The following is a 144,179-nucleotide window of genomic DNA, read 5'->3' on the forward strand; positions in this document are numbered from 1 at the left end:
TAGGGGATCCATAAATGGGAAAAGAAAATTACATTTTTATTTTCATTAACCTTTGGTTTCCCTTGTAATGTTTTATTCTTAAAAAAAAAAAATTTTTTTAAGGGTCTATGTTTCACAAGAGTGCTGAAGGGGTCCATTACACACAAAAAGGATTAAGAATGTCTATTCCAAGCCAGTCTCAGCATTTCACACAAGATGATACTATGTCTGACAGTGGGGAATTTACTTGCCTGAGGTTATCCCAGTGGGCACTGTAAGAGCCAACCTCCAGACCCAGGCTCTGCAACTTAAAATCATGCTACGGGTGTGTAAATATAAGTCTTCTCTCTCCAAATTTATCTTGAACTCATAACCTCAAATGAAGAAGAAAAATTAAAAATGTATTCACCTTTTGCCCTATTTCCTTCCTGTCTGTGTTACTGCAGAAATTGGTTGCCTTGGCGCCCAGAGTTAAAGACAAAAATGTGAGGTTTATTGGGAACAAGTTCTCAATACCATGTCCCCTGGCAAAGGACTTTGGGGAAGATGAGAAGGAAAAGAAAGAGGAGAAGGAGAAAAGAAGAAAGTAGGAGGAGAAGGAAGAGGAGGAAGAAGAGGATGAAGCAAAGGAGGAGGAGGAGGAGGAGAAAAGGAGAAGAAGAGGAGGAAGAGAAAGAGAAGAAGGGGAAAGAGGGAAGATGAGAAAGAGAAAAAAGAAGAGTAGAGAAGGGAGAGGAGGAAGAAGAGAAAGAAGGGATAAGAAAGGGAAGAGAAAGAGAAGGAAAAGGGAGAAAGAGTAGAAAGGAAGAGGAGGATGGGAAGGAAGATGAGAAGGAAAAGAGAGGGGGAGGAGGAGGAGGAAGAAAAGAAGTGGAGAATAAAGAGGAGGGGGAAGAGAAAGGAAAAATAAGGAAGAAGAGGAAGAGAGAAGAAAAGGAAGAAAAGGAAAGAGAAGAAGAAAAAAGAGAGGGAAGAAGAGGAGAAAGGAGGAGGAGGGGGAAGGGAAGGGGAAGAAAAGAAAGGAGGAAAGAAAAAGAAGAGAAAACAAGGAGAGAGGCGAAAATAGAAGAGGAAGAAAAGAAAAAAAGGAGGGAGGAAGAGTCACAGAAGAGAGGAGAAAAACTTTCAAGTTTGGAAAAGTACTGTCATGCATTATCTCATGGGGGTTTCACATTAGCTCTATGATATGATTGCAGCAATTATTATTTCTGTTTTGCAGATGAGTAAACTGAGGCTTAGAGAGGGGAAGAGATCTGCTCAGTATCACATCAATGAGAGTCAGCTATAATGTTTGAACCCAGATCCTTTAAGCTCCTAAAAACTAGCTTTGTAGCTCCATGTCCATCATTAATTATCATGATTGGGTGTTCCTGGAATGCAAGGAATTCTCCATGAAGAGCAGGTGCTGTTCTCACTTTTTAATTAGCACAGCGTCTCCCAATCCTTCAGTAATTTTTAATTTTTTCTCCAATTTTGATGTGGGTGGGTGGGGCCAGTTAGCCATTGGAAGAGAGAAGAAACTCATTATATAGCCCCCTCCCCCCCCTTGAGAAATGCTGCAAATACTTGGCCTGAGAGTCAAACCCCCATTCTGTGCCTAAAAGCTAAATCCAGATATGTTATATATTTATTCAAGGCAACAATTGGCCAGGAAATGACTATAAAACACACATTTTGAATAAAAGGGGGGAGATTTATGGTGTTTCTGTGAATCTGAGTCATATCTCTCTGCCTCCCCCAGGCAGGAGTCCCCTAATCACTAACATACCCCAAGCATGTCGATTTGGTGCCCGTAGAATTGTTTCCTTCTGGTGCAGCTCTGGCTAAAGATGTGATAGGGGTACGCTACTCTATCTGACAGGCGGTAAATGAATTGCCAATTCATTCCGAGCTTGGATGGGTTTCCCCCCCCTTGGAAAAAAAGGGGGAAGGGGGTCCTTTTATATGTATCTTTGATCAGCCGAGACTTGACAAATTATTTTCCAAGGAATTTCTCTACCCTTAATGCCGAGGAGGAAAAAAATGGATGTGCTCTCAAAGAGAAGCCTTTATATTTTAGAAATTACTGGGCTATAAGGAGCTTTTCTCCATTTCCCTTCTCCTTTTTGTCTTGCCCCTATCCCTATCCTGTCTCCCCTCATCCTCTTTTCCCCTTAGAGATGGAACTGGGGAGCAAGATAAGCCTCATTCCTCCTCTCTAAATTTGGAAGATTGAGGACACAAAGTTAAATATGCATTCAAGAAAGCTAAAATTGTCTATTAGGTCCCCACTGTATACAGGGAGCAGGGTTAGGTTCTTCTCAGATATTCTTTATTCTAAGATTCCTCCCCAATTTTGACTTTCTAAGGGTTTAAGGTGACTTCCAATTGTAACATTCAATGTTTTATGTCTCTCACAATTCAAAAATAGTATATTCTAAAGTCTTCCCAGTTCTGACATGCTAGACTCTAAGGTTCTTACCAGTTCTGACATTCTAGGTTCTAAAAATGCCCAACCCTAACATATCACATTCTAAAGTCCCTCAAGACTCTGACTTTGTTTGCTTGAACACCACTTCCACCTCTGACAACTTAAGGATTCTCCCAACCTAGACACTCTTGGTTTTGAGATCACGTTCAATTCTTTTTCAACTCAGCAGTTTGGGTTCCAAAGCCTTTTCCAATTCTAACATTCTCAGTTCTAAGACTCTTCTCATCTCTGACTTCTCTGTTCTAAGATTCTTCCTAGTTCTGATACTCCATGTTCTAAGGTCTCTTCCAGCTCTGACATTCTATGTTCTAGAGCCCCTCCTAACTCTGACATCCTCTGCTCTAAGGTCCTTCCTGGAAAGGATCTCTAACTGTTCTAAGGTCCTTCTAACATTTTCACTTCTAATTCATCTCAGAATTATCTGGACCCTTTCACCTCTGAGATTTCATGATTCTCATCTTCTCAAGATTCAAATAAAGAATTCACAGCATAGCTAAAAATTGACCAGGGGACTGAAACAACAAAATTCACAATTATCAGACCTGGAAGAGACCTTAGAGATTGTCAAGGCCAGGGTATGTCAACACTTTTTATGTCCTGGCTCTCCTTGGCCACCGACTGGTGAAGCTCTGGACCCTTCTCAGAATAAAGCATAAAATACAATATTTAAGATTACTCCAAAAAAAAACCCTCAATTCTATTCCTAAAGTTAGCACCCCAGGGAGACTTTAGCCAAAGTCTAAAATCTATAAAAATTAAAGACAGGAGTCATTAATGGTTACAAGAAAAGCCTTGAGATGCAAAATGAGACATTCCTGAACCTAAAAAGGAGGGGAAAGCTTGAATACTCTAATTGCTTAAGAATGGAATACATTTGCACTGCTGACCCTTTCTAGCCAAATCTTCTACATAAGCTTTCCAAAAGAAAGTGAAAAAATCCTGATCTTCCTAAAAAAATATGGATCAACCACTCAGAGTTAAAAAGAGAAAGGGCAGTTTAGAGAGAGACAGTTTCTTTCAAAGAAGAGACACATTTTTCTTTCATATTTCTGGAGGTGATTACCAACCCCATAGCAAAATATATGAGAATGTCAGGAAGTATTTATTATGTAGCCACTATGTGCCGAGCACTGTGCTAAGTCCTAGGGATACAAAGAAATATAAAAAGATAATCTCTGCTCTCAAGGAGCTCAGAGCTCAATTAAGGAGACAACATGCAAGCAATATGCAACTATGTAAAAACAAGCTATATACGATATCAACTGAAGGTAATCAACACAGGGAAAGGGTCAGAATTCAAGAGGATTGGGGAAAAGAGAGGACACGTTTGCCAAACCCAAATGAAGGGTTATTGCCTGAGCTGAAAGAACTCTTTTTGATTCCCAGTAGAAGACAATTCAGTACTCCTCTCAGCCCAGCAAGTGACAAAGTAAAAAATAAAATAAAATAAAATGGCAACTGCCCCTTGAAGAGACCAAGGAGACTCAAGGTTTGTCTATCAGTAGATAGACTCAAAATTCCAACTCAAGTCAAGTGACTCCCAGCTTTCCCTGTTATATTTTGCAACCTCCCAGAGTCCCAGGTAGTATTTTACTTTGTTGGGGGCTGGAGAAAAATAGTGAACATAGGGCTATGTAAATGTAGGTGTTCATTTTGAGTCTAGAGAGACAAAAAGGTAAGAGAGTCTCTTTCTACTTCCATGGATGATTTCTTGGACAAACAAGTTCAGAGTTCCTATAGCAAAGCTATAAAAGAGAGTTGTTGACAGACTCTGTCTTGCTGGGCTTGTCCTGGGATTATGTGTTTGAGATGACAAGGGGTGTCAAGTGCTGCTAGAATGCAGAGCTCCCCTCCCCCACCTCTTAAATTCAGGGTTTGCTGGTCGCTTTGCTGTTTTTAGCTCCTCACTTCCTCTCCTAAATTGGAATGTGACCCTTGATGAACATATGTCCAGCTATTATAGACTTGGCCTCCAGCTAAATCTTAGGCTCTTAGAATCGTAGAATGTTGGAAGTGGAAGTGACCTTTGAACATGAAATGTCAAAGCTAGGAAGGACTTAAGAACAAGGAATATTAGAATTGGGAGGTGCCCTATGCCAATCTGACATAGATTGTCAGAGCTAGGAGAAGTCTTAGAACATGAAATGTCAGAGCTGGGAAGGGCTTTAGAACATAGAATGTGAGAACGGGGGGGGGGGCCTTCGAAAAAGGAAATGTCAGAATTGGGAGGGACCTTAGAACATAGAATGCCAGAGGTTGGGGCCTTGGAATAGGAAACACAAGATCTGGGAGGGACTGGAGAATGTACAATGTCAAAAATTATGTGAGGTCTGGTAAACTCAGCACTTTTCAGTGGTTTAAGAAGATAATTTAAGAAGTTCATAGTAAAAAAAAAAATCTTTAAAGGGACCATAAAAGTAAATAATTCCCCGATTATGTCATTAAAAGGATTGTGCTTGACTGGGCTCATAGTACCAGTCCAAGAATTACATTTTCAGTGTGAACATTGCTACCTCAGAAATCAGCAACTACTGAAAATCAGGCTTGACTTAGTGTCTTGATGTTTGTATAAATTTAAGAAAGTGGTGAAGAAAATGTTAATCATTCAGATTAAACTTAAAAGGCTATAAAGCATACATTTTCATAGAGTTGGTTGTTAAACATTTACCAGTACATCTCCACATATATTTTTCTTCTGTGCCAACAAACATGAATGTGTTTGAAGCATTATTGGTTTGTTGCTGCAATGATTCAGAACCATCATCATCATATGCACAGTGATTCTGGTTTTTGTACAAGAACTCTGGGAGGGATGGCTTCTGATGAAGTACATTATTCTTAGTTTTTCAACCTGTCATCAAATTGTTTTCAAACTAGGATTTGGAAGGGTTCAATGTTTGCATTCTGGACATTGTACCAGAATAGCTCTCTCTTTTCCTTCTATTACCCTGTAATCATAACTCATCAACAACAAATCAAGATGTTAGAATTCTAATTCTTGCAGCACAGCTGCCAGGCTATTTAAAAATTATGATTGCTGAGAATTCTCAGTTTACCCAATCTTTAAACCATTATGAACCCTCATAAATGTTCTTCAGAAACAAATTTATATTGTTCTTCATGGAAGCATTAAGGGTATTTTTCTGATTTAAATATCTTTTGCTTCTGTTACTATTTCTCTATCTGGTAGATTTCCAGATTCACTGGTTGGCAAGCCTGGGTGGTCATCCAGTAGAGTTGCAATAAGAGTACAATCAATATACCAATGATAGAAAAGAAAGAAGTCACATCTGAAGAAATTCTTTCCTTATAAAGGTTAGATATTACATGTGAATGAATCAATATATGCAATTTAACTCTAAGTTCATTGGTCATTTAATTCAGTGCTTTTCATTATCCAATAGGAAAAATAAATATTTTATATTGTGACTAGCTATTCATTTTCACTGATTTTTAAAATGAATTTCCATCACTCACTAAGAAAACTCATAAAATTTACCTACCATTTCACCTCCTATATACTTACATATTTGTGTAAGCAAGCATTTTCATTTTCTTCTTGTTTTCAATAAAAATAAATTCAATAGGGAACTAGATTTACACTGGTATTGAGCCAAATATCATAAACTTTCATTCAAATAAAAAAAATCCAACATTAAGGTTGTTTATATAGGATTATTATATTATGTTAACATCCTCCAAGTTGTAACTTATTTCATTAAAATACTATTTATATTCAACAAAATTTATAAAAGAAATACAATATGAAGTCTTATAGATAATAATAAGCATCTGAGGTCTTGCTAAATTATTTCTTTTAATTCTTATAGAATGTCCCACATAAAATATTCATAATTATTTTGTTTCATCATCTTACTTAGTTTTTCTAATTATAGTTAGAATGAAATTTTATATCTTATATTTATATAATATAAATGTTAATGTGGAACTTTGAGGGGAGGAAGTTATCATCATAGTTACTGTAGGCACTTAATAGAAAAATCTAAAGTAATATGATGTAGTAAAAATAAATAATTCTGAGGATTCACAACATATTTTTGTTATTATTGAAAGGGGTTCAGAGAACCAAAAGAAAAAAAAAATATTGACAACCTGCCCAGTTTCTTAGAATTTAAAATGTTCCGACTAAGGAACTTCAGAAATCATCTAATTCAGAAGTGTCAGATTTACATACAGTTTGCAAGACTCCTGAGTGTTCCTGAACCAGATTAAAATGTAAATAGGAAACAGTTAACAAAATAAATTAAAAACACAATAGAACATAGGCAAGATATATATAAGCCATAGGTTTCTATTGCAATTTGACAACCCTGAATTCTAATCCAACCCTCTCCTTTTCCAGAAGAAAATTACAGAGAACCAGTAAAGGGAAGGGATTTTTCCAAGCTCAAACTCTCAGTTAAAAATGAAAATAGTCCATGAACCCTTTACTTCTAGCCCAGCATTCTCCTTACTTGACCAAATCTTTATTTAGTCACAAGAGGTGTGGAATTTTAGTCTTCCAGCTGTTGAATGTTACCAGTGATTGATCAACTGCTGGAGGCAATAGAGAGACTGCCGGGCTGTGGGGCTGCTAGAGGACTTTATCATTTTTAAGACCTTAAAGACAATTTTTTGAAGGTATGGATTAAAAATTACCCCAGCATGGAATTTTCATTTTATTTCAAAACATGGTTCTCATACTTTTGTGTGTATATGTGTTTATATATGTGTGTGATATGTATTTATTTTATGATATTGTTTTTTATATAATTATATATGTATGTTAGTGTGTTGTATACATTTATATATATATATATATATATATATATATATATATATATATATATAAACTAGATAGTGGTTAATTTGTTTTGTTTTGGTTTTTTTGGACTCAAGTTCAATATGATGATGATACTTAAAGCTTTAAGATTCACACATGTGAATGGCTGTCAAAAGGAAGAGAGTTCAGACTGTGCTAATTGCTGGGGGTAGAGCTGTAACCCTTAATGTTCCTATCTTCAGGGAACTTACAAACAGAAGTAGATATCACAGAAAAAGGAAAGGTGGTCAGGGAGAACCATTTTGGTACTTTGGAACCTCTTGGTAACTAATAATTACAGGAATGATGAAGGAGACCATAGTGGAGTAGATCAACCCACCCCTTCTTAGAATAAGAACAATAAGAAATTGAGTTAATTATGGTTTCAAAACTGGAATTATAAAGCATACCGGTATAACTTCAAGGATGTTGTTGATGTCATTGAGAAGATGAGCAGAGAACAGGAAGTACAAGCAATTTAAGTAACAAAATGAGTAGGGGATGACATTTATTTTACCTCATAGAAAATGGAGAAGAATTATAGGATCTCATAAATAATTACAGAAAACATATGAATTAGCTAAATGGTCAGTGGATAGAGTACTAGATTACTCATCTTGGAGCTAGGAAGACCTGAGTTCAAATGCAGCCTCAGATACTTGTTTGCTGTGTGACTCTGGACTCTGTTTATCTTAGTTTCCCTATCTGTAAAATAAGGGTAATAGTATTTACTTCCAGGATTATTGTAAGGATTGAATGAGATAATGATTATAAAGTACTTAACACACTGCCAGGCACATATTAAATGCTATCAAAATGTGAGTCATTACTATTGTGTGGCTTAGTGACAAGAGGATAGAGTCTTAGATTTGATGTTAGAAAGATCTGACTTCAAATTCTGTCTCAGACTTTATCAATTCTGTCTCTCAATCTCTGATTCAGTTTTCTCATCTGTAAAATGGGGATGATAACTACCTCACAGGATTACTGTGGTCATCAAATAAAATATATAAAGTGCTTTGCAAACTTTAAAAACACTCCACATAAATGGAAACTTTTGTTCTTATTCATTATTTCAGTGCAACACTTTGGCATTCTGATAAAGTTCTTCTCTCCCACCCACCTAAATTCTTCCATACTCACAGTGCTACCCTTTGACTTGGACTTCCCCCAGAACACAAACATACTTTGAAGCTGCTGAACTGGCAACCTGCTTATCCTTGGAACTGTGCTGTCCCACCAATTCAATGTTATTAAAGGGACTGTCAAAGCCAAAATCTCTATTGCCTTCTGGTGTCCTGAGTTTGCTCTCAAGCTACAGGAATCACATGAGAAATTTTATTTATTGTCCCAATTTCTAATAGATGATGTTATAGAAGGCAAAAATCCCAAACTCTAATCTTGGAAAATCCAGAACTTCCAATGACTCATAAGGAAAACTCCAAGGTTGGTAGCATCCAAGAAATCTTTCTTTTCTGAATAGTCTAAGCTCTGAGATCTTGTTTCCTAGAAAATGCATATCTCTTGCTTATTCTTTACACAGGAGTTGAGGACTAATGAATATTGTGTGTGAACTACCTTCTTTCACCATGTGGAAAAGGTCTCTAAACCTATTTCTCCTTTGTACCACTACAGGAACTTCCCCATTGTTCTGGCTGCTACTCTCTCTTGATCCAGACAAACCTATCTCCTCTCAGGTATCCCATGGGCAAGCACTTGAGTGTCATTGCCATGTACTTCTCCTAAAAAGTTGCCAAGGGATTAAGAAGGAGAAATTTTTTCTCTCCACCCTATAATACTACAGAAGATGCTAAAACAGAAAGCAAAAAAGGCAGAAAAAAATAAAAGAACTAGGAGCCCACTACTCATCTCTTTCAAAGTCTTATGAAGAGAGATACTCCCTTATATTGGATCCATCCTCCTGAATCCCAGCTAATGAACCGTGTTTGGCCCCAGTGACAAAACACTAATCAGAAGTTGTCTGTGTTCTCTCAACAAGAATTGGTGAGCATACCCATAACTCTATATGGCATCAATTCTAATTTTTTTGGTTGTAGGACCCATTTACACTTTGAAAAATTGTTATGGTCCCCAAAGAGCTTTGTTTATGTCAATTATATCTATTAATATTTGTCATGTTCGAGATTAAACTTTAAATAAATAAATGTTTAATGTTTTAATTCATGAATTTTTAAATATATATTTGATAAATTGATAATTTTAAATATATATTCTTCCCTTTAAAATATCAATAATAAACTCTGTACAAGTTAAGATAGATAACATTTTATGAAAAAATACTATATTTTCCAAAACGAAACAAAAATTTAGTAAGAAGAGTGGTACTGTTTTACTTTTTTTTTTTTTAAATCTCTTTATGTTTAGCTTAATAGAAGGCAGCTGGATTCTCAACCTACTTCTGCATTTAATCTGTTGAGATATGGTTTTTTGATTGAAGTATGTGAAGAAAATCTGTAGATGGAAATGGGAGGAGTATTTGATAACCCTTTCCAATGTTTATAGATATTCTTCTTTGACAACTACACTCAAGTTCAGTAAATGGTAGTTTCTTAAAGGTATTTGCAATGTAAAATTGAAACTGTATTAATAACCTTTTCCTACTCTGTAACATTAAAATTTGTTGTTCTGCCTCACACTTTGAATGGATCTTTTGCCCCTATGTTATTTTGTATTATGCATTAGTCATTTAAAAAATATGAGTTCACCAAGATCTTCCAAATTTCATCATACATCATTGAGAAATTTCTTTATACAATATGAAAAAAATCCCATTCATTAATATCACTACCAATCACACCAGAAAATCTTTAGTTCACAGTGATAGGTATATTTTCTTTTTGTTTTTTTTTTTAATTTTCTTTTTTCTCAATAGTATTTTTTCAATCACGTGTAAAAATAGTTTTCAGCATTCATTTTTATGATTTTGAGTTTCAATTTTTTTCTCCTTTTCTCTCTTTTCTTGCCCCGCCTCAAGATAGCAAGCAATCTAACATGTTATACATACACAATTATTTTAACTAGATTTCCATATCAGTCAAGATATGAAAAAAATCAGAACAAAAGGGGAAAAAATACAAGAAAGAAAAAAGCAAACAACAAAAAAGGTAAAAATACTATGCTTTCATCTGCCTGCACTCTCCATAGTTCTTTCTTTGGATGTGGATGGCATTTTTCATTCCAAGTCTATTGGAACTGTCTTGGATCACCATATTGTTGAGAAGAGCTAAAACTATCATAGTTGATCATCACAATCTTTCTCTTACTGTGTACAATGTTCTCCTGGTTCTGTTCACTTCAGTATCAGTTCATATAAGTCTTTCCAAGCTTTTCTGAAATCAGCCTGCTCATCATTTGGAATGGAATAATATTCCATAATAGTTCCATTGCATTATTCAGTCATTTCCCCAGAGGATGGATATCCATTCAAGTTCCAATTCCTTGCTACCACAAAAAGATCTGTTACAAATAGTTTTGCACATGTAGATCCTTTTCCTTTTTTTATGATCTCTTTGAGATACAAAACCAGTAGTGAGCTCGCTGTATCAAAGTTTGATAGCCCTTTGGGCATAGCTCCAAATTATTCTTCAGAATGGCTAGATCAATTCATAATTCCACCAACAATCCATTAGTGTCCCTGTTTTCCCACACCCCCTCCAATATGTATCATTATCTTTTCCTGTCATCTCAGCCAGGCTGATAGGTGGGAGGAGATAGGTAGTTTATATTTTCAACAATACTAATTTTCAGTTCAAGTCATTTTTATTATTGGCAACGATGATTTCTTTTCCTTGAAGTGACAGATTCACTTTGATTATTTCCAAAAAGATGTCTGCCAAATATTCACATCTAAATAACCATTATTTGTCAGTCATTCATCCAAGCAAAAAATAAAAATACAAGCTGCTCCATGAAAAAAGCTTCTAGTGTAGTTCTCAATTCAATTGGACAAGTGCTTTTCTGAAAGGCAGCCACCATATTTCAGCATGCAGCTAGAGTGCTTTATGCACACTTTCCACTTTCCTATCCCACAGGATAATATTTTAAAATGTATCGAAGACTCCAGATTTAATAAAATGAACCATTTTATTGCTTAGTTGATTAATTTTATTGCTTGGCTAATTGCTTAATTCTTAAACGAAGCTGATTTTCTTTTCTATTTCAAGTGCACCATGATGAAGAATAAATAAAATGATTCCTTGTCCAACTTGGCATGGCTGTCTTGATTCGTGCAAAACCTTTAGTAGTTTTACCCACCATCGCTTTTGCGCCATCAGTACAAATGTCAACACAGTTGTTCCAGCATAAACTATGAGATTCCAAAAAGTTATTCAACACTTTAAATATTTCAGCACCATGTGTGTTTGTTGCCAAGCATTCCCATAAAAGAAGACCTTCTTTGATAGTTAGGTGATGCTGATACCAGATTTATCCAAGCAAAACAGCAAATCCAGTCATGTCTATAGATTTATCCATTTGTAAAGCAAAAGCACAATTTAGCAGATGCAGTATTAACTCAGTCTTCATGTTTGCAGCTGAAATTTTAATTCCAAAGTCATGCTACCTCTGTAGAATTCTATAGTATGCCCCTGAGAGAATGAGAGAAAAAAATGCTTTAGTATTATTATAAAAATCATTTTGACCTCATGAACCCATTGGAAGAGTCCCTGGGACCTTGGAGGTCTGCAGAGCACACTTTGAGAACCACTACCATAGGGAGAAAGCTATGCTTATCCAACTGATCAAAAAAGGAGCTCCTTTTATCAATCCCACTTTCAATACTTTGCATTATTATGTGCTGACTGGATTCAAGTAGGCATAAAAAAGTTTTTATTTATCGAGCAATTACTATGTGCTAGCTACTGTATTAAGCCCTGGAAATATGAATTCAGATAAAAAGGACAATCCCTGCCCTCAAGGAATTTATAATCCCATGGGAGAGAATAATACTTTAAAGGAAGCTTTAAAATGGGGGAAGGGTTAGGAAAGGAGTGGGAAGGAGAGAGAGAAAGGAAGAGAGAGGAGGGGAAAATCAAGGGGGAAAGAGTCACATATATATGAGTATTCACTTATATACTGATGAAATTGCCAAAATCAAGAAAGAAACATGACCTTCTCCAAAATGGAAGTCACAGGAAGAACACACAAATGGGAATCAGGGGTCCATAAGAGTAAAAAATGTTCCAGAATGAGAAGATTTGATTTGTGTGTTGTAATAGGAAGAGCTCTGGTTGTGTGCCTGACATTTATTATCTTTGTGACTTTGGAGAAATCATTTAATCTCTCATAGCCTCAGTTTCCTCATCTGTAAAAAATAATCAATCATACTACCTCTCTCATGGGGTAGTTATGAAGAAAATGCCTTGCAATCATTTGAAAAGCCATTGCAATGTGAGTTAGAGGATGAACAAAGAAATATGATTCCAACTTTTCATAAAACCCAAAATTCTATTCTTCTCAGATGATGAATAGAAATGTGTTAGCTTTGAAAAGGGGGGGAAATGTCAGGAGGAAATCTCTCCTTCATTAAATATAAAAGAAGCAGAAATTTAGGGAGAAAGGGTCTCCATTATTCCAAAGTCTGCTTTAGTGACATTCCAACTATATCTGGTGCTCTGTATTAAAAAGTCAGCTTAATTATCCAGAAACAAACTGCTAGCTTGGGTTATAGAAAAGGCACTAGATTTGAAGTTAGGGGTAGAGGGTGGGGATGGGGATGGGGGTGAAGGGGGAGCCTGATTTAAAATACCAACAATTAAGAAAGGTAATGGCTAGAATGCTGGGTCCTGACATTAGGGAAGTTCAGAGTTCAAATCCTGCCTCAGATACTTTTTTTTTCTCTTTTTTTGGCAACAATTTTTTCAATTGAAGTTTTTTTTATTATTATTTCCAAAACATATTTTTCAATATTGACCCTTGAAAAACCTTGTGTTCCAATTTCTCCCATCCTGTCCCCTAGATGGCATGTAATCTAATATATGTAAAATATGGTAATATATATATATATATGTATATGTTAAACCCAATATAGGCATACATATTTATACAATTATCTTGCTGCACAAGAAAAATCAGGTCAAAAAGTTTAAAAAATGAGAAAGAAAACAAAATTTAAACAAACCACAACAAAAAGAGTGAAAATGCTATGTTATGATCCACACTCAGTTCCTATAGTACTCTCCCTGGATGTAAATGGCTCTCATCACCACAAGATCATTGGAAGTAGCCTGAATCATCTCTTTGTTGAAAAGAACCAAGCCCATCAGAATTGATCATCATATAATCAAGTTGTTGCCATTTATAATGATCTCTTGGTTTTGCTCATTTCACTTAGCATCAGTTCATGTAAATCTCTCCAGGCCTCTCTAAAATCACCCTGCTGATCATTTCTTATAGAAACACTGCTGGATCAAAGGATATGCACAATTTGATAACCTTTTGGGCATAATTGTTCTCCAGAATGGTTGGAACAGTTCACAATTCCATCAATCATTAGTATCCCAGTTTTCCCATATCCCCTCCAATATTTGTTGTTATCTTTTCCTGCCAATTTAGCCAATCTGAGAAATGCATAATGGTATCTCAGAATGGTCTTCATTTGCATTTCTCTGATCAATAGTGATTTAGAGCATGTTTTCATATAATTAGAAATGGTTTCAGATTCTTCATCTGGAAAATTGTCTGTTCATATCCTTTGATCAAATATCAATTGGAGAATCTGCCTCAGATCCTTACTAACATTGTGACTCTGGGCAAGTCACTTAACCTTTCTCTGCCTCAGTTTACTCATGTGTAAAATGAAGGTAAAAACAGCACCTTCTTCCCAGGATTATTGTGAGGATCAAATGAAATAATATTTATAAAACAAATAATATAACATGTTATGCCATTCATTTTAATCCATTATACTATTTATTTTAATTCATTTTAATAAGGTGACCTAAGGATGGACCCATTCTAAAAGTGATTTGAAGGACCAGCTTCTCTGGTCCTTCTCTCTTCCACTTTAGTCTTTCTATTATTAACAAGGGCAGATTAAGGAGGATTTTTCTCCCTATGCTAAAAATTTTAGAGGACCCTACAGAATAATAAAAAAATTTTCCTAAAAACAAAACAAAACCAAAAAAAAAAAAGCATAGAATCAACTGAATTTAACAAGTGACGCCCAACAATAATTAATTAAAATTTTGTTCAGTCATTTTTTTATTTGTGTCTGGCTCTTCATGATCCCATTTGGGGTCTTCTTGGCAAAGACATCAGAGTGGTTTGCCATTTCTTTATAAGATTCCTTTTACAGATGAGGAAAACAAGGCAAAAAAGGGTTGTGACTAGACCAGTGTCATCCTTTTCCATAAAATAAAAGTGTTAAAGTACTTAAGTCTTTCCCATGTCTGACCTTTTGGGTTCTAAGGAACTTTCCAATTCTGACATCCTATGTGTTACATAAGACATAAACAACTAGATGAAAAAGTAGATCGAGTGCTGGACTTGGAGTTAAGAAGATGGGAGTTTGAATTTTGTCCAGGTCTTTACTAGCTATATAATCAGGTCACTTAATCTCTGCCCCAGCTTCCTCAATTATTTAAAAAAAAATTGACTTGGATGATTTAAAACTCTTTTTCAATTCTAATTCTATGGTCCTATGGTCCTTCCCTGTTCTGACACTGTATGTTCAAAGGCCCCTCCCAACTCTGACATTCCCTATTCTAAGGTGCCTCCCAATTCTGACCCTCCCCCCAAGATCCTCCCATCTCTGAAATGCTGTGCTCCGATTCACTCCAGCTCTAAAGGTTTACATTTCAGCACTTGTCACCAAATAATATAATAGAGGTTCTAATCGCTTATGTAAATTTTCTACTTAGTAAAATGACTGAATAATAGTTACCTGTAACTCTAGTAAATAGCAGTCCCACTGAATTTTTTGAACAGAAGCTGTTCAAAAGCTGACTTTTCCCACCTGTACAGGGTTTCTGCTTTTACCCCTTTTCCAGTCTCTTGTATACAGCAACCAAAAGTATCTTAGCAAGAATTGAGACTATATTCTACCCAAAGACAGTTTTTTCCTCATCACTTTGATGAGCTAAAGTGAAAGTCAAATTTCCTCTGGCCCCTCACACATGACAGCTCGAAAGTCAATTATTCCCTGGGATAAGGAAGAAGCTAACAGAAAAAACCTTAGTTCTGATGGCTGTCATCTGGAGTTAACATTCACTTAAGCAATTCAAAATTATTTTCTCTATTTATTGTGCCTGTCAGCAATTAATAAATTAAATCTAATTTAATAATAACTTTGCTAACCATGAAATGAATATTTTTAACAGTACACACAGGGCACAGATGGAAGGCATATCATGGATTCTTAAAGCATCCAAGCTGAGAGGGAGTCTTAGAACACAGACTGTGAGGGGCAAATTCACTTCAGAACATGTGGTGTTGGCTCCACCCCCTTGAGAGGATGATTTTTTTTTTCAGACCAGAGGAAGACAATGGGAAGTGTCCAAGGCAGCTAATTCAACACTAGCTCCCAGTTCATTCACAACCTTGCTCTACCCTCACTCCCCCATCTGTCTAGAAATGAATCAGAATACAACTTTTTCTCACTGTTCTGAGATATTTTAAAAAATACATAAATCAATAATTCTCTGTTTTGTTCAGTTATAAACCACCACAGCATTTATAAAAATCTCTCTCTGTTAAGTGCTTTGCAGAAAGATACACACATCAGCAATGCAAGCATTAACCACTTCATCTTAGGAAAACAAATTTCTTTTTAAACAAAAGTGAAATAGAAAGTAAAGCCAGAAAGACAATGGAGTGGTAATTCTCTTCTCTCAGGGAGTGGGAGAGTGATGGTAAAGTAAGGGAAGTGAAGAATTCCCAGTCCTGTTCTCAGCTTCAGGAACTGCTTCAGCCACTTAGCAGCAGATTCCTGTGGTTCCTGCCTGCATCACCCAAAGTCCTTGTCTTAAGGTCTCTGCTTTTCTTCCTCTGTCAGGTCTCTGTTAGTGGCTCCACTGTTCCTAATGCCCAACGGTGGCAGCCTCCCCTATGCACCTGATCCCCAGCAACTCAGCTTCCTTGTGCCCATTTTCTATACTCTCTCTCTCTCTCTCTGACTATATAGTCTCCTCTTAGGAGATTTTTCCTCTTCCTCCTCCCTCAAGAATGGAAAGTGCTCTTATAGAACACAAGGGGAATCTCATCAGCAGTTTAGACCATTAAACAGAATAATCATGGGGAACTTCCTGCCTGTTCATGGGCACTGATCATAAGTATATGCTAATTAATGTATAGAGACACAAATAGATATATGACCATAATTATGTATTAATAAATATATGTTCATAGATGTACACATGAATCAATTTAGGCCCATAAATATATACTAATAAAGATATATGCTCATAAATATACATATATACATGCTCATACATATATGCTCACAAATATATACTCATAATAATGTATGCTCAGAAACATATGTATTAATAGATATATGCTAATAAAGATATACACTCATAAATCCTTGATATGTTATCTATATAATAAATAAATATATAATTTGTAATAATGTTACATATTTATAATATATAAATACATACACTAATACATGTTATATACATATGTGTGTTAATGTGTATATATTATATGCATTTATACATTATATGACAATATTATATTGCATGATGCATTATAATATATATTATCTATAATATATAAATACTTATACTAAATAAGTTATTCATATGTTTTTAGTATAATATAATATATTTTATATAGCATATAAATCTATTTCTAAATAGTATTCTTATATGTGTAGTATAATAAATATGTAAGTATATCATAAATGTGACTATATATACTATAAATACACAAATATATATTCATATGCTATATGTGTATATACATACTTATATATATATGTATATATTAACCAGAGCAAATGAGGAGTAAAATATGCTTAACTTTCATGCAGCTAAACTACAAACTTTCTAACCACAGGATTTCTGTGTTGCAGTAGAGAAGGAAAAACATTGAATTTGGAGTCAGAATATGAACATTCAACATCAACATCATCCCCACATCTCTTTCTTTGTTCCAGTCTCAGAAAAAAAAAAAAGATGGTCTTTTCCTTCACCAAGGGCCAACTCATCTTTATGTACCATTCATCCCATCCCACCCCTTGCTGCCTCTCTTCTCCAGAAGATTGTCACCACTATTATTATCCCCACATTCTTTTATTTCAATTTGTTCTTGGCTGCTGGAGGCTTCCCTGCTACCTGAAAATATGATCATGTTTCTTTTCTCACTTGATCTGCCCATGCCCAATAGCTACCATTTTATCATCTCACCCCATTCTTGGCTAAACTCTTTGGGGGCATCATCTATAATCCTTGCTTGCCCTCCTCTTCAATTCCTCCCTCCCAGACTCTGCATTCTGGTTTCATAATTCCACTGAAATTACTTTCTCTAAAGTTACCAGTATCTTAAATGCCAGATCCAAATGATCTTTCTCATTCCTTGTCCTTCTTCATCTCTCTGCAGTCTTTAACACTCTTCATCACTCTTGCCACTTGTATATTCTCCAATTTAGGAAAAAACTACTTTTGCATCTTTTAAAAATAAATTGAAGTAGAATTATATAATAGGTTGCATTTTTTAGAAATGCCCTTTTATTGACTTATTTTAATTTCCATTTATCCTGTCTCTATCTTATTTATATGTAGGTAATTACATGGTTTCTACCATTAGAATTTGAGCTCCTTGAGGACAGGGTAGTTTTTTTTTTCTTTTTTGCTTCTTTGTATCCTGAGGACAGCACAGAGCCTAGCACTTAGTAGGTGCTTAATAAGTGCTTCTTGTTGAGGCTCAAGATGTTTACTCTTCACCTCTATTGAAAAAGAGTAGTTTCTTTTGTTCACATGTGCAGATGGTGAAACTAAGAACAGAGTAAGTGAGGTTACTTGCCCAAGTCTTCTTAATGACTCCATTTTCATAGAGGATTTAAGGAAGAGAAGAGAATTGAAAGAAAGGGGGGGGGGAGTTTAAAGCATCTATTATGTGCCAGGAACTGTGCTGAGTACTTTTTAATTATCTCTTTTGATCCTCACAACAACCATGGGAAATAGGGACTATTATTATTCCCATTTTACACATCAAGCAGACAAAAGTAAAGAGTCACACAGCTAAAAAAGTGTCTGAATTGGATTTGAACTCAGATTTTCTTGACTCCAAGCCCAGGGCTTTGTGCATTCCAGTGCTCTCTAGCTGCCAGAAATCATGCTGCATGAGTCTTAGATGAAAGAACTAAACTGTAGAAGACTGACAACAGACAAGATAATTGTCTTGAGTACCAGTGAGACACAGTAGACATAGCACTGGATTTATAATTCAGAAAGTTCTGGCTTTGAATCCTGCCTCAGTTGAAACATCCCATGTATCCCTGGGCAAGTTTCTCAATCCCCAGTGCCTCAGTTTCCTCACTTGTAAAATATGATGTTTGGATCCAATTACCTCTGAGATCACTTCCACTTTTAAGTCAGCATTCTCTTTCATCCTTTAAGTCTTTGAAGGTGTGTTAGAGGAAATACATGGATTGGACAACACTTGGACAAAAAGAGCTTAACCGGTAGCAATGGATAGAAATTTCCAAAAAAAAAAAAAAAAAAAAAGTTTATTTCTATCTTAGGTAAGGAAAAAACTTCCTAATAATTGACACAGTCTCAGAAAAATAGAAGGGGAGTTTCCCATGCCTGGAGGCCTTCTGGAAGAGCTTGGATGATCATTCTGAATGGAAATCCCTAGCATCATCCTCCCAAAATGGATGAGGAAGCTCTGGAGTCCTTTTTCAAAACAGAATCTAAGACAGTAACAAGGATAAGTTTTTGGTTGGAGGAAATGATCCTCTTTTGAATCTCACTATTTTGCTCTTATAATTGAAAACCTTCATAAGCTGACCTCTCAGGTACAGTTTCTGGTAGTGAGAATTATGAGCTTATCTCCCCTGTGAGCAATAACAGAAGTCAACCACACTAACAAGTTGTATGACATATAAATCAGAGTCTCAGGTACATTCGAGGCAACTCCAAGTTTGGGGAAGAGGCAACAGACTCACTTGGGGAAGAATATCAGAGGTTAGGGTTGTTGCAAAGCAGACTCAGGGCAGGAGTTTATTGGATAAAAGGACAGATCTGGAGTCAGGAAGACTGAGGTCAAATCCAGCCTCAAACACTCAAGAATTTTGTGGCCTTTTGTGATCTAGGTAGGATGCCATGAAGTCCCAGAAAGAACACTAGCCTTAGTTCTTTGGACTAATCAAACATCAGGGACAGATTCTCTCTTTTAGGGGATTTTTAAAAAGCCTACACTGACCTACGCCTGTGATTATTCCCATCACAAACTTCTGGAATACTTTCAATACTAACTTTCTGTGTTCTAAGGGTCCTTCTTCCTTTGACACTTCAGATTCTAAGAACCTTTCCAGCTCTAATATTACCTGTCCTGAGACCACTCCCAACTCCAACCTTCTCTATTCTAAGATCCTCCCTGCTCTGATATTCTATATTTTCTATTTTTAAGAGCCCTTCCATGTCTGAGATTCTTGGTTCTATGACCTTGATCAAAACTTTGAAGGGTGATTAGATTCACAATGTGTAAAGTTGAGAGAGAAGTTATTTCAATCTGGGTGAGGGAGGGTGGAATCAAATGTTTGACCATGAGTAAAGTATAAAATATATTTTAGGAGGCAGTGATTGGACCAATCTGGCCAAAACAGAGACTCTATGCAAATGAGCAATGGAAGATGAGACTACTAAGGTAGATTGTTCTTATTTTAGTGCCTCAGTTTCCCTAAGTTTTATTAAGAAAAATACATGAGTTGAAAGAGCATAAAAAGACTTCTAAAGGTGGGTACCCAAAGAGCTCAAGGTATTTCTAAAATATTTTCTTAAATATTCTAGCCCAAGGACTTGAAAGGGAAACAAGTTGCTGAGGGGATGAGGAAGGCTCTGCACTGAGAAACCAAGTTTGTGACTTTGGCCTTGAGTGCTTGAGAAGGGTCTGGTAGGAGCACACAAAGAGACCTGTGTTGGCCCAGACTATGCCCCCTTCAGAGCTTCCAGGTGGAACAGGAAGCCATACAGAGGGGGCTTTAACTCCAGAGGCAGCTGAGCAAACAGGTTTTCCAGACATAGCCCAGGAAGTTGCCTCTTTCCCAATAAGAGTGCATTTCAGAAACTTTTTTTCCACTTGAAGCTGCAATTCCATTCAGCTCAGCAAATATTTGTGCAATAAGTGTCTGCTATCTGTGAGGCCCTCCATTAGGTGTTGAGGTAGACATAGAGATGAGCAATTCATAGTTCCTGACCTCAAGGAGCTTCAGTTCTACACGGGGGAGATAAGGCATGTCCTCTCAGAATCAGAGCATGACACAGAATGAGCAAATGTGATATCTGGCTATGGGATTCCTCAGATGCGAAAAATTGATTCCTACCAGGGAGATAATAGTAAGGAAGAAAATTATAACGGGCCTGTGACTTGAGAGACAGTGTGGAAAAGTAAAGAGCAGATTGTGAGTTCCCATTCCACCTCTCTGAACTCAGTTTTCTCATTTGAAATCAGGGGAAAATATACTCTATTATTACCTCAGAGGAATCTAGGACAAAGTTTCTTTAACTGTAATTGAATGTGGAGGTCATGAAATTGTGATTTATTTTCAGTAAATGTTTGAGTTGTATAGATATTTTATATAGGTATATATAATATACTTATTTGTAGACCTATATCCCTGGGGTAAAAAAATTTCTCAGGCTAAAAAGGATTAGAGTACAAAAGTTTAGGAAGCCCTGATCTAAAGAATGATTCTTCTCTTTTGTTTTGTGATTGTTTTATCGAAACTGTTGCCTTTTCTTTTTTACATCATTGTTACTCCCGGAAGAATTTCTTGTTACAAGTAAGTGCAGTCAAACAAAACAGATTGACACAGAAAATGTATGCCTCATTCAATACCTGTAGTCTACCACCTCTCTCCAGAGAGATGGAAAATGTGAGTCTGAAGGATTTTCTTAAAACCTCCAAAAGAGGTTATGAAGGGACCTGACTTCTAATCCCAGGATCAATTCCTCATCTGGTATACTTCCTACCATCATTCCAAGTTATCTTTTTGTCTTTTTTTGCCAAAAATAGTTCCTCTCCCACATATCTACTATCAGTGTCCCCTACCATCTTCACCAATACACATGCTCATTTCCATGTGCCTAGAACAATCTCCTCAAAGCAATCTCATTGCAGGTCTTATTTTAGGGCAGCTAGTAGATAAGTAACTTTTGTCTGCCTCAGTTTCCTTATGTGTAAAAGGTGGGTAATAAAAACACTTACCTCCTAGGATTGTCATGAGAATCAGATGAAATAATAACTGTAAAATACTTTGCACAGTATTTGGCACATAGTACTCTGTGTGTGTGTGTGTGTGTGTGTGTGTGTGTGTATTCAGTTGTTTGTCATACCTAACTCTTCATGACCTCATTTGGGATTTTCTTGGCAAATATCCTGCAATGGTTGGCCATTTTCTTCTTGATCTCATTTTGCAGATGAGGAAACTGATATAAACAGAGGCAAGTGACTTGCTCAGGATCACACAGCTAGTAAGTGTCTGAGGCCAGTTAGAGAAGATGAGTCTTCCTGACTCTAGCCTAGCACTCTATCCATTATGTGCCAGCTAGAGAGAGAAATTGGATAGTCTGCCTAGAGTCATCCAGTCACTGTAAGACAGAACTTGAACTCATAGTTTTTCAAAACTCAGCTCTCCATTCACTATACAATCCTGCATAATCACTTGTATTCATTAATTAGATAGCTAGCCCCAAAATAATATTAATGTTAACTATTATTAATTATTATTTATTTGTATATATTTATATTATTAATCATTATCTATTATCTATTAACTATTACTATCACTCACTTCTTCCCTTATCTAATACAAATCAGTAACTTCTCTGAAGCTTAGATCTGATGGTAAGTTCGGATTTCACTCCATCACCTCCATGATTAAATCTAAATGCCTCTGTTTGTCATTTCATATTCTTTATACCCCACCCCCACTGTTCCAGTCATGTTCAATGTGATCCAGCCAGACTAGCTGACTTGCACTTTCTCAAGGAATCTCCAAATCCCCCTTCCATGTCTGTGCAATTGTTGTACCTATGCCTGGAATTATCTAGCTCATCACCTCCAGCTCTTAGTTTTCCTGACTTCCTCTAAGACTCAACTTAGATCATATCTACTCTAAGAGGTCTTTCCCAATGCATCCTCCTACACCCCAACTGCTAATAACCATCTCCATCACTTTGTATTTCATTTTTTTCAACACATATCTTGTATCTACTTGGTTCTTTATATATTGTCTTCCCTAATAAACTGTGAGCTCCTTGATAGCAGGGGCTGTTTTTGCTTTTCTTTGTATTCTCAAAGCTTATCACAATGCCTAGCACAGTGTGTAAGCTTCATAAATAATTGTTGGCTTGATGCAACTTCCGGGCATACAGACTTGCCTGGGCACTGAGAAATTGGATAGTCTGCCTAGAGTCATCCAGTCACTGTAAGACAGAACTTGAACTCATAGTTTTTCAAAACTCAGCTCTCCATTCACTATACAATCCTGCATAATCACTTGTATTCATTAATTAGATAGCTCTTCTGCTCAAAAGTCTTCTGTGTCTCCTTTTAACTTATAGAGTTATGATCACAATCCTTTATCAGGCATTCAAAGTCCTCGACATCAAATCTGTCCAAACATATACACCCTGAGATTTTTTTTCCTACTGTCTTGGAAGAAGTTGTTCCCTGTCTCTGAAATGTCCTCCCTCCCTTTCTTCAGTTCCTGAATTCATACTTAACTCAATGCTCCACTCAACTATCACCTCCACCATGGAGTTCTTCTTGAACCCATTGCTACTGATGTGGTAATTTATTGGTTATGTGGAGTGAAGTTTCAAGAATGACAAGAAGGAAAAGAAAAAAGATAGAAAATGCTGTTTGTGAAACACTAATGAATTGCTAATGTAACGTATTGGAGTTGTGAATTGATTCAGCTATTCTGGAGAGCAATTTGGAACTTTGACCAAATGGCTATTGAACTGTGCCTACCCTTTTGATCCAGCAGTGTCTCTACTGCGGCTGTATCTCAAAGAAACCAAGAAAGAGAGAAAAGGACCCAAATGTGCAAAAATGTTTGTAGCAGCTCTTTTTTTTAAATAACTTTTTATTGACAGAACCCATGCCAGGGTAATTTTTTACAACATTATCCCTTGCACTCACTTCTGTTCTGATTTTTCCCCTCCCTCCTTCCACCCCCTCCCCCAGATGGCAAGCAGTGTAGCAGCTCTTTTTATGGTCCAAGGAAGAAATTGGGAAATTGAGAGGATGCCCACGATTGCAAAATGACAGAATAAATGATAGTTTATGAATGTAATGGAATATTATTGTTTTATATGAAATGATGAGCAGGCTGATTTCAGAAAAGCCTGGAAAAATTTATATGAATTAATAGTGTGTGTGTGAAGTGAGAAGAACTAAGAAAGCATTGTACACAGTAACAACAAGATTATGCGATGATCAACGGTGATAGACTTAGCTCTTTCCAGCAATACAATGATCCAAGACAATTCCAATAGACTTGGGATAGAAAATGCCATCCCACATCCAGAGAGATAACTATGGGGAGCGGCTATAGATCAAAGCATATTATTTTCACCTTTTTTGTTTGCTTTTTTCTCATGGTTTATCCTTTTGGTTTTGATTTTTTTATTTCATAAAATAGCTAACATGGAAATATGTTTAAAATGATTGTACATGTATAATCTATATCAGATTATTTTCTGTTTGGGAGAGGGGAAGGTAAGGGAAAGAGGGAGGGAATAATTGGAACTGAAAATCTTGCAAAAAAAAAAAGATTGTTGAAAACAATCTTTACATGTCATTGGAAAAATAAAAAATAAAAGCTACAGCAAGTTATAAAAAAGAAAGGGAAAGGAAAATACTGTTTAATCATAATGATCAAGTCTATAGCCAAAGAAAATGTACCTCTTTCCTTTCACAGGAGAGATGGGATACTTTGAATGTAGAATATTGTGAAACTGTTGGATTCCCTCATATGTCTGATTGACTATCAAGGGTGAGAGAAAAGGAAATGTCAAGGATTATTCTGAAGTTTTGATTCTTAGTGACTAGGAGGATAGTGGTAAGCTCAAGAGATACAAAGAAGTTGGAAAGGAGAGAATGTGAGACGAAAAATAATGAGTTTTTATTGGACTGATGAAGCTTAAAGACTGCATATTGAAATGTGAGTTGGTAAAAAAAAAAAAGACATTTGGTGATTTAGTATTGTAGAACTACTAGGGATATATTGAAATCTGGGATTCATCTGTGTAGAAATGATAATAGCACGTCTGGAGGATGATGAGATTACCAGGAAAGAAACAGATAGAGAGAAGAGAGTCCAAGAAAAGTGCCGTGGGGTATAAGAATGGTACAAGGGGAATACAGGAATGGTAATCCAGGGAAAGGTGACTGAGGGGCAAAAGGAGGAGACCTGGGAGATAGCAATGTCACAGAACCCAAAGAAGAGGAGTGTCCAAGAGAAGATGGTAGCAAGTAATACCAAATGCTGCAGAGAGGTAAAAAGGATGAAGACTCAATAAAAGGTTATCAAGAGATCATTGGCAAGTTTGAAGAGGGAGGTCTCTGTGGAGTGATGATATAGGAAGCCAGATTACAAGGGCTTGAGAAATGAATGGGAAGTGAGAAAGTGGAAGTGCTGAGTGTAGACAGCTTTTGGGGGGAGGTTTTTTTTAATGAAAAAAGGAGATATGTAGGACAATAGCCTGAATAGATGCATAGGACCAGTTGAAGGTTTTTGTTTGTTTGGTTTTTGGTTTTTGGTTTTTAAGGCTGAGGGAGTTTCAGGCATGTTTGTTAACAAAAGGAAAAGAGCTAATGATTAGGACAAATTAGAAATTATGGAGAGGAAATGAGCAAAGGGGCAAGCACTCAAAGGAGATAGGGGGTACTATATCTAGGACATAAGTAAATGAATTATCCTTGTCCTGCCCTAGTGACTCTGCTAGAGCCACTTATACGAGACTTCTTCTCCACCATTAGTTAGCTATGACTCTGGGCTTTCTGACTCCCAAATCAGAAGAGCAAAGAGAGAGACAAGATGACTAGGCATCCCTGTACAAACCCAGTTGATTGACTCCATGATCCAATATCATTCCCGCTCCACTCATGACTGATATCACATCTTGTCCCCTGGAGGGCTACACTAAGGAGGGATGCCAACCAGAAGTCTCTTCTTTTATCAGATGCACTACTCCATTCCCTTTGGGCTCTCATGGGACAGGGGAAAACCAAAGGACCACTCGGGGATCACTTAGATCTATCAAGCAGACGAGACAGATCACAAATATTGCATGAAGTATTTACCAGTTGGTTGGCATTGTAGTATACTAGCCATACATACATACATACATACATACATATACTAGCAAAAAAACAGTCCCTCACCGCAAAACAAAAACAAAAACAACTTACATTCTAAAGGGGGAAGACAACCCATAAAAGAGAGCTGAAAAGCAGAGGGATGAGGAAAGGTACCAGACAGGAAAGTGGCTCAATGGATAGAGCACTGGGCCTGGAGTCAGAAAGCTCTAGGTTCAGATCTGACTTAGATTCTTATTAAATGACTCTAGGCAGTCCCTTAACCTTGTTTGCTTCAGTTTCTTATCTGTAAAATGACATAGAGAAGAAAATGTAAACCACTCCAGTTTTGTTTTGTTTTTTGTTTTGTTTTTTTTTTTGCCAAGAAAACCATAGAATCACAAAAAATCAGTCATGACTAAACAACAATAATGAGAGACAACAATGTTAAGGTGCATGATGGCAAAGTCTGGAGATAGTTAGTCTAGAGGCCCTAGGAGGCTCACCATTGGGAGACCAAAACAATTGAACTAGAGGGGTGTTCCAGGGTGAGGAGCCTCCAAACTCAGGGGGAAGTTCTAAGGTAACATAGCAGTTTAAGAATAAGAGTAATGTGCAGAACTAAGAGCTAGTCCTTTTAGTGCTACATGGCTGGAAGAAGCCCTGAAGTTTGTTATTCACAAAGCTCCAAACCATGAGTCACCTTAGCTTTGGAATCCCCGGAGGTTTCTGGGAGAATTCTGGGTGAATGTCCTCGGACAGCCTCTACAAGCTTATTCAACCTCATTACATTATAAGTTATCCTCTAGAACTGAAACAAAGGAAAGCAGTGAAGGGGGAAAGCTTAAAGACATTTAATATGGAGATGGAGAAAAGAGAAAGCTCAGAGTAGATAGCCTCAATTTTTTCTCAATGAAGCATGGAGGAAAGACAGAAAAAGCAAGATTTGGGAATGGTGTGGATGGTTTAAGGAAAAAAGAGAAGCTTTGGGACAAAAGCTGAATGGGAGAACAGATAAGGAAATTAATTAGTGAATAGTAAAAATGATTTTATATGTAGTTAAAGTGAGATCCTTCTGAGTGATGAAGTATTTCATTTAGGACTCCTCTACCTTGTCTCAGTCCTTGAATACATGTTGGAGGCCAGGTTCAAATCTCATTTCTATTGCTCATTTTTACCTGCATGGCACTGGCAAGTCATTTTGGACCTCAGTCTCTTCATTTGTAAAATTAGGGTGCTGGACCAAAAATCCTTTGAATTGCCCTACAGCTCTAAAATTTGTCCCAATGATACACATTTGGGAGCATTCAGACAATCTCACTCTCTGAAGGAAATCTCTCTTCCATTTAAATCCAGAAGTGGATATACTTGTGGATGGTGATGAATATCTTTGAAGAGAACAGTTTTCCGTATCACCTGATAATAGTCAGAGAAAGACTGTCAAACAATTATCCCTGTTATTACATCTCTCAGAGAATCTTACTTTTCTATACTCTGGTTTGTTAAATCATATCATCCTTGCTAAGTGAAATTAGCAAAACCAGGAGATCACTATACACAGCAACAACAAGATTATACCGTGATCAATTCTGATGGTTGTGGCTTTCTTCAACAATGAGATGATTCAGACCAGTTCTAATGATCTTGTGATGAAGAGAGCCATCCACATGCAGAAAGAGGACTGTAGTCATTGAGTGTGGTTCACAAGATAGCATTTTCACTCTTTTTGTTGTTGTTTGTTTGTATTTTATTTTTTTTCATTTATTTTTCCTGTTTAGTTTTATTTTTCTTGTGCAGCAAGTTAATTGTATAAATATGTATTCATATATTGGATTTAACATACATATATGCCATGTTTAACATATATTGGATTACTTGCCATCTAGGGGAGAGGGTGGGGAAAGGAGGGATTGGAACACAAGGTTTTACAAGGGATAATGTTGAAAAATTATCCATGCATGTGTTTTGAAAATAAAAAGCATTGATTTTAAAAAGTATAATATCTCTGTTCTCAGAGGGGAAAAAAAACCTGGAAAGTCCTCTATGAATAAAGTGAAATATACTCTATACAAAGTAATAGCAATGTTCTGGGATGACCAGCTATAAATGACTTTGTTATTCTCAGTAATACAATCATCCACAACTTCTGTGAAGGATTTAGGATGAAAAATCCTATCCATACCCAGAGAAGGAATTGATTGTATCTGAATATAAATCAGATAGTTCTCTATTTTTCTCTTTCTGTTTAATATAATTTTTCTTGAGGAGTTTTATTTTCATTAGGGTGGGAGATCTGTTTTTTTTTTCACAACTTGACTTTTATAAAAATGTGTGTATAACTTCACATGTGGTTTTTTAATTGTGGGTAGGGATAAACAAGAAAATCTAGAACTCAAAAATCTTATAAACAAATATTTTAAAAACTGTTTTGAATGTAACTGGGAGAAAATATTTAATTAATTAATTAAAAAAAGAAAAGAAAGGACCAAAAAATAAAGCATATCATCCTCTCTGGTTTCACTCACCCAATCCCTGCTTGCTCTAGAAAGTTATATCATCACATGGTGACTGACTGCTTCTGAGGATAACCTTGAGAGATTAGAATTTCCATTTCCGTTGCTCATAAGCCCCATCTGCTGTGTTCTTCATTATCAATCTGCCAGTTGGTATTAAGTGACTTTTATAAGAAAGTATTTATTGTAATACCTATGTCTATCCTATGTTGTGCCCCTGTCTAATACCTCTTGATTGTTTTCAAGAAAAAATATTGATCATTGTATGTATCATTAAATATGACCGATGTATTGACTGGTTTTATTAAACATCTTTTTCCCCTTTCTTTTTTACTTTGAATTGTAATAACATATCAAAACACTACTTATCAAACAATCCTCCAAAACTAGAAGGTACACTCTCCAGGGGTCCTCAAACTACGGCCCGCGGGCCAGATGCAGCAGCGGAAGATGATTATCCCCCTCACCCAGGGCTATGAAGTTTCTTTATTTAAAGGCCCACAAAATAAAGTTTTTGTTTTTACTATAGTCTGGCCCTCCAGCAGTCTGAGGGACAGTGAACTGGCCCCCTATTTTAAAAGTTTGAGGACCCCTGCGACTGGGCTATGCTTTGTATACATATATATTATCTAAGGAGGATCCAACTTTAAGAACCAAGGTAGTGAGAATCATATATAAGGAGCATGTGAGGCTGGAAGGTACTTTATTATTCCTGGGACTAAGAATCCTTTTATCCCTTCTTAGATTTGCAACAAAGTTCATTTCTCATATTATAGACTTTAGATTTTCCTATACTTAGTTAGCTCTTTGTTGGACACAGTGATTTGGCTGTAAATCCATTGCTAGTCTCGTTCAAGAAGGTAGCTTAATTGGTCAGCTGTTTCTTTACTGTATTGGGGAACTGCTTCTATTGACCCTGGTTGTCCTTAGGATCTTTTTGATGCATCTTCTAGTCTGGAAACTTTTCTTTCAGAATATCCATTGACCCATTCATCAGGAAGGAATAAACGCAAAAAATAGAGCCAAAATGTGTTCACAAACACATGGTGGTGAGTGGGAGAGCAGGAAGCTACTGCCTTTCCTCCCTAGCTCCACCCAGAAGCTCAAAGACTCACTTATTGCCCCCACTAAAGCTGAGAGATTAATATCCATTTTTCTTTTCATATTAAAACTCAGTCCTTGCTCCTTGTCTCTGGAGTCACCAATATTTCTGGATCTGGTGTCACTTAGAAATATTTTTATCCCCAAATGCTTGTGTCATCAAGGCTGAAACTAACTTCCAAAATTCTCTGTGTTCATGAAAGCAGGCAGAGAAGGTCTGGCTCATGCTTCAGAGATTGAGCCCTCACTGACCAATTCCCCCCTCTCTATATCATTCAGGCAATTCAGTGTTATGGTAAAGATGCGGACTATTGTAGAATAGTCTTTTCAAAGGCCTAATGATTCCTTTCTCATAATTTCAACATGGCTTTAATGCATTTGCCAGTTATTGTAATAAAGTTTTTATTGAGAGTGGTAAGTAGGTGCTAAATGATATAGTAAGTAGAGAAGTGAGCCAGAATAGAGACCAGACTTCAAATCTGAGCTCAGGGGGAAGCTAGATGGTGCAGTGGCTAAAGCATTGACCTTAAAGTAATGAGGATTTGGATTCAAATCCAGATGTATACACTTAGAACTGTCTAGTGGTATGACCCTGGACAAGTCACTTAACCCAAATTGCCTCACACAAAAAATAATTTAACAAAAAGACTAGAGACAAACCTAGGCTCAGACACTATCTGTGTGGCATCAAGAAAGTCACAACCGGAGTTCTGAACGAATCCAACCATTTTGGAGAGTAGTTTGGAACTATGCTCAAAAAGTTATCAAACTGTGCATACCCTTTGATCCAGCAGTGTTACTACTGGGATTATATCCCAAAGAGATTATAAAGAAGGGAAAGGGACCTGTATGTGCACGAATGTTTGTGGCAGCCCTTTTTGTAGTGGCTAGAAACTGGAAACTGAATGGATGTCCATCAGTTGGAGAATGGCTGAATAAATTGTGGTATATGAAAATTATGGAATATTACTGTTCTGTAAGAAATGACCAACAGGATGATTTCAGAAAGGCCTGGAGAGACTTACACGAACTGATGCTGAGTGAAATGAGCAGGACCAGGAGATCATTATATACTTCAACAACAATACTAGATGATGACCAGTTCTGATGGATCAGGCCATCCTCAGCAACAAGATCAACCAAATCATTTCTAATGGAGCAGTAATGAACTGAACCAGCTATACCCAGAAAAAGAACTCTGGGAGATGACTAAAAACCATTACATTGAATTCCCAATCCCTATATTTATGCACACCTGCATTTTTGATTTCCTTCACAAGCTAATTGTACAATAATTCAGAGTCTGATTCTTTTTGTACAGCAAAATAATGTTTTGGTCATGTATACTTATTATGTATCTAAGTTATATTTTAATATATTTAACATCTACTGGTCATCCTGCCATTTAGGGGAGGGGGTGGGGGGGTAAGAGGTGAAAAATTGGAACAAGAGGTTTGGCAATTGTTAATGCTGTAAAGTTACCCATGTATATATCCTGTAAATAAAAGGCTATTAAATTAAAAAAAAAAAAAAAGAAAAAAAAAGAAAGTCACAACCTCTTTTTGTCTCAATTTCCTCCATTCTAAAATGGGATGATAATAGCACTACCTTCCAGAGTTATAAGGATCAATTAAGATAATATTTGTAAAGTGTTTAGCAAAGAACCTGATGCACAGTAGGCAATATATAAGTGCTGGTTATTATTCTGTAAGTAGATAATTATTGATACTATTATTCCTAATTTTCTTTTTGGTTATGAATGATAAGATTGCCAGTTTTCTCCCAAGTTTTTTGAAATCAGAAGATCATTGATTTAAAGCAATAAGGAATTGTAGGATACATTAAATCCAAACCCTTCATTTTCCAGATAAGGATACTGAAGTCCAGAGAAAATAAGTGATTTTTCTGGGGTCAATACAAAATAGCTATATTTTCTTTTTTTTAAATTAACATGCATTTTTTTATCTTTTACTCTAACTTTTCCTCACCTCTCATCTAAGAAAATAGGCAACAGAAAAAAAAAGAGCCAAACAAACAACAAAAATGATCAATTATACATAATTAAGAAAAACAGATTCCTGCATTGACTATGTTTAAAAATGGCTGTTTCATCTTAAAATCATCAGCTCTCTATGTCTCTGGAAGTAAGTTACTTGTTTCACCAAGTCTTTTTTTCCTTTCCTTTTTCTTTCTTCCTTTCTTTTTTTCTTTCTTCCTTTACTTTCTTTCTTTCTTTCTTTCTTTCTTTTTGAGACAATCAGAGTTAAATGACCTTCCTGGTATCACACAGTTAGTAAGTGTCTGAGGCCAGCTTTGGATTCAAAAGTTCTCCTGACTCTAGAATTTGTGTTCTATCTCTGCACCACTTAGCTGCCCCTAACTCTGAGCCTTACATATCATGACTGATTATTATCAAAGTTCTTAAGTCTTTCCAAGCTATCTTTATAAGGTTGTTATTACAGCACAGATTATTCTCCAAATTCTTTTTGCTCACATCACTTGCCATCACTTCATATAAGTCTTCCTAAGTTTCTTCTTTTCATCACTTCCTAGTTACCCTGCTATTACATATTTGAGACAAAATTCAAATCCATTTCTTCCTGACTTTAAATCTAGCCATTTATAGATTTATAATTGAATGGGATCTTAGGGGTAAAATACTCCATTCTCTACCCCAAACTGCTGCCTAGAGACTTAAAGTTACTTACCCAAAGTCACTGGGATAAGTAAAAATCAGAAGTGAAATTTGAATCCAGGACATGGGACTTCAAAAGCATTACATTTCTCCATTCTCATGAAGCACATCCAGAGCAGTGATTTTAGAGCTCAAATGTAGTGACTACAATAGCATCGAAGAAGAAAAGATTTTGTTATTGAAATATTTACAGACAGACATTTTTTTCACATTTCATTCATTCATCATTCTTTCTGCTTCAACTATAAGTTCCCTGGGGATAATCTGGCTTATTTGGGTCTCTTGCCAAGCTTTCCATAAACTAGTTTTTCTCCCTCCTGCTCCTTGCTATTTTATGAGGCAACACTGTTCATGATCTCCATCACCCTCCTACATAAGATTTCACAAATGAGTTTATATTTGAAACTAGTGTTGCCCTTGGCTGCCATAGCCTTCCTCTTGGCAAGGAAGTCAAGCATTTGCTGGATAAGGTGGTTTCTAGACTCTTCAATCATTGCGGTGCTGAATTTACATCTGTTAAACTCCACAGGAAATGGTGATAGTCTGTGTCCATGTCCATTTCCCCCATTCATTTTCCATTTTTCAGTGTCAATTTTATGTCTGAATAGATTGAAGCTGTCTAAGGAATGTGCCATCTAACTTTATGATAATTTTCATCTTAATTTTAAGATAAAAACAGTGAGAATGGCTATGTAAAACTGACCTCCACTCCAGTAACTGGACATTTCTTGTCTGGTGAAATAGTAATTGGAGTGTGTGTGTGTGTGTGTGTGTGTGAAAGAGAGAGAGACAGAGAGAGAGAGAGAGAGAGAGAGAGAGAGAGAGAGAGAGAAATGAGATGAAAGAGAGAGAGAGATGAGAGAGAGAGAGATGTTATTTTGTGTCAGAAGCAGAATTTACAGAGAGCACACCTTGAAGTCAGAAAGTCATTGGTCCATATCCCACTATTGACATGAACTGACTATAACCTTGGGCAAGTGACTTAACATTATTGCCTAAACAGCTCTCTGAGATGATGAACTACAAAGAAGATGCTGATTTGAATCAGTAGAGGGACTTCCATCACCTGGGAGTTCCCAAACCAATGAATTTACAAGTCCAGATCAATTTTGATAGACGTGACTCTCTTCAACAATGAGATGGTTCAAACCAGTTCCAATTGTTCAGTGCTGAAGAGAACCATCTACACCCAGGGAGAGGACTGTGGGAACCTAATGTGGACCACAACATAGTATCTTCCTTCACTCTTTCTGTTGATGTTTGCTTGCATTTTGTTTTCTTTCTCAGTTTTTTTCTTCTTCCTTCTGATTTGATTTTTCTTGTGCAGCAAGATAATTGTATAAATATATATATATATATACATATATTGAATTTAGCAAACGTTTTAACATATTTAACATGTATTGGACTACCTGCCAGCTAGGAGAGGGGGTGGGGAAGGAGGGGAAAATTTGAAACAAAAGGTTTTGCAAGGGTCAATGTTGAAAAATTATTCATGCATATGTTTTAGAAATAAATAGCTTTAATATTAAAAAAAAAAGTTATAGATCCAGTCTCTATGTCACTCCTCTTGTGGGATCATCACAAGATATGCCTCCTAATTCTATTAGGGGTGCGTGGAGAGAAATATTCATTATTACATATGCTGCCAGACACAGTTGATATATTGGCTTATTTTGCTAACTTTCCCCCTTTTTATATATTTTTTTGTTACAAGGAATGTTTATTGGACAGGGAAATGAAGCAGGATGTATCCAGAAATTAAAGTAATGTAAAAACAAATGGTATTGGGGCATCTAGATGGCACAATGAATAGACACAGGACTTGAGTTCAAATCTAGCCTCAGTCTTTCCTATCTATGTGACCTCAAGCATGTCATTTAACCTCAATTGCCCCAGGGGAAAAAAAAGCAAAAATGATATCAATAAAAACAAAATATTTTAGGGCAAAAGAAAATGTATAATATATAAGTATGGATCTCCACATTTACATATATAGTGATGGCATTTTGTTCTTTTTCAAGAATGAAGGACAACAAACAAACAACTATACATGCATATATATTCATGGCAAATGAAGATGGTATATAAACCAAGTCTTTGGTTTTTCTCATTTCTTACTCCTAAACAATATTTTCACATTCATTTATTTGGTTTTGAGCTATGATATCATTGATAGAGAGAAGACTCATTAAAGAGACTGCTCTGCAGCTGATAGTTTTAGAGGCTGGTTAGGTCACTGGGAGAGTGTCAACTGTCTAAGGTCACCCAGCCAATATGTCTGACATGAAACTTGAACTCAACACCTGTTCAACTTTTGGGCTAACTTTCTATCTACCAAGCCATAACATCACTTCTAAGTCATCTTTTCCAATATGTTCCTAGTCATTCCCAATGCCCACCTTTCCATCAAAGCCACCGAGGATTCACATGCATCCTGAATTTATTTGAAAGATGTTATCAAATATTTTCTAGAATTTCATTAGGTCAATTTCTTCATCCAATGTTGGGACATGAATTGTAGCTATCTTCATGGTGGTCTGTTTACAAATGCTCACCACGAGTACTGTAATAGGAGACAACCAAGTGACCCATGAAATGATGTCTCCTGCTGCCGGCTAAAACCCAGACAGCCCAGGAAATGAAAATTAATTATAATTCTATCACAAGCTAAATCTAATTAGGAGGACAAATGCACAGTAGTATCTGTCCCACCCCTCAAAAAGTCATAGAATCCATTTGAAAACCAAGAAATAATTATTTTTGCTTTATTCCATTATGAGCTCAGCAGCAGTTTGGGATGAATAATGGAGGGATGGCAATTGGTTGGAAAGATCGTGGCTCATTAAGAGTTACTGGATAATATTGTCAGAAGTTGTTCTTCCTAATTCCAGACTGGGACAGAAGCTTCCTCTCTAGTATCCCTGGGAACTCTGGATTATAATGAGAATGGCAGGCTCCTGTGGAGTCCTGCCTTTACCACAAAGAGCTGTTTGCCAATGGGGAAGAGTTGGCCCAGCTCCCCTACTGAGCCATAAGCCTTTTATAAGAATAATCCCAGGTCAGCTCTGGGGAGGGGGGCAAATCTGAAAACAATACAAAAGTCCTTGCCATCTCTTCCATTAAGTTGTCATTAGTCATTGAGCCAATGAGCTAGGGAAGACAAATTCTTGACCTTAAAAACAAGCAATTTTTATAAGGTCTGGGGTCAGTCTTCTAGCCTAAGGAAAAGGTCTAAACCACTACTTCAAAGGACTAAATGAGTAAATCCACTAGTGAAATGTGATCATAGATTCAGAGTTCCATGGGATTTAGCAGTCAGTGAGTCCAACCCCCTCATTTAATAGGGAAGGAAAATGAGACCTAGGTCAAGTGACTTGCAAGGGTCATGCATTGACTAAGTCTCTGAGGAGGGCTATGCAATACAAGTTGGTGGGACCAAGCTCCCCAGCCATCTAAAGCAGTAGCTTCTTGTTTTAACTAATTATTCTTGCTAATTTAGTATTAAGCTCTTGTGTCTTTTCTGTGCTGCTAAAGGAAAGCAAGTGCTGTCCAGCACAAAAAAGAGATTGTCTAAAATGGATGCCCTAGGACAGAACTCCAATTGCTTCCTCCCAGTTTTGTTTTTCGATCTTAGCCCTACCAAGAATTTTCTGTGTGGTGTGGGTCATTGTTGACTCTCTCTATCCTCATTTTTTTTCAATAGAAAAACCAAGAGGATTAGACCAGATGACCTTGAAAGTTTCTTCTACCTACTATGAGTGGTTTTGGTTGATCAATGACAAAATGAGAGCTTCATGAAGCTAGAAGAGACATGAACATCTCTGATCAATGATTGAAATCCCCTCATTTTACTAATGATGAAAGTTAGTCATATGATACACAGATTCTAAGTAGCAATATTAGGGTCACACATACATACATATATAGGTTTGAAGTAAGAATTTTAGAGATATTTAGAAATAACTAACCCTCTCATTTTTTTCAGATGAGGAACCAGAACTCTAGAGATGGAAAATATTTGCCCAATCTTATATAAGGAATAAATAAATAGTAGAGTTAGCATTTGAATTCATGTACTCCAGCATCAAATTTATTATCACTGTAGTTCTCATTAAATGAGACTCAGAAAGGCTCTGAAAAACCATCTACTTCCTCCATCATTTTGTATTAAATATACCCAAGACTCAGAGAGATAATTTGTCCAAGATGACAGAAAAAGGCCCCATCTAGAATCTCTCTGCCAAGGGAAAGTCAGTAATTATATAATCAAAACTACAAAACACTTTCCACACAAATAAAGTCAGATCTAAACAATTAGAAAAATATCAAGTGCTCTTCAATAGATTGAGCAAATATAATAAAGATGACAATACTACATAAACTAATCTATTTATTTAGGGCTATACCAATCAAACTCCCAAGAAAGTATTTTACTGACCTAGAAAAATAACAACAAAATTCATCTGGAAGAACAAAAGGTCAAAAATTTCAAAGGATTTAATGAAGAGAAAAGCAAACGAAGGTGGCCTAGCTGTACCAGATCTAAAACTATATTATAAAGCAGCAGTCATCAAAACCATTTGGTATTGGCTAAGAAATAGACTAGTTGATCAGTGCAATAGGTTAGGCTCAGAGAACAAAGTAGTCAATGATGATAGCAATCTAGTATTCAACAAACCCAAAGACCCCAGCTTTGGGGATAAGAATTCACTATTTGACAAAAACTGCTGGGAAAATTGGAAACTAGTATGGCAGAAAGTAGGCATAGATCCATACTTAACACCATACACCAAGGTGTATGTATACATACATACATACAAATATGTATACCAAGATACCATATATCTGGTCATATACCAAGACCAGATCGAAATGGGTTCATGGTCTAGACATAAAGAAAGATATTATGAACAAATTAAAAGAACATTAGGATAGTTTACCTCTCAGATTTGTGGAGGAGGAAGGAATTCCTTTTGTGACCAAAGAAGAATGAGAGATCATTACTGATCACAAAATAGATAATTTTGATTATATTAAGTTAAAAAGTTTTTGTACAAACAAAACTAATGCAGACAAGATTAAAAGGGAAGCAATAAACTGGGAAAACATTTTTACATCCAAAGAATCTGATAAAGGCCTCATTTCTAAAATACATAGAAAATAGACTCAAATTTATAATAGTTCAAGCCATTCTCCAATTGATAAACGGCCAAAGGATATGAACAGACAATTTTCAGATGAAGAAACTGAAACTATTTGTAGTCACACGAAAAGTCCAAATCACTATTGATCAGAGAAATACAAATTAAGAGAACTCTGAGATACCACTACACACCTGTCAGATTGGCTAAGATGCCAGGAAATGATAATGACCAATGTTGGGAGAGATGTGGGAAAATTGGGACAGTGATACATTGTTGGTGGACCTGTGAATGGATCTAGGCATTCTGGAGAGCAGTTTGGAACTATGTTCAAAAAGTTATCAAACTGTGCATACCCTTTGATACAGCAGTATTTCTACTGGGATTATATCCCAAAGGATCTTAAAGGAGGGAAAGGTACCTACATGTGCAAAAAATGTTTGTGGCAGTCCTCTTTGTAGTGGCAAGAAACTGAAAAATGAGTGGATGCCCATCAACTGGAGAATGGCTGAATAAATTATGATATATGAAAGCTATGGAATATTATTGTTCTGTAAGAAACGACCAGCAGGATGATTTCAGAGAGGCTTGGAGACCTACATGAACTGATATTAAGTGAAATGAGCAGAACCAGGAGATCATTGTACATGGCAACAACAATGATCAATTCTGATGGATGTGGCTCTCTTCAACAATGAGATGATTCAAACCAGTTCCACTTGTTCAATGATAAAGAGAGACATCTATACCCAGAGAGAGAATCATGGAACATAACACAGCATTCTCACTCTCTCTGTTATTATTTGTTTGCATTTTGCTTTCTTTTCCAGTTTTTCTTTTTCTTCCTTCTTAATCTGATTTTTCTTTTGCAGCAAGATAACTGTATAAATATGTATACATATAGTGGAAACAAAAAAGCCCCATCTAGAATCCAGTTTCTATATTCTTTCTACTCCTTTTTTCCATACTGTGTGTGATTTGCTAACTTCACAAGGGGTATATTCAGCATATAGAATGGCTATCTTAAGAGAGGAGAAAGAAAAATGGTCCCCAAAGGGCAAGATGGCATTAGACTGCAGTGGTAAGAAAACCCTTAGAGTATATCTCTTTTCTAAAAAAGAAGAGCCATTGTCTGGGAGTTGGGAATATGTTTCTAATCTTGGTTTTTTCGCATCTTTCCTGTGTAATGTTGGCCATGTCATTCCTTCTTCTTGGATTCAGTTTTCTCATTTGTAAAATGGAGGCCATAGATCCATATGTCAGAATTAGCACAGCCAATATCACCTAGCTCAATTCCCTCCTGCCTCAAACATTTAAATAAGAGTTCCTTCTACTAATTGACGGGCATCCCAGGAAATCATATATAAGTGATTACCCAGTTTCTGCATAAATACTTCCAGTGGTAGAGAGCTCCCTACCACTTGAGGCAACCCATCCCATAGTATGCTGAGTCTTTAGAAGCTTTTCTTTATTTTGAGCCCTGAACTAATTACAGGTAGAAAACAGATAATGGAATAGCATCAGGAGTGTGCTGGAGGTAGCTAATATATAAGAGAATATATTGTTCAGTTTTCAACATGAGTGTTCATGCCTCAAAAAGTGGCAGATGCCACAAATTAGACTATCATTTTAAAATTTGATATCTAGACTTAAGAAAGAGAGAAAATGTCACTAAAGCAGTGTCACATGTACTTTTTTTTTCAGAGCCACTTGTTAACTATCTACCAGTGCAGCCTTTAGTGAGAGGAAGAACTATATGTTCTCCAATACAATTCTTCCAAAAAGATCTCGAAAATATACCAATCCAACTCTTAATCATGAAATCTAAGAAAAAATTCACATTTCTAGCCAAGATCAGAATAGGGAGATAGAGAGATCTGAGAAAACTGGGAACTTGGTCCACCTAAGGATGCACCATGTGAAACATTCCAGCTCACAAGAATTAAAAGGATAGCAAGGCTGTGCACCATAGCAAGAAGAGGTCTCTGACCCATAAACCCTGGATCTTGTTCATACCATAGGAAGAGTTATCAACTGGTAACTCTGCTGTTTGCTACTCGCCCAAATCCAAATCACAGCTCCCCATGGCATATTGTAGACAGTCTATCCCTGAGAGCAATGTTTTGGAGTGAGAAGAAGTCCCTTTATTTACTGAGTCAATATACTAAGCAAGGTCAGAAAAGCAAAGAGTATCCATGTTACTCTGACCTCAGCAATAGAATGGAGGCACAGTTCAAGCTTTGTCTCAGTCTGAGTTGAAACAGAATAACTAGGGCAAGAATCTCAGACCAAAGGAGAACCTAAGCTCTATCATTCTCAGACTATAGAATTTTTCAACTGGCTAATAGTGAATTAGTCTAGTGGCAGTCTACCATAACTTTTATCCACAGCAAGCCCCCAGCATTACACGGGGAAGATATGGGGGAAAAAAGACTAGAAACATATTCCCAACTCCCCGGCAAAGACTGTTCTGCTTTAGAAAACAGATATATTCTGAAGAGTCTCTTACCACTTTAATCTAATGGAATTTTGACCTTCAGGGACAATTTCTTCTTTCTCATTTCTCAAGATGGCTATTCACTTCAGACCCAAAGCCAGGTCAGGAACTGGCAGAGTTTAAACCAAGAGCATGAGGAACAAACTTAATGCTGAATCAAACCACTTTAGGAGCACTCGAAGCTTGCAGGTCACTAGACTGATCTGTTCTTTAGATCCTGAAATAAAACAACACTCAGTACTCCCAAGTACTCCCAAGAAAGTGTCAGCAGATCCCAGAAATACAAAATTTCAACCCAGACATTTTCCCAGGAGTATACAAAATTATGATTTTAATATACCGTCCAAAGTCAGAAAATAGGCTGGAAGAATGAGTAAATGCAAAATGAAAAGAGTTACCATGATGATGGATGTTCAAAATACAAACTAAGAAAAAGAGAATGATTTCAAAACATCTATAAGCAAAGCATCAAAGGAAAAGACAACTTGGGCACAGATTCAACTAGAATTCCTGGAAGATCAGATAAGAGTTTCTTTTAAATAAAAGTAAAATGAATTTTTAAAATCAAATGAGCATACTAGGGGGAAAGCAGAAATAGAAATAAGTTATGGAAGAAATGTATGCAGAGAATTAATAACTTTGAATAAGAGGTATAAAATCTTATTCAAGGAAAAAATCTCTAAAAATTAGAAAATCAAATAAAAACTAATGACTCCATAGGACAACAAGAAATATAAACAAAGTGAAAAGACTAAGAAAATAGTAAATTTCTCATGGCAAAAAGAACAGACCTGGAAAAGAAATTGAGAAGAGAATATTTAAGAATCACAAGTCTATAAGCCATGACAAAAAAAAAAAATAAGAGCTTAGATATCATATTTCAAGAACTCATAAAGCTGTCCAGATCTTTTAAACCCAGAAAGCAAAGTAAAAATCGAAAAAACACACTAGTCATCTTCTGAAAGAAACCTCAGAATGAAAACTCCCAGGAACATTATTGCAAAAATCCAGAGCGTCCAGGTAAAGAAAAAGAAATATATTGCAAGTAATTAGAAAGGAAGAATTCAAATACAAAGGAACCATAGTCAAGATCATATAGGATTAGTAGCCATTTAACAATAGAAAAAAAAAACTTAATTAAAAGGCATAAATCAGGAAACTACATTTTGATGAAAGGTAACTTAGATGATGAACTAACATCAATATTAAACATATTAATGTTAAATATATTAAAAATACAACTATCATAGCCTCGAAATACTTGTTAAATAAATTATCAGGAGAAATAAATATTAAAACTATAATAATGGGGGAACTTTATTTATCCTCCCTTCAGACCTAAATAAATTTAACTCCCCAAAATAAACAAGAACAAAGATAATGACCTGAATGGAATTATACAAAAAGTAGATGTGATTGGCCTCTTTAAAATATTGAAAGGAAATAGAAAGGATTATATCCAGTTCTCAGCTATGCATGAGGGGGGAGACAAAGAGATCATGTACTAGGGACATTAAAAAACACACAAATTCAGAAAAGCAGAAATATTACATCTTTTACCAACCATATGATAATAGAAATTACATTCAATAAAAAGCTTTTATAACAAAGATTTAAATTAATTAAAACTAAATAATCTAATTCTAAAGAATGATTGGATCAAGGAATAAATCATAGGAACAAGTAATACTTTCATTAAAGATCATACCAACAAGACAATTAAATTTGGGGAATATAGTTTAAAAAGTTCATTAAAAAATATAACTCTAAATACTCTAAATAAAAAGAGAAAGAACAGGTCAATCAATTGGACATGCAATTAAAAAAACAAACAAGTTACAGCCCATGAGTTAAACATCAGAGCAGAAATTCTGAAAATCAAAGAAGAAAATGAAGAAAATCAAAATTGAATCAGTAAATAAAATTGGCTTTTTTACTGGGTAAATCATTAATTGACTGATTTTTAAAATGAAAAGAAAGAAACCAAATCACTATTATCAAAATGGAAAAAAAGGTGAATTCAAAACAATGAAAATGCAATTTAAAAAAATAAAGATTGCAAGGACTTTTTCACCCAGTAATATGCCAAGAAAACTGATGAAATCAGTTAAATTTATAAACATTTAAAAATATAAATAGAACAGATTAACAAGCAGAAACAGAACTCATACAATACAGTGTTAGAAAAATAAATCAAACAACCCAAAAATAAATTCTCAAAAGAAAAAAAAAACTTCAGGGTCAGATAGATTTACAAACAAATTCTATCAAACATTTATAGAACAATCAATTCCAATAGTATTTAAGTTGTTCTTTAAAAATAAGATAAAAAATAAAAATAGAATAAAGAAGGATCCTACCAGATTTCTTCTGTGATTTAAGTCTGGGAGACTTAGAACAAAACAAACAAAAAAGTAAAGGCTAATAGGGTTACCTAATGGATATTAATGCAAAAAAAATTAAATAAAATATTAGCAAAGAGACTGTAGCAACATCACAAATGTAATACACTATGGCCAAGCTGGATTTATACAAGGAATGAAAAAGAGAGGTTCAGTATCAGGAAAACTTTCAAGATCATTGACCATTTTAATCATAGGAATAACATATCCAATAGATACAGAAAAAAAAAAAAAAACCTTTTGATAGGATGCAACATGTATGAACAAGTCACTTTACCACTTAGGGCCCCAGGGAGCTCTCTAAAATACTAAGCTGCACTCCATCTCTCAAAACCTCAGTTTCTCCACCTATAAGATGGAAATAATCACTTTTACTACCAGATACATAATGTTGTGAATAATGCATTGTGTCATCTTTTAGAAATATCAATCATTGTCACTAGATACATTTCTTAGGTTATCTTCAACCTCATCACCCAGGAAAGTGGGTTAATTCCATCACCTAAATCAGTTCGGTTGGCAAAAAGATAAATAAGAAGCGTCTGTGTATTACTAGGTTAATCTGAGCTTAGCTTTGTGGGGGTTTTGCTCCCTATATCCTTTTTTGTCCCTTCAATGTAACCACTAACCTTTGACATCAAAAGATATTTCTGTGACTTGTGTCAATGATTCCCTGTCTCTGGAAGCTTTCTTTTAAGTGATGAAGTTAAACAAATTACCAGCAAATTTACCAGATGCTTTTTCATAACTTCTATGCCAAAACAAAAATAACTCTTCTTTGGAAGGTTACACACATGTCCAAAGATGCACCCATTGCTAACACATGAGCAGAAGCCAATATCCATTAGCCTCCATTAGAGCTCATAGAATCACAAATTAAGAGCAGAACTGGACCTTAGCGGCCAAATAGTCATCAGATCATAAATCTATAGCTAGAAAGCACCTTAGAGGCTATCAAATTCTTCTTCCTCACTTTATAAATAAGGAAAATGAGGTCCAAGAAAGTAAAATGATTTATTCCAAGGCCTATAACTCTGTGTCCAACAATCTTTTCATATTTCCAATTCACCTTCAGAGCCTGATAGATAGTCTTCAGCTCTCCTTAGTGGTGATTTTTGGAAACAACTAAGAATCTTTTGGAATATGACTTGGTGAATTAGGTAATTAAGCAATCTAGGCGAGTCCTGGTTTTGATCAAAGAATTTTACTTTGTTAGAGGAGAACTCTTAAGGACTGAAGTAATCTGAAAATATTTAATATGAAAACAAACACTTTTATAATATTTTTAATAAAAGGCAACCATAAAGGAAAGAAAATAATCTTGAGACTCATTAATTGCCTCTGGAAAGGCAACTTTATTTCACTGAGGTGTACAAGTTCTGTTATGTTTTTCTTTCTTTTCTTTTCTTTTTTTTTAGTTTTTCTCTTCATTTCATTGTAAATGGTACAATAAAATAGATTTCTTTGGGTCAGTCAGCTCATAGTTCTTTATCCAAAGCCCCTAGGTTACCACTATTCGATGGAAATAACAAATCCAACCATCCTTGTTAGGCAAGGTCACATAAAACAATATATGCCTACATTTTTCTTTATCACACAGAAATTTTTTAAGCATCTGCTAGTTATCATTACAAAATACTTTGAGGTATTTCCATAGTAGAGTGCCTCACTTGCCCCTCTAAAGTCATCCGAGTCTAGTAGCAAGATACAGATCAGGATAACTGGTGATGGTCTTGGATAACAGCTTTTTGACCTTTTTAAGCTAAGTTCTTTAACGCATCTCAGTTTGATTGAGGCAATGCCCAAATGAATGCAAAAACATTTAAGGCTATGCTATTGTTACAAACCTGTTATATACCGAGTGGATGATGTCCTCAAAATAGTTGCATATAACCGTCTTGTTTTCTTTCTCTTTGCAACCTGCAGAAATAAACCCACCATCAACTAGACAATTACCAACTAGAGAGAGTAGTATATTTTTTGGTCACTAGGTGGAACTGCCCTTAAGTCACCAAACAGATAATTTTGTCTATATAGAAAGTGCAAGGCTATTGACTTTATCAACAACTGTGGTATTGTTTATTACTAAAGGGTACGTAGCAGTAGAATCATCTTAAAGCAGTTCTCCTCCCTTCTCTCATTTTTTTTTGTTTTTGTTTTTCTGTTATACTGCAATTTTATTTATTTTGTAAATAGTTCCCAATTAGTTATTTTTTTAATTTTCAACATTCATCTTTATAAGATTTTGAATTTCAAATTTTGCTTCTCCATTCTTCCCCAAGACAGCAAGCAATCTGATAAAGGTTATACATGTACAAATATGTTAAACACATTTCCACATTAGTTATATTGTGCCCCAGAAAAAGAATTAAAATAAAAATGAAAAATCACAAGAAAGAAAAAAACAAAGAAAAAATAGTAAACATAGTATTCTTTGACCTACATCCAGACTCTGCGGTTTTCTCTGTAGATATGGATAGCACTTTCCGTCATGAGTTTTTTGGAATTGCCTTGGATCATTGCTGAGAAGAATTAAATCATTCAAAGCTGATCATAACACAATGTTGCTGTTATTATATACAATATTCTTCTGTTTCTTCTTACTTCACTCAGCATCAGCTCATGTAAGTCTTTCCAGGTTTTTTTTTCCCTTTATGTCTAAACCATGTACCCGTTTTGATTATATCTTAGTTTATACTGTGAGATGTTGGTATAAGCCTAGTTTCTGCCATACTTTTTCCAGTTTTTCCTGCACTCTGTCAAATAGTGAGTTCCACAAGCTGGAGTCTTTAGGTTTATCAGTCAGTAGATTACTATAGTTATTTACTGTTGTGCTTTGTGTACCTAATCTATTCCACCAATGCACCACTCTATTTCTTAGCCAATATCAAACAATTTTGGCAATTGCTGTCTTATAATAGTTTTAGATCTGGTACAGCGAGGCCACCTTCCATTACATTTTTTCCCATTTAATTCCCTTAATATTGTTGACATTTTATCGTGAGTTTCCTAAATCTATAAAATAATATTTGGTAGTCTGATTGGTGTGTCACTGGTTAAGGAAATTAATTTACATAGAACTCTCTTTTTATTATATTAGCTTGGATTATCCATGAACAACTGATATTTTTCCAACTCTTTATATCTGTTTATTGATGCGAAAATTTTTGTAATTGTGTTCACATAGTTTCTGGGTTTGTCTTAGCAGGTAGACTTCCAAATATTTTATACATCTATTGGTTTTTAAAATGTAATGTCTCTATCTCTTGGCACTAGATTTTGCTGGCAGTATATAAAAATGCTGTTCATTAATGTAGGTTTATTTTATATCCCACAATTTTACAAAAGTTATTATTTCACATAGGTTTTAGTTGATTCCAAGTTTCTCTAAGTATACCATCATATCATCTGTAAATAGTGATAATTTTGTTTTCTCATTGCCTATTCTAATTCCTGAGATTCTACTACAATATTGACTAGCAATTGATGATAATGGACATCTTTGTTTCACCTTTGATCTTACTGAAAAAGCTTCAAGCGTATGCCCATTACACATAATGCTTGCTGAAAGTTTTTAGATAGATGCTACTTGTCTTTGTAAGGAAAACTCCATTTACTCCTATGCTCTCTAATGTTTTTATTAGGAATGTGTATTGTATTTTGTCAAATGCTTTTTTCTGCAACTATTGAGATAATCATGATTTGCTAGTTTTGTTATTGATAGGATCAATTATACAGTCTTGCAATCCTGATATAAATTCCACTTGGTTTTAGTGTATTATCCTCATGATAGATTGCTGTGATCTCTTTGTCAATATTTTATTTAAGATTTTTGCATTAATATTTATTAAGGAAATTGGTCTATATATTTTTTCTCTCTTTCAATTCTTCCTGACTTAGATATCAATACCTTATCTGAGTCATAAAAGGAATTTGGTAGGACTCCTTCTTTGCTTATTTTTAAAAATAATAATACATAGTATTGGAATTGTTATTTAAATGTTTGGTAGAATTCACTTTTAAAATCATCTGTCCCTGGAGATTTTTTTCTTAGGGAATTCATTGATGACTTCTTCAATTTCTTTTCTCCAAAATGGGAGTGTTTAAGTTCTTTATTTTTTCTCCTGTTAATTTGGGCAATTTATATTTTTGTAACTGTTCATTCACTTTACTTAGATTGTCAGATTTATTGGCATACAATTGAACAAAATAGCTCCTAATTATTATTTTTAATTTCCTTTTAATTGGTGGTGAATTCACTATTTTCATTTTTGATGGTGGCAATTTGGTTTTCCTCTTTAAAAAAAAAAACAAATTAACCAAAGGTTTATGTATTTATTGTGTTTTTTTTTCATAAAACCAGCTTTTAGTTTTAATTATTAATTCAATAGTTTCTGCTTTCAATTTTATTAATCTCTCCTTTGGTTTTCAGAATTTATAATTTGGTATGTAATTGAGAGCTTTTAATTGTTCTTTTCTAGCTTTTTTTAGTTTCATGCTCAATTCATTGATCTATTCTTTCTCTGTTTCATTCATATAAGCATTTACAGATATAAAATTTCCCCTAAGAATTGCTTTGGTTACATCCCATAAATTTTGCTATTTTGTTTCATTATTGTCTTCCAATTTGATAAAATTATTGTTTCTGTAATTTCTTGTTTGACCCACTCGTTCTTTAGGATTAGATTACTTAGTTTCCAATTTATTTTAACCTATCTTTCCATTGTCTTTTATTACACATAATTTTTATTGCATCATTGTCTGAAAAGGATGCATTTAATATTTCTGCCTTTCTGAATTTTATTGTGAGGTTTATATGCTCTAATATTTGAACAATTTTTGTGTAGATGCCATATAATATTGATAAAAAGATATATTCCTTTCTAGCCCATTCCATTTTCTCCAAGGGTCTATTATATCTAACTTTACTAAAACATATTAATTTCCTTCTTTCTTATTTATTTTGTGGTTATATTTGTCTAATTGTAGAGGAAGAAATTGAAGTCCTCCACTAATATAGTTTTGTTGTCTATTTCTTAACTTCTCTAAGAATCTGGGTGCTCATACACTTGGTGCATAGATAGTTAGTATTAATATTATTTCATTGTCTCTAGTACCTTGTAGCAAGATATAGTTTCCTTTCCTATATCTTTTAATTTTATCTATTTTCATCTTTTACTTTTGTTTTGCCTGGGATCAAGATTGATCCAACTGCTTTTTTACCTCAGCTGAAACATGATATATTTTGCTCCAGCTTTTTACCAATCTTCTATGTGGAGCTGTCTGTTTTAAATGTGTTTCTTGTAAACATATTGGAGGATTCTAGTTTTTAATCCATTTTGCTACCTGCTTCCATTTTATGGAAGAATTCATCACATTCACATTCAGAGTTATAAGTAGTAACTGTATATTTCCTACATTCTATTTCTCTCCATTTAACCTTTTTTACTTTCCTTTCTCCCTGTCCCTCCTGACCAGTGTTTTGTTTCTAACTGCCACCTCCCTCAGTCAGCGCTGCCTCCTCCCCTGTTATTTTTAAAGCAATAATCAGGATGAGCCTGCTGGGGTCTTGATAGGGCACCAACATTTTTAGATCATCGCTAGTACTGGCCATCCAACAGATGCAGAAACGATTGACTTCAGTTCCTTTTCAACAAGACTAATAAGATATTATACCATATCATCTGTAGTTGTAAGGGATCTCAGGGGTTAAGGAGTCCAATCCATTTTTTCTACAAGAGAGGAAACTGAGGTCCATGGAGGTAAAGAGACTCACAGGTAGTTCAAATAGGAAGCTACTAGATTAAAAAGATACTTCTTCTACCCACTTACTAACAAGGGCCATGTCACTCGAATCTATTTCTGCTTCATTCATTCCATAAGAATTTGTCTTGAAAATTGATTTCAGTTCACAACATAGCATTTTCACTCTTTTTGTTATTCACTTGCATTTTGTTTTTTTTTCTTTTTGATCTTATTTTTCTTGTGCAGAAAAATAATTGTATAAATATGTTTACATATATTGGATTTAACATATATTTTAACACGTATAACATATATTGGATTATTTGCCATATAGGGGAGGGGGAGATGGGAAGGGGGGAAATTTGATTTTGCAAGGTTTTGCAAGGGTCAATATTGAAAAAATTATCCATGCATATGTTTTGAGCATAAAAAGCTTTAATAAAAAAACAAAAAAAGAAAATTGATTTCAGCATGTTTCATGCAATGTGTTCTAAATAGAAAAAAAAATTTTACATTAAGAGTCAAACCTTATAAAATAGGTATTTCTTAAGCCAAACTCACAATAGAGAAAGCTATTCTGAATTCAAGAAAACACTTAACTATTAAGAAATTTGCTCTCTTAAAAGCAATTCAAGCTACACTTACAGAGTGCCTAATGGAACTTCCAAAAGCATAGCTAAGAATGATCTCTGATGAGAAAAAAAACAAAAAAGAAAAAAATTGTTTGGATGTAAAAAACTATCACTGAATTTCTGGAAGAGACCATATGATCTAATCTATTCATGAATAAGATTTTTAGAAATCGTAGAATTTTGAGTTCGAAGAAAAACAGAGGATCACAGACCTAAAATTGGAAGGGTCCCCAGAAATCTCTTATGCTAACCCTTTCCAAAAAGACTAAATAACTTATCTAGGACACATAAAAAGTATCAGATATGGAATTTAAATCTGGGTGTTCTGATTTCGAATGAAGTGCTTTTCCCACTTTCCTTTTTAGGAAAATCTAGGCCAGCCCCCTCTTAGTTTAAAGATAAGGAAATCAAAGGTCAGACAAGTTTAATTTACCAGGAACAGAGACAGAGTTCAAACCTAGAACTTGTGTCTTTCTACTAAAACATGCTCTATAACACTTTTCACAAATAGTGGTCCTTCCTTGGTGAGCTATGCTCCAAGACAGCCCATTCTCTAATCAGACAGTTTGTTTTTCTGTATTTTTCTTTATATTAAAACTAAACTTGGCTCTCTTAACTTCCCATGCTATTTCACATTTCACCCTATTCAGCCAAGGAAGTGATCTACCTCTTCCACTTAAGGGTCCTTCAGACACTTCATTGGTTTATAGAATCAGGAAGGGACTTTAAAGGTAATCTAGTTCAACCATCTCATCTTACAGATGAGGAAACAAGCTCAGAAAGATGAAGTGGCTTACTCACAGATAACAGAGTTGGGGCCTTGCAAAATGAACCAATGGAGCAGGCCAGCCTTTCTTCTCCAACATAGAACTTGTATATACAGAGTTGTTTGCATGTTGCCCACCCCATTCTCTTAAGAACTTCTGTACACCCAGTACAGTGACTGGCACTGAGGAAGTATTAATGAAGACTTACTAACTTCATACCAACATTATCTTTACCACCACATCTTGCCTTCAATCTATCTTTGTTTGTCCTTTATTCTCAAAGACGACCATGACTTCAGGGAGGTGTCCTGACATACAAGTGAATTGGATATAAGTGAGAGGAGGAGACTCACTTTCTCCTCCAGAGTCCTCTGGGTCCAGGGGCAAGATATAGATCAGAGGCCTTTTTGATTTTTTGCTAAGGAATTGGGGTTAAGTGACTTACTCAGGATCACACAGATATGAAGTGTCAAATTCTGAGATCAGATTTGAACTCGGGTCCTCCTGATTTCAGAGCTGATGCAGGCCTTAGCCTTTTTAAGTAACAAGTTTCAGTTTGACTGAGGCAATGCCCAATCAGTGATTAAGGTTAGGTAAAAAAACAGTCAAAGGTTCTGATAAAGGCCTCATTTCCAAAATATATAGAGAATTGACTCTAAGTTGTAAGAAATCAAGCCATTCTCCAATTGATAAATGGTCAAAGGATATGAACAGACAATTCTCAGACGAAGAAATTGAAACTATTTCTAGCCATTTGAAAAGATGTCCCAAGTCATTATTAATCAGAGAAATGGAAATTAAGACAACTCTTGAGATACCACTACACATCTGTCAGATTGGCTAGAATGACAGGGAGAAATAATGACCAATGTTGGAGGGGATGTGGGAGAACTGGGGCACTGATACATTGTTGGTGGAATTGTGAATCCATCCAGCCATTCTGGAGAGCAATTTGGAACTATGCTCAAAAGTTATCAAACTGTGCATACCCTTTGATCCAGCAGTGTTACTACTGCACTTATACACCAAAGAAATACTAAAGAAGGGAAAGGGACCTGTATGTGCAAAAATGTTTGTGGCAGTTCTCTTTGTAGTGGCCAGAAACTGGAAACTGAGTGGATGCCCATCAATTGGGGAATGGTTGAATAAGTTATGGTATATGAAAATTATGGAATATTATTGTTCTGTAAGAAATGACCAACAGGATGATTTCAGAGAGGCCTGGAGAGACTTACATGAACTGATGCTGAGTGAAATGAGCAGGGCCAAGGGATTATTATATACGTCAATAACAATACCATATGATGACCAATTCTGATAGACATGGTCCTTTCAATTTGGAACAAAAGGTTGCACAATTGTCAATGCTGAAAAATTACCCATGCATATGACTTGTAAATAAGCTATAATCAAAAAAAAGTTAGGTAAAAAAATGAGGTAGAGAATGGCCTCTTTTACCTAGTGAAAAAAAAATCTGGGAGGGGAACATCCTTGGAAGTTCAAATCAAAATGTATAAGGAGAGAGAGAGAGAAAGAGAGAGAGAGGGAGAAGGGAGAAGGGGGAGGGAAGGAAGGGAATGAGGGAGAGAGAAAGGGAGGGAGGGAAGAAGGGGAGAGAGAAAAGGAGAAAAAGGGAGGGAAGAAAGAGAAAGAGAGAAAAAGAGAAAGAGATAAAGAAGGAAAGAAAAAGAAAGAAGGAAAAAGAAAGAAAGGAAGGAAAAAAGAAAGGAAGAAAGAAAAAGAGAAAGAAGGAAAGAAAGAAAGGAAACAAAGAGAAAAAAAGGAAAAAGAAAGAGAAAGAAGGAAAGAAAGAGAAAAAGAAAAAATAAACAAAGAAAGCTGTGTTGGCCAGTTATTACTGCTCACAGAGGTTGTTTGTACTGGCACATAGTGCTTAATAAATGTCGATTTATTGATTGATTGAAAGTAGAATAATTAGCAAGGCAAGTATCTGGGCGCTGGGTGCTTTTGAAGCACTTGGCATTTATTAGGCATAAATTGACACACAAGAATATGGAAAGAGTACTTGGGGATATGTTTTTTCCTTAGCAACATAGATGTAGACATAGCAAGAGCACACTCACAGCCATACACATGCTTACTCACACTTTCCCACACTCAGACATTTTACCCTGTTCTTTTCATTAGGGTCGATTTTTTTAAAAATACAAAAAAAAAAGCAATGTGAAAAGGGGGGGAAACAACAAACTTAGATTTGAGTATCAATAAAATAAAAAGCTCTCAACCAGCAGATACACTGGTTTTATTACCTGTTATTACTTAATTAGAATTCCTATTTATAAATAAATAGTACCAGTAAAATATTACATCTGAAGAACCCTGCAATAGTTTTACTTACATTTTTTTTTACCATTTTATGCTCTTTTTAAAAAATCCCCCCCCACACACACACACACCACCACACCCCCACACCCCCACCATCCAATACAGTTTATTTCCTTTTGGCATTGCTGTGGTTTCTTTGGAAAGAGAGAATTTGAAAAGAAGAGTGTGTCTTGTAAAGTCTTCTTCCATTTCTGCAGGCAGGGTCAGTGGGTTGAAGGGCAGGGAATGTAGGCCAGAGTCGCGACTGGTTTGCTTTTTGGTCAGCGAATGCATTTATTTTGGCTTTTCCATCTCTTCCATCAACTCCTGAGCTGGTGGTCCTCTTATGATCAAAGTTCTTCCCAAGTCAAAACCAATCACTTTCCACTTTTTCCCCCCAAAGCAACACATTTGCCTTCAGCCCACATTGACTATGAAGAGGGAACAGGAAAGGTCTTTGGAAAGAAACCTCACCAGACTGAGACAGGAGTAGCTTTCTTAGTCCCATTGGCAAGTCAAAAAGAGAGTGTTATGTTTTTATTATAAAGATCAAACACAAAGAGGAGCCAGGTTGCGTTGGACATTTGCAGAAATATCATTATGTCAGAGGTAGGTACCTAAACTTTCTTAATTAAAGGGAATATGGATCTTTTGGGGAGAAGAAGAGGAAGAAGCAAGAGATGATTGGGGGAAAAAAACCAATCCATTAACAAGTACATGTTGGAACACATCCTGTCTGGGTCTCCCCCCAAAAAGGGACCAGGTCCCTTTAAGAGAATAGAGAGAAAAAATATATTATCATTTATTATATAACAATGTTAACATTAACACCAAGGGATCTGGGCCAGGAAATGAACATCCAAGGCATTGAGATGTTGAACTCTGATGAGAGTCAACAGGAGATGGGAAGAATGTCCGAAGACCAGAAGGAAGACACTAGAATGTAAGCTCTCTGAGGACAGGAACTGCTTCTTTTCTTTTCTTTTCCTTTTTTTTCCTTTTCTTTCCTTTTTTAAAATCTGTCTCTGTATCACCAGCACCTAGCACAGTGCCTTGTACATAGTAGGCACTTTTAAAGGATTCTTAGCTTGATTTGTTGAATTTGTTTTGAGCAGAGTCGCAACACAAGAACAAGCACCCAAAACAGTGCTTGGGGCAAGTGGCAAGAAAGGTTGATATCAGTTACCAAGAGTTGGGGAGAAAGGGGGAGACAAGGACCCTGAAACATTGCCATTGGTGAGGCTACTGCTGGGAGGATGATGAAGGTCACCAGGGGACAAAGGAAAAAGGGGAAGGAGCTCATGGAAGGAAAAAGGGGAAGGAGCTCATGGAAGTCTCAGATCGGAAATACTTTATTATCTGTATCGGTATCCTCGGCTCCTAACACAGTGCCTGGTACATAGTAGGCACTTTAATATGTCTCCCCCATTAGAATGTGAGTTTCTTGAGGTCATTGGGTTGTTTTCACCTTTCTTTGTATCCTCAGCAATTAACACAGTGTTAATTAGCACATTGTAAGCACTTACTGAATGTTTGTTGACTTGATGTGTTGATTGATTGACTGCAAGAGCTGGCTATGCCCTCTAAACCAGGGCACCTGGGGGCCAAGCTCTGGTTGGCCTACCCTAGTTACAGCTTTGGTGTTGAGATGCAGAAACGCAGCTCAGGCCTCAGGGTAGACACAGAAGGTGGGTTGGAAGGTGAGAGGAGAGGGAACCACGGAGCAGGTTTGTTTTTTCAGTGGGGTTGGATTTTTTTTTTGAGTTTTTGAAACAAAACAAAGAAGTCACATTTTTTGAATTGTGGTTTCAAATCAGCGTCCAATTGGCGCGAGGGTCCGCTTTGAGGAAATCTTGCCAAATAAGGTTTCTGTCTCTCATTCTCCCTTGTCTTTCATGTCTGCCATCAAAGTCCCTTGCTCAGTCTTAGCTGTTCTCACTCCACTCTGGCACCATGCCCACCCCATGGACAGAGTGGTACTGATGAGGAGAGAGGGTTCGCGGTACCCCGTGGGAGTACAGGAACTCGGCAGGCTGTATGCTGCCAGGGGACTGGAGGCTGGTCTGCGGCCCACACTGCCGAACCACGGGCTGATGGGAGACGGACGTCTGGTGCTGAAACATGCTCTCCCCGAGCTGGGGGGAACTGTGATTGCCCACCCCAGCCAAACGGGGCACCAAGGGCCCCGAAGTGAAGTGGGCTGAGAAATGCTGGTAGGGGAGTCTATCCACAGACTGCATGGCGGTCACTGTACAGCTGCTGTACGAAGGCATGGCGGGCCACGTATTACAGCTAATGTCTTCCAGGCTGGGCACGGAGTCTGTGGGGGGAGCAGAGCTGGCATACATGCAGGCTTGGCGTTGGGCAGACTCAGTCCTGTAGGAGGGATTCAGCCCCTGCTGCTGGGAGTAACTGGACCTATAGAAGGGATCTTCTTCGGTGGGGGACGTCTCCATGTAGGGCTTTTTGTAGGGATGATCAGTGGTGGAACATTCCTCATCTGATAAAAGACAAGAAATTGAATATACCGATGCCCAATGAACTGAACAAAGGATGGTAAGAGATAGCAATAACAACCTCAGTATGGGCTGGCTAAGGGATAAGCAGAAGTATTCAGTAATCACAGGGCCACAGTAATCACTTAGATCACTTATATAGCTCAGGGATCATCCAGTCTAAATCACTTACTTTATAATGCATGGGGATGAGCCCTAAAAAGGTTAAGTGATTTAATGCCCAAGGACCCACAGGCTGAAAAGCCATGATTATAGCAAAAGGCCATTGGTTTGTTAGGAAATTTGGGTATGAATCCACTTCTGTTGTCACAGTGGCTATTTCTACTGTGTTACCTGTTACTTGTAAAAAGGTCATTCTTTAGATTACCTAGCCCTCATTTTGCAGTTGTGGAAACTGAGACCCCAAAAACATAAACTAATAAGATCACAGGATTTAGATCTGGAAGAGACGCTTAGAGGCCATGTAGTCTAATTTACAGATTACTCGAGACCTAAAGCTAGAGATTTAGAACTGGAAGGGACCTCAAGGGTACAGAACTAGCTAAGACACAAAGTTGAACTCACATCAGAGATTAGCAACAAAAGTGGCTTAAAATCCAGGTGTCCTAAACCAGTTGAATATTTTGTTTTCAGATTTTTTTTTTCCACTCTGTCCATGGGGTGGAAATTATAGATGCATCAACAAGCACCCAAGTTATCCCAAGTCCTGAGCTAAGCAATAGGTATACAATAATAACCCCATCCACAGACTTTAGAGTTCAGCCTTCTCAGCCTAATTTATGACCTTCATCCACTGCTCCATCTTTCATTCCCATGATTTTGAGTTGCATTCAATGCCTTTTATCTGCTCTCTGAACTCCTGGCTTTCAAGATTCCCACTTCAAGTACCACCTTGAATCAAAAAGTTCTTGGTGCTTCCAGATATTGATACCTTCTCCTCAAAGATTACCTAATACCTACTCTACTTGCATCTGTATATGTTATCCTTCAATTACGTTCAGCACAGTTATTGAATTATATTGATTCTTAGAATCCCAAGCACTAGAAGGGTTGTCAACAAAAATGAATTAAGACAGCTCAACCGGCTCCATCAGTCAAGCCAATGCACTGTGTTCCAATCTGTCCTCACTTCCCCTAAACATCCCTCTTATACCCCAATGAGTAGGTATCAGAGGTGAAAATTCATTGTGAGATGTGGTTACTTATCTTGCAGTTTTTGCATTTCTCTTGAATAAACTTGCATGGATGAATATAAGATAGGGTAGGGGCCAGACTTTTGCCTTTCTTTGTATCCTCAATGCTTAGCACAATGCCCAGTCACAATAAGAGTTTAATCAATATTTGTTGGTTGGCTAATTGAATTCAGATCACCTCAACAGGAATAAAGTGACCTCTGGACAGAAAATAAAGCCTTCCATATCCTTGCCTTTGAACAAAAACTTGGGATTTTGTTTGGTTTAGCGAGTATCCTTTCAAGTGTGATTTTGCAGGGCAGAGTGAGGTAGCAGGAAAAATCAGACTATCTGGGTTCAAATCCTGATGTTACTACTCACTACTTAGACAAATCACTAAATCTCTTCGGTCCTTAAGTTTCCTCATTTGTAAAATAAGGGCGGATAGGTCTAGATCAATCAATTAACCAATATAACAGTAAAAAATCAACAAGTATTGGGTTGTTCCTGTGTGCCAAATACTTTACTAAACTTTGGGGATACAAAGAAATATAAAAATACTATGGCCGCCCTCAAAAACTTTATATTTTAATAGGGAAACTGTGTATTTAAGTAGATATATACAAGAAAAGGGAATGTAGGGAGTGCAGTGAATAGAGCACTGGATCTGGAGCTCAAATTTGGCCTCAGACACTCAAGAAAAGTGGGAAAGTTATTTTACCTGAGGTAGCTCAGTTTCCTCATCGGTAAAAGTGAACTAGAGAAGAAGGAAATGGCAAACCATTCTAGTATCTTTGCCTAGAAAACCCCAAATGGGTCACGAGGAGCTGAACACAAGTGAATAATAACATATAAAGATGCACATATACTAAGTATTATATAATCTTTGAAAAGAAGCTGTATCAGCAGCTGGAAGTACCAAGAGTCTTTTGATTCAAGGTGGTACTTGAACTGGGAATCTTGAAAGCCAAGGATTCAGAGATCAGAGAAAGGAACCCATGTAATGGAGGCCTTTGGCTCCACCAGGGTTTGGGGAACTGCCCCATCCACAGATGACAGTAGTTCAGCTTGATGCTCATAAAATGGAAGCTTATTCAGTCAAATTTAACTTAGAGCCAAAGACCTGGGTGAGGTCAGGTTGAACAGCCTGCTATTGGTTATTCCCTTTTAGTACAAGATACACCAGGATACCAAAACAACTAGAAAAAAGAAATTCTGACAGTTGGGAGAGAGTAGAGAAGAAAAATCGAGGAGATGAGATGAAAGGAAAAAAGAAGAAAGGAGAGGAGGGAAGAGGAGAAGAGTGGAGAAAGGAGGAGAAATGATAAAAACCCATAGCTCTGAGTTTTTCCATTGTTGCTTGAGTTACAACCATCAAAATTTTCCATTTAAACAGGCATTTCCCCTTCTCGATAATAGAGAATACAGTTGCAGAGTACCCTTTGGAGGGGGGGAGGGAGGAGAGGAATACTACTCAAAAGTTTCTGATCCCCTTCCAAATCTGCTATAAGTAAAAGAAAAATAAGAGAGGCTCTAGCACACATTTTAGGAAAATTGTAAAATTATCAGTTCCTGTCTTTTAACTTCCCAGACATCTGATTCTGAACCTTAGCAGAATGAAATGGCAGCTGCCTCATTCAAACTAGCCATTGACCATCTCATATCCTCTCTAGCTCAGAATCAGGCCCATGGGAGAAAAAATGAGGGTACAATCTATAGAGATATATTTTCACTGTTGGTTTATGATGGTTGGACATCATAGGAAGAATACTAGACTTATTGCTGCCTGGAGGAATCCACAACCAATCCCTTCTCTACCACTTAATGTTTATGAAAACATAGAGAAGCCATTTCTTCTCTTTCTGTGCCTCAACTTCCTTGTTTGTAAAGAGGAAATAGAAAAAAATCTACCTCACAAGGTAGTCACAAGATTGAATGTTATTTGCATATGAAACATTTGCTTTGCAAAAAATAATTTAACATACTATCAAAATTGTTCAAATAAGTTCCCTTTTTTCCTCCAGAGAGGTTGGGAAACTAGAGGGAGAGGGGTAGGTCTGTTTATCTTTTGGTTATCTGAGAGTAATTAGGATCGCTATTTTTCAAAGAATATAAAAAAAAAATGGATACCTAATGAAATCAATATGAAGTGGGAGCTGAATCAGAAGTCACTTCAGGACCCCAAAGAAACTCAGACTCATTGTTATAAAGACTAATTTTCATTTTACATATTGAAAAAGAAATGGATCTGATTCTTTGGATTCTAGATCAATAGAAATTCTAAAATGCAGAACATGTTGGAATGGAGTTTAAATTCTAGAAGGTTTGAACCATAAGAGTCCTTAAAACAGAAAATGTCAAAGTTAAGATTTCTAGATCAAAGGATTATCAGAGCTAGGCAGAAACTTAGAATACAAAAGATCAAAGCTAACAGGACCTTAAACATGGAATATCAGAGCTCAGAAAAAAAGTGTAGTATCTAATATCTGAGCTTAGAGGGGCTGTAGAACATGGAATATCAGAATTCAGAGGGTCTATAGAACATGGAATATCAGAACTCAGAGTGGTTAAAGAACATAGAATATCAGAGTCGTAGAACCTGGAATATCAGAGTGGAAAGAGAACTTGGAACTTGAAAGGGGAGCATTAAATGTCAAAAATAAAGGGTCTTAGAACCGAGTGTCTAAGCTGAAAGGGGCCAAAGGACAGAACAATAAGGAGAGCTGGTACTTCTAAAGTTATTTCAGATTTGCAGAAAACTTCACACAAGTCCCAACAATCCTGGGAAGTTTAGAATATGAACTCCTTATGAGCAGATTGTCATCTGCCTTTCATTGTATCCCTAGCACACTGTCAGGCATATCTATTGTTGTTCAGTGATTTTTCAGTTGTGGGGTCTTCATGACTTCATTTGAGGTTGTCTTGGCAGAGATACTGGAGTGATTTGCCACTTTCTTCAGCTCATTTTACAGATAAGGAAACCGAGGCAGAGAGGGTGAAGTGACTTGCCCAGAGTCACACAACTAGCGAGGATATGAGACTGGATTTGAACTCCAGCCCCCATGCTCTATTCGTTGCAACACATACATTCCCTTTTCTTGTATATAGCCACTTATCTACATAGTTTCTAAGCCCTCCGATGTATCACCATGCTGAGAGGTACCAGACAAACGGGAGACTGAATTTCAAGCCCCTCAGCTTCCATCATCCCTGGCTCTCCTTTTAAAAGCAAACTCAGTGATGGGCTCCTCACTCACTTTGATGCTTTGAGTGAAAATCTGTCTATGGACTGTCATTGATTCCCTAGGTGTGGGCGATGGTGGGGGGAGAAATCAAAACAAGAATGGAGCTGCTCTCTCTCCCAGTGGAGGCCAGCGGAGGAGTCCAATGGGGGTCTCTCCCAGGCCCCGGTCCCACTCCCCCTGCTTGATAAAAGACCTTTTCCCGGCTGGCCTAGTCCACTGGGAGAGAGATAGGCAGGAGACAGGAGAGTTGAAACACAAGGGCTCCATGCATCCCTCTGGCCAGCTCTGGCCCTTTCCCATCACAGGGGCCCCAGCTCAGGAGCTCACTGGCAAAGAGATAGTTGTCTCCCCAGTGACAATGAGGGGAAATGAGATAATGGACATGACTGGGGGTGGGGAAACCACCCAGGGAGACATCACTTAATGGGGGTTCCAAACTGGAAGGAAATTTCTGCCGATTCCTTATCACCTTACAATGTGGACGCCCATGATGAATGGTCTGTAGTTGTCTGGATGCAGAGCAGTGGAAGATGGGCTGGAATGCTGCCTGTCACTTTTCTGGGACAGGCCAGTCAGCGGGGTGAGGAGGGCAGAAATTTCTATAAAGGTTCAGGCAGCTGGACAGGCATGGAGTCTGAAGCAGCCTCTATGGAGGCTTCATCAACAGGCCTTTGTCCTCTCCCCTTTATCATATGATCTTAGACATAGAATGGGAAGGAACCATTGGGAGCCTTACTTTTACATGTGGGTAAACTGAGGCACTGAGGCGTGAAATCACTTGCCCAAGGTCACAGTGTCATAGTTCTAGAGCTGAAAGAGATTTTAGAGTTTATCAAGTCCAATTTTCTCCTTTAATGGGTGAGGAAACTGAGGCAAAGAGGCTAAATAACTTACCCAAAGTCCCACAGGTAGTAAGGAGGCAGAGCCAAGACTGTGATTTGAAATGTAACAACTGGCTCTCTTGAGTCTGAATTGGTTCCAAGACTCTAATTTGTAACATTTGGCAATTTTCAAAGGATAAATGCTCATGGTGAAAATTACCAACCGGCTCTCTCAAACTAGTCTGAGTTGACTCCAATTCACCTCCAATTGGAAGACATTTAAGTTAACTGACTCCCAACTCTAAATCCACCAATTTTTCTATTACCTGCCTCTCCCATCACTAGGCAAAATCATGATACAGCAGAAACACTTCAGGATTTGAAACTTAAATTTTATTCCCAGCTTGGCCTGTAATTATTTAACTATGTGACTCTGAGCAAATCATTTACTGTCTCTGAACTTCAGATTCTGTCTGGTAAAAATGAGAGGTTTAACTAAGAGACCTCAAATGTACCTTCCAGCTTGAGGTCTGTGAAACTTTTAATGGCCACAGGCTCTTAAACTGGATCTTGGGAAACAGGGCCCCAGCTTAATCAAGACAGCAACTTCATAACACTAAATCTGCATTCATCCATTAGGTATTCCAAGATTTCCAAATGCATTTAGAAGAATTTATTTACATGCACATTACTGTAAATATTTAATCTATAAAAGGCATGGATTTCTTTCTTAAATTCTTCTTCCCCCTTCTTTGGGTCTGGTATTAATTTAATCGACAGTGTTTTATAATTCAAACCTTGCGACTCTTTGTTGGGGCTCTCAGAGACCCCTATCTCGAGTCTGGATGGGCCACAATAGAGTGGAACTCTAGACTGAGGGCTCCACAGAAGATAAGAAGAAGATAGAAAAGAGGGTGCGTTTAAAATGGATCCCCTGCTGGGGTCTTGGAAGGCCCATTTTATCGGGCTCATCTGCTGGGAGAAAGCCCTTGCCTCTCTGCTCTGTAGAACAACCCCGACCAATCACTCAAAGAGGAGCTTCAGAAATGTTTGTGTACATGTGTCAGGAGGAGATATGCTGGGCACGTTGCCAAGGAGCCCTTTCAAGTGATATTGTTCAGGCTTTGAAGCTTGGATCATTCAAATGTGCATCAGGTAAGCTGGGAAACTCTGGGAACAAAGCCTTGATCTGAGGGGAGCCCCACTCCAATCTTGAAACAAACCTGGCTTTCCAGGGTGAGGGTAGGGGAGTGAGAGGAGACACATGGTTTCCTCTAGAATCTGGATCCCAAGAGAAAAGTCACACTTTAAGCAAAGTCACTTGTTAAGGAGTTGAAAAACAAAAACATAAAAACAACCAGGGGGGATTTGGGAAACTGATGGCTTTCTCACATGGAAGGAGGAACGACTCATTTTGGCTAAAGAAAAAGTCAAGATAAAGAAGACTGAGGAGTGTTCTGCATCTGCAGTCAGGGGATCCGAGTTCAATTGTTCTTTTACCTAGTATAAGTAGTTAAATGACTCCATGAATGGAGTTCTAAGACTGGATTCAGAAACTCCTGAATTCAAATCCAGTCTCTGACTCTCAAACCTGTTTGCCTTACTAAATTACAGAAGGAAATGCCAAACCACTCCAGTACCTTTGCCAAGAAAACCCCATTTACGTTATGGTTTAAGGGTCCAACAAAGAATTGGACAAAACTAAATGACTGAACAACAACATTAACTACTATCTGGCACTAGAATGTAAGCTACTTGAGGATAGCTATCATTATTAGTTTGTTTCTGTTCCCAGCACTGAATACACAGTAGGCAATTTATTGAATTGGGTTGGATTGGATTAGAAGCAGGAATGTGCTGGTAAATGTTTAACAACCAGCTCTCCAGGGAGAAAAATGGATGCATGATACACTGTAAAGCTGAAACTGCATTTTAACATTTGATCTGACAATCAATAAAACAAATAATCAAGCCCTGATATGTAGCATTTGCCAAATTCTGTAGTGTGAATGCTCTCACTGAAAATTTAACAAGCAGCTCTCGAGTCAGCTTGAGCTGGTTCCAGCACAACGCTGATTGGATATCATTTATCTGGTCCTCCAACTAATTAATAAATGCTTATTAATTGATAATTTAAGTGATTTTTCTACAATCACACAGATAGAAAGAGTCTGAAGGAGAATTTTAATCTAGCTCCTCTTGCTACCAATCCAGGTGTAGTCTTGTCCACTCTACCAGTGGAGAAAAACAATTGACCAGCTCCTTATTCCTGGGACTGACTTCCTAGATGAAATTTAATATCCTCAGGGTCCATAATGATATTAACAACAGCAGTAACAAGATGCATTTATGTAGTACTTTGATGTCTGCAAAGTTCTATTATTCATTTGATCCACACAACAATCCTATGGTCCTATAGGTGTTATTAAAAACTTGACTAGGGACCTTCAGAGAGGCTAAGTGATATACCCATGTTCACACAGCTAATAAATGTCAGAATTGTTAGTAGGACTCTCGAGACAAAGCCCAGAATTCTATGCCACGTAAAAAAGCCACATCAACTAAATGTATTTCAATCGGGGCACAACTGTTGCAGCTTTTCTTAGACAATGTAGCTTAATAGGAATAACCCTGGAATAGAAGAAGAGACAAAGGATATGGCTTTGAGCTAGTTTCTAGTTCAGCTTTTTCTGATCTCAGATAAACATTTTCCCATCCTTGGGACTCAGTTTCCTCCTTTGGAAAATAGACTTAATGATCTTTCTCAAATATGTTTTCCAGATAGTGCTTTAGTAATCAAGTGCCTTCATATTTCTTTCTTTTTTTCCAGCACAGTGCTTGCACACAGCAGGTGTTTAATGAATGCTTGCTGATTGCCAAAATTCTCATCTAACTTTCGGCAGTCATAGTAACTCAAAAATCTATCCCAAATCCTCCAACATGATTGAGGAAAGAAACATTGAACCTGGGAAGGATATGGAGCATCATGAGGATGATGATGGGAGGAGAAAGGGAAAAAAGAGAGGGGAAGGGCAATGGGGAGAAAGGATAGTGGGGAAAGAAGGCTTACCTTTTCTCTTGGTGCAATGGTAAATTTGGCCATGCTCCTGAGACAGTGGGTATGGGTTGGGAGGGGGTAGCAGATCCTGGGAGGTACTGGAGACGCCATTCTCACACTGGTACTGGGATCCCAAGTTGGAAGAGGTTGCAAGAACTCGGGCCTCCCCACTAAAGGGGCTATGATTGGCAGTGACCTTCTGTCTCACTGTACTCCTGGGAACCACTGGATACTCTTTACTGGAAAACATAGATGTATTTTTAAATGACTTGATTCATTTTAAAAATTGATTTTGCTCTTTAGAACAGAAGAAAATGCAGATAGATAGATGGATGGGTGGTAGTAGGTAGGTAGACAGATGGACGGACAAACAGTTACATAGATAGAAAGAAAGAATAGATAGATAGAAAGATGTAGAGATGAATAGATAGACAGGATTGGCAGATAGATGATAGATTAAATAGATAGATAGATAGACAGATAGATAGATAGACAGACTATAGATACAAAGTACAAATACTGAAAATATGAAAGAAATAAAAGTGACCCAGACATTGTCAATTTCAAAGTTTAAATCCTCCCCTTTCTTCCCAACTGAACAACGGTATGCATAATGTAGCATGGGGAAGGATACTAGACGTGTTGCTGTTTGGCCTTTGTGTGATGTCTTGAATCATTGTGTGAATTGGATTAAAGTGTGGCAGAACTACACAAAATCCTCAGCCTTGATCTCTCTTCCCTAGTCATGAAAGTTTAATGAAAGTACAAAAGCTGTAACCTATTTAACACGTATAGGACTGCTTGCCATCTCAGGGAGGGAGTGGAAGGAGGGAGGGGAAAAAATGGAACAGAAGTGAGTGCAAGAGATAATGTTGTAAAAAAAAATTACCCTGGCATGGGTTCTGTCAATAAAAAGTTATTTAAAAATGAAGTACAAAAGCCAATATGACTGGAGATGGCCCAGGATGCAGTGGGTGACATTGGCCAAGCTCTAAGCATTGCACAAAACCTCCTTCTTCTGCCTCCTTCCTGGGCTTTGGAATGAATTGTTGCATCCTCCTAATATACCAGAAGAAGTCTTCATGTACTTGAGTTGATCCAGGAGGACTGGTACTTCTGGTGTGAAGGCTGATGAACCCTTTTCAGGGCTGCTCATCCACCTTGAGGGTCCACCTTCACCCAACTCTCAGCTGTGGTTTTAAGAAGTTGCAGCATGCACACAATAGCCACACCCCAGGAAAGGCATCTCAGCAGGCAGGCTAAACTAGATCAGGGTAACCAAATGGCTTCAAACTCGCCATTGAATTTAGTCTACCCATAGACATGAAGTCAGTTGATTCAATCTTCTACCAGGCACAAGAAGCCCTGAGTTCAAATCTGGCTCAGACTTTTACTAGCTATGTAACCTTGGAGAAATCATTTAATCCTGTTTGCCTCAGTTTCCTCACCTGTAAAACATGCTGGAAAAGGAAATGGTCTGTCACTCCAGTATTTTTGCCAAGAAAACCCCAAATGGGATCCTAAGGAGTGAGACATAACTTAACAACCAAAATTGGGAAAATAACATGATCTACTTTCCAGGGCTGTTGTAAGGCTCAAATAAGATTACACATGTAAAGAGCTTTGAAAACCTCTCTAAATTCTCACGGTTATAATTATCTTGTTTGTCCATAGCTGTTTGCATGCTGTGTGAACTCCTGAAGAGCACGAGCAGCTTGTTTGTTTTTTTCTTTCCTTTTTATCATCAGGACCTCCTACAGTGCCTGATATTTAGCAGCCTAGTGAATGTTTGTCCACTCGGTAACTTGCCCTGGCCATTGAGTAATTATCATTTTCTACCACTTCTTGAACCAAGCAAGAACTAAGAAAAAAAATCCATATCTTCATGCACAGATCATAATCTTAAGGTCTCTTTCAGCTCTAATAGTTGCTGTCATCATTCTACAGATGGAGATACTGAGGCCCAGACTTTAGATGAAGAAAGAAGACCATGTTGCCCCTACCTGTGCCCCACTAATATTTACAGGTTTTATTCCTATGAGTTCCTGCTGAGGCTCCCTGCAGCATCCAGAGGAGATGTGTCCCTTGGGGTCCCCTGGTTCTAAGGAGGAAGAAGGGAAGCTGGGGGGAGGGGAGAGCAAACAGTTTACTCTGGCCTAAAAGGCCCACAGCAAGGATGCCTCTGGTAGCTATCTCTCAAGGAGAGTATCTGTCCGGGAAGCTGTACACTCTTTCTCATCTACATCTGGCCAGGATATCCATCAGCTAAGTACTGGATCCCCTTCCACGAAGACAGCCTCCAATATCTGGGAGGACTAGGAGTCAGAAGCGTCAAATTCTATTACTCCAATTGCTGCTGATACACTGAATTATCTTGAGTGAGTCATTTACTTTCCCTAAAATGGTCTCTTCTTCAGTCAAATAAGAGAACTGGATTAGTTATTATCTAAACACCCTCCTAGTCCTGACATTCCCAGTTTTAAGGCCCCTTCCAGCCCTGACATCCCCTGTTCTAATGTCCCTTCCAGATTCCCGACTAGATTAGCCTTTCTCTTGTTAAAGCTATACATTCTAACACTCTGTGATTTAAACATAACCAACAACTAATCCAAAAGAATCACCCTCTAGGGCTAGAAAGCTTAATGGAATGAATTTTGTTTAATGAGCTCAGTCAGATGTGCCTCTAACTCCCACTTTGTGTTTTTTTCCATTACACAGCTTGAACTACAAACACACACAAATACACACACACACACACACACTTAGAAGCTGATGAACCTTCATGGCAATTGTATTCATCCTACTCAGCCACAGAATACCAACTGTTGGCGTTCCAGCAGAACTGATGGTTGGGGGGAGGGGGGGAACTTTTCTTTTTTAATCTTGAGATGTTTGTTTTTTTTTAATTAAGGGAAAATGGCCTGAAAATATTGGCCCCAAGATTTTACAAGGGAGTATATCAGCAGGCTTCGTGGAATTCTCAAAGCATAAGTCAACATTGCCAAGCTCCAAAATTATGTTCTGCAAAGACCAAATCCTGTTTCTGATTATCAACGTTCCCCTAAGCATAATGGTGATGGCAGTAAAATAACCACTCATCCTCATACAATATTTCTTTGCAAGGGGCTCCCTTCTCCATACCACCTCAGTCATTAAGCTTTTCACAACCTGGACCCTTCCTATTTCTCCAGGATTCTTATCTTTACTCCCTTCTATACCCTCAGTGATCCAACTACACCAGCATCCCCAGCTACTAGAATGGTCTTCTCTATTCCAGCAATTCAGTATATGTCTAGGACGTATCTATCTATTTACACATATCCTCCATCTTCCATTTGAATATGAGCTCCTTGAGAAGAAGGACTTTTTTGCCTTTCTTTATAACACAAAAGCTTAACATAGTAGGTATTTAATGTCTGTGGATTAATTCTTGGGGGCCCTTATCTGAGCCTCTTGGAAGCTCAAATTTATGTGTCAAGATGGGAGTAGAGGATGTATGTAGATAGAAACAAAGGCAACAAAACGGGATGAAAATAGAGAGATTATTTTTAAAGAACAGAACAGGCTAGGTTTTGAATTGTTTTGTTTTTGCAAAGGATAGGGCAAAGGTTATCATCAGACTACTCCAGAGTGGGACCCAAACAGATTAAAATGTAATTGGGAAAGTTTAACAAAATAAATAAGAATATACTACAATCTAGATAATGTTAAGTTGTGGTTTTCTAAGTCAACACGTGATCACCAGAGATTCATTTCTATTGGCAACTAGATAGCACAATACATAAGGGTGCCTGGGCTGTAGTGAATTCCCTTCTTCTCAAGGAGCTCACATTTAAATGGGAGAAGGGAGGAAATTTCTAAATAGATGGGTACATCCTAGACACATACTGAGTTCAAATTTGCCCTCAGACAGTTATTGGCTAAATGACCCTGAGCAAGTCATTTGCCTGTTTGCTTCAGTTTCCTATAAGATGAGCAGGAAAAAGAAATGGCAAGCCATTTCAGTATCTTTGCAAAGAAAGCTTCAAATGGGATCACATAGAATCAGACATGATTGGACCATAATGATTATTGATTGTTGACCATTGGTCGACATTATTTTTGGTAATAAGGACCAAACATTTGTATCCCTAAACTTTGCAGTCACTCATGAATACAGTCATGGCAAGGAGTAGAAAAGACCCTTGTGTGACTTGAACATCTCAGATGCCACACTCCCCACCCTAATGGAAATTACATAACCAAAGAATTTGAAAGCTGGTAAAGTGCTCATTCATGTACAAGAGGAATCTCCACTATAACGTATCTGCAAAGGTGGTTGTCAAGCCTCTGTTTGTCAAGCTCTGGAGTTAGTTCATCCCATTTTGGGGGCAGCTACTTAATAGGAAATTGGGTTTGTTTTGATGTTGGCATAATGTTTGTTTGCTTGTGACATTAAGACTAAATCTTCCCCTTTGTAAATTCTGATCCTTGTTCTTGGTTTTACTCCCTGAGGACAAACAAGACAAATCTAGCCCCATCACAGTCTTTCAGAAAATTGAAAAAAGCTCTCCTGTACTCCCAAGTCATCTCTTGTCCACATTAAAAGTCTCCCACTTCCTTGTGACTTGGAGATAGGGCATTCACCATCCTGGCTGTTCTCGTACAGACACAATTTCAACAAACTTGGCAGAAAAGGAACATGGAATGAGCATGTTCAGTTTGCTGTCAAGAAAGACATGGATTCAAATAATTTAAAATCCCTAATATTCAATTTCTTCCTCTGTAACATAAGGCTATTGTCTGTTATCACCTGCCCACCGGGGATGTCCTGGGACTCAACCAACCAGCATTTATTAAGCACTTTTTGTTGTTGTTGCCATTCAGTCATTTCTTTCATGTCCTACTCTTCATAATCCCATTTGAAGTTTTCTTAAGAAAGACACTAGAATGGTTTACCATTCTTCTCCAGCTCACTTTACAGATAAGGAAACTGAGACAAATAGAATAAAATGACTTGCCCAGACTCACAAGCCAGCTACTAAGTGTCTGAAGCTAGATTTAAACTCAGAAAGATGAGTCTTCCTGACACTCCAAGCTCAGTAACTCTATTACACCACTTACCTGCCCCTATTAAGCACCTACTATGTGTCAAGACATTGTGCCCTAGCACAAATGAGGCAAAAATGAGACTCAGTTCTCAAGAAACTCATATTCTGTCAAAAAAGAGAATACCCTATCAGCAATACAAAGTAAATACATCATTGTTAGAGTAAAGATGGGAAGATAAGCAAAGATTTTTTGCAAGAGTTGAACATCAAAAGAGGCTAGGATTCTGAAAATATAGAGGCAATGAGGGGGTATGTTCCAAGCAAGGGGTACAGCCTAAGAAAAGGCTTAGAAAGAAGAGCTGAAATGTCTTTTATTGGCATATATAATATATACAAGTCCTATCAAAATGTCAGTTGTTATTGATGAATAAATGAAGTTCTACCAATAAAAATGAAAATTGACTGCTTGGAGATCCCCTGTCAATACCAAGGCCAATAATTACTTTGGCTACTATTTGCACATGCCAGTTGGGCCCTCCATTGCACTGATTCACACAATGCAGAGATTCAGCTCGCACCAAGGGCCAAGAATCTAACTCCTGGCCCCGTCTCAAGCCCATAAGATGCCCTCTGCTCACCTTGAGCAGGGCTTGTGGACTTGGCCCTCTTTCCGAATTCTGTCTTGCATGAGTGAGCCCAGTGAATGCCACCATTGTTGCTAGGGTTCGAGGTTGTAAAACCTTACAAGGGAATATTGAAACCCCCCAGTACAACCGCCTGCCTGGCCCGCCTGCTAACGAAGGCCCCGGGTTCACTGTTTAGACCACAGTGCCTGAATTGGCCATTCATGGCGGCAGGTGGCAGGGTCCTGGCCAGTCTCCCCCTGGCAATTACCTTACCCGGTGCTTGGCAGGTTTTTCCAAACTAATAGAGAAGCCAGTTGGGGTGAACCAAGAGACCATAAAAGCCCTGTAGGAGTCAATCAAATAAGTCCTCTCACTAGCCATTTATTTAGTGCGTTTTTGATTCTTTTAAGGGGAGGGGGAAGCTGCCTCTAAAGCTCCTAGTGATCCTACCCACATTATTAACTCTCAAAGGTTATTCTCATCCAGCATGTATACCCAGCAGCTGGGGCTGGCAAAGGGAATCCCGAGTCAGGGATTTGGTCCCATGTAAATAATAAATAATCACACAGGCCTTTATTTTTACAAAGTGATTTACAATTGGTTTTTACTACTCAGTCTTCACCAATAACCTGGGGAGATGAATTAACAGTCATTGAGATCTGTCTGCCCCACTTTGAGCAGTTAAAAGAACAGGAGTATATAAGAAGGTTAAGTTCATTTCCCAGAGTCACACAGCAAGTTCCCAAATTAGAATCCGGAGTTAGAGATGAACCTACATAAGGGTAGCCTCGCACAGGTTATGATCTGAAGGGGATTCAAGGGCCACTCCCAGCTATACCCCGCCTCAGGCACCCCCAAATATCACCCCAACTGCTAATAGGCAGTCCTATCACTCACTGCTTGGGAATTCTTAGAATGTGTCACTTCTGTAAGATAGAATTATAGAACGAGAGGGCTGGGGAGCATCTGCAAATGTTTGAGCCAGAAGGGGCCTAATGTCAAGAGATGGAAAGAACCTTAGGAGATAGAATGTCAGCTCTAAGGAAGTCGATTTTAGAGCTAGGGAGAATTTTAAAATGAGGAATATCAGAACTTGGAGAAATCTTGTAATCCAGAATGGCAGATTATAAGCAAATCTTAGAGCACACATTGTCTGAGCTGGGAGGAATCTTATAATACAGGATATCAAGATGCAAGGAAATTTTAGAACAGGGCAGAATCTTAGAACAGGGGATGTCAGGGCTGGGAGGGGGCTTAGAACAGGAGATGTCACGGCTAGGAGACGGCTTAGGACAGGGGATGTCAGATCTGGGAGAGATCTTAGAAATAATCCTCATTTTTCAGAGTAGGGGACATGGACAAGAGCAAAGAGACTTCCAAAGGTTACAATTTATGTGCCTGGCACTTGTTAAGTACATTTGTATTGCTGCACAGAAAACCCTGTGACAGGAAGCCCCACTCTACTAAATGAGATCCATGTCAGCAATGATAGATGCTAGGCTGAGGTACACAGAGACATGAGTCTTGATTATTTCTATTGTAGTTGTAATCTTAGAGCAACCCCTGTGAAAAATATGTCTACGTACTCAAGGTATGAATTAACTTTAAGACTCCACCTAAAACCGCAGCCCTACTCACGAGTCTGGTCTCTGCAGCAAAGATGAAAGGGTACATAATGTCAGCTCAAGTTACCTGGGCCTAAGTGACTGAGCTTGCCCCAGTTAGGCTGGGAAGAAATGGGATCCCAAACCATCATATCTCCTCGATGCCTCAGACTTGCCACTAGCCAGGGCAGGCACTGCAGTTCTAAGAATTAACTTGCTCTAATGACAGCTTTAACTCCCTAAGTAATAGTGAAGATGGTAGGAGAAGAAAGAAAGATCAGTTCTCCTAACTATGGGCCCTGAGCTCTACAAGATTAATCAACCAGAGAACCAACTTACTTTGAACTCTGGGTGTCCCAATGCTTATGAGATAGGTGGTATACACTGTCAGAAAAGGTCAATGTGGAGAATCACATGCCTTCATTGGTACTTCAGTGTTCCATCAGAGGATTTTATTAGGAACAAGGAGTGATATATTTTACAAAGGGTTTGTGTGTGTGTGTGTATAATACACACACACACACACACACATACATATAAGAATATACACACCTATATATATGCAAATATTGGATACTGACTTTGGAAGTCTCCTTTTTGCTCTTGTCCTTGTCCCCTACTCTGAAAAATGAGGATGTTGGTTTCCAAGATCTCTCCCAGATCTGAAATCCCCTGTTCTAAGTCCCCTCCCAGCTCTGAAAATTTATTGTGTATACATATTTTGTGCATGCATGTATATATATATACACACATATATATTTGTGTGTGCAAATATATTTGTAGATATATGTATGTATACATGCCAATGCATTGTGCCTGTATGGGTATATATGCATGCATGTAAGTTTATTTCTAGATAAATGTGTGCATACATACTTTGTGTGTGCACATGTAAAGATAAATTTTATCAATGAATTATGTATGTGCCTATGTAGGTGTGTATATATACATGTGTATACATATATCTTTGGGTAAATGTATGCATACATGTCAATGTGTAGTGTGTGCATGTGTATAGCCATATGTGTGAATAGATTCATAGTTGAATGCATGTGTGCATACTTATGTATTACACATGTGTGTAGATATACATATATGTAAATATAGGTCAGTATATGTATGCATATGCACATGTATGTGAATATACCTGTGAATTGTGCCTATGTGCGACACATGTTTGTAAATATATTTGTGGATAAATGTATTCATGTATGTCAATGTATAGTGTGTGCATGTGTGTATACTTGTGTAAATATATTTATAGATAAATGTATGGCTACATGCCCATGTGTTGTGTATGCACACATATAAACATGTATGCATGCCTATGTATTGTGTGTACATGTATGTAAATATATTTATGAATAGATGTATGAATGCAGGTCAGTTATTGTGTGTATATATAATATGTGTAAATAATTATAAATGTATGCGTGCATATTATAAAAATATTTTTCATCTATAAAGGGATATGTGTGTGTATATATAAAAATTTATGTTACACTTACATATAAAAAAATACAGATTATTTGTGTGTATATGTGTGTGTGTGTGTGTGTGTATGTGAATATATAAAAGCCTGGCTGCTCTGTTTTAATACAGGCTCTGCTTGCTAGCACACTAGATATTCAATAAATATTTTTTATGATGAAAAGCCAGCTCATTTTTTATCTAGAATTCCTCTGGAGGTGAAGAGAGAATTATAAATGACAACATGACTTTTTTCTTCCTCATTTTTTTTAACAGAAGACATGAGACAGCCTGATGTAGGGGAATTGCACTGTTTCTTACTAGGTTCTCTGTTTCTCTCACTACTAATGTGACTTTGTACAAGTCATTTTCCTACTCTGGGCCTCAGTTTCCCTTTCTGTAAAATGAGGGGATTGAAGGAGAACGTCTCTGCCATCTCTAAATACTATACTTATGAATAACTATTAGTATCATTAATGGCTAGCATTATATGGTACCCAAAGGATTCCCAAGTATCTGGCATACATTAATCACCTTACTCAAGCCCAAAGAGGTAAGGTGAAAAAACACTGTGACCTCCAGTAGCTGAGGTAGCTGAGGCTCAGGGAATAGAAGGAGCAGACCAAGCCAGTTATGGGCAGAGGCAGGATGCTAACAAAGTCTCCTGACAGCCTCAAACTCAATGCCCAACACTCAGTCAAAAGATGCTTGGAGGAGAACAAAGAGAAGAGAACAAAGTAAAGGGGAAGGGAGGAAGGAAAAAATAAGTAGAAAGAGGGAAAGAGAACAAAGAGAAGTAGAGAAAAAGAGCAAGAGAGAAAGGGAAGTAGAGATGAAGAAGGGAAGAGAAGGAAGGGGAAAGGGGAAGATGATGAAGGGGAATAGAAGGGCAGGGAAAGCAAAAGGAGAAGAGTAGAGAAGGAAGAAGGAAGAAAGAAACTAGAAGAGGATTATATATATGTAAATATTAGATATTAATGAATATTCCATGGAATAGATGGATTTACCCAAATGACCTACTTTACCAAGTACTAAGAAATGTATAAATTCAACATTAACAATAAAGGCACAAGTGCTTGTTTTCAACCAATCAGCCAACAAGTATGTATTCAACACCTCTGTCCTGTGCTAGCTGATGGAGATAAAAATCAGAAAGGCCAAATAGGCAATGCACTAATGGAGCTACCTTTCTGCAAAAAAAGCAATGTGTGATATTCAAACAGATGAGTAAACACATGAGAGGAAGATAAGGAGGAGGAGGAGTGGAGGGAGAAAGAGAAGGGAGAAAAAGAAGGAAGAGGAGGAGGAAGAGGAAGGAAAAAAAATGAAGAAATGAAAGAGGGAATCAGAAAAGGCTTCCTGTAAGAGGTGCCACCTGAGCTGAACTTTGAAAGAAGTTGTGAATTCTGTAAGTCTCTAGTAAATCCCCAAGTCTTACTAATCTGCACTAAAGGAGGAATGAAGGAAAGGGGGATGAAGAAGCACAAATAAGCCTAATTAAAGGATGCTCCAAAAACTCCTAATAGCTGGGGTTGGAGGAGGAGGAAGTATTGGGAGGTTTTACCTTCCTAAGTGTGTCTGGTGTGGTATAATAAGAAAACCAATCTGTTTCCCATAAGCACACACCAGATGTGTCTGTGCTTGTGGGGAAGGAATCCCTAAAAGTATGCTGGGTAATAGTGGGGGAAAAAACTGCTATGGAAAAATCATAATCCACAAATAATCCCTATGGGCAAATGCAGAACTGACTTTGGTTCTCCCAGGCTCTCTTCTCCTGAGCAAAGGATGGGAGGTAGCAGGTTAGGATAGAAAGAGGGATGAATTGGGAGTTGAGAGACCTGAGTTCTCTGCCCTTTCCAACTGACCTTTAATCTAAGTAGAGGGGAAAACACAGTCTCGTCTATTAGCAATGTATTCATCTTTGGACCCCTGGCCATTATCACTGCAAGGCTCCTCAAAGCCATGTCTATACCTTCCTCTTCCTTTTAATCTCCCTCATTTAAGAAACTATCACCTTTGAGGGGAATTCCAAACTGAGGTGACACTAGGGGGTGCCTTTAGGATCCAAGGACTAAAACAATTATAGAGACAATATGTTCCTGACAGGATACTGGATATGGTGTTCAAGAGGAGTTGAGTTCAAATTCTACCTCAAACACATTCTACAGGCATCAGTCAGTAAACACTGATTAGGCTCTTTCTACACACCAGGCATTGTGCTAAGCACTGACTCTAGACCCAAGAGGAAGGACCTAGAAACAAATCTCTTTTCTGACACTAGCTGGGTGATCTTGGACAATTCATTTAACCTCTCTGAACCTCAGTTTCCTCATCTGTAAAATGAGGCTTGGACTGGATTCATTTCAGCTCTAGTCTTGTGAATGGACTGTGTGTGAGTTTCTCACAAGCCATGGGGCTTTTGAAAGGTTCCAAAATAATAGATTGTTTCTATGTTTCTATTGTCCAGCTAAGCTCTCAGCTATAAGCCATCTGTAGAGACACTAAAACCAGAAATGGATGGGACTTATAGTTGGGAGGACCCAGAAAATGAGAACATAAAATTAGAAGGAAGGGTCAATACTTGAGTCCAACAATAGATCCAGTCTTGTGATTCTCATATACTTCTTCACATGGACAATATATAATCAAAAGCTTGGGTTCTTTCAACTAGGGCCTCCTGTTCTTTCTCCTCCCCCCCCCCCACTGGGTCTTAACCCCAGATGGGATCAAAACCAAGTCCATATATTTTATGAGTTTGAGATGGTCAGGATACCCAAGTCAATTTTACCATTCATAGATGTAGATTTGAAAGTGATGTTAACAACTATCTAATTCAATCTTCCATTCATTTTACAGATTAGAAAACTGAGGTTCAGAAAAGGGAAGAAACTTGTCCAAGATCATACTGTTAGTAAAAGTCATAGGTGAGATCTGAACCCAAATCGGCTATCCTAAAAGTCACTTAAAAACAGAATCTGTTCAACACAAACTATGATATGTAGGGTACATGTTGGAGTTACAAAAACAAAACCTTTCTTCTTTTTTTTTTCTTAAAAAAAATTCAAACAGTCCCTGCCCTCAAGAAGGTTATGTCCTATGAGGTCAAATCCAAGAAATTTAGAAACAATAGTTATCCTACCTAAGTTGATTCAAATCTGAAACTTTCAAGACAATCTAGTCCGATGTCTTCTGTTGCAGGTAAAGAAATTAAGACTGAGAGAGGGGAAGTATCAATTGTTTGTAGAAAGACTTCATTTTCAAGCATGTGCTAGACTGGATGTTCTTTCCAATCCTAAGATTTTTTTGATTGTGTGAAATGACTTGTTTAAGGTCATTCATGACTTAAGACTTACTAGCACTATACTTGGAATACAAAGAAAAAGAATGAAATGGTCATGTGATCTGTAGCTGGAGGGGACCTCAGAGGCCATCTCAGTCTAAACTTCTCATTTTACAGATGAGGAAACTGAGGCACAGAACAGGAAAGTGACATCCCCATAGGCACACAGGTAATAAACATCAGGGAGAAGATTTGAACTCCATTTTTCTGACTCCCAGATCTAAGCACTTGCATGCTGTATCATTCTGCCTGTCTATATCTATATCTGTATCTATCTTTCTACCTATCTGTATCTGTATCTACCTCTCTGTGTGTCAACTATCTCTCTTTATCCATATCTATATCTCTATTTATCAATCTGTATGTATCTATATTTATATCTGTTTATCTACCACTTATCTACCTATATCTATCCACCTATCTACCTATCTGTATTTATATCTTCCTCTCTCTTTCCTTCTATCTTTATCAGTATAACTATCAATCTGTATGTATGTACAACCAATATTTATCTATTTCTTTATCTGTCTATCATCCATCTATATCTTTCTATCTACCTATCTATTTGTATTTATATCTATCTCTGTCCATCTATATTTATCCATATCTATATCTATTTATCAATCTGCAAATATCTATATTATATCTATTTCTATATCTATATCTATCATATATCTATATCCTCTATCTACCTACCTATCTGTATCTATATCTACCCCTCTGTGTGTGTCACCTATCTATCTTTATCCATATCTATATCTATTTCTTTATTTATCAATCTGTATGTATCTATATTTATATCTCTATCTGCCTATCTACCATTTATCTACCTATATCTATCTATCTATCTACTTACCTCTCTGTATTTATATCTTTCTCTCTGTGTCCATCTATCTTTATCCATATCTGTATCTGTCTCTTTATCTATTTATCAATCTATATGTATCTATATTATATCTATTTCTATATCATATATCTATATCCTCTATCTACCTATCTGTAAATATATCTATCTTTATTCATATCTATATCTATTTATCTATCTATCTATATCTATGTGTGTGTGTGTGTGTGTGTGTGTGTGTGTGTGTGTGTGTGTATACCCTGTCCTCAAAGGGCTTTTATGTTATCGGGTGAGGTGAAAGGGCACACAGGGATTAAGAACAATTCTAGGAATAAAACTCAGTTACTCCCAGTCTCCACCTTATCATCTTTCCATTTTCTCTCTCCACTCCTCCTCACCCACTTTCATTTCTCCCTAGACCTGCTCCCAGTGACCCCTCCTCACCATGGAGCATTTCCACATTAGTGGGGAAGTGAGCTGGGTGGTGAGGAGCGGGGGTTAATGTGATCTGCTTCCACACCATCCCCAGCCATGGCAAGAGGAACCCTTGCAGAACACGCTTCCCTCCATCCCAAGCTAGGAACAGGATTTTGTTTGGTAAAGGCTTACTCACTATGGTGACCAGGACTGTAAAAATAACTGATGAATAGAATGGAATTTCACTCAGCCCTAGCAGGAACTACTGGGTCCTCTGAGCCTTGGGAAGCACACAATTGACCATCTCTCCTTCAAGCTGAGATGATGGTTCAGGTCCCACCAGCAGGAGGATGACCTTCCCCCACCAGCCTCCCAAGGCTCCATTTTAAATTGATAATGATAAACAACAGGACAAAAACTACTCCTGTGATTTCACCGATACAGGAAAATTCCAAATAGGAAAATCCTCCACTAATACAGGTGGATATCTCCTCTGTAATTACAGTTAGAGTGACCTGGAACCCTTGGCGGTTAAGTGACCAATCACAGAGTCACTGAAGTGGGGATTCAAGCTGGGTTTTTCTGGCTTTAGAGTTGATCAAAGTGGCATTGTGCATTCAGCACCAGCCCTGGAATCAACAAGACCCAAATTTAAATCCCATTTCAGATTGTGTGACTCTGGACAAGTCACTTAACCCCAACTGATTCTAGAAAAAGGAAAAAAAATGTTTTTTAAAAGAAAAAAATTAAGGACCACTTTCTATTCATGATTCCCTTCTATCTCTCCAAAAATACCTCTCTCCGATAACAATAGCTCTCTCTGTTCACCAAATCACAAGATCTCAAAGGAAGAAGGGTCATCAACAGGGGCCAACAAATACAACTAGTACACAAATGTAAATCCCCTCAACAACATTAGTAGAAATGAGCATCTAGGCTCTTGTTCTCCCTCCCCCTCTCAGTCTCTCTAGGTGTGTGTCTGTTTTTCTGTGTATCCCTTTACCTCTGTCTCTCTTCTCTCTCCTCTCTCCTCTACTAACTCTATTCCTATCCAACTCTCCCTCTCTCTTTTCATATTATTCTCTCACCCTCTTTTTGTCTCTTTCCATGTCTCCTTCGCTAGAAAAAACAGACACACCATCATTTTTCTCTCTTCCCCAAAAGATGCATAGAATTCAATCTCATCTATTTTTTCTTGATTTTGAAAGAGCAAATCCTCCCCAAAAAGGGGAGGAGGAAAGTGTAATTCCTTTGTAAAAAGGCAAAAGATGTATTTATAATCCCTCTGCCATCTGGCAAGTTCTTCTGTAATGAAATCGAGGCAGAAAAACATTCAGAAAAATTGGCACTGTTTGCTTGGCCTTTTCTACCAGACCAAATTCCCACCATATATATTTGGTACAGTCCCTTCTATCCATCATATCAGCAACTGTGACCACAGGATATGTAAGAATACCAAGCAATTTTTAGCACCAGCTCCCAATTCCCCTGAGCCCTGGACACCATATGGCGTCCACTTTGTCTGTACTTCACCCCCAGGAAATCAAGTCATTAACTTTCCTTTCATTTGCTAGAGCTGGTGCCAAAAGGAGAACTGTTCATCAGCTGTAACTTATAGAAAGGCAGACCACAAGGCCTCTACCGAGCTCCAGATTGAACAAGGTGCCGGGACAGCTCGAAGAGCAGATGGAAGAGGCTTCCAAAGTGGGATGGAAGATGCTTCAACTTACCTGCTGGATTCTCACCCAGAAACCGGAGGACCCCAATTATCAGAAAGCAGAATTAAAATAGCCTCTGCCTACTTATCTCTTGTGATAGGAAACACTGGCCTGGCTTCCAGCAAGGGCAATTAGATAGTACTAATTTCTGTTTCTGTTTCAGATTTGGTTCAGAGTTAGGAAAAAAGAGTTAAAATATTTATTTTTTTATTTTTTTACCTTTGCATTCTTGACATTCTGTGAAGCTCCATATCATCGCTTCCCCGGAATCCTTTGGCAAAAGGATTGTTCTCGATCTTTAATTGGGTGATCTAGAAGAGGGGAACAGAGTGAGTCTGCAGTAGATTGCGGCAAAGCTAACACATAGCATGAGCTAACAGGCACCATGGAAATTCAAGTGCTGGCAGTGGCAAACCAAATTAAGCCAATCACGTCAACGGGGCCCTCCGCTTTATTGTCATGGATGCTTTGAAAAATGTCCACGATCAGACTTCATTTAAAAGAGGAGGGGCAAGGGGGAGCCTGGATTTGTTTTCTGTTAATTGAATGCATATCCTTTGCATCCTTCCAGCATGGGCCGCTGACATCAAGTATTTCAGACACAATCAAGGCCCTCACACTTGATATTTTTTTAATCTAACTCGTTGACATGTTCACTCCCCATCCAGCAGTGTGGCAATCTTCACTACAACAAAGGATAATAAAGGACTGAGCTAAGTTTCGAGGAAAGCAAATGGTCTCTCCCAAAGCTGCTTTGAGAATCCTAGGAAATTATCGAGCATATAGTTCCCATAGTCTATGTTGACACTCTCTCAAATATCTTTTATACAGAATCATAGAATCATGGATCTAGGGCTGTAAGGGACCTTAGAGACCATCTAACCCAACAGCTTTATCTTACAGATAAGGAAACTGAGGCTCAGAAGTTGGGTGACTTGCCCACATTCAGTGGCAGACCTCGGAACTAAAACCAAAGCTACTCTTCCCAGACCTAATATTTTTGTTTACTACATGACTGATCATCGTAATGAGTTCCCTTGATCATTTCAAAATAAAGTGAATAGTCCAAATTCATACACAAAAAATATCAAAACCAAAACTTCAACCAAGCGTCTTTGAAGACTCAACTCAAATTTCCCATTGTGTAGGAGGCCTCCCCAGACCAGTACTCCCTTCCCTCTGAAAGACCTTCCACTTACCTTATCTATGCCTATGTTCATAGCTATTTGCATGTGGCCTTTTTCATTATAATATGAGTTCTTTGAGGATCGGGACAATGTACTTGCTTTGCTTGGTATCTGCAGTGCCCCTGCACATAGTAAGCAATTAATAAATACTTGAGGATGCACTGACAGATACTGCATCATGCTCTCATATCAGGTATAGGATTGATTTTACATACATGTATAAATAGACATGTATCTATATACTTATTTCTGTCTGTCTTTGTTTCGATGTGTATATACACACATGTATGTATACATATATATATATATATATATATATATATGTATACATACATAAATCTATCCTGTACTTGAGAGATAGCATAATGTGGTACCAATCAGTCATGTGCCTGATATGATGCTAAGGTCTGGGGATACAAAGCAAGGCAAATACATACATATTCATGTGTGTATGCATATATGTGCACATATATAAAGATACATGTACCTATACATACATATATGCAAATGCTCGATAAGATATACATGACATGCATACCCATCTATGATAAGTCATACATCCATTAAAATAAAGATAACCCTATCAGCTGACATTGACAGTAAAGTACTTCACACTGTTTGTTTTGTTTGCTTCTCATAACAACCCTGTGAGCCGTCAATCTTATCCCCTTTCATAAGTGAGAAGTTCAGAAGCTCACTAGCCACCCCTCAGGCTGTTACTAAAGATAAGAGGCAAAATTTCAATAGGCAAATAGGGTTAAATAACTTATTCAGGGATAAACAGCTAATATCTGCAGTTAGATTTGAATTCAGATCATTTTTACTCCTGGCCCAGCAGTCTATCCACTACACAACCTAGCTGCCCAAAGGTCTATATTGGAAGTCCAAAGTCCACAAAACAAGTAGAAACTGCCTTCCCCACTAAAACTTTTGTCATAATGAAATTCAAACTAATTAATCATAAATTATTGAAAGGTAAGGGAGAAACTCAGAAAGTTACATAATTTTAAGGAGGAGAGGATTGGGGAGGAAAAAGAAGGAAGTTGAGAGGTGAAGAATTCCCAAAGAACTGCAAAATCACCAAAGCAGGACATTGGAAACTAAATTTTCAACTGCGAAACCTACAAAAGAGCACTAAAAACTCTTCCCCTTCCCCAACTGACACTTAAAGAAAGCAGAAGACTGTCTGACATCTGACAAGTCACATAATGTTGCCTATCTTGCCTCGCTAAATGGTCACTGAGATGTCTTCTATCTCCAGGATTGTGACCCTGTGATACGTGGTTTATAACCCAGAGATTCATTTTTCAAGCAAGGCTCTTGTTAGTGCTACAAACTCTCCACTAACAGAAGTGTCACTGACCTTAGAAATGGAAAAAGGTCTTAAAACTCATGTAGTTCTTCGATATACCACCATCACTATTACTTTACACAGAAGAAACTGAATAAAACAATTTGAGAGAAGCTAATTGATTTGCCCAAAGTCACACAGGGAAGAAGTGACAAAGCCAGGGGACCAAGAATTCCATATTAGCAACCACAGGATTGTAGGTCTAGAGCTAGAAAGGTGCTTAGGAATCATGGAGTCCACAACCTAATTATATAGATGAGGAAACTGAGACCCAGAGAAATTAGTAAACTTGTCCAGGTTCATACGGCTAGTAAATATCAAAAGGGGGATATCTCTACTCAGTCATTCTATACCATGGCACTTCTCACAATAACAATTGAAATTTCTACACTCTAAAGGTCTACAAAACCTTTAGAATGCATTGTCTCAAATGAGTCTCCCAATATCCCTGTGAGGAGGGAAATGATTTTATTACTAAACCCATTTTATGGATAAGGAAACAAGCTTAATAGAGTTAAGTAGCTTTACCCGTGGCTACATAACTGATATGCTTCCCTAGGTTTTTTCTGCCTGCTTCTTCTCTAGAGTTGGATTTTTTTTCATCTTCCTATCTTTTCAGTAGAATATGAATCTGTTTAATCACATATATAGGTAATTTCTTTGAAAGGATGGATTATTTCATTATCTATATTTATATCCCCAGCACTCAGCATGGGTACTTGGTGCATAATAGTGTGTAATAAACCCAGATTGGCTGAATGATTGACATGTGTGTGTGGATCAACAATCCTTTTACTTTGTTAAATAGATTATATATGTGTATAGGTGTATATATATATATATATATATATATACATACATATATACACCTATACACATATATACACACAAATACATATACATATACACACAAAGATATATATGTGTATATATAATATATTGCACAATGTGTACATACACACATGTATATAATATCTATATAGTCTCTGCATATAGATACATGCCAATTACATAGACACAAAATGAAATGAACATATTTATTTTGCCAGTGATTTTCACATATGCCAGAAGTTCCATCTTATACTGGCTCCCTCTTCCCTCCATGCTTGCTGACTTTTCAGAGACAATGAGATTCAGTAAAGAGTAGAACTGTACTTAGAGGTAGAAAAACCTGATTTGGAATCTTGTCTCAGCCACTAATTTCATTTTCCTTTCATGTCTCCAAGACTCAGTTTGCTAATCAGCAAAATTAAGGTAACAATATCACCCTTCATTGGGTTTTTGTGAGAATTTGATGAGCTCAGTATGTAGAGAATTTTGCAACTCTTAATGGATTAGATAAATGGAGGTATTCCATCTTCTGCATATAAGCACTCCTTCTTATGTATCTAAATTTCACAGATGTCCATATTCATGCCAAGTATACCATTGTAACAGGCCCTTCCTGCCCACAATACTAAACAACTCCCCCCAAATGAGCCTCAAACCAGCTATTCCAGGGAGAGAATTCAGGTTGGGGAGAGGAAAGGGAGGCAAATATAAATACTAAGTCCAACCGGCAAGGCAGAGGTTGTAAAAATTAATGAGAATAATTGTTTCAAATTCTTGCTTTTGAAAAGAATTCTCATGAGAGCAAAAAATCTTAATTATTTCTCTATATGGGGAGGAGAGGGTAGTTTCCTGATCCCCACCAGAAAACTAAAACCTAATAAATATGAGTCAGTTACCCAATGACTTAGGCAGCGACCAAGCCTTGGCCAACTGCAAAGGAAGTTAATATAAGGGGTGATAAACCTGCTCAGAATACACAGCCATTGTTGGACTAGTGAGGAAATGAAATGTCCACGTGACCTTTTTTAACACCTAAATATTTCTTGGGTTCAGGCCTAGAGCTTCTGACAACTTAGGGAAAACTTTCCAAAACCCGGCTTCAGGGTCAGCCTCACTAGGGGAAGATTCAAGTTTTAAAATATCTTTTTAGACTATAAAGTATCTGGGGAAATAAGTTATATCTCTACTCCAGCTGTGCCTTCAAGTAGAGGAAGAAGAAACTGAATAGTTTATTCCCAGTGTCTAGCACTGTATCTGGCATACAGTAGTCCCTTAATAAAAAATTTTGATTGGTTAGTTGACTCAGAAGAAGGTTTATTTTTTGTGGGTCAGGGACCCTTGGGTATCTTAGTAAAGCTTATGGACTCCCCTTCTCAGAGCAGGATTTTAAAAGGCATAAAATAAAATACATAAGATTACAAAGGAAACAAATTATATCAAAATATTGTTACCATAATATTTTTGAAAAAAAAAATCACAGACCCTACATTAAGAAGTCATGGTGGTAGGAATAGGGAAAAGATCCTGAATATTGTCTTGCCTAATTACTTTACAGAGAAAGAAAGGCAAAATAACTTACTCAGAGTCACACAATTAGGCAATAGCATAGTTAGATTTGAACCCAGAATTCCTGTCTTCAAATCAAACTATTTTCCTCTTTACTAGACCAGAACAGCCATATGGACTCAGATCTGAATTTTGAATAGGCTCTATCATTAACATAGCCAATCTATTTAAACTTTTTTAAAAATGCAAAAACAAACTTAGATGATTCAGTTCAATAAATTTTTAGACTTCTCCCTTGTGGACTTAAATTTGGCCAAATGCTAGACTTTAAATATTCAACATTTGTATTGAATTCATCCACTGTTTGGCCAAATTCAAGCATTTGGAGCCTTTGTGAGACATGAATGATATGATGTATGTCAATAAATGATATATGTCAAATTAAATTCAACTCAATCAAATTTAATAAGCATTTTTGGAAACTCTAAAGTGACAGACGCCAGGGTTACAAACACAAAAATCCCACAATCACTACTCTCAAGAAGATTACATTCCAGCAAAGGCAAATTATGTATGCATAGAAAAATAGATACTAAAGAGATAACAAAAGAATTATCAAGAATGCTTTGAAATCTTTCCCTTTTTGTTTAAATGTTAATTATTGTTACTATTATAGTGTTAAAGTGGCCCACTAAGAGAGGGCCAGTCTTAGAGACAGTCAAACCTCTGATCCCAATTCAGTGACCACAGGCAAGACCATTAACCCCTTAAGCAATAGGAGTCACAGATTAATTTCCTACTGTAGGATCTCAGACCTCAAGCTACAAAGGAACCTTGGAGGCCATTTGGTTGGGGACACCCTGATTTTACAAAAGAGGAAGATGTGCCCAAGTTGAGAATGAAATCTACCCAACATCATCCAACTACTAGCAAATCAAAATTTAAATTCATGCCCTATGAAACTAGATACAGTCAGCTTTCTACTGCATATAATACGGCCTCTGGTAATTAAATTAAATTGGGGGTAGATTCTTTTGGGGGGTCAGGAGAAAACTGATTTTTTTTCAACCACTATGATGTGATTTTAACTGCAAACACCTTGCAGTTGACTTACAAGCAATGAATGTTGTCTTGTGCCTAAAAGAGAATTTGGAGGAATATACCCCACCATCAGCCTGATGAGTTTGGGACTTGGTACTAATCAGTTGTTAGTAACTGACCAGGCCATGTAGTTTAACCCATTGTTTTGCTAGATACAGAGCTGGGGGTAGGAGCAGCAGGAAGCAGAGGAGAGCTAGGAATTAAAAAGCCTGTTTTCCAGGTGTAGTTAAGGAACCCGAGCTTGAGAACATTTAGTACTATCTCAAGCATACATGATCTGTGTTTACATATGGACAGACTGAGGATAAGAATGTGCCATATGTGGTTAGATTGGAAAAGGAATGGGGGTGAGGGAGAAAGGGAAAGGACCTTTTGCACACGGCACATTAAAAGCATAATCTTAATATTCTTCGCAAACCTTAATATTATAGGAAAAAAACACTTTTTCAGCTTTTGTCACGTATGGCCTCAGTCAGACTAACTTTCCAAAGTCAGACAGATGCTGCTTTGTTTTGTGAGGAAATTGGGGGGGGGGGGGGGGGGGAAGGGGGAGATTGTCTTTTCCCAATTGTGTCTTACTATTCCCTGAATATTTTTCCTTTGGGATTTCAATAGTTTTACACTCCACACCCCATCTGTAGACAGAGATAAAGATAGATGATATAGATATCAGTAGGGATATATCATAGATCTTATTTGATTAGAGAAGGTCAGGGAAAGTTTGATGAAAACATACACACATTCACACCTCACTAGACAGACTCATGTAACAGTTTCCCAGACCTATTACACAGACAATGATGGTGATGCTGAAAAACCCTCCATGAAGTCACATGTATACCATTGTGTATGGCCCAATGTGTATACACATTCAAAGGGTAAGAATGGTCAGACATATAGAATACATAGTTCATAGAATATATGTCCCATGTATGTCCCCAACTATCCTATATGTTAAGAATGTTCAGACATATAGAATACATAGTTCATAGAATATATGTCCCATGTATGTGTCCCCAATTATCCTATATCAGGGTGCACATCTTTCTAAACACTAGTTTCTCCGGCCTAATCTTCATACTTGAGTAGTTATTTCTGAAATTGTCATATAACTGTCAAATAAGTTGCCATTCTATTATCTATAGTCATATGCATTTACACACATAATCATTTTGCAAATGTATCTACTCTTATATTCTGCATCATAGATCGTGCAGTGAGTGGGTAGAATACTGGGGCTGAATTCCAGACCACCGTTGGAATCTCCTGGGGATCTAGGTTTCCCTCTGTCTCATTCCGTGGCCCCTGGAGTGCCTTCCCTACGACAAGCAGATCTCTGTGGGCCGGCTGCCGTCGGCCCGCCCATTGAATGTCCCCGACCGAGCTGAGCGCCAAGGAGCTGGCCATCGCTTTTGGGGAAAGCCATCGGTCATGTGCGCGGCGGAGGCACTGACAGTCCCCAGCTGGAGTCTTAACCACATCATTTCATAATCACCCCCTTCCTGCCCCTCCGCGGATCTGCACCATCCAACCAGATAGCTGCCTTTACCGGGGGGTTGGGATGAGACAAGGAAAAGGGGTCCCCTCTATCTGACGCTGCCCGCACATCTGGGGTCTCTGCCGGACTGATTTCCCTGAGAGTGTGTGTGGGGGGAGGGTAACTCCGGGCTGCGGTAAGATAGGCAGGGCAGTTCCTGACCGCCCCACGTCGGGGAAAGGAGCCTCGGGCAAGGGCGTGCTCCCCCTCCTCTCCTACCTGCTGCCCAGCTCCCTTCCTGGCGCGGCCCCAACTTTCTCACCTTTCCTTGATAATCAAGAACGATAAAAGGAGGAATCTCAAACGCTCTCTCTTACCCCTAAACCACCCCGGGAGACTCCGCTTTGTTCCCCAGCATTTAACACCTGGGCTGAAGCTTCTTTGCTAGAAGTAAGGGAAGTCGTATTTAATGTGACTCAACTTTTGAAGGTCAGATATAGAGGAAAAGAGGATCTTCCTCCTCCGGGAAATAAAAGATGGGGCTCCACCCTTTCTCCCCGCTAAGGAGATTTAGCTAGCTCTCGTCTTTTCAATCCCTGGCTTTGCAAATCCTCTTTATGAGAAACATTCCCCCAAAACATATACCGAGTGCATACAAGCAGAGAAAAGTGAAACTACAGAAATTGACATCGCGACCCGTGGGGATAAAATCACTGCAGAGGTCCCAGAAGGCTGGATATTTGTTACCTAAGCGTGGGGAGGGGTGTGTGGGGGAGAGAGAGAGAGAGAGAGACAAGGACGGCGCCTCTCCTTTCACTGTGTAGACAACTCCTTCTAGAACCCAACTCAGCACTTTCCCAAGACCACTAGTACGAAGCCAAGGCTGGGCTAGAAGCCAGCTCTATACCTACTAGGCCACCCGGTCTCTCTCCATGTCTTATACTACTTATGGATCATATTTTTTAGGCTGTGTCCGACATAGTCCTGCTCGGTCCATCACCAGAGGGGCTGAAGTTATAAAGTGTTAATTTACTATTCCCTCTCCCCTGCTTTACCCTTCCCCCTAGTCTATGTAGTCCCTGAAACACTTTTCTTTGTGCTAATTAGAAATGTTCTATCCTTAGGGGGGAGGGGAGGGAGTAGGAGGGGGAGAAGACAGGACAATAAATGTGTATTGTTTCATCTAGGTCTGACCAGTTCTTCAGTTGTATGGGTTAGCAATTCTTTGTTATAAAGGGAAAGAGCTTCAACCCAGCCTACGAATTTATAGGGAATTTATAGGGTTAGGGAAACGAGTGGTGTAGTAGTCTCTAGTAGAGTAGTGGTGGTGGTAGTAGTAGTAGTAATAGTAGTAGATAATATTATATAGTAGCAGTAATATTATGAGAATACTAAGGATAATAACTATATCTGGCAGGTATATGACATTTTATTTCTTACTAGCCATGAGATCCTTATATTACTTAAATTCTGGGCCTCAGTTTCTCCATTTGCCAAATGAGAGAGTTAGATTGAATGACTTCTGAGTTCTCTTCCAGTTCTGAATCTATGATCTTACTATAACCCTCAAAGGTAAGAAAAAATAAATAAAATGAATAAATAAACAAACAGTTGCGGTTGTTTTTGAGTATTTGCAAAGGAGTGTGTTATTTCCTCCTGAAAAGAAGGGAATCGGAGATCCCCAGCAAAGGGGTAACTGTAACCTCGTTCCCTGACAGCTCTTTGGGGGAATGACCCGGGCGGCAGGACCGGGAAGAGACTAGGTTCTGGAACAGAGCATGTCCTGCAACGTTTTTATATTAGAGAATTTTCCTGGCCGGTATTTCCTCTAGTAAACTTAACCGCCTCTGAAGCTCCCCTTGGGGTAGGTACAAACTGTTGTTCTTTGTAGGGGTCTGCGTGCAACTGGAAAAACAGACAGTTACAAACTACAGATTGCCTTGAGATTACACGCCCATGATGGGAGTTCGAGAGCAGCACCCCTGCGGAGTATAAATACTTAGGGCGCGTACATGGAATAGGCAGGGGATTCACCCATTGATGGAGGGGGGAGGGAGACAGACAGACAGACAGAGATAGAGAGGAGGGGAGAAAGAGAGAGAGGAGGGGGAGAGAGATAGACGAAGAAGGGAGGGGGAGAGACACTGAAAGAGGAGGGAAGAGAGACAGAGACAGAGACGCAGAGACACAGAGAGAAGGATATGGGAGAGAAACAGACACAGAGAGAAGATTCAGACACAGAAAGAGAGACCGAAGAAGACAGAGAGGGCAGGAGGGGACGGAGAGGATCACGGTCTGCATTTTTTGTCCCTTGCTCTTTGGCTTTCTAAATGCCATAGGAAGCGGTACAGGTGTTTCCTCGAGAAGCACCGTCCTGGGTTCGAGATAGAGCGGTGTGTACAATATACAGGGGGCTGTTTTAACAAACGGATCTCCTTACTTTGTGATTCTGGTAGGAGGTCACAGCGATAAAAGCCGTCTCTGGGAAGACATGAGTGCAGAAGGCTGTGTTTTTCGAGCCAAATCCATTATTTTCGTCTGCTTTCACGATGTGCAGTCTAGGCTGGTATTTATGCATGGAATTCAGTATAATCTAAAAACAAATTCAAAAAAAAGAAAAAGAATCAAAAATCCAGGCTGCATCAGGAGCATCGTTAGAAATTACTAAAGACAACCTTTTGCAAAATAATAACAATAACAACATTGTATACGTTGTGTGTTTGGTTGTTTGGGGTCTTTTTTAACAGAGAAAAAGGCAAATAGTTGAGTGGAAAAGATTTCTTTTTCTTTCCAAATGACATTTTTCACCAGAAATATCCTGGACAATGTTGAGGGAGTATCCCCAAAGGTACACACAACAGTAAATCAGGATACTTAATAAATGCTGCTCAATAAATTAACTCCCTGCTCGGAGAACCTTAAATAACTACTATGATAGTCAGCTCCCATGATTCCTTTTGGGAGGAAACTGGGATGACAACCTGGGAACTGAACAAGGGAGGAAAGGGAAAGAGAGAAGTCTAGATGGGGCCTGGTGAAGGGGACTTGAGACTTTTGAGGTACTATTCACAGCTTAGTCTCCTGGCTACCTGGTGGGGGGTTGGGAATGGATTTCCTTGAGTCCCCATTATATGAGATGAAGCCTATTGTTCTGGGGTACAGAAAGTCAGAAAAAGCAGGGAAATGTAAAAGTCGAGTAGAGTTGATTAGGAGGGCAACAAAACAAATTTCCCCCTACTTATAGAAAATAAATCTGTGGGGTTGATTTTTAGATTTTTTTGAAGGTCTTTTTGTTTTAATATTGCAATAGATTTTCATTTATTTTGTTCAAGTATTCTCAATTATATTTTAATCTGGTTCTGCCACAGATAATCTCATAAAGCCCAGGAGCCTGAGTTTGACTTCTTTGGTAGTAGATTTGAAATCACTAAGATCCCTGTTCAAATCCTCCCAACGGGATTTTAATTGGCCATTACAACACCTAACTTTCCCAGTTTTTTTTACCCAATTCCCTAAGCACAGCTGGGATACCCGTAGGCACCGAATTGTCTGCCTTTTCAATTTAGAATGATTATGTTTTCTCCCTCCATCGCCATCTCTTTATTTAGACTGGGTTTTGAAGTGGCATGTGATAGGGGAGGAGATTCTGTTAACTTCACTGTCTCATTATTATCCCCATTTCACTTCATTTCCTGGGCTTCTCCCTTTTAAAGTCAGTGACTGATGGGAAGAGGGCAGGTCAGTATATAAGAAATAACCTATTTCATTTCATTTGCCAGTGATTGATGAGAAGAGGGCAGGTAAGTAAATAAGAAATGAATAAATTCATAAATGCAAACTTATTTCCAGCATCCCTATTTTAAAAAATCATTAAAACACCAATGAGGGCATTTTTCATGCTGAGGTTATTTTTTTTTAATTACCAAAGGATCAATTTATTAACAATGACAATAATAACAACAATGTGGTGGTTAGAAAGCTGGTCTTGGATCCAAAAAAGTTCTGGAAAAAGGGAAACAGACCCACATTACCAAATGCTCCTCCAGGATTCTGACTTCCTAGCAGAGAATAAGCTTTTTGAGGCCAGGATGTGTTTGCTTGCCTGGCTTTGTCTACTGAGGTCTTTGCAAAATTCCTGGAAGTTGGGAACTCCCGTATGACTGCCTGGTGAGTGTTTTCGAATGACAGATCCCAAACTTCACTAATAAAGGGAGTTTCCTCCCCAAGAGAAGTTTTTTTACACAGATGCTATCAAAGCAATAGTGATAGAGCTTTAATGGTGCACTAAGATTTGCAAAACACTTTACCTATAGTATTTATTATCTATTAGAAAGACAACAAAACAAATTTTGTTCGCAACAAATCCGGGTACTATGATTCTCAGCCTTACAGATGAACTTGTGGGTGTCAATATTCCTTCTAAAGTAGGAATAAAGAAATTCCAGTTCCCTTTCTAAGAGAATGGTTATTAAAATGGACTGGCTGGCTGGGGAGTAATAGTTGGAAGAAGAGGAGAGGGAGAGAAAGATGGGGAGGGGGCAGAAGAGAAAGAGGAAGACAAAGGCGGTAAAGCTCTTCTCCCAGCCTTCCTTTGGGGATGGGAGTGGGCCCGGTGAAAGGCGGGGAGGGGCCAGGCGTGCCCCGGGATGCCGCAGATGCCCCGGACTCCGAGCTCCGTTCTAATCTCGGGAAGCGGCCGCCGGGCTGCCTGCCTCCCTCCCTCCCTTCCCGGCCCGATGGCGACGCGGAGCCGGGCGCCCTGGCGACCGACCGAGAGACGCAGCTGGGCGCACTAGGCCCGCCGGAGCCCCCAGGCCGGCGCTGCCATCGCCCCGGCTTAACCAAATTGCTTTGACATCCAGGGGCAGTCGCTGGCCATCAACGGGGGAACGATCTAATGGCCTTTAATTTCATTAGGGCGGCCCCCCACCGGGGGCCCAAGCCCCAGCTGGGGCTCTGGGAGTCAGCGGAGGCGGGGGGCAGCTTCTGAGTTTCCACCAACTGGAGAGGGGAGGCCTGAAGGCCGTCACTGCGGACGATCCACGAGTGCATCTGAGAAAATCCCATGCAGCCGAGATGCCCGGGGACCAAATCTTAAAAGAGGGAAGCGTCCAAGAGGTGCGGGACTCTGGGGCCCTTGGACCCCAATTCTAGGGACTGGAAGGAAAGGTCTAACTTCCGTCCCCCAAACCTGAGCTCGATGCCCCTTTTTCTTTCTCTCTGACTGATATTTAACAAATTAATCCCCTCTCTGAGCTCACAAAATGGGAGAAGAGCACGAAGGCAGGGAACTAAGTGGGGGGCTAGATGGACTAGATGGGGCTTCAGAAACTTTTCCACTAGAGATCTCTTTTTATTTGAGAAATGTTTACATGACCCCAGTTATATAGGTATATAAAAATATTTACTGATAATAAACATAATTCTGTGACCCCCACATTAGATTATGAGACCCCATATGGGGGAGTAAATCACAGTTACAGAAGAAGAGATCATTTCTAAGCATTTTTCTTCTGGTGATCAGGAGGTTGCTGCTAACTCAGGAACCCTATTTGGAGTGGCCTGGAGGATGTCACAGGAGCCCAGCCTGGGTATAAACGTGCTTCAGAAAAGCAGATAGGGGTGGGGGAATTGTTGAGAGATGCTCCCTCCTCACCCTGTAAATATTTTGCTTCCACGGAAACATGGTGGGGGGGAGACACTGGGACTCCCAGGCTGGAAGTGCAGAAAAACAATTGCTGGTACAAGCCCAGACTCAAGCAATCAGTCCAGTGACTTACATGCATGCAAATGTGTCTACGTATTAGATCATGTACATGTATTATATAACATATGTACACATATTTAGGCCAAAGTGTCCCTCCTGAGGGAAAAATAAAGCTACAGTGTCATAGAGTACTCTGTCTAGAGCTAGGAGTCTAAATCTGGCCTCTGACACTTACTGGCTGTGTGACCCCCACCATGGCACTTCACCTCTGTTTCCTCATCTGGAAAATGGAGATAATAACTGCACCTACCGAAAGTTAAAAAGCATCTTTGCATATATTTGGAAAAATTAAAGAGAGAGAGAGAAACAAGAGAGAGAGACAGAGAGAGAGAGAGAGACAGAGACAGAGACAGAGACAGAGACAGACAAGAGAGAGACAGAGAGAGAGAGAGAGAGACAGAGAGAGACAGAGACAATGAGAGAGACAAAAAGAAACAGAGAGAGAGAGAGAGAGAGAGAGAGAGAGAGAGAGAGAGAGAGAGAGAGAAATAACTGCATCTATGTCCCAAGGTTGTGAAGATCAAATAAGATCATAATTGTGAAGTAATTAGCACAGTGCCTGGCACATAGTAAGCACTATATATTAGCCATTATTCTTATTAATTATAGAATCTAAAGCTCAAAAGAAACTTCAGAGATGATTGAACACCTACCCTATTCCCATTTACAGATAAAAAAAACAAAACAAAAACAAAAAAAAAACTAAAGGGCAGAGAAATGACTTACCAAGATCATACACAAGCAATAAATAGCAGAGTTGGGATTTAACCCCTTTACTTCAGTCCTGGACTCTTTACCATATTCAACCCCCATGGATCTTGAGAGGGAATGGGGGTGGGGATGGAGTGAGGTCTACTCTCCTTCTCCTGGGCTTCCTTCCCAATTCCCTTGTATTTTTCATTGTCCCAATGTGGCCTTTTTGCTTCTCAGAGGGCCCCACATCCCAAAATGCATCATGTTCGCTCTCCTGGGAGCACAAATGAATAAGGCTGTGGGACTCCATTTGGAAGGTCAAGATTTTAAGTGAGACACCTCACCCAAGTCCCATTAAACTCCTTCTTTCCTGCCTAGGCCCCAGTGAATTTGGTTCAGGCCTTCAGGCCCTAACAACATTAGTCTCCTCCCCGGACACGAATAACAGTTCACAGGACTTTTTTAAGAGTTCAAATAATCTTAAACCTGATGGAGTCCCAGAATTAGCCCTTTCCCACACCCTTCCTCAGGTGGAGGTTGTGACCTACACATACCTCCCTGAATTTTACAGAGATTCAAGGACTTCTGGATCATTTTTATCACATAGTAGATCTATTTAATTCACTTTGCTTCAATTTGGAAGGTAGTTGGTGTAGAGAAATGAAAGAGGAAGGCTGTTCAGGACTTGTTTCCAGCACTCCTTCTCCATAAAAGTCTTTCCTGGTGCTACCAGCTGTTAGTGTCTTCCTCTCTTGTTACTTTACTTCTACTCTATTAGATTTAGATTTGGAAAGGACCTTAGAGGCCATAAAGAATAATTGTTAATAAGAATAATAGTTAACATTGATATAGCATTTATTAGGTGCCAGGCATTTTGCTAAGACCTTTATAGTCATGAACTTATTTGATTCTCTCAACAACCCTGGGAATTAGAAGCTATTATCATCCTCACTTTACTGATGGGGAAACTGAGGCAAATAGGTAAAATGACTTGATAGGGTTACACAGCTAGTAAACGTCAGAAAAGTGAGTTTTGAATTCAGGTCTTCATGACTAGAAGTAAGACAATCAATCCACTTCATCACCTAATTGCCCTTCACTTTACACTAGAGTAAACTGAGCTACAGATATGTTAAGTGATTTGTCCACTGACACACAGCTAGTAAGCAATTTAGGCAAGAATTAAACCTGGGTCTTCCTGTTCCCAAATCAGCTTTTTATCCTGTAAATACTTTATATAAAAGACTTTGACAACAGAAGTGCTACTATGTAAATGTCAATTCCAAGACACCATTGCCAGGACAGTCTGGGTCTGTAATTCATTGATGTGGGAAAGTCCCTTAGGGAAGACTTCCTCCATACATATAGATCAGCTAATTGTGAGGATGTTTGGGCCTCAGGACCCCTTAGAATTATCATTATTGAGGAACCCTCCCCCCCAAGAAGCTTTTGTTTATGTAGTCATATCAACTGATAGCTACCATGTTGGAAATTATAATGTTGTAATATTATTATGACTAGCTTTGATCTCAAAGATTCCTGAAAGGTGTCAGGGAGCCCTAGAGAGAAGTGCTTAGGGTCAGTAGGAATTAGTAGGAATTAAATGACTTGACCAAGATCATACAGCAAGTATAAATTAGAAGTAGTATTTGAACCCAGGTCTTCCTGGCTGTACACTATGCTTTGCTGCAAACCAGTACAGGGTTCCGCAAACAATAAGTGCTTAATATTCATTGCCTACTTAGGTCTCCTGTTTGCCTCAGGAAATAGAAAAAGGCATAATTCTTGCCTTCAAGGAAATGACATTCTAACAGTGACTCAAGGTCTTGTACCTGTCTTTTGGATTCCATGACAATTATGGTTAAAGGTACAGCTTGTCCGCAGTGACTTGAGCCCTGTTCTTTGATGAATCAGTGTACCAAAAATCTGGCAGCTCTCTCCCTTTCTCCCCAAGATCCTTATGACCCAAGCCAATTCATAAACTGATAGAGATCTGTGTTTAGGACTGGACTGGGGAAGAGCATTGCTGCCCTAGTCAACAAGTCACAGTCCCAGTTCTCTAGATTCCCATTACCCACAGAGGCACCAATCTGGGGGATGCTAGATGGAATATGGAGGCAATGTTGTCTTGAATAAGGGTGCCCAGGCTGAGCTGTTTAAAGCTTGGATTTGCAAAACCAGGGCAGAAATTGTCATAGGAGACAAGGAAGGAAGATGAGTTGGTGGAGAGAGGAAGGGAAAGAATACAGAGGAAAGATAGAAAGGGAACAAAGAAGGGAAAAGATAAGAAAGAAAAAAGAAGGGAAGAAAAGAAGGGATCAATTTTTAAGAAGAAAATTAGAAAGAGAAAAAGAAGAAAGGAATAAAGAATAGAAAAGAAGAGGACTATAAGGAAGAAAGAATGTAGCAGGATAAAGGAAAAGAAGAATCAAGAAAGGAATGAGAGGAATAACAGACAGGAATGAGATTAGAGAAAGACAAGAAGAAGAGCTAGCAACACCAGATGCCTGTTACTCACATGTCCAAATGGGTCCAGATGATTATTGGTGAGCTTCAGTTTCTGAAAAGAGACCAGCTGCCGCATCCAGTGGGCACCTGTGGCTGGAGAATCGGGGTGCACATACAGCCGTCCAGGCATGGCAGGCTCTGCTTTCCCAGTCACAGACCTAGCCCCAAAGGAAATTCCAGTCCACTGAGTCCAAACACCAAGGAGGCTAATGGCCCAGCTTAGTCCAGCCCACCAAGTGAACCTGGCCAGCCACTAGCTCAGATCAAAAGGCCGTTTTACACTACAGAAAGTTGGCCTTCTGTTTCTCATCCAGAATGTTTTTTTTTTTTCCCTTCTTGTTTCCTTTAAGCTACTGTGGATCTAATATAATCCCTCCCCTGCAACTCTTATGATGCTCTGCCAGGAACTCACCATCTCCTAGGGCAAGCCCCATTTTGCATACTCAGGGCTTCATTTTTCTTTGCCTCCCATTTTTATCTTTCTTTCATTTCTGGCACCCTTAAATTCACCTGGGTCACAATGCCACCTCAATCCAATCACCAAAGATCTGAAACAGGAGCCAGAAATCCCTTCTAGGGATATTCAAGTGCTCTAAAGACTTCTCTCAGTCCAAGAAAAAGGCCCTTAGGTTCCTTCTGCCATCTCTGGCTTCCCCTAGCCCTTTAGCTCACTTAAATACCAAGTCTGTGGTTTAATAAAAGTCACGTTCAAAGCGGGTAACTCATTAAAAAAAAAAAACAATAAATAGCCTTGTGCAGATTTTATGTTAAGAAACACCTCTTTCAGCTAGAAACATGCTCTGTAAGTAGGGCCACATATCTGGGAATAATGGGGGTGGGACTGGAATTCTGTCTACATATCTTCTCCCCTCCCCCAGATGCCTACCATTTATTATCTGCAAATTTGTATCTGTGGTCGTCAGCTGGTACAATATCCATGAGCAGGATGTACTTCGTTTTGGGATTCAGTCCAGTGACCTTGACTTTGTAACTGGGGAACATACGCCTAAAGAGAGGAAAGGCAGAAAGGGAAAAGAGATGGGGAAAAGAAGGAGGGACCCAAGGAAAAAGGGAAGAGAAGGAGGGAAGTGAAGGAAGTCAGGCAGACACAGAAAACGGAAAGAGGAGATAGGGCAAAAGAGAGAGAGAAGCAGAGACAGAGGAGAGACATAGAGAGAAGAAAGAGGAGGAAGGGAAGAAGAAAAGGAGGGTGAAGAGGAGAGAAAAATAGTAATAAAAGACCAAAAAAAAAAAAAAAAAAAACAAGGAAGAGGAGATTTGCATGGAGACAAAAAAGAGAGAATAGGAGGATTGAAGGGAGAAAAGGAGGAGCAAAAAGAGATGGGGAGAAGACAGAATAACTGATTAATACTAATATAAAGATCAGAGCTGTCGCATCACACCGTGCAGCAGAAGGGATTGATCCCGGATAAAGCCCGATTTCCAAATCCACGCCAGTACTGCTCCAGCCCAGGTTTTCCTGCTTATTTTGAGACCAGGGATGGAGGCGGGGGCCGAGGCACAGAGGAGGTGTAGTGGGGGAGAACTACGGCGCGATCTCGAAGAAGGAAAAGCCAAGCAGGCTGCCTCTTTTTGTTGATTCGTTTGGAACATAGAAAGTTCACCACCACTACAACCATTTCCCTGCGCGCGCCCGCGCGTACACACACACACACACACACACACACACACACACTCACACACTCACACACACTCACACGCATCCATTTCAACTCCTTAGCTCCTGCTAAATTTAGTTCCCAGACGCAAGTCTTTCAGGAAAGTGAAGGAGGAAACTCGCTCCATAGTAACCTCTCCTCTTTTGAGTTGTTACTGCTGGTGGCGATAACGGTGGGGGAGTGCACACGTGCACACGAGCTCCCGTGGAGACCCCGAAAACACACGTGCACGCAGGATCCCGTGGAGACCCCCAAATGACACACACATGCCCACCGCCCCAGGGAATTTACAGATGTCTCATTCTGACCCCACCCGCACGATCCACATCCACACACAGATGCTGGGCAGCAGGCCTTCTCCCGATCAGTGCGGTTCTCTTCCTAGACCCGTTTGCTGGGGGAAGGGGAGAAAGGAGGGGAACGTATGCGTATATTAAGCGCTTATTTTGTGCCAAGCGCTTTCCAAATATTATTTGATAGCTTTCAGCGCTTGTAATTTTGAAACTGATTCCGCCATTTGCCTCTTTTCCTCCTTCCTTTCTCCCCTTTCCCTCTTTTTTCTCTCTCTCCTTTTCTTCCTTCCCCCATTCTCCTCCTACGTTGTGTCTGTGTCTCTCTGTCTTTGTGTGTAGGTGTCTCTGTCCCTCTGTGTCTCACTCTTTCTCTATCGCTCTGTATCTTTCCTCTCCTCTTTCTTTTTTCAACATCCTCTTTTCCCCTCCTTTTTTATCCCCTTCTCTTCCACCCTAACCCTGCACTCACTCCAATGGCCTCTAACCTGCTTGGACCCCATCAAGGCGGAGGGAAGGATCAAACCGAAAACGTTATCCCTTTTGGGAAAGATACAAATAGCTCTCGGCTCTCTGGCTAGATCAGGCTTCTGCCTATGAGTTCTGCATGGGGGTCGACGGCAGCCTCCTTGGGACAACGGGTTCCAGTTGCCTGGGAAAGGAGCCCGGTTGGTGCTGCCTCCCAAAGGCAGGCAGGCAGGCAAAATGGAGGGTTGAGGGGAGGGAAGCATTTGAAGCCAAACTGGGGAGGGGGCTCCCGCCCCCTCCAGCTGCCCTCCATTCGCTTCGGAAGGTAACCAGAGTCTCCCTATGTTTATGCACCACGGTTTGAGCTTTTCGAAGGGTAGTTTGCAATCCTTTTATAGTGAAATCTTTCCTGGAGACTATGCTGGGCCCATGGCCTCAGCTTCCAAAACGGAATAGGAGGAAAGTCTGCCTTTTTTTCCCCTTTCTTTTTTACTGTAAACAGACCGGTAATATATCACTCGGGCCCTTCGGCGTGGCGGGGACAGAGACATTGTTTAATTCCAAATAATAATAAATGTCAAATTTCTCCCAGTTTACTGCGGAACAGGCCTTGGGTGTGTGTAAGGAGTGGGGGGGTGGTGGTTTGAAGGGATCCTTCCCCTCTGAGCCAGAGCCTGTCTGCCTTCAGGCCTTAGGCAAGTCAGATCCGTTTGGAGACGGCCCCTAGTCCATTCAGCACCCGGGGCCTCAGGAAGGGAGTGGGGATCACCGGTCAGAGTCCGAGGGGAGGGCACGGATTGGCTGGGGGGTGGGTTTCCTTAAATCAGCCAGGCGAGGAGAATTCGGGGCAAGCAGCACTACTAGGGGAGCCTCCTCCGCCAGGCGGGCTAACCTTCTCGCTCAGCCCTGAAGGGCTTTTAACAGCGACTCCGGGGTGAGTGTCTATTTGTGAGAGCTGCCGTGTTTATCTGTGTCTGTATAAAGAGCTCAGCAGAGCCTCGTCTACGTTTCAAAGGCTTCGGCTGCTTCCTATAAACAATGAGAGAGGTAGCGAATACATTCAACATTCGGGATTTGGCAAACGGGTGGGACCCTGGAAAGATGCCAAGTTTGGGGGCAAGGAGGGGGAAGAGGAGCGAGAAAAATTTGGACTCGTGCTTCATTAAATGGAATCTCTCTCTCTCTCTCTCTCTCTCTCTCTCTCTCTCTCCCTCCCTCCCTCCCTCCCTCCCTCCCTCCCTCGTTCTGTCTCTTTCCTCTATGTCTCCCCACTGCCTCCCCCATTCTCTCTATCTCTTCACCTCCCATTTGTTTCCCCCATCTCTTAAACTTCTGATTCTTTTCTTTCTTTCATTCTCCTCTCTTTTCCATCCCTCATTTCTCCCTCTTTTCATCTCTCCAAGTTTCTGTCCTCTATCTTAATCTTTCCTCTCCCTTTGCCTTGCCTCACCCTGTTTCTTTCGATCTTTCCTTCAATACTTCCCACTCTCCCCCAATCCCATCTCTTCCTATTTCTTTCATTTATGTTGATCTCACAGTCTCCTCTTTTCTCTCAATCGCTCTCCTTTCTCACCTCCCTCCAGCCCCCCACTTTCTTCCCTTTCCTTCTGTTCCCTCAGACTGCCTATCCGCATCTCGTTCTCTCAATCTCACCTCTCTCGATTTCTCTTTCCCCCACCCCACCTCCCTCTCTCTCTTTTCTCTCTTTCTCTCATTACTAATCCCTTAAGATATCATGCTCTCTGGAGCCCTTTCTTCTGTCTATATACGAGGTGGAAGAGGAGCCAAATTTCCGGAGCTGAAGAGTTGACTTTCCCTCCCCCCGACTCTCCTCCAGTTTGTCTGAGATCAATGGATGAATTTTCACAAGGTTAAAAAAAAAAGTAACTAGTGAAAATATCTCTCTCTTTTTTTTTTTTTTTTTTTTGCCTTTAATAAAAACTGGCTCCCCCTCCCCCTTTCTTTCTCTCTCCTCAAACTATTCACATTCGACTTTAAGACCAAGACAATGTCTTACCTTCCTGCTTTAGTGATGATCATTTCGGTCCCCACTTCATGAAATTTCAGCCACAGTTCTCGCTCGTGTAAAAACACTTTGATCCCCTCCATGCCCTGCAAGACAACAAGAAGAATAAGACCACAGAAAGCCATTGAAACCCCCGCATTGGCTCTTCACCTTAGTCCTGGAGTCCCAAAGGGAAATGACAACATTAGCGCTCCCCCCCCCCCAACTCTAAGAACAAGAGTTCTTACTCTTACACCCAAATCTCGGTTTTCTGCAGGCCTCCTAATCCGGGCTGGTCCCCTGCCTACAATGTGAATGAATGATCCAGGCTTCTCAGAAGCCCGGGATAGGAACCCCAGGAAGGTAGAGCAGAAAGTAGTCCCTCCCTCCTTCATCCCCTTCTCATATTCTCTGGGCAAACCAAAGGGAGAGACCAGGTAGGCATCCTGGAGGTGGCAGCAGGGTGAAGACCCCTCAGTTTCTAAGTTGGTGTCTGTGGAATATATTGCCTGGTGCCCTAGAAAGGGAGTGCCGGTCAGTGGGTGCTAGAATAAACTAGTCAGAGGGTGAGACACCAAAGGGAGCTAGAAAAGAAATGGAAATATAGCCAATTGAAGCCCCCATTTCAAAAAAAAAAAAAGAAAAGAAAATAGAACATAAGTTACTTTCTAATGGAAACAGATGGATTTAAAGGTACATGCACACAGACACACATGTATGTAAGGAGAGTTAAAGGAAGTTTCTGATTAATTGAATTCCCCCCCCCATTCTTTTAAGAAAATTAGAAGTGGTCCCTTTCTGACAAAGATCTCTTCTTCAAATTTTCATCAAGCTGAATGGGGTAGGACTGAATTGATAAAGCTTCTCCTTGAACAACATCCTCACACATATACATATACATGTAATCTATGTACACATAAATACAAAAACATGCACACATTCACAGCGAGAAGAACTAACTAAACTTTATTTAAATACCTCTTTTAAATTATTTATTTCAAAAGGGGGAACTGTTTCCAAGTTCACCTTGCAGGAACCTTGAATACAATCACAAGGCTGATGGGGAGGAGATTGGAATGAGGCAATGAAGGGTTGAGAAAATGCTATCTAGTAACTCAGGTATTTTAGGTAAACTGTATCCATGAAAAAAAAAAAAGATAGAAAGAAAGAGGGAGAGAAAGGAAAGAAAGAAAGAGGTAGAGAAAGGAAAGGAAAAAAAGAAAGAAAAAGAAGGAAGAAAGGAAGAGAAGAAAGAGAAAAAAGAAAAGAAGAAAGGAAAGGAAAAGAGGAAGAAAGAAAAAGAGAAAAAAGAAAGGAAGGAAGGAAAGAAAAAAAGAAATTACTTTTTTATCCCTTAGAAATCTAATCTGCTCTTAGATGAAATTATGAGTAAGATTCACAACAATAATCAGTGGTTAGAAAGACCCAGGGGTGCTCAGGTCATTTTTATGCACTGGGAGAATTGCTACTATGCATGAAATATAGGGGCCTACTCTGGAAGACCCACCTACCCCCATCTATCGAAACCTATTTGCCTCTTTGCTTCAGCAAAGAAAAGTCAGTCTCTAAATAGGCAAGAAAATAAGGCAATTCACATGAATGTGAGAATATACATAGATAAATATGCTTACATTTATCTATGCATATACATATTCATGTGAAAAGTTTTCTACAATGGAGCCTGATTACAGTTTTAGATCTTAATTTTAAAACGTCCACAATGTGAAACGAAATCGTTTTGAGTTTTCCAACTATAACATTATAAAAGATGGTTAAAATTATTTTTAAATAAACAAATTCACCATCCAAATATGAGGAACTATCATCTTCCCTCACTGTGCAAAAGCTGAAGCAGACCTTGTAACGTGTATGTGTATATTTATAGAGATACACAAAGAGAACCTTTCAAGGAAATAAAATTCACATTAATAAAAGGTTGTATAAATCCAAGGCTCACATTAGCAGAATTCGTTTTACTTCAGCATATGAGGCCCTTAAAAGAGAAAAAGGGAAGAAAAGATATGGAGAGCAGGAGAGAGAGAGAGAGAGTCCTATAGAGACCTCTAAAACCCTGTCTGTTTCTCTCTAGTTTAAAAGGACAGAACAATATGTTTTCTTGTATTTACCCCAGGCATTCTGGCCTACTTTCCTTTTAAAGGCTTAGGTTCAAGCGGAGCCAGATTAAGACAGGTCCTCGCCGGTCTGAAGGTAAAAGACCTGGAAGAAGATCCCTGTTGCAGCGTGAGCGAGTCTCAGGTCAATTTCTTTCTCCAAATTCACGGTAAATGATTCCAAAAGCACATCTCTCCAGTGATTAAAAAAATAAATAAATAAGAGGAGAGACGAGAATCGAGGACAGAGACAGACACATACAACAGAAAAAGAGACAGAGACACAGAGAGATGGGGGGAGGGAGGGAGGGAGGGAGGAGAGAGAATGAGAAGAGTAAGAATGAAAGAGAATAAAAAGCAGGAGGGGTGGAGAACGCGAGAGTCTCCAAGAGCAACCGCTCTGAAGATCTGAGGAAGGGTCAAAACCATTTCTCAAAGTGTGTCTAGGAGTGAACGCTGACCTCCCGATTTAATGAGCTTTTCAGAGCCGCGTCTACACCCGCAAAGGGAAGCAGGGCATTAACCAGAGACGTCGGCTTGGTTTCCTACCAGATGGGCTGTTTCAAAAGGAAATTGGGGGGCCTCGATTGCCTAATTATTTTCTCGTTCTGATCACTGTGCTTTCTTGGGCGGAGGAAGCTCTAAAAATAAACAAATAAATAAAGGAACCAACCAAGTCAAACCCAGAGGCCACGGAAAGCTGTCTGGAGTTTCCCCCGTGGGGTTGATGGGATTCAGGGAGAAATGCAGCCTCAGATCTTTGGCCTGGGCTGATGTTCCCAGCGTGGGGGCTCCACGGGAGTCCCCGGAGAAGCTTACCTGCTGGGTGAAAGCCGCCTGAGGGGACGCGGGGGCTTTGCTGCTGCTCCCCAGAGGGTTCTCCTGCTTGGCCTCGGGAGGCATCTCCTTAGATTCGGCCTCCAGGGGCGTATGGGGGAGACCAAAGGCTTCGTCGGCGTCCGCCATAGTCCGCGTTGCCCTCGCTGGGTCCTCCGCTGCAGCCGCAGCCAGGGAGGGAAGGGCGGGTGAAAGGAGGGAAGGGAAAAGGGAAAAATGGAAAATGCTCAGACGGCTTGAAAGGAGCAGATTCAGGGAAGACTTGACGGAGAGGATCGGCCCCAGAGAGGTCTGCGTGGCCTGGCTCTCCAGAACCTACTCACCTCTGCTCCAAAACAGAGAGTCTTTGGTTTATTGCAATTATAATTATTATTACTGGGCACAATATCTTGTGAAATGCTGCGCGTCAGACAGAAGGAGCCGGCAAGCGACCTATCTGCGCAGCGATAAGCAAGCTGCTCGTCAAATTTGTCTGGACTTCTGGAAAGGCCAATAAAGATAAGAGTTCGGTATTTTGGGAAGCGCTTGGGTAGGACCCAAAAAAATCCAGCGCTCCTTTTTTTTTTTTTTTTTTTTTTAAACAAGATTGGCGGAGGCTGCCTTTGACTCCTCCTTCCGAACCTCTCCGTCTGACTCCTTGGACCTCATCTCGCCCCCCCCCCCCCCCCCCAAAAAAGGACGCTCTCCTATAACCCGCCTCTTGCAAAAAAAAAAAAAAAAAAAAAAATGAGCTAAAAAACATCCTTGACCAGGCCGCGCCTGGCTTGAGTTCGAAAGACTGTCCCGAATTGTGCAAATCAGGTGCAAATAAAATATATATATTTCTCTCCCCCTCCCCCTCGGCGCCCAGGGCTACCACTGTAGCCAGAGGTGGCCTTCGGAGCAGGAGGCTTTTGGTTGGAGATGATGTTATACAGACTGTCGGTGCAATGGCTCTCTCGGATCGTGGGGTCACAGGACTAGGGGCTTAAGTTCTGAAGAGACCCCAGTGATCTTTTCTTTCAAATCTTTCATTTTTCAGAGGAGGACCACGCGGTCCAGGGTCACACACGGTCAACCGAATACATCTCCGACTTAGACGAATGGCCAGAGATCTACTAATATTCTCGAGTCCATAAACCAGTGTAACCGTGCACATTCAAACCCGAGGCCTCTCAAGAGGCCCCTACGAGAACGCAGGGTTGGAGGCCTGGGGCTTGCCAACCAAGAGATCAACGGCCATGATTAGCCGAATCCTAAACTGCTACCTAGGATACAAATAAAAAGGATCCAGGGCACGATTCGCCAGCTCTAGAATTGGGGGCTTCCAAACGGGGTCGACGGAAGACCGCAGAAAGGCGAAATAAATTTAGGGCCTCCCGGCCTGAAGGACCTAAGAGCCAGCGGTGCCCTCGGTCCCTGATCTGGGATGAGTGTAGTCCTCTGCACGAACAATTTCGACGCAAAAACATCTGTATAGTCGATTTACACACACACACACACACACACACACACACACACACACACCAAACCAAATAACACCGTGAAGAAGAAAGACCTGATAGTCCTACTCTGCCCATTTAGCAAGATCATTCTAACCGTTTTAGTATCGTGAAGAATGAAAACGAATTCAGTATCAGCCTAAGGAATAATAGTTGTATCACTCTTACTAACAAGGATAATTAAATTCCAAACTCCATCGAATTTAAAAGATGAGAATAAAATGCCATCCTTACTCATTCTCAAATATCAATGCGACAATAACTAAATTTTATTGTTACCAGAAAGCAATCATTTTACCCACCCGTGAAACGATTGAGAGAGTATTCCAAAATCAAAGAATAATAGCAGATGGTCACTTGTCCTAAGACTGTTTCTTTCTGACCTCCATCACATCAGATAAGAAGGAGATGATGGATTCGGCAATGATTTTGACCAAGATAACTTCGGTTCCCAAAACGCGCTGGAAGGGACCCTGCGGGCTGCCGGCGTTTCCAAAGCCTCCTATTATCCTTCATCTTTTTTTTTTTTTTTTTCAAAATCAATGGGAGATGGAGGAGACCTGAGTGGGGAGCCAGGGGAGCCAGGTCCAAATCACAAAGCCAGCTTAACCCAAATCCAGGGGATTTTCAAGATGTGCAGAAACCAAGACAGCCGAGCTGGGCCGCATCCCGCTATCCCCACCACCCATAACTTCTGTCTCTGAAGACATTGGACCCAGGGGTTCTCTCCACGCAGAGACTAATAATTACCCCCAGGTTCAGCAGGGGACCCTGGCTGTTCCCTGAGAAAGCAGGGGAGACGGCAGAATGGGGTGCAGAGAACGGTCCGGGCCACAGGAGGAAAGGCTAATGGGTAAGGAGAGGAAGGGCGCAGAAAGCCTGGAAAGCGATCGTAACAAAAGAAATGAAGCTTACTCTGGAGAAAAAGAAGCTAATGAGGAACCGTAGAGAGAGATCATCGGAGAGAGGCCGGCAGAGATCAGCCTGGAGATTAGCAGAGAGAGAGAGAGATCAGTGGGGTGAAAGCTATCAAGCGGGAGAGAGAAATCAGTCCTAAAATGAGAGGGAAAGGAGAGAGTCTTCGGGAAGACAACCGAGAACTACGGGGAGGGAGAGATCAGCGGAGGGGAGATGTCAGCCTGGAGAGAGAGAGAGCAGCTAGGCAGAGAAAGGAGCAGGCTGGAGAGGGAAAGATAAGCGAGGAAAGGGGAGGCCAGAAGGGAGACAGGGGAGCCCAGCGGGAGACAGGCAAGCTAACCCGGAGAGGGAGACCCCACCGCGGCTCAGGGCTGCGCGCTTAGGCGACTTCACCCACACAAACACACGCACCCTTCGGCCTCGGCAAGCCCTATCCCAACGCTGCTGCTGCGGCGGCGGCGGCGGCGGCGAGAGCAGCAGGAGGGCGAGCTGGCGGGAGGGGCAGACATCAGCTCAAGCCCCATTTGCTCCGGAGTTCAGTGCAGGAAGGGACGAAGGATATGCGGCTTGACAGAACCAGGCCGAGGTCTGGCGGGGAGGCAAGCCGGCATCTGGTGCGGGCTGGCACACTCAGAGCAACCGCTTCCTCGATCCGTGATCTGGATCCACGGGGGACAGAGATGAGAGGTTTGCGGGGGGATGGGAGGGATGGGGAGACGAACAAGGCGGCTGGGGGTTTGGTCCTGGCTTCCCCAGCCGGGAGATGAGGCAGCTCGCCGGGCCCAATCTCACTGGGATTCCCCACCCTTCGGTGGCTGGATCAGCCCTGAGCCCCCTACCCCCAACCCGGCACGAAAAGAAACCAGGGAAATTCCTTAGCTCTCACCCCACCCAGCCTGACCCCAGCCAGCTGGCTCGCTAACCCGGGCAGACCCACAGACAGGCGGACGGGGGGTTAAGGGGTGGAGGGAAAGGGTCCGCGGGAAAGGCCCAGTAATTACCTTGTTTGTTGAAGTCGGTGCATTTAGCACCTCTCCTCCTCTTAGCAGAGAGATCGCCGATGAGGCGGGGGCTCAGGCATGGCCCGCTGTTTATTTACGTGTGGATTTGCTATATCAGGCTAGCAGTAAACTCGGCCAGAAAAGCTACACCCACGAATCTAACCACAACAGCGTCCCCACCCCACCCCCTTCTCTCTCTCTCTCTCTCTCTCTCTCTCTCTCTCTCTCTCTCTCTCTCTCCCTTTCTCTCTCCCTGTCTCCCTTCCTCCTCCTCCTCCAAACTCCAAATACTTCGAAATACTTCCAGGCTTCCAAGGAGCCGAGAATAGGAGAAGAGCAGCAGCCCGCGTCCACTTCCCTCCCACCGGGGCTCCAATGAGCTAGATTTCAGCTGTCCTCATTCTCAGCAAGATTTGAGGATGGGGGGTGGGGGGGGGGTGGGGAACAGGACACAGCTAAAACGAGAAATCCCGCAGGGAGTAACTCCAGTTTCAAAGAAGTGGGCGCCCAGAGTAGATTTCAGATGTGTGTGGATGGATCTCCCTCCTCTCCCTCTTTCTCTGCCTCCAGAGAGCGGTGTGAGCTGAAGAAAACCGAAGCCGATTGAGGCTGGGGAGTGACGTGGGGTCGCCTCAATTCCTCTGTAGTGATGTGATCGCCAGTCCAAGCAAGGGTGATCCCGCTTCTGTCTCTCTCTGTTTCTTGTCTCCCTCTCCCCTTCTCTCTCCCTTCCCATCTGTCTTTCCATCTGAACGCAAACCAGCAGCAAAAAGCCCAGCCCCCAACTTCTCCCTTGCACCTTCTATAACATTCCTCTCGCCTAGCTCGGAGACGCAGGGGTTAAATCCCGAAAGCTTTACAAACCCCATTTTCCTTTGCCTGGAAACCATCGAGAACATTAAGATCACACGCAGAATAGAGTCTTCTACGGACACTACACACGCGCGCATACACACACACACACACACACACACACACACAGCACTTGCTTTCTCAGTCTCCAGAATATTTTCAATTGTGACCTCGGCAAGCTGGTCCTGACCCCAAGGGCAGCCAGGATAAAAGGGATGCCCAAAGCTGGGCCGAAATGACATCGTGGCTCCATCGCCTCCATCCCACCCACCCCCTATTTCAGAGAGCTATGTAGAAACCCTGGATCCTTAGAGATCAAAGGGGCAAAAAATTGATCCGTCCAGCCCTCCCTTCCCCGCAACCCCGGCCGCACGGACGCCCCGAGGACTTCACTCAGAGATACAGTGTATACAAAACTCAGCGCCCGGTTATATTAAAATAATCAAACCGTCATCGTAGGCTGGAGTTTGTTTTCATCTCGATTTCGCTCCTCTCCCTGCCCCCCCCCTTCTCTTTTAAAATGTATTATTTTGAGGGTAAAGTTGAATAGGTCAAGAGAAGGGTAAACAGACGGTCTGTCGCATTCTCCCGTCTGAAGAGAAACAGATTGGAGGACGTATTTTTGATAAGACTTGGAATAAATGTCAGAGGCCTCGCCCTCTAGCCCTGGATTTTTCTCTTTTTTCTCTTAACTGGGTTCTTTTGACTGGGCCCGGGACAGCGCCCGGACCTGACTTGAGGAGCCCCAATCAACCAAGGTTCCTGGGCCGACTTAGAAGCCCGGAAAGCCGGCGCTGGGCAATCGCGCTGCATCCTTAGGAGATGTCGGGGCGCAATCTGCCGGTGACCCGCAGCCCAGGCGGCTATCCGTCCCCGTTCCCATTCCAAGGCCGCGGAGGCCTTAGAACTTGGAGATCCTCGGTCACCAGATCGCCGAGGCGGGAATGAGTTTATCAGGGGTTTTGCTGTGGCTCGGGAGTGATTCTGGTTTGCTCTGATAATTATTAAGGAGACTTCAAGAAAAGGTACAAAGTCAAGTTGTTTGCTTTTAAGGATCCCTTAATTTTCCAGAGACGAAATCAATGATCGCACACTTCGGTGCAATATAGAAAAGCAAAAAATGAATGAATTCAAACAAAAACCAAGCAATGGTAAAATAAAGCCTTATGCTGTGCTCTGTGTGTGTGTGTGTGTGTGTGTGTGTGAAAGCCGGGTATTCATTTCTGGACGGGAAAAAAAAATCAAGAAATAGCCCCAATCCTTCTAAGCACTTTACGGGGGACTCGAAATATTCTAAGAGTATTCTTTAGAGGAAGAAAAAATGACGCGTCCTCGTCGTTCCGCCGCTTGCACAAAATCTTTGTATTCTAGAGGCCGAGAACCCAGGGCAGAGAATAAGGCAAATGTAGACATGAAATCCACAAACGCGATTCAGGTCCTCAAAATCGAAAAACAATTTGGAAAAAATTCTTTCCCCGCAGCCTATCATCTCAGAACACAAACACCGGGAAATTGATTATAATTTGGAAGAGAAAGAAGTCCCACTGAATGATAATACAGAAAGGCGAAGGGAACAAAGATTCTGTAATCCCGTGCCTTGGCTGAAGGCTATTTGAAAAGAGAAGCTCCTTCTGATTAGAGACTTCCAGGGGAAAGACAACACTCACCTCAGAAATTCCCAACTCTCCTCCTTCCCAGGGCCTTCAGGAGAAGTGGGGGATGTCAGCCAGTTCCGAGTATTTCCTTCAGTCAGGGAACAGATTGGAAAGGAATCAAAAGTGCACTTTTGAGCAGGGGTCTCTCAAGGCAAACAGCCTCCCAGCTAGAAGTCGATTTGTGGTCTCGGACAAATTAAATATTACTGTTTATTACCAGCCATACCCCAATAAAATAAAGAGAGAACAAGGCTATACCTACTATCTCACCAGCCCCTGCACCTATAGGACTCAGAGACGTCACCAGTCACGCAACTGGTCCCGTTGTCATGGTTGACTGGCGCTGCAATGGAAGGTCAATTTCTTATTTGTCTTCTCCTATCAGTCAGGGATGGGGGCTCCCCCTCTTCCAAGCCAAGCCAGAAAGAGCGAGAAATGTTTTCAAAAATAAATTTCAAGGAATATATATGCATAGAGCTCTCTACCAAGATGGGGTGGCAAACACTCCCGCCATGCAGAAACTGGGTATGTGTCCTGGGGGGGGGGGGGGGGGGGGGGGGGGGGGGGGGGGGGGGGGGAATCTGCAGCACAGCTCAGCTCCTAACTGAAGAGAGTATCAAGTCCGTGATGTGGGAAGGAGTTTCTGGTAGCCCAATGGTAGGGTAAGGGAGATTTTATTTTTGGTAGTTATTATTACAAGCAGGAAAACTTGTCAAATGAATGTTGAGACACCTCTCTTCAGCTATATATAGTAAATGATAACTTGAGAGCTGGCAAGGATCTCAGTCTGCCTGAGAACTGAGGGAGAGTGGAGACAGAGAGACACAGAGACAAGAAGAGACAGAGACAGAGAAGGGACAAAAAGGAGAGACAGAAATGGAGAGATGTATGGAGAAAGAAAGAGACAAAGGCAAGGGGGGGGGGAGGTAGGGGAAAAGAGGCAGAGGAGACAGAGATGGAAAGGGAGAGGAAGAACAAAGTCACCAGATTACTTCTTGCCAAGACAAACTGAACCTCAGGGTTTTCCTTTACTTATCTCTCTACCTCAAAAAAAGGGACTGAAAATGCAGGAGCCCAGAGTATGGAGGAGGGTGGGAAGTAGGAAGGGGGTGTCTGGCACCGATGACAATTTCCAGCGGGGTGCGCCTATAGTACTGCTGACTGAGCTGTGGGGTTTATGATCCCGGCTGTTATTAGGAGTATTAACCATGCCCATAATGCTCTCTTTTTCACTGGTTCCTAGCTCGGTGGCTGTAAAGGCCTTTCCACGCAAGCAGAGGAGGAAAGATAGGAAACTGATCGAGGAGGGGGAGTCCCCCCTGCAGCAACCCGGGGAGAGAGCAGATGGGGGACCTCCAAAAAGGGTGAGTTTTTTGGGACAGAGAGTGTGGGAGCCTGTAGAAACTGACTTCTGACAAGTAGATTTCCTCAAATGTAGGGACGCTTTATCTATCTCCTTTCCCCTACCCCCCAAAAAAGCAGCTGCAGAAGAGGCAAAGGGTAAGGCAGCAGAGCCGGGAGAATCTTCAATCCAGACGGTTTGGTCCATTTGGGTTGGAGTCAGTTTGGGTAGCTTACTGAGCCTATTCCCCAGTAGTGGAATTCAGTGGGGCCTGGATTCTGGGCAAGAGTTCACTTTAACTGCTGAGAGGTTCTTAAGGCAGATTAATTTGCTCCAGCCCCAAGTTTCAATGGGCCCAAGTGAGAGAGTTCTGGAGGCGGACTCGATCTGGATTTTCTCCCAATTCCAGGGACATAGGAGGCTACAATACCGCAGCCTTTGGTGTATTCCCCTTTCCTCAACTGCCCTGGACTTTTACTTTTTCCACGCTATCCCCCAAATCAGCATTCTTTCTCCCCACTGACAGCGTTCGATCAGGGGGCTTTACTGCGGCCCATTATCCGGAGAAGATGGGGGTCCTACCTGGTTTGTGTGACAGCTCAATTCACTGGGTAGGAATGACCCTTAGATTTTTTCCAAGGGAGCACAGGTTCTGATTGGTAGGAAAACTGTGAGAAGTCGGGATAGTCAAGAACTGGGATGGGAAGCCAACAGCTTCATCAGAGAGAGAGCAAAGCAGGGCTAATCCCTTCCGTGGGGAGGCATTTTCTTGCTCCTTCTCTACCTCTGCAGCCCCAGCCTGAGGAAAGGAAATCCTCTCCGCTCGGGGCACCGGTCGGCCTTCCCATCCGATCTCCCTAAGAAAGTCCTCCGTATCCCGGAACCTCATCCTGAAGGAGCCCAAAGGCCACCGAGGTCAGCAGGGTGTCAGACGCTGCCCCTACCCCCACGCCCCACCTTCCACCTCGGCACTTTTCAAAGAGTATTAGAAATGGGCAAACTATGACCTTCCAGCCACGGGCTAAGGAAATTCCGGCCTCCGATTTCTCCCCCTCTCGGCCCCAAGTCAAGGACGCACCAGGGTACTCTTCCTTCCCAGTCCCAGAAAATTAGGTCTCGAGCCTCGCTCCAGCTTTGGAAAAGCAAAGTTCTGCCTGACTGAGATCGACGACTGGGGGTGGGGTGGGTGGGGAAACTGAGCAGAAACGTTCAGAGAAATTGTCCTGGCCGCTTCCGGAAAAGGCCGGCCCGGAGACTTACTCTTTATTCGCCTTTTCCAAGAAAGTCTTTCAAGAATTCTCTGATTTTTTCGACTCGGATTCCCATTCCCCTTTGTCTCTCTCCGTCTTGCTTTCTTTTTCTTCTTTCTTTTCCTTTCATTTTTCTCTCTTTTTTCACCTTTCTTCCTACCTCTTTACCTTTCTTCCTCTCTGGCTCTCTTTTACCTCTCCTTCCTTTCTTTCCCTTCATTTCTCCGTTTTCTCCTTATTTTTTATATTCCTTTCCTCCCTCTCTCTTTGCTTCCTTTCCCTATCTTAATCTTTCCTTTCTTTCCTTTTTCTTCCTTCGTTCTTTTGCCGTTGACTTTCCTTCTTTCTCTTTCGCTATTCTCTTTCGACCACCTTTTCTTTATTTTCTGTCTTTCGTGTGTTCATTCGGCATTTTTTCCTCTTTCATTTTTTCTATCTTTCTCCATCGTCCAACGACTAAAATTTTTTTATGCTAGAGAAATCTCTTTCCCGGGCCTCGCTCCACTCCTATTTTTTGGCTTGTTGTTGATCAAATAAAACAATTAAACTTCTACCTACTCACTGTTCTTTCCCTGTCCACCAATTCACTTTTCTGTGCCGGACCACCAATTCACTTTTCTACCCGGCATCCTTGGGTTTCTAGTGTGAAACCCTGAGCCAGATTCTCCTTCCGTGTCCTCCTCCCCGTCCCTTCCCTAGTGACAACCTCCTCTTAGTCTAGCCTCTTACTACTTGAGAATTCACTTGACTTGTATTTTCTTTTTTCCGGGCCAGACGGTAGGCCTTGATTTAAACGATAAAGATGAAAAGGAGAGAATAGTTCCTGGTTACAAAGGACTCTCCCTAAATCTCTGATAGAGCTTTTCCTTGAATTGTTAGAAGGAAATTAAGGAGTAATGCTCCAAGGCGGCAAAGAGGAAATCAACCGCTTTATCAACCGAGTTGAACCGCTATATAGGGGGAAAGGCAGATAGGAGTAGAAAAGGGTAATATACCAGTGTCAAGGACCAGACTCACCCGTTCCTGGAAGAGAGAGACCCGAGCACCCACTGAGAGGGAAGCTTGTAATGTAGATGGGTGGGTTAGTGGAGCTTCTAAAAGTGAGGCCTCTGAATAGTCGCCCAAAGATGCCGGGCTGAGCCCGCCGAGACCCACCGAGATATGTCGCTAATAATCACACCGAGAAGCCCAAAGGCCGCAAAGAAGGCTGCCAAGGTCTGCGATCTAAGTCACCGGGGGCTCGGTTTAGGCTCCAAAAATGACTAGCGAAGGCGGAGAATCGGATCGGAATGGAGACCAGGGTTCAGAGTCTTGAGATCGAAGGGGAGCAGAAGCCCAGAGAGTCCGCAACCTGGACCAAAGGTTCCTCCTTCTGCTCCCACCCACTCCCAGTAATATTGAGCTGCCCAGTATTAGAAGACCCTCGGACTCAGCAGCCGCTTTCCTCTTAGCTCGATGGACTACTGGGACCCATCCCCTCGGTGTGTCCTACTTTCTCCTCGCCCAACTGAAAAAGGCATTGAAAACGACTAGAAAACATGTTTTAGTGGGAAGGTCTCTAGATTTCGAATTCGGAGGATTCCAATCTCACTTATTAACTGTGTGACCCCTGACAAATCCTTTCATCCCTTCTGAGTCTCTTTTGCCTTTCCCCTAGTGCTTCGTCCCACATCCCACAATCAAGCACACACCTACAATGGGATGAGTGGTCAGCGGGGATTGTATCCAGCCCATCCTTCAGGCCCCCGTCCCCATCTCGCCTTACCCTGTATTCACCCTAAGCACCCAGACCCCAGACAGGCTCCAGGGACCTAAACAAAGATGTAAATTAAAATTTGCATCACACGCTCAACCTGATGTTTTGTTAGATTTCCCCTCCGCTCACCTTTCCCTCCCCAAATTCTCGCAGCACAAAGTGAAAAGAGGAGAGGAGATATATGGGAATGATTCACCCCCTACCAAAGTCTCTCAGCTTGACCTGGACTTTGAGGCCAAAGAAGGAGTCTTGGCTCCCGAGCGTCTGCCCTAGCAGGCCGGACACACGGCCCCCGGCGCCCACGAGCTTCCACAGCTTACCAATGGAAAGGTAGAACATTAAATTTGCAATCGGGTACACGCGGCTTCGGATCCCTGGTTTAGAGGTTTACTCCCTATCTCTAGTGAAAAAAGAAAGAAAGAAAGAAAGAAAGAAAGAAAGAAAGAAAGAAAGAAAGAAAGAAAGAAAGAAAGAAAGAAAGAAAGAAAGAAAGAAAGAAAGAAAGAAAGAAAGAAATCTCCTTCATTTACTTCGGTTTCCACGTCTATGAAACGAGGGGATGGAACTAGACCTGGATTCTTAACCCTTTTTTTATATCATGAGTCTTTCCGGCAACCCACAAAGCCTCCTCAGTATCATGCTTTTAAGTAATCTAAGAAAATGCTAAATTTCCCTTCGAGTTTCGGGGAAATGAAAAAAAAGTAACTTCTCCTTTGTCCCTATTCAAGTTCCCCAAGCCTTCGAATCCGTCCCCGGTACTGGATGCTCTCTGAACTGCCTTCCAACTTAATTCTACGATCTGTGACATTAGGCTAGTCATTTCACTTCAACTCCTCGGGTCTCAGTTTCTTCATCGTTAAAAGGAATGGGTTGGACTAGCTGACCTTTGAGGTCCCCGCGAGCCCTAATCTGAAACCACCGAGACTGAGCGTCAGCCTGTCGGTGCGTTGGCCAGCACTCTATCTCCGGGCATCAGTCCTTCCGTGGGGAGAACAGGAGGGGAAAAAGATAAGGGAGCGTCCGGCCTCGACTAGGAGAGAAGGGGAGGGCTACGAATGCAGGAGGAGACCGGGAGGCAGTCTCACCCTAGCCCGACCCGTCAGCAAAGTTTTGCTAAGGCCCTTGAAGGAGGACGGAGGAGGGCAAGGGGGAGCCCGGCAGCCCGCATCCTGAAAGCATCAGTCAGCGAAACAATTGCGCGGTCGGGACCTCTAATTTTTCTCCGCCTTGTTCTCCTCCAGCCAACTGCCTTGCGGTGTCTCGGGTTCCCAGTCGGTCCCCGGACTGACTAGCAGTTATTTCGGACGGCCCGGAGCAGTCAGGTAGAGCTAAACAGTCTCCAGGCCAAGATAGGAGTTAACTAACCCCTTTCTGCTTCTCACTTCCGAATATTGAGGCCACTCAAACAGCCCTGAGGGGTGAGGGTGAGAAGTGGATGGACTTATTCTTCTCTCCAGATCTCTTGTGACCCACTCCGAAATTTCCTAAAACTTTGGGATTACTACTGTTTCTAGGATCGAACATTAAAGAGCTCTTAAATCGGAACCTCAGAGGCCCCGCAGACGAATCACCTCATTTTACATTTGAGGAAATCGAGGTCCAGGGAAGTAAAAAGACTTGAACAAAAGGGTCAGAACATAAAAATTCGAATTCGGGTCCCTAGACCTCAAATCCAGAGCTCTTAAAATCACACTTTGCAGTCGTAGCTTTATTTCTCTTGTAAGAATAGGAAGGCTAAATTTACTGTTGTAATAATTTTAAAAGTAGTCAAACTCTTTATTATACACACCCACGAAGGCACAGAAACCAGAGAATCTATAAAAGTTGGATAACCTCCAAGTCGGTTATTTTTTTTTTTAAATAAATGAAGAGAAGTAAGATAGGGTGTAGATCTTAAAATCGGGACAATACAGTTTCAAGTCCTGTTTCTGATTTCTTAGTTGTACGACCATGGGGTGTATGGCCTTTTGATCTCTCGGAGCAAGTCTCTAAGACCCAAGAGCTGCTTCTGTGGGCGAAGGAAGTCTCCTCAACAAAAGTTTTCTGACCTAATGAAATAACGTAGCTTATTTATTCCTAATACATTATTAGTAGAAAAATTCTCCAATATTAACTTTTTCCAGAATCTTAGCTCTATGAACGCCAAAGAAAAAAGGTGAGAAGATAATAATACAAATAATAACGTTCCTGATGAGGATGCTGCCATTGTTCCAGACTTGAAACAGGAAAGGATACTCCTTAAACAAATTAGGTCTGGAGTAATAAAAATAATACATTTCATTTGCCCAGTCAACGCTTCCACATACACCATTTTATTTTGTTAGTATTCCACTGGGGTCAGAATTATTTTTGCTCATTACCATACATGGTGAAATTGGGGTTCAAAAATTAAAATCAAACTAACCCAGACCAATCCAAAGTCCCACAGTTATTGAATGTATTGCTATAGAAGGCATTATTATTATGGAAAATGGTGTAACTGTAGTTACAAAGTTGTTATTCCATGTGTTCACAGTTGAGGTTCCCTAGACAAATGCCTGAGAATATTTTTATCAAGTTGGTTGGCTGTGCTATTGCTTCCTTAGAAAGCAAGATTTTTAAAAACTGAACTGTCCCTGTTTGGACAAAGGGGAACCCCCAAAGATTCAGCAAGGAGTAATTTAGAATTCTTTGCAGCATTAATAGGAAAGATGTAACATTAGTAACAAAGATTGCAATAGTATCAATCAAAAATTGAGTGGTAATGATTGTGGGTGGGTGGGTATGAGGATAGTATTGATAATAATAAGTAATCCTTTCCATCTTGTAGCACTTTGTACTTTTTACAAAGATCTTTCTTGGATTTCATTTGATCTTAACATCAGCAGAAATTATCGCTCTCATGTACAGATGATGATAATATTTAAAATGTTATGACAACAGCTCACATCTTTGCTTTACAATTTGAAAAGTCTTTCCTACCTCCAAACCTTCGACTTACAGAGGGAAAATATCAGCCCTCTTTTACCCTTAGTCTCAAGGTGGTAAAATAATTTGCCCAGAAATCCATATGGAGTTGAAATATCTATCACCACTGGCAGTATCTAACTTTCACAGAATCAGTAACAAGGAGACTGGTACCCAGGTCACAGGAATCCCATTGCAAAAGTACAGTATTCTGGATATTTCCTAACATCTACTAGTCTCAATTTTCCACTTCCCATCCTCCACTTCAGTTGCAGTGACCCAAAAAGTCTGGAGTAAATCCCCTCGCTCCCCACCCCACCCCCCAACACACTCAAGCTTTTGGCTCTTTTTAGCAGGTCTGCCCTTGTCTGGCACTATCATAGTCCTGGAACCCCAGTCCCAAGATCCTTCTCCTAAATAAAGAAAGTAAATATGAGCCACAATCTGTGAAGGATGCCTGTCTCCCAGGAAGAAATAAGTGAGGGATGGAGAGAGAGGAAGCAGTATGAATGTGGAAAGTATTATTTTTATGGGAATACTATGAAGAAGAGTGAAACCAGAAGAGTATTACTATGGAAGTTTTATCATGAAAGCACATAGGATTATAGCTTTAGCATGGGAGACAGTGTAATCATTTAAGATAGAATTATTTTGAAAGGTAGTCCTAGGCAGGCAACCTAGCCCAGAGGATAAAACAGTGCCATTATAATCAGAAAGAATACTGCTTCTGGTACTTATTGGCTGTGTGATCTTGGACCAGGAGCTTTCTGAGTCTCATGTTCCTTCTCTATTAAATAGGATTAATAAGGCTATAGTTTTTGTTTCCCAAGGTTCTTTTCTGAATCCCCAGCTGCTATATTCCTCAAAATTACTTTGTGCTTGACTTTGTATGTGCTTGCTTAAAGATGTGACATCCTCCAATAGAATGTAAACTCTCTGAGGACAGGGATTGTTTCCTTTTTGTCTTTGTATACCCAATAATCAGCAGAGCACCTGGAGAATAATGTTTAATAAATAATTTTGGAGTGATTAATGTAAAACTATGCAGTGAGTTAAAAGCACTATATAGATGTCAGCTATTATTACTAAAACATTGTTATTATTATTATTGTTAAGATATGAAGGACAGAGATTGTTTTATGTTTGCTGCATAGCACCTAAGTGCTTGTACATAATAGATGTTTGATAAGTACTTGCTAAATGAATAAATAAATCATTGAACCCTATTTTGAGAGACAATATTGCAATAGATGGCAAGATGGCAATAGAAATTATTATGGAAAGCAAAATTATTTAGGAAATACAATATTACTAGAGAAAAGAGTATTACTTTGGGAGACATCATACATGGAAGATTGCACTACTATAAACAGCACTGCCTTGGTGGGGGGAACACTATGTAGAAGATATCATTGTTATTATGTGTCTACATGGCTTGTAGATCTCAGGAGAAAAAAAAAAAAACATCTTATAGTTGGTGGCAGTGATCTTTAGGAAAAGACTTTGGGCAGTATTTCTGGCTATGTCGTTTCTTTCCTTTTCAGAGAGACAACAACAGCAATAACAAATAGTGTAGTATAAATAACTTGAATTTGATGGCAGCCATTATTCTTTTTTATTATTATTATTTTAGATAGATCAAATTCTCCCTTTGAGTCTCAGTTTCCTTGTTTATTAAACATCCCATTCTTGCCTTACTTATCAGGCTATGTGATGAAATACAATTGACATAATGTATTGAGGCAATGGAATATGAATTCCTTGAGGTTGTGAATTCAAGGACAAGATAGGATGGGCTGATTTTCCTATTTCTAACTTGACTTTAACACTCTCAAAAATTTAACCCACAATTGTAGACTCCTGAAGAAAGGAGACCTAAGGTGCTAGAGGAACCGATTTCTCTCCACTTTAAACATTTAGATTACACCCTGGCGCGAGAGGCCAAGGTAGCCAGAGGAGCAAGGATCAGTGACTTGCCAAAGGCTAAACCACAAAGTTGGTTGTGAGGTTCTCATTAACAACCAGATAAGTGACCTTGGGCGAAGCACTTCCTCTCCTCTTTTTGAGACTCCTTGAGGGGCGGGGGGGGGGGGGGGGGGGGGGGGAGCGGGGGGGGGGGGGGGGGGGGGGGGGGGTGGGGGGGGGGGGGGGGGGGGGGGGGGGGGGGGGGTGGACAGAGGGATGGAAGGAGACAATGTGTATGTCTTGTATCAGAGGATGTCTACTGTCAATGCATTTTTCTGTTGTCCCCCAATCAGTCAGCTAGCTACTACTATTAAACACTGCTAATCACCTGTTGTGTACCAGACCAAGCAAATATGCTAAGCCCTGGGAATACAAAGAAAGCAAAAACAAACAACAACAAAAAAAAAAACCCACAAATGAACAACAAAAAATAAACAAACAAACAAACAAAAACATTACTGTCCACAAGGAGTTCTTAGAACTGAGTTCTTGGGAATTGGATCATCTTGGGAAAGGAGGCTCAGCAGAGCTTCCAGATCCTAAACACAATCCAAAAGATATTTTATTAAGTTCCTGCTATATGCCTGTAGTTGGTACTGAGCATCCAACAATACTTAAATGGTCCCTGCCTTCAAAGGACTTGTATTCTACTGAGAATATGAGAACTCTCTAGTTCAGAGCCTGGAATCAAAACCATGGGTCAACAAGATATAGTGTCCCAAAAGCCATTTCTACTTCTAAGAAGCTAAGCATTACTTCATTTGCCATGCCAAATGAAGGGCTGGTGACTGAACTGGTCTGATTCCACACACCTTGTCTTTACTTCTGATTTGCCCTTAAATCCAAGGAAAGGTAATGACTGAATCAATACCTGCAACTTTAAGAGTTATACACAGGAGTCAGGCCTCAAATACTGTAATTGGCATAGGAATGGAGTGGGAGGGAGAACTCATTTTGGGAGTGGGGAAGGGAGCTAAATAATCTACTTTACATCATTGATCCAAATTCTTAGCTATTCAATTCCTCACCTGCCCCAATTCAAATAAATTTCTTAACAATTATTACAAAAAAAAATGCTATTTAAAATAAAAGATAAAGTCCAAGTGGGGCAGCTCCCTCTTTCTGCCTCTCTTCTCTCTTTCTGTCTCCCTCTGTGTCTCTGTCTCTCTATCTTCTCTCTTCTCTCTTTCTCTGTCTCCCCAAAGAAAATAAGAAATAATCATAGGGGAAGGCAAAAGACAAAGGTGTATGTGAGTGTGTTGAAATCACTACTTTTCCTTTCTCTTTTTTAAGAACAAGGAAGTAGTTAGAATGGTGATATCTTTTCTTATTCCATTTCCAGTATTTCCCATTTTCTCCCTATTTCTCTCAAATATCAAACAAACTGCTGAGGATATGTGGGCAAAACAAAGGGACAGACGAATAAAGAAAAAATAAAGGTACCGACTGGAAACATCTGAGACTGATTCTGAAAATGAGAGAAACAGGAATCAAAGAGAAAGGGGCACTTCAACCTCTCTAGCAAGGATTACCAATCTCAAGGTCATTCTTCTTGGGATGTTTGATTTGGTGGGAAAAGTCAAAATTAAGTCTAAGGAACTGAGTTCCAATCCCAGACTATGCAATTTAATATCTATATGACATGACCTCAGTTTCCCTCTATGCACAATGAAATAAGTGGGCAAGCTGATTTTTAGGTTCTCTTTTTATTTCTTTCCTAGAAAGGGGGAGGGTGGGTAACTAAAAGGCAGATGGTCAGATTGACTGTGATCCCATAACCTGTACACTAGGGTCCAAATCCAGGTTCAAACTCCAGGCCTTCTCTCTAGAAAGCAAGGTAAACCATGCAGAGATTTGGGGGATCTATAGAAATGTGTTCTCTGGATTTGCAGGGCTCTGCCAGTCTCTCTTGGAGCTGCGACTTCTGCTTCACTCCACTCTCACCCTCCTGATACTTGAATCTCTGAGCTCAATTTGCCCGTCTGATTTTCTCTTTTGAGGAAATCAGAGTCCTGGGAAGTAAGGGGATAAGGGTGGGGGTGGGGAAGTCTGTCTTTTACCCAGCTCCTTCATCCTTTGAGGCCCTTCTTTTAGGCCAAGAGGAGCCTGGGTCTTGTCTGCCTGCTTGCCTTCCTAGAAACTGGTCCCGGAACTCTCCAGTTCCCTCTAACTCACTCCCCCAGTTCCCCTGTCTCAGAAAGACCCGCTGTGTGTACGAAAGAACTGGAAACCAGTCACTTCACCTTTCCACAGTCCTAAAGGGGTGAGAAAATCGCCTTTAACTCTGGCCCAGACACCGAGGTAGCCTCGGAAGCTAAAGGCAACCGGCAGTCTCTCTTTTCCTTGACCTTCCCCTGCTTTTTCTTCTCTGAACTCCTTTCTCGGAGTTCCCTGCAGTTTCTCTTCCACGTCCTCTTTCTTTCTCCTCTCCTCTCTCTTTTCCACTTTCCATTTGCCTCTTTCCAGTCTTTTCTCTCCCCTTTCTCCATTCCCTGAATTGTGTTCTTATTTTCTTCTCCCTTCCCTCTCCTTTCTTTCTCTTATTCCCTTCTTTTTCCCCTTCTCATGATCTCCTCTCCTTTTCCTCCCTGTCTCTTCCCTTCCTTACTTCTCTACTCTTCTTTGTTTTTTCTTTGTCCGTTCTCTTTTCTTTTGTACTCCCCGTTATTTCCCCTCTCCTTCTGTCTCCTTATTCTACCTTCTCTTCTTTTGGCTTGGATCCCTCCTCTCGCCTTTTTTCTCTGTCGCTCTCCCTCTCCCTCTCTCTCTCTCTCTCTCTCTCTCTCTCTCTCTCTCTCTCTCAATCTATCTTTCTTTCTGTCTCTGTGTCTATCTCCTTCTGTCTCTATTTCTGTCTGCCTCAGACAGTGTCTTTTCCCCTGCCTGTCTCCTCTTGGCCCGAGTTTTCTTTACTTCGTCCTCTTCACTTCCCCTTTGCCAGTCTGTGTCCCGTTGCCCTTCTGGTTGCCTCTCGAGCTTCTCTCCTCGGGGAATATGCTACGAGTTCCAAGCTTCCCAGCTCTCCGTTGCAGGAGCGGAGGAAGGGTATTCTTTCAGAACCGGAGCAGCGTCAACATTTTGGAGAGAAGCCTTTCTAGAACTCTGCCTTCGCACTTAAGGGAATTCTCCATGGGCTACCCGGGGTTCCAAGGCCAATTACACAAGCTCCAAAGAACATCTGGACCCAACCACCTCTTTCAGACAACAAGAAAAAGGGACCCACGCTAACCGATATTACACTTCCTCTCTTCTTAGTTCCTAATTTTCAAAGCTTTCTAATTTTTTTTTTAAGTTTGGAAGGAATTTTCTTGACCTCCAAGATATAAATCGAGTTGAATTTGAGGTGAAAATCTGGAAAAAGAAAGATTGACTGTAACTGTTACAGGAGAGGAAGAATGTTTGAATGAGGAGAAACACATTGTGTGACACTCAGCAACTATTCAAACCTCTCTGTTTTTGTTTCCTCCTGTGTAATTGGGAGGAAGGGGACAGAGATGAAGAAAAGACATTAATATCCAAGAGTCCTGGATTTGGAGTCAGAAGAGCTATACTCACAACCTAGCTCTACCACTTGCTACCTTGATCTTGAGCAAGTAATTTCCTCTCCCTGGGACATATTTTTCTCTTTTTTATTATGAAGGAGTTGGACTAAATGATTTTTATCTTCAGTTTTGAAATTGTGATTTTTGCTTTCCCCATTTCAGGAGGTGGCTGTAAGGAAAGTCCATTATTTGCAAGGTCCGTGCAACTCAAAATCCAACTCAGGCAGTCTTTCCAGAGGTACAGTGATCAGGTGGCCTAGCTGTGCCAGACCTATATTATAAAACAGAAGTGAAGTGATGAAAAATTTATTTTTCTTAGGACTGACTTGAGAAGGGGCCTTCCCAACTTAGGCTGACCACAGAATTGCAGGCCCACAAAGTAGAGAAGATAGTGATATGTATACAATAGTGTACTTTTTTTTTTTTTTTTGGAAAATGGTGTGATATGTAAATATAAACTTTGTTATTCTACATGGAATCTGGAAGTCAGATTGTATCATTGACTAAAGGGATAAAATTTTATTTTCTTGGTTCCTTGGCTTTCAGCTTAGCACATTAACAAATACAAAATACTTCCTACTAATGTTTTTAGGATTAGGTTCCTATCTATGGTCAGATGACACAACATATGTCCATCATAGTAGTTTTCAGAAGGTCACTCCTTAAAAAAAAAAGGAAAAAATAAATAACAGGAACTGAAAAACAGCAAGGACTTGTTAAATAAATGCACCACTTCCTGATACAGATTCTCTGATGCCGAGATACCTTTTATTTAGGTACTGGGATGCTGAGATGCCAGGAAGCATAATTGCCTTGTGATTTTCTCTAGTGCCCACCAAGATACTGTCTATGGGAAATTATTTGAACTGGGATGGGAGATGGAAAGATAAAGGACTTTTGGGGAAAATCAACATTCAATTCAATCCAAAAGAAAGCTCAGAGAGTTGATTGAGTTTGTAAGGTCACACAGCAAGTAAATGTCTGAGAAGAGATTTGAACCCAATTCTTTCAGCACCCAGACTTATAGTTGGAAAGGGAGGTGGGAGGAGGGAGTCTCCCCTTGCTAGGCTGTGCCTCCAAAATCCTTGACTCAGGTTCAGGCTACCAGGGAATGCAAACTTGGAGGTGAGTGCCCTGTATAGAGGGGGAGGGTGGGGATTCTTCCCTTCCACCACCCAAAAGTCTCTCTGGGATCATAAAAACGTGGCCGGCTCGTAACCCAACTGGGCTCTCGCATTTCTTTATTAGCTACTTTTATTATTATTATTTTTACAAACAGTTCTGGGGCCCGGCCTACCCGGGAGCTGGGAGAAGGAAGCCTAGCGGCCTGGGAACCCGAAGGGAGGCCAAAAGCCCATATTTGGAGACTCAGCCCTGGGCAGCACCACCTTAGGTACCCAGATCTGGAAACTCCTTGGCCAATGCCATATTTCCTGAGGGCACCCAGACCTACAGTTGGTCTCAAGGGGAAAATCCAATTTTCTGATCCTTCTGTGAAAGGGGGGAGAGAGAGAGAGAATAAGAGAGAGAGAGAGAGAGAGAGAGAGAGAGAGAGAGACAGAGACAGAGATAAACAGAAACAGAGACAGATACTCACAAGAGAGACTTAATACATATACACAGAAAGATTCACATTTATTAAATTTATCTGCAACTCGTCAGTCTTGGGCACACACACTTGGGAAAGCTACATCACAAACACAAATACACATTCACACACTATGTGAATCCAGCCCACAGGGGAAACAAATGCACTTCAGGAACATGTACTAGGAAATATGAACATACTCCATGCACACTATTCATACGCAAAGAGAAACAGATTATCTTCCCACGTGAAAATATAGGCACAAACTACAGTCGAATGAAAGAAATAGACAACCCTCCCAACACATAAATGGAATATATCCACTCCATACAGTCGGACAGAAACACAGGCATTATATGTACATATGCAAAAAACCCCAAATACATCCCATGAAGAGACCCCAATACAGAAATACAGGTACGTTAAACACACACACACACGAAATACGGACACACAATGTCCACGTTCACTCAGGCTTCTCGGAAAGACTCCACCACTCCATCCCCTCTAGCCGGAGAACACGCAGTTAGTTAGACACACCATACGCTCAAAGCACATATTCACTTCCCAGCCTCGGGAACACATTCATCCATCCAGAAACTCCACACAACAGGCGCGGGAATGTCCAGAAACACGGTCACGCACGACCAGAGAGACACACAGCGAATGCTCTACCATCCCACAGTACGCAGCCCACACATACACACATAAAACACCACGTGTATCTCTCCCGTCAGGAAACATCCTGTACACAAATCTCCAAACGGACACACTTACACACTTAAGAGGAGAAAACCCCACACAATTTGTCCTTATTTTCTCTTCGAAAAAAAAAAAAATTAAATTGTGCTTTGCAGACCCTAGATCCGAACCAGAAAGTAGATTTCGAACTCCTTTCTTTCTTTCTCGTCCGCCTGTTTCCCTTCTGCGCGTAGGAAGCGCAGGGAGCCTAAGAGGGGCTGCTAGCTGCCTCCCTCAGGCCTCCCTCGCAGGGGACGTGTTTCGGGAATATCGGAAAAAGCCCAGGGTTTCCAGGCCGAGAAGGGAAGGCTGCCGCTGGGGGCTAGAGGGCGGTAACTCTCCCTTCACTTTCACAGCACGCGCCGACTTCTATGCCCCTGCTCCCGAACCGTTTAGGAGTCTTGTCTGGTACCCCCCTCCCCATCCTCATCCCCCCATACTTCGCATGAGAAGGCCGGCGCTGTCCGAGAGAAGGGAGCGCTCCCTGCCGGCTTTCTCGGGGGACAGATCCAGCGGCCATAGCCCACGACGGTTCGTCCCCAAACGGACCGGGACACAGATTTTCCCGACAAACTTCAGGGGGCCCAGAACAGAGAGCCACGCGAACAGACGCTGGGGGGTCTCCTACCTGAAAATAGTTTGCATCCACCAACGGCCCTGAGCCGGGCAGAGGGTTCTGGCAGTGGAAGAAACAATGCAGAAGCTGCTCTCGCCGCCGCCGCTACCGCCGCAGCAGCCCAAGAAAGAAGGGGTAGGTTTGTAATCCCGCTCGCGGTCCCGGGAGCCCTGGTAGGTATCAGGCTCTCGGATTCCCGAGCCAGATCCAAGAAGTAGCAGGATCTCTCTCTCTCTCTCTCTCTCTCTCTCTCTCTCTCTCTCTCTCTCTCTCTCTCTCTCTCTTCTTCCCTCCTCTCCTCTGCTCTCCTCTATCCTCCCCTCCCCCTCTTCCCCTCCTTCCCTTTTTCTCTCCCTCCCTCCCTCTCTCTTTCCCATCCCTTTTCCTCTTCTCTCCTTTCCCCCTCCACTCCCCCCAAAGGCCTTATCAAAAAGTGGCTAAACATGTCCATGCCTTTTGAACCAGAGATCGCATTGCTGTATATGTACCCCAAAGAGGTCGGAAAAAAAATATCCTATATTTATCTATCTCTCATCCATGTATGCATTAGTCCCTCTTTACTTGTAGGAAAACATATATACATGCATACACATACATATATATATATATATATATATATATATATATATATACAGAGAGAGAGAGAGAGAATGAGGGAGAAGAGAAAGCAATTTTTATGGGAGAAAAAAACTGAAAACAAATTTTAAAAGTCTATCATTTGAGGAATATGAACGTTACATAAATTGTTATGAATTGTAAACAAGAATCTAATTAATTAGTAAGCCTTATGCAATGATGAGTAGAAGAATTCAAAGGTTGGTGCGTACTTCTAGATACTAATACTACTCCCCTACCATGATTACTTTGTACCTGCATTATAATTCATTATTTACTCATGTGCCTCCTCCATAATAATGTAAGGTTCTTGAATGCAAGGACTGTTTGGCTTTTATTTTGGTACTCATCCCCATCACCTAGCAAACTCCCTGACACTTAATAGCTGCTGAATAAATATTTATTGGTTAACTCAGATGAACTGTTTTTAAATGAAAGCAAGCAGAATGATCTAATCAATATACAACTTGATTAAAAAAAAAGGAAGTGGAAAGGACAAAAATCCAAATTTAAACACTGCAAAATTATAATTACTGAGTTTGGATCCTTAGAAAAGCCAAGGAAATGCAATGCCTTTCCATCCTTGCAGAGGTGGCAAGTTGTGGGTATGGAATATTACATTTTATTTAAGATTCAACTAATGTACTGGTTACTTTAGTTAAATTGCTCCCTCTCCACTCCTTTCTTTCTTTCTTTCTTCTTTGTTACAGTGGATATTCTTTTGATGAGAGAGGGGACAAATATATTCAGAGTAAGGTATTCAGAGTATTCAAAGTATGGTATCGTAAAACAAAAATGCACCAGCACAATTTTAAAGAAAAAAAAAATAATGGCCCAGAAGGAACACCTTCTTTTAACCAAAGTCCCTGCTGGGGTGGGAGTAAATACAGTTGAGTCATGAATGGAGATCACTTTGATACCCTGAAATTCATATTATGGGCTTGGAGACCCACTGTAAGCATGAGGAGAAGGAGTTTTCAATAGTCTCAGCCAGTTGGACAGTGACAGGTAGCAGAAGAGCCCTGCCTGTGTGGCTGGGCTTTAAAGACAGTATTTGTCAAGCTTCTGTCCCCTTGGACTTATGGCAGACAGAAATGATGGTCCATTGAACTATAGTAATTGGGACCTTTGGCTGATGTCTTTTCACAATGGGGATAAGCCTGAGGATTCTTAGAAGAATAGTTCTATAGAATTCTCCACTATCTTCCAAAGTAGTAGATTTGACCCAACCATCTTATGCAGAATCCCTCACTATTACAAACACACACACACACACACACACACACACACACACACACACACACAGGAGGAGGGTTGTCATAGAACCTTAGAATATAGAATGAGAATTGGGAGGGGAATGGGAATGGGAAAATGGGAATGGGAAGAATGGGGAAGTTAAGAAGGACCTTAGAAACTAGATGTCAGAACTGGGAAAGACATTAGGATAGAATATCAGAACTGGGGAGGGGGACTACAGAACGTGAAATATCAGAAGTGGGTGGGACTTTAGAGACCCTCTAGTATATTTTACAGATGGGGAACTGAGAAGTGTAAGATAAGTGACTTGCCCAAAATTATGCATAGATTTGGCAACAGAGAAGGGACAAGAAGCAACATCTCTTATCTCCCAGTACCCTGCTATCCACTAACAGATTCATATTCTCATATTTACTGGTGGTAGCAGTGGTGTGTATGCATATTTCTGTCTCCCCTAATACACACTGTAAATTATAAAGTAAGCCTTCATGAAGGGTCACTAATATCACACACACACACACACACACACACACACACACACACATACACACACACAAAGTAATAGTTAATCAAGATGGCCTCCTATCCCCTTTGTAGAGGTCTTCTAGCTTTAAAGAGCTCAGGGTCTTATAGTTACTTCTTTCCCGTTCCTCCCCGGGACTTCAACTTCCTTCCCTTTCCAGCTCTCTCTCTTATCTTTCCTTTTCTTCCCAAGGACTTGAAAGAGGGTAGTTTGGCAGGAAAGAAGTTTGCAAATAAGGGGAGGTGGTATTTTTTATAGGCTGATAAAATTCACTTATCTGGACGTTTACTCTCATCCCTGAAGAGTCCATAACTGGTCATAATATCCATGCCCTCTTCTCTTTCCTTAGGAGCAGTGGTCTTTCTTGGAAAGAGAACCCCACATAGAACTACTAAGTGTCATCCCCATCCCCATCCCTATTCTTTTCCTTTCCTTTCCCATGAGTACCAAGAAAAGAATCCTCGGCTAGAAAGGATCCTATTGGAAGAATGAAACAGGAGTATTGGAGAAATGTATTGGGGGCTAGAAGCGGGGAGGTAATGAGAAATGTTGCTCTCCTGTGATATTTAATGATGTCAACCACAGTAAACCTTATATTCTCAAAGCCTCTTAAATCCATTTATGATCTCAGGCCCTAGGCTCTAATAATACTAATTAAAATATAGAATTTATGCATTCAAGGAATGGCCCAGACTCTGGTAGAAGAAGTAAGAAATCTAACCAAGATTTTGCCAAACCTCAGACCTGACTTCTAATCTGATCCTGGCAGCTGGGATCCTATACATTTCTAACAACTCCCAGATCAACTTGAGGGAAAGAAAGGATATTTTCTCAGAAATGGAGAGTTGAAGAACTGAGAAATGAGATTTGTAGCACACATTCCAAATGGGGCTCCTCCAAAAGGAATTCTCCAAAAGTGGATTCATTTGAATCAGATCTAATCTTTGTCAAGGCAATTTCTTCTATATCGATGCTATATCCCCTCCTTTCCACCTTCTTCTTCTGTAAGAAAATGACAATCTTATTTCCTCAATATATAAGATTCAAATCCAAAATCAGAAGAGCACCCTCAATAGCGCACTAAGGAAGGTGAACATTGATTCCAATGTTCTTTCGAGACTATTTGGAAAGAAGAAAAATGAAAAAGAAGAAAAAACAAATTTGCCTCTAGAACCAGTATTCTTAATTGTGTGTGTGTGTGTGTGTGTGTGTGTGTGTGTGTATGTGTCCTAGACTCCTTTGGCAATTTAATTAAGTAGTTGGACTGCTTCTCAGATTCATGTTTTTCATAAGTTTTAAATGCAAAACTAAATTTTAAAAATTGTAAAATAAATTGTATAGGCTTACAAAGGAAATAAATTATATTAAAATAAAAATGTGTTTTTTCAATCTAATTTCCAGACCTCCTAGAAACTCTATCCTAGGTTAAAAACCCATGACTTATATTTGGTTTAGAGACTTCTCAAAGTTTCTAACCTTATAGCTCACAGATTGGGATTTAGAGAGGAGGGTCTTTGAGTTATTAGGGCTGGTGACCGTCTTACTTTTTTCATAGTATAACAAAATGCCAGAGATTAAAAATATTTTAGAGCACAATATTTGCAACTAATGTTTACATAGTAATTTTAAGGTTGACAAAGGGATTTTCCCAAGCATTCTCTTATTTGATTCTTATAGTCCAGTGAAATAAGAGAATTTTTCTTTGAGTTTTTGTTTGTTTTGCTGGGAAGAGAAAGGAATCAGACTGGCAATTTTAAGGATATGAAGAATTCCCAGTGAAGAAATTCTCTTTACCAATGCAGATCAGAACCTGCTCTACAATTTGTGGCCTTTAAGAAATTGTCTGATTAACTAAAAGGTTAGATGACTTATCCAAGATCACAGATGCAGGGTTTGGCCAAAATCTTTTTTTTTAATCTAAGACAGGCTCTCTATCTGAATATGCCTCTATAGGTATCTTTATGCCATAGTGTTCATTGAAATAAGCATTACAAATATTATTAACCCCATTTTACATGAGGAAAGTGGGATTCATAAAGATTAAGTGATTTGAACAGGATCATGGAATCACAATGTCAGAATGTGTCAAAGATAGGTCTTTCTCACTGGAAGCCAGCACTCTATCTACTGGATCACAAAGCTTCTTATTCAGAGGGTTAAAGAAAATAAAATAGCTATCACTTTGTTTGAGGCAGTTAGATAGCTTGGTGGATAGAGTGCCGGAGTTGGAGTCAAAAGCATTAAATTCCACTTCTGATCTGGATTCAGATTCTTACTACCTGTGTGATCCTGGGCAAGTCATTTAACCCACTTTACTTCCTCAGTTTCCTCACCTGTAAAATGACTAGAGAAAGAAATGATAAATCATTCCAGTATTTCTGCCAAGAAAAGTCCAAACGAATTAATGAAGTATTGAAAATGACCGAATAGCAACAAAGTCACTTTTGTTTAGAACAGATAAGGAATAAAGACATAAACAGCTCTAGCATGACTAGTGAACAGTTATTTGTCATTGTTCTTGTTTAGACCTTCCCTTTCTAAGGAAGCTGTGTCCAGAATCCTCTCCTTTAGTGACCCTGAATCCTTAACTAACCTAACTTCTTTGATATGTATAACTACACAATCTCTGTGGTGATAGGGGTATCAACACAGTTTCCATCAAGTCCAATTCAGTTCAATTCAGTTCAATCTTCTTTCCATCATGTCATCCCTAATTCTAGGCTTCCTTGAAGTATCAGATAGGAACCTTGCTTCTACAAGAGACCTTTCCTAATCTTCTTTTATTCTTTTGTCTGTTGATTAATAAAAAGCTGTTGCATTGTCTCCTTCTTAGATTATGAGCTCTTTGAAGGCAAGGATTTTGCCTGTCTTGGTATTCCCAGTGGTTACTAGAGTTACCACATACAAAATAATAAATGTTTGTTGATTAAACTTGACCCTGGCTTTTTGTCTACAAGTCCTCAGTGACTGGAAATGCCTTGGATATTGTATTTTGTCCAAGTCCTGACTCAGAACTTGCTGGTAGACAAAGTAGATTCTTGACCATTTCCCAGTTTCCTCATTGGTTTAAGGAAAAGTTTGACAATTCCAGCAGGGGAAAATGTCACCTCAGCATTTTATTTAAAACACTTATAAAACTGATGGGTTTTTTTTTTTTGTTTTAACACCTCATTCATTTCTGTATATTATGCCTCTCCCCTACCCAGCAAGCTATTCTTTATAATGAAGATTTTAAACAAAAGAGAAAAAAAAAGCAGATTAGCAAAGTAACTGGATTGTAGATTTAGAGACAAAACAGACTTCAGACCAACATCTAGTTCAACCCCATGATTTTTCAGCTGAGGAAACTGAGGTTTGAGTTTGATGACTGGCTCAAGGTCACACATCCAGTGTTCTTCAGATGGAGGATTTGAATTCTGGTCATCTGGCTCCAAAGCTAGGGTTCTTTCCATAATATAGTACTTGCAATATTTCATAAATCCCCCACACCTCATAAGATTCTTCAGCTAAAGGGATGAAGTTTTTGGACTTTATTTCATAGACTACAGAAGTTAGAGTCCATATCTTGAAATCATAGAATCCTGTTAAGATAGGGTAAAATCCCAATCAGATAAGGACTCAAGAGTAGCAATATCTTGAATGTTTCAGGCCAGAGTCTACCTTTCCTGATAAATGAATCTGTGTATGACAAGATTTAGGAATAAGCAGAGGGAACCAGTGAAGTACTTGGGTTGAGTTAACCTTAGTTCCTGGAGTCTCTTGAGTGTTTATGCTAAAACTATCCATCCTTCCATCCTCCTACTGGAGGAGGAGATTAATCAGCTAGGTTGGAGAATCAAGATTCAGACCTAATTAAATGTTTTTTTCTACTCTGTCAGATTGCCTCTATTTAATACATGTATCATATGAAATTTCGGGCAGTATATAGGCACTTGAATATATTCATAAGCTCAACAAGTATCTATGGGCATGTGTTTATAAGACTTTTAGTAATTTGCAAACTAGAAGAATTCAGAGAAACTAGGAAGACTTGCACACACTGATGCAAAATGAAATAAGCAGAATCAACAAAAACAATGATTGCTATAACACAAAAGAAAACACCATCTTATAATACCAGAAATTAGATTAATGCAGTGATTTCTAATGACTTCAGAGGATTGCCCATTGGACACTTCTCCCACATCTGAGCAGACAGTCAGGTAGTTGGTACCTTCTATGTTGGTACCACTATGTTGCAACCACTATGGTGGGACAAGACACAGTATGTTCAACGGTGGTTGATCGGAAAATCGGAGCTCAGAAGGCTCTACCACGGGTCAGACACAAATATCCCATATATGGAAGCCTTAGGTACAAAATGAAGCATACTTTATTTTCAGATACAACCAATATATTGACCACAATATCACCTGCTACCCCCACATGGCTTATAATGGTGTAATAATATTAAGAATGCATATTTACATAGTACTGTGTATTCATATATATTTATATAGTCCTATATAAGATAATATAATGCAGGTATTAAATTGTACTGTGCAAAGATATATAATGTATATATTATATAGTGCCATATATTTATATAGTACGGTATAAAATATGCATTGTATAAAACATAATGAAATGTATTATGTGATATAATAATACATAATGTAATGTATAAGAAAGTGTGTTTCTATTACTATTTTTCTTAGGTGGGGGAGGTCGTTGGCAAGTGAGAACAATGTTAAAATAGTTATAAAATGAACATTTTAAGGGACTCTAGAGAGCATATAAGATCTGGATTATTAATTACACTCCTTCCACTCCAAATCCCTGATTTAAGGAGTCTGATACATATTGGCCAATGATATAATTTATGTCAAATGGAAAGTATTTAATGCATCTCTGGTATGATCAAGCCTCATTTCCTATCTCCTAATTTAGTCTATTGACACTTCTCTGATTTGACCAACTGATGGTCTTTCTTTCTCCTTAATGGAAAGTCTTAAATAATTCTGAGCAGTTTTCTGATTTCATTCAACCATTTCCCAATCATGAGGATTAAAAAGTTCTATTTATTTGTGGGTTAGAAGCATCATTTCCCCTTCCCCAAATCTATGAAGGAAACGAATTATCAAGAGGGTCAATATAGTAGGAGACCTCTGGGAATTTATTGAGCGTTTAATGAGAGATGGTCTTGCCCAGAGCCAAATCCTAGTTCCTCTCCCACTGAATTATCTGGAGTGAATTCAAAGAATGTTGGCTTAAGGACTGGAGAATCTGAAATGAAACCATTCAGCTCTGCCTATATATCTCACCTGAGTCCATTAGGGAAGTCCTGCCATCTACTCAGAACGATGGGCTGGTGGTCCCAAACACTTTGTTTCTGCAGTGGAGTGAAATCCTTCGCAAAACTGATAGAAGGATAATCTCCACAAGCCGGGTGATAAAATAAAAAGGGTGCTTGATTTGAAGTCAGAGAATAAAGATTTGAATCCTGGCTCTCTATGCATTGTTGTTGGGCAAATCACATCAGCACTCTGAGCCTCAGTTTCCTTATATATAAAATGGACCAGAAATTCTCATTGTTCCTTTTCATGTCTAAAATCTTCATCTGTCCATTCAACAAACATTTCACATGAATCCTAGAATGTATTAGAACATAAGCCCTTTGTGAGTAGAAATTTGTTTCATCCATTGTTTCATTTTGTTCCTTTAGTCTAGCTGAGTGTCTGGTACATGGTAAGCTCTTAATGTATGTGTTGATAAAGAAAAAAAAAATATTTGTTGCTGTAAGGGACTTCAGAGACCATCTCCTCCAGAGGCCAATTAGCTTAAAGAATAGTCATTTGTGCTAATAATGATGGTGATCTTAGAATGAAACAAATTCAGGATTCTCAGTTCTTTCACCCTTCCCATCCCAATCCCGTTTATATTCCACTGGCCAGTCTTTCACTTCATAAATAAACTGAGACCTAGAGAGTTCAAATTATTTTTCTTAAGGTCACATGGCAAGCATAAATTCTGACCAAGTTTCTCTGACTTTACATTTATTATTTTCCAAAAGTACTTTGCATATATAATACTATTTAATCCTTATAACAATTCTAAGGGGGTATTATTTCACCCATTTTACAGATAAAGAAATTTAGGCAAGCAGAGATTATTCTCTCAGGGCACAGAGCTAATAAGTGTCAGAGATGGGATTTGATTTCCTGTTTTTCTGATTCCAATGCCAGAAATCTTTCCACATGTTGTCTCTTAATCCTTTTAGAACATCCTACTCCAGCATCTTTTTGGTGTAGAGCTAATCCTTGACTCTCAAAAGCCTTCTCAATACCATACAAGTTCTGGCAGGCTCTGCCTAATACTAGACACTTTGTTTATGAAGACTAAATTGACATTTGAATTTTGCATTCATTGCTCCTGATCCTGGGGTCAAGGAGAAAGAGTCTTGCCACTCTTCCCTGATATTTACAAAGGTCTTAGCAAGTGTCTGGCACATAGCAGACATCTAATAAATGCATGTTTCTTTCTTTCTCCTCTTCCTTTCCTTCCTTTGTCCTTCCCTTCTCTTCCCTTCCCCAGGACAATGCTTCTTCTCTTTACCAGGCTAAACATTCTCATGTCCTTCAATTTATTTTCTTGTAGCCTGTACTAAAAGTCCTTTACCACATTGAATATCCTTCTCTATGCCTTCCAGTTTCTCAGTGTTTTTTATTTATCAAAAGACAGGATATTTGTAAAGAGTGTAACATAGTAACCAATAGTTAATAAATGCTTGCTCCCTTCCCTCTCCATTTCCTAAATTGAGGTGCTTAAAATTAACTACAGTGACTGAGATGTGTTCTGAATTGAACAAACTTCACTTGACTGTCAATTTCTTAGACCTTGCTGATTTTTCAACATTATCTTCATTTCTAAATGTGATCTCTTCACTCCTCTCCCCAGAGTCACATCTTGAAACAAAGAAAAAGGAAATGGGGACAAATTAATTTCAATAATAGGTTATCTTCATTTGATCACATATGCAGAATATCATCCCCATAGTCTGGAATGAAAGGATGACTCACCTCCTCATTCCTTAAAACTGCAGATCTCAGCCTCAGATCAACTTGAGCTTTTCGAATCAGTCTGTTGACTCACATTGAGCTTTGAATCCAATAAAACATCTAATTCTTTCAGAGTCCTTCCCCACCCAAGTGGATAGGATGGGGAAAGAAGAGGAGGGGAAAAGGGATTTTTTTTTTTCTCAGCTGGTACAGGATTCCTAATCAAGTCCCCTAAATTGAATTGAGCAAACATTTAAGTGACCTTTTATGTGAATTATGTGAAGGTACTATTCTAACTGTTAATTATTATACCATACCACACCATGTAATATATCATATATCTTTTCCTATCATACATTTTATTCATCAGTTTAGGGAATTCCCTATTTAAAATTTCATATATTTTCAATGTACATACAGTCCTTTCCATGGCAATTAGAAAGATATTTACAAATCAGGGATACCAGGGACAGGTGATGTAAAACTACTTTCCCCAAAGTCTTGACAGATTCTCTCACAATCGCAGATCCTAGAAGGAAACCTGACTTGATCTTACAAAAGGGGCAAAATCTTAAATCACAATTCCTAGTTATTGGAAGTTCCTTTCTCCTTTAGTAAAGTCCTCAAGAAGTTTTCCTTTTATGTGGATTTCTGTTCGACTCCCAGGGTCAGTGCTCTTGTAGAATCCTGAAGCTGCCTGTGCCTTTGTTCTCGTTGTTTCTCACATCCTGAAGTAAATACATTAGCCATTGATGCTCTAGGGATACAGCTGCTGACACATATTCAAAATCCAAATCTTCCAATCTTCCGAAGTTTACAAGGTTATCCTTTGGTCAATGGTAGGGGGAGAAGAGAGAGAGAGAGAGCTGAATCCTTCCCACCTGGGGTAGTCCCTCAACAACCACTGTGGTTGGAATGTTCCTGCTGGAATTTCAATTACAAACTGGCTCACTGTAATATGCATAGATCCAGAAGTATCTGATTCTTTCAACCAATCCTCATGTTTCCCATGTGGCAGTAGCTGATTTAAGAAGTGTCTCTGATCCCAACTAGATTCCTTCCACATCCCAAAGCTCTTCTGTTATTCATGCACTTATTTCATACTTCACTCACACTTTTGATAGATTGATTAGCCAGAGGCACTTAGGGTTTGTTTGCACTTTTAATTTTTTGATTGTTTTAACAGAAATGTCTAGACCTGTAACTAAATTAATTGGGGTGGAATGGCTAGGTGGAATAGCAGCCATCTTTTATAGTATGACCCCATGGTCTAGTATTTTATTAGGTTAAAATATCTGATTACTTTTCTCAATAATGTTTTCCTATATTATTTCCTTCTCCTCTTTTTCTTTCTCCTTCTTTTCTTCTTTATTATCTCTGCTTCCTCTCATCTCTCCTCCTCCTCTTCTTTCTCTTCCTCCTCCTTTTTTCCTTCTCCTTTTAATTCCCTTTTCCTTCTCTTCTTTATCTCCTTTTCATCCTCCTTCTCTTCCTTTTGTTCTCTTATTATTCATAATATGAAGATCTTGTGTTTTATAGTGCTCTGGACTTTTCAAAACGTCATTTATGCTCTCCTTTGCCAGACATAATTTAAGAGAAATCAGTAGAAGAGGTATGATGGGTGGGATCTGAAATTCTATCCAAATGGAAACCCTTTATTAGAGGAGCCTTTTAATATCAGCTGAACAGGGGCTTGGGCCAACATTCTGGCTCCTATTTATCCTTTGGAATCAACTTCTGGAGCCAAGCATCACAATTTCCTGTTCTTGGTGTAGGACAACTTTGTGAGATCCCATAACCAAGGACTTTGAAGTCCACTTGGAAAATAGGGAATGCCATGCTGACTACATAGCAGTATCTCTATGCCAACAAGATCTTATGGGTCTCTTTTCTTTTCCCCAGGAATATATGAATGGATTGGATCTTTGATTATTGGAAGGCAAAACCCCAAAGATCGCAATATCTTGCTCTGTATACTAAAACTATTTCTGTGTCTCTAGATCATAATTGGGCTGCTTCCATATCCCTGAAGCTTTTTCAATATTGACAATTTATGCCTATGTGAAGAACCAATTAATCCTTTCTATCAGGCAACATAGTATAATGAAGAGAGCCTTGGAGAGACCTGGGTTCAAATCCCAGCCCCCTACCCACAGAATTCAGCACATTTGTACTGAATTTAGTACAGATACCTAATCAGCTTTAACTTTACTGTACCTGATTAAATCCGATTTCATATGTTTCACCAGCCTCAATCACCCTTACTAGGTGGGGTCTCATGAACAACAGGCCTAGAAAACCCTCAGCAACTTTCAGGATTAACTTCGGTACTCAGAGATTACCAGAGGGGATCTCATAAAGATCGATATCAAAAGGCTCTCAGAAGCTATCTGAACCAATTCCCTCACATAGGGCAACAGGAACAGGGAAATCAGTGGACTGATTAATTGAACATTTGAGGCTCAGAAGAATTGAAATTGAAGATTATCCAGAGGACAATAAGAAGAGAATAGTGATTATAGGGGAGAAGACAGAGAGTAAGAATGTCATTGTGGCTCTCTACAGCAATATGATAATTCAAACCAATTATAATTATTCAGTGATGAAGAGAGTCATCTACATCCAGGGAGAGGACCGTGGGAGCTGAGTGTGGACCACAACATCATTCTCACTCTTTCTGTTGTTGTTTGCTGGTATTTTGTTTTCTTTCCCAGTTTTTTTTTTCCTTCTTGATCTGATTTTTCTTGTGCAGCAAGATAACTATATATATATATATATATATATATATATATATATATATATACATACATATATTGGATTTAACATACATTGTAACATATTTAACATGTTTTGGATTACCTAACATCTAGGGGAGAGGATGGGGGGAAGGAGGGGATGATTTGGAACAGAAAGCTTTGCAAGGGTCAACGTTGAAAGATTACTTTTGCATATATTTTGCAAATAAAAAACTTTAATAAAAAATTAATTTAATTAAATTTTAAAAAATAATATCATCAAAGATGTGTAGGAACAAAAAGCAAGATGGACTGGTCTCAATGAGAGCCAGATGGATTCTCCATTGATGTTATCAAAATGTCAAGAGATATCAAAGAAAATTTCTTAGTGCATTTGTGGCAAATTTATGGGAGGACACGGGCAATGGTTACAAAGGATGAACAATAGAAATGGTTTGTGATTTGCATATTTACAGAGAGTACTGCCATCATAAGGTAACAAAGCTATGGAAGTAAATGAGGAGAGCTTAGGACTTTTACTTCCCTATGCTTGTCATTCCCTAAATACACTCTTCTGGAGGAAAGTAACAAAGTAGTCACCATAGTAACACAACTATACAACAATATAAAAAAAATAGAAAGAAAACAGGAAGACTAGTCTGAGTAGAAGCCTGTTATTTCAATAATGGAAACAATCTCAAGGGATCTAGGTGCAAACAGACCTAAAACTTGAGTAAGTGGGCTTTGTGAACTGATATTTTGATGATGGTAATTTCTGCCTTTCTCCAAAGCTCAACTCATTGTATCATAGGGGAGAAAGAAGACTAGATTTGGATTCAAAGGTCTGGGGGTCAAGTCCTGACTGTCTCTTACTACTTGCATGGTCTTGAACAAATCACCTAACCTTTCTTAGCCTCAGTTCACTAATCTGTAAAATTGAGTTTGATCCAGTTGCTGTCTAAAGTACCTTCTAGCTCTCAATTTATGAACTTCCTTGAGGAGTTTTCAGATCTTCTCTATGGTTAGTGTTGGTTTCCTCTTAAAATTAATTGTATGTACTTCTTTATATGTAGTATCCCTCCTATAGAATGTAAACTTGAAGTTAGGAGCTATTTCCCTTTTGTTTCTGTATCTCCAGCACTAAATACAGAGCCTTAGACTTAGTAGATGCTTAATGAAATATTTATTGAATTAAATTGAAGGAAAGAAATAATTCATTCTCCTTAATTATTATTTATATGGCTAAAATAACGATCACCACGAGGTCATTGTGAGGATCAAATTAGACAATATTTGTTGAGCAGAGTGCCTGGCAAATAGCAGGTGCTTAATTCTGGTTCTTTCCCTCCCTGATAATGCAGCATTATAACCATAGGGTACCTTATTGGGTAAAAAGCATTTCTATATACATGATAAAGTCCCTCTTCTTTAAGAAGAATTTAGTTTTAATTGTAAGAAAAAGACTTGGTAACAATTAGATCAGTCAAAAAGTGAAATGAGCTACCAGAGAGATAGTGAAGATTTGGAAAAAAAATAAGGAGCTGAATCACCAAGGGATGCTGAAGACAAAATTCTTGTCTGAGTACCAATTGTTCTACTATTTAATATCTGTGAGACCATAGGCAAATCACTTAATTTCTCTGGGTCTCGATTTCCTCATCTGTAAAATAAAATGTAACTCCTGAGGTTCCTTCCATCTCATACATAACTCTTTCATCTTTTCTATTTCCTAATTCCATAACTATGCTTCTAATAAGGTATTTGTGATTTCTTCTTCTAATTAAAAGATGAAGAGAACACATTTGCATGGTATAAAGGAAATAGAAAAGGATGTGGAGCCAGAGGGCAAATAATCCCTGCTCTACCACCTGTAGTAGTAAATTAGGCAAGTAAATTCAATTTTCTGATCTTTATTTATATACAAAATGAGCATGGTGAGCTACATTAGATTACTCCAGGGTCCTCTTCTGCTCAAAATTCATGAAACTATGATTTTTGAAGAACTAGAATTTATCCAAAATTGTTATGAAGTTAATCAAGCCTTTTTGTTGAGTCATTTTTCAATCATATCTGACTTTTCTTGATCCCATTTGAGGTTATCTTGGCCGTAGAGACTGGAATGGTTTGCATTTCCTTATCCATTTTACAGATTAGGAAACTGAGACAAAGAGAATCAAGTATTTTACCAGAGTCAAACAGTAAATGTCTGAGGCTGGATTTAAACTAAGGAAGATGAGTTTTCCTCACTTCAAGCAGGCACTTACCACATAGGTAGTGTAAATTAGATTATAAAGTGAATAGAGAGTACTGAGCTGGGAACCCAGTTCAAATCTGACCTCAGACAATTACTGGCTGGACAAGTCACTTAACGTTGTTTCCCTCAGTTTCCTCATCTGTAAAATGATTGTTGTTTCCCTCAGTTTCCTCATCTTTAAAATGATCTGGAGAAGGAAATAGAAAACCTCTTCAGTATCTTTCTCAAGAAATTACCAAATGGAGTCACGAAGAGTTGAATGTAATTGAAACAACTGAAGAACAATCCTTTCCTCACGGTTGGTTCTTATAAGATTGTAAGATCCAAAAAGGAAAGCAAGTTGTGTGCTGCTCTCTTGGTTACAGAATCACAAAAAGTTAATGTCAACCCTTCCCTCACTCACATTCCAGTGGCTCCTTATTACTTTTAGGATTAAATATATAGGCATCTGTTTGGTTTTTAAAGCTTTATTCTTCCTACCTTTACAGTTTTCTTCCACATTATTCTTGCCTTCTACAGAACAGACATACTGGATTGGTGTTGCTCCTCACATATATACATATACATATATATGTACATACATACATACACACACACACACACATATATATATATATATACATACACACACACACACACACACACACACATATATATATATATACACACACACACACACATATATATATATATATATATATATATATATATATATATACACACACACACCACACACACCATATCTTATTTCTGTCTTTTACACTGGCTATCTTCCATCCTTTGAATCTTCTCATTGCCTTGATCTCTTGGAATGCCTGGTTCCCTTGAAAACTTAACTCAAATAGTACCTTCTATAGCAACCCATTTTCCCAGTTTCTAATGAACCCTCTCCCAAAACTTACCTTACAATCCATACTGTGTGATTATGTGTGTGTGTATTATATACAAACTTATAGATATACATGGTATTACCCTCTTTAGAATATAAGATCCTCGAGGGAAAGAATTATTTTATTTTTCTCTTTGTTTTCCCAGTGTTTTCTATTTTTCTATTTTCCCTAGAGCATATAGTAGAAATTAAAAAAAAAAAATCTTTGTTATTTGATCTCAGTTTTCAGCAAAGGTCACTGAGAGACTTTCTAATTCTGTACTTACTGGTCTTCTCAGTCCTGGATTCTTTTTTTTTTTTTTTTTTTTAGTATGCATGTGGTTTACACCATTACCAGGAAGCCAGATTCAATTAGGGTCTGATGTCATCTAACTGGCAATTATTGTTCTCTTTATATGATAATTAGATCATTGCCTAATTGTATATACCTTCCTTGGTTTCCTCCCCTCATTTCCACAGTTTGGAAATGTAAACATAATTACATCATTAAGGCTTGGCTCAAAGAGAGATTTGGGGGCTCCTAGTTAAATATGCTTTTTTTCCCCCTCCTCCAAGGAATTTATCAGATTGTTTTATTGTAATTAGCTTCAACCAACTTCTTTCAGCAGTTTTCACCCTCAGTTTCTGGACTTTATTACAAATTAAAATGGCCACATATTGCCATTTACTCTGTGGCCAAACTCCAAATGACATCAGAGGGATCTGTACTCAGAAGGCAAAAAAACAGTCCCTCTTCCAGCTTCTATCTTGTGAAGAAGCCAAATGAAGGCTTGTTAACAGCCAGCTGCTTTGGGCACTAAAAAGATTGAATTTAATTGGAAACTGTTTAAAGAAATCCCTTTCCTCTGCTAGATGGCATAGTAGATAGAGGATTGGACCTGTCAAGAAGACTCACTTTTTCAAGTTGAAATCTGTTTTCAGACTTACTGGCTGCGTGATCTTGAGCAAGTCACTTAACTCTCTGCTTCAGTTCCCTCATCTGTAAAAGGAGCGGAGAAGGAAATGGCAAATGGCACTTCAGTATCTTTGTCAAAAAACAACAACAAATGGGACCATGGAGAGGCAGACATGACTGATACCACTCAACAATAACAACAACTTTGGTTTGAATTTTAATTCTTCCATTTGCTAAATTTGGGACTATGGGCAAATCATGTGACTTTTCCAAATCTCAGTTTTCTCATCTGTGAAACGGACATGATAATATGTAGCTTATCTTTCTCAAAGAGTGATTATGAGGAAAATGTTTTGGTAGATCACGAATCATAGACTTTGAAAATTGAAAGGGACTTTAAAGTTCCAGTTGATGCCTGAATAAATAATTACTCTACAAGGTACTGAATACGTAGTCATCCAACCACTATTTGAAGACTCTAAATACGAGACACCCACTGTCTCCTGAAACATGTCAATTTTGTGAGATGCCTATCTCTCATCTCTGAAATTCACTACATATATGACAGTTGGTGAGTCACTAAAGCTCCCTGGGTCTCAGTTCCTTTATCTGTGAAAAAGAACCTCTGAAATACCACCCATTTATTGATTTATGATCTTCATGTATCAATAATCCCTCTAATTATTAACAAGCTTTCTCTAATATTTAGCCTACATTTGCTTTTCCAGATTTTTTAATGCAATGATCTTCAGTCTATCCTCTTTTATTTGTTTGTTGATATTTTTAGAAGGCAGTTGGGGTTAAATGACTTGCCCAGGGTCATACAGCTAGGAAGTGTTAAGTGTCTGAAGGTGGATTTGGATTTAGGTCCTCTTGATTCTGGGATGGGTGCTCTATTCACTGGACCATTTAGCTGCCCTTGGTCTGTCCTCTTTTGCCTGTGAACGAATGAAAACCTGCTGAAGCCTAACATGTATTAGCACTGGGGATACAATAGTACCTGCCCTTAGAGAGCTTGCCTTCTAATGAGAGGAAACAACAGATATAGGGGAAGCGGAGGCTAGAAAAGGGAATTTTGGTCTGATAAATCACAGAGATTGTGAAGGAAGGGAGCCATTGGGCTCTCTTATATATACTTTTCCTTAATATACTTTCCCTTAATATACTTTTTCCAATAGCAAAAGTTGTGAACTAGTATATGTCTAATCCCACTTTCAATTGATTATTTTTCAAATACTTGAAAACAATAAGTTCTCTTCTTCAGCCTAAATTGGTTCTCAGAAAAGAGAAGTAATTTGCTTAATATCATAGAGAGCCAGGATTCAAATCTGGGTCTTCTGGCTCCAAACCCAAGATTTTCTCTAATATGTCAGAGTATGCCAGGTACACCATGGGTTCCTTGAACTTCTCACCCTTTAGCATGGCCTCAAAGTCCTTCAGCATCTTGCTTGCCTGCCTCTGCACATTCTTCCCTTTATTAATATCTTTTTACCCTGTGATTCTTGGAACTTAGAACAATACTCCAGATGGGGGCTAAGCAGGGCAGTGTCATTGCCACCTCCTGAGACCTGCACATTATTCTCTACCTAATATAGCTACAGAACCAAAGTATTACATTACTCTGGACTATTTTTGTCATTGGAGATGAAAAGAAATTTGCAGTACAGCAAATTACTTTTTAAAATTGCCAAATTCTTCCAACAAGATAACTGATTGATTGAATTCTATCAGTGTTGTTTCCCTCTATGTCATCAACACCATTTCTATGTATCTATGTATCTATCTATCTGTCTGTCTATCTATTTGTCTGTCTGTCTATCAATCCTTCCAGCTCTCTCTCTCTCCCTCTTACATCCATTCTTCCATCAATCTATCCATCCCTCCCACTCTATCTGTCTCACACATCCATCCATCTATCCATTCCTTCAACTGTCCAACTCTCTCATCTATCTATCCACTGACTCATCTATCTATTCCTTCTTATCTCTCATCTATCCATTCATCTATCCTCTTATTTATTCATCCATCTATCCATCCCTCCATCTCTCTCTCTCTATCACATCATCTATCCATCTATCTATCCATTCCTTTAACTGTCCAGCTCTTATCTATCTGTGTCTATCTCTACCTATCTATCCACTGATTCATCTATTTATTGCTTCTTATTTCTTTCTGTCTATTCATATGTCCTCTTATCCATCCACCCTATCTATTTATCCTTTCTTATCTCTATTCATCTATTTACGTAATATAAATATATGTGTGTTTAGTACACACACATACACACACACACATACATGCTTTTAAAATCCTGTTTCTGATATTTTATACCTTTGTGACCTTTAGACAAGCCACATTATCCCCATGGCTCTCATTTTCTTCTTCTGTAAAGCAAGAGGATTATCCCCTAAGATTCCTCCTAGTTCTAAGATTCTGTGACATTAGAGGGAAATGGAGATACTATGCTTGTGTCTCACCTCTTAAATTCACTACCTATAAGACATTGGGTGAGTGACTTAAACTCTCTGAGTCTCAGTTTCTTTATTTGTGAAAAGGACCTCTGAAGCGTCACCCATTTATTGATTTATGATCTTCACGTATCAATAAATCTTTAAATACACACAAAGTATAGCATCCTAAATACAATGAAGCTATTTATTTATTCAATTCTCCGAGGTAAAGTTTGTTTTTAAAATATAGCATTACAATAGTAGGATTTCATTAAATAATTTGAACATATTTGGGTACGCATCCAACTGGAAATGTTATTTTGCATTAGCCAGTAAGACCTAATAAATCAAAATATCATAAGTTTGCAGAGTGCCTTTCTTCCCAAGAGCACCAGGAGCTCCCATTTAGCTCAACATTATTGGAGAAGGTCCAGTATTAGGAAGCAGGCTGGAACAGAGGAGAGATTTTTGGATCAAGAGTTAGAGAACCTGAGTTTGAATTCTACTTCCACCCTAAATACTTGTGTATATTTCCACAAATCACATAATTGCTCTGGGCTCAGTTTTTTACTTGTAAGGTGAGGACAAGATGGAAGTCATTAACCTTCCTTATAAGATTCCTTTCAATTCTAAATCTACACAACTATGACCAATTAATACTTATTAAGTGTTTACTATGTGCCAATCACTATATTAGGTTCTAGGGATACAAAGAAAAAGAACTGATAGACCCTGTCCTCAAAGAGCTTGGATTCTAATGTGATACCTCTCATAAAAGAAAAACAAATCAAACTTCTTCTCTAGTACAAAGAGATGGTCAAAAAATTTTACATAGATTTTCTATATGAAGGGGGAGCATGTCCCTAATTCCCCACCCCCAACTTCACAACGTGGAAGGGATAATTGTACAAACAAGAAACACAAAGCTGGTCCTCAGTTTACATTCAAACGAGAAAGACAAAGCAAATGGAATGGGGAGGGGTAAAAGTGTTGGTGATGAAATTTAGAGTTTGAAGCAAATCAGGAAGAAGAATAAAAAAGATGACCAGTCTGGATCATCACCCACAACATAAAGAGTGAGAGGAACTCACACAATAAAGAAACAGTTATGGAATCACAAATCTTAGAATCTAAGGGTGCTCAATGTACATGTAAACTGAGGCTTCTTCATGGTCACATTAAAAAAGTACTGTAAATCATTATCAATTAGATAAATTCAAATTCAGATAACTCAGAGGTACCTCAGAGGTATCTCCCATCTATCAGATTGGCTAAGATGACAGGAAAAGATGACAAATGTTGGAGGGTATGTTGGAAAACTGGGACATTAATGCACTGTAGGTAGAGTTGTGAGCTGATCCAGTCATTATGTAGAGCAATTTAGAACTATGCCCAAAAGGATATGTTTTTTTGATCCAGCAGTGTCTCTACTAGATCTGTATCACAAAAATATCATAATACAGAGAAAAGGACCCACATGTGCAAAAATATTTGTAGCAGCTCTTTTTATAATGCCAAGAAATTGGAAATTAAATGGATGCCCATCAATTGGGAAATGGTTTTATAAGCTGTGGTATTTGAATGTAATGGAATATTAGGTTCTATGAGAAATTATGAGGAGGCTGATTTCAGAAAACCTGGGGAAGACTTACATGAACTGATGTTGAGTTAAGAGAGGAGAACCAAGAGAACATTGTACACAGTAACAGCAAGATTGCAGGATGATCAACTATGACAGATTTAGGTCCTCTCAGCAAGACAGTGATCCAAGGCAATTCAATAGATTTTGAATGGAAAATGCCATCTTCATTCAGAGAAAGAATTATGAAGACTGAATGCAGATTGAAACATACTATCTTGACTCATAAAAAATTCTTTCTTGTGGCTTTTCCCTTTTGTTTTGATTTTTCTTTCACAACATGACCGATATAGAAATATGTTTAAAATGATTGTATGTGTATAACCTATATCAGATTGCTTGCTGTCTTAGGGAGGAGGGGAAGTGAAGGTAAGAGGGAGAAAAAAAATTTTTGGAACTCAAAATCTTATAAAAGTGAATATTGAAAACTAACTTTACACATAATTTTAAAAAAATAAAATACTATGAAATGAAAAAAAAAAACTGAGACTTAAGGAGGGACCTATCCATGGTCACATAAATGGTAAATATTTACCTCTGATATTTATCACAGGTACTTCTTCCATAGTAATTGTATTTGCCATCATCTACAATGCATGAGCAACAAACCAATGGACTATCTTTCAATCTCAGGATTTAAATCAAGGCTCTAACCAGAGAATGAGTGCTCTGTACACTATGCCACACTGTCTCAGTGAAATGATGAGAATGGACAACCACTTGACCATTATCCAGTTACCCATTTATCCAAACAATTCAAGTTATCCTTCATACCATCTCTTCTACATCACTTTTTCTTATTTATCTGAACAATTCCAAAAGAAAGCTTTGCATTTGTAGTCTAAACATAGACTATTTAATTCTCCACTTCATTTTTCTCTTCTAGAATTGGTTAATGTTGAGTATAAATCATTTAGCTGGTTAGTGAGATTAGTTTTCTTCAGATGTAGAATGAGGAAGATTTGTTGGAAGT

General features: G+C 39.5%; 1 protein-coding gene and 1 long non-coding RNA gene across 4 annotated transcripts; one reads left to right on the top strand and one right to left on the bottom strand.

Annotated features, from left to right (window-relative positions):
* Nucleotides 1-52,585: 52,585 nt before the first annotated feature.
* TBX5 (T-box transcription factor 5) lies at nucleotides 52,586-107,683 on the bottom strand. Of its 3 annotated transcripts, none has more exons than XM_031948651.1 (9): nucleotides 107,179-107,683; nucleotides 101,242-101,417; nucleotides 98,324-98,418; nucleotides 94,756-94,875; nucleotides 93,880-94,027; nucleotides 87,342-87,494; nucleotides 77,668-77,759; nucleotides 62,412-62,638; nucleotides 52,586-54,087 (listed from the first exon to the last, which is right to left on the bottom strand). In XM_031948651.1, exons 2-9 carry the CDS (start codon nucleotides 101,386-101,388, stop codon nucleotides 53,513-53,515), a joined length of 1,557 nt encoding a protein of 518 aa, XP_031804511.1. In that variant the 5' UTR covers nucleotides 101,389-101,417; nucleotides 107,179-107,683; the 3' UTR covers nucleotides 52,586-53,512. The 3 variants fall into 3 exon arrangements, with proteins under 3 accessions (XP_031804511.1, XP_031804512.1, XP_031804513.1); XM_031948652.1 differs by lacking the exon at nucleotides 107,179-107,683 and adding an exon at nucleotides 104,660-104,861; XM_031948653.1 differs by lacking the exon at nucleotides 107,179-107,683 and adding an exon at nucleotides 104,070-104,623.
* Nucleotides 107,684-108,013: 330 nt separating this feature from the next.
* LOC116421462 lies at nucleotides 108,014-109,911 on the top strand. Its single transcript, XR_004231828.1, has 3 exons — nucleotides 108,014-108,052; nucleotides 108,410-108,530; nucleotides 109,301-109,911. It is a non-coding gene; the product is annotated as an uncharacterized LOC116421462 (long non-coding RNA).
* Nucleotides 109,912-144,179: the final 34,268 nt, after the last annotated feature.

This window comes from Sarcophilus harrisii, chromosome 1, assembly GCF_902635505.1.
Source record: "Sarcophilus harrisii chromosome 1, mSarHar1.11, whole genome shotgun sequence".
Classification (NCBI taxonomy): domain Eukaryota; kingdom Metazoa; phylum Chordata; class Mammalia; order Dasyuromorphia; family Dasyuridae; genus Sarcophilus; species Sarcophilus harrisii.

Bases quoted from the DNA above. Each gene is read 5' to 3' on its own strand.
- TBX5 (XM_031948651.1), bottom strand. From the start codon at position 101,388: ATGGCGGACGCCGACGAAGCCTTTGGTCTCCCCCATACGCCCCTGGAG. The intron at 98,419-101,241 runs GTAAGCTTCTCC...GTTGTCTTGCAG, and splicing joins AGGCGGCTTTCACCCAGCAG to GGCATGGAGGGGATCAAAGT. The intron at 62,639-77,667 runs GTAAAAAAATAA...TATGTTTTCCAG, and splicing joins AGAATGTCAAGAATGCAAAG to TAAAGAGTATCCAGTGGTTC.